The 144,179-nt window shown below is 34.7% G+C and overlaps 1 long non-coding RNA gene across 2 annotated transcripts; it reads left to right on the forward strand.

The window, feature by feature from the left end:
• Positions 1 to 55,837: 55,837 nt before the first annotated feature.
• Positions 55,838 to 118,115, forward strand: LOC141570666 (uncharacterized). Of its 2 annotated transcripts, XR_012494956.2 has the most exons (4): positions 55,854 to 55,954; positions 75,218 to 75,301; positions 113,721 to 114,301; positions 117,081 to 118,115. It is a non-coding gene; the product is annotated as an uncharacterized LOC141570666 (long non-coding RNA). The 2 variants fall into 2 exon arrangements; XR_012494957.2 differs by lacking the exon at positions 75,218 to 75,301 and having other exon boundaries at positions 55,838 to 55,954; positions 117,081 to 118,114.
• Positions 118,116 to 144,179: the final 26,064 nt, after the last annotated feature.

Here is a 144,179-nt window from a genome sequence, read left to right on the forward strand (position 1 = left end):
ATAAGGAAAGGTACAGTACAAAAGGGTTTATAGCAAAAGATAATTCTCTTTCCCACATTTATCCCCCAGGTACTCTGTCCCTCTCACTACTAGTCTCATCAGTTGTTTTTTATGTTTACCGATATATATTTTGTGCATATATAAAAATAGGCAGAGGGTACCCAAAAAAGTATATACATTTTAAGAAAGGAAAACTATTAAAATTGTAATACTCAATATATACTGATAACAAAAGATGAATACAAGTCACGTTTGACTTCTGCAATTACAAGAGATGCTCAAAGTTGTTACGCTGGTTATCAACAGCGTCCAGACACTTCTAATTATGGCGAATTACTGCTTGAGAAACATTGACCAAAGTGTTTGGCACCTCTGGATATATGTGTATTTTTCCTAAGTTAAAGAATTATATATAGCTGTTTACACTTTGTTTTTATTTTTTCACTGAACAATATACTAGGAGATTGTTCTAGAGTAGCACACATGCACATATGCATGCACACACATACACATTTTAACAGCCTCATAATATCCCCTTTGGGAGTACACCACTATTTGGCCAGTCTTCAACTGACAGGCATTTAAGTTGTTTTCAAAGTATTGTTCCTATAAACAATAGTATAACAAATCCAAGTAACTATGTCAAATTTACATGTAGAGATAAGTTCAATCCTAGATGTGGAATTTGCCAACCAAATTTTATGGTCATTATGTTTATCAAAATTGAAAATTTCCCCTCTGATGAGGATTTCGGGTAAATATTAACAATTTGCTATCTAATTAGTTTGGACAGATATACTCCTTCCAGCAGTGAAAGAGATGGCTAGTTTGCACCACCCTCTCCAGTTCTGTGTAGCTATTATGCATTTATTCAGGGATATAGAGCCCCTGCTCTGGGCTAGGTCCTTCTTAGGTGGTAGAGATAGTGAGAGGAATGATGGAGACAATGTCCATAATTCTCTGGCATTTACACATTCTTCATATTCTATGAAAAAGAAAGTCAAATATTAAATTGATAAAATATTTCCAGGTAGTAAAAAGTGCCTTAAAAATAAAGCAGAACAAGAGGATATAGTAATGGGGTATGGGAATCAAAGTGTATGGTCAAGGAAGGCCTTTCTGAGGTGACACTGAAGAACAGACTAAATGAAATGAGGAGACACAAAGGTTGAGAAAGGGCCATCCTGGTAGAGGGAAAACATTAGAAAAGATCTGGAGGTTCCTTGCTGAATGTGTTCAAGGTACAACAAGAAGACCAGCCTGGCTAGAGCCAAGGAATGGCCTGCAAGACCGGAAGAAAGTGTTTTTGAAGGGCAGATGGCAGCCAATCAGAGAAGACTTTGTAGGACACGACAGGAACAGTTTAAATCTTCAAAGTGAGGGAAGACTATCGTCAAACATTTTGATTTTTGCAAATTTGACAGGTGAAAAACCATTACCTCATTTTAAATTTTTACTTAATTACAAGTAAAAGAAAATAGTTTTTCATATGTCTAAAAGGAACATGTGTTCTTTCTGTCACTTACCTTTTTGTGACCTCTGCCAATTTTAAAATGATTTATTGGTTCTATTCTTATATTTAAGAAATTAGCACGATGTCATCTATAATACAAAATTATTACTCCAATTTGTCATTTGTCTGATTTTTTAAAAATTCTTTGTGCAAAAGTTTTTAATTTGTTATGTAGTCAAATTTATCTTTTCCTCTATGACTTCTAAGTTTTGTGACTTATGCGCTCTGACTCAAAAAATTGTGCCCTGTGCTTTCTTTAATAGTTACTTTTTGTTTAAATGTTTACTATATGTGAATTTACTTATCTACTGAGGAGGAAGATAAGAAATCAGTTATTTTTGTAAGAGCTCATGTTTTCAACCAAAATGTTTTAAGAACCTATATTTGTTTTTTTAAAAACACCTTTTTTTTACTGACTTGAATGGAAAAATGTGTCTCTTGAAAAGCAGACATGATACTGGTTGTGAGTTGATAGACAGCTTTTACCTTATTTTTGAAATATCTAGATATTCTTATTTTATTATCAAGGAATTTTAATTTTTGATCAAATTATTTTTCTGCATTTATGGAGAGACTCATGTTTCTCTTCTTTCCATTAATATGATCTGGAATATTCAGCCATCATTCCCCCCCAGCATAGTCCCCATTTTGCCAAGGCATATTAATGGGTTGATGAATTCTATTTGTTTATATATTACTTATTTTATATTTGTATCCCTAACTGAGATGAGTTTAGTATGGAAATTTCTTCTTTATTATTATTTTTTTCAATTTAATAATGATGCTATGGTATTCCATTTTCTTAAAACAGCTTTACTTTATAAATAAATAAAGCTTGATTTCTCTCTCAATGATTCAGAACTGTTTAATAGTTTGGGGCTATCTGCATATCAAAGATTTTATGGAAATCACTTCAAAACCATATGAATTAGCTTCCACTAGATTAGCAATTCTCAAATTTTGGCATGTCTCAGCATCAACTGCAGGGCTTGCTAAGCATCAGAGTTTCTTTTCCAGGAAACCTCGGGTAGCACTCAAGAATTTTCATTTCTAAGAAGCTTCCAAATGAGGATGATGCTACCGGTCTTGGGAACACACTTTGAGAACCATTGCACTAGACTGTGTCGCAGTAACAAACAACCTGAAAATATTAGTGGCTTAGAAAAACAAAGTTTTACTTATTGCTCAGAATTCATGTTGGCTATGCATCAGCTGATATTCTCTGGCACTGTCCTATGTGTCTTCTACATCCCCGGATCCAGACTGCAAATTTTTCATAGCACCAGAAAAGCAGAAAAGCAAAATTATGCTATTCCTCTTTAGCGTTTACTCAAAAATGGTATATTTCATTTCAACTTTCATTTAATGGACAAAAACAAGTCACACTGCCAAGCCATATGTCAATGGAAGTAGAAAAAGAGAAAGAGAGTAACTGGGTATGATAATTCAAACTAGCACAAACACCATATGAAAGATGAACTCTTTGACAATTTTTGTTTAAAGTGGTGATTAGTAGGTTTGAATTTTTTAAAATGTCTTCTGCTCATAGAAAAAGAATCCATTTAATCCTCTACATCAATTTTGTTTGCACAAAATGATGCAAAATATTCTTTTACTTTTTGAAACAGTTAAAATTACGTTCCATTGCATATGCAAAGGAATACAAATACCATGAGCTTAAATAAGATAGAACATCGTAGATTAAAAGGTTATAAACATAAACAAGGTAGTTTTTAACATTTTCTTACTTAAATCAAGTTTGAAAGGGGGCACTCTAGAGTTTATGTAGTGACACCAAGCTTTTTTGATGGACCAGGCTTACTCCAGCACATGATTCAACCATTCCTTGGTTGTGGCTCTTGTCCTCGTGGACCAACATAGTAGCTAGAGCTCCAGTTATCTGATTGGTAGCAGGATGAAAGGGAGAAGAACAAGCACCCATCACCTGCTTTTAAGAATAGATCCTAACAGCTGCAAAATGACACTTATGCTTGTGTCTTATGAGCCAGAATTTAGTCACATAGACAAAGCCAGTTGTAAGGAAGGATGGACAATAAAGCCTTGTGTGTATCCATGTGCCTAGCTAAATATTCAGGATTCTATTGCTAAAGAAGAAGGAAATACAGATATTGGACAAAGAAAGTATTGGTCTCTGAAGCATACTTCTAATTTTCCCAGTATCATAGGTTGTTTTTGATTCTCATTTAAAACATAAATGACTTTGGAGTTATTCACTAATTACACTCTTTTTCTGTTTTCTAATCTATTCATTTCTGGCTTTATTAACATTATTTTCTTCCTATACATTTCCCTTACATTTAGTTAGTTTTTACTATTTATGTGGTAAGAATTTAATTCATTAATTGTCTTTCTTTTAATTTAAAAATATAAGAATTTGAGTCTATGAATTTTCCTCTCATCATGGAATTACTGTATACCTTATAAAGATATATAAAGATTTTATAATCATTATTTCCCAGATAAGAATTCCTAGATGGCATTTCCCCTCTTTAACTGGAAGTTATTAATTAAAAAAAATTTCAGTTATATATATGTGTGTATATGTGTTTGTGTGTGTGTGTATATATATAGTCTATATTTAATTTGGCTAGGATTTTATTTGTGACATAATATCTTGTCATTTTTCAATATGATGCACAGATACTTGCATAACTTTATATTATCCCGTTGGGGGCAAAATTTTAAGTATATCAATTAGAAACGACTTAATTATGTTATAGTAGCCCATATATACCTACTTATCTGATCACATGTGCTTCCAATTATTTAAAGTTTTCATTATTTTTTTCTGAAGAAAAGTTCAATTTTGTTCTCTAAGTCTCATCATATCTTCTTTGAACCTCTGTATTATTTATTTGTTCATTTTTGGGTTCCAGAAGGCATGTTTTCTAATTTCTTTTATTTCATAAAGCATCTTTTGTTTATAGAATTTACCTATATAATGGAATAATCGTGTTCTTATTCTGCCTTTTGAGGGACATGTTTTTTCCTCTGTCTTGCAGTATCTTTGCTGGTTGTCCAATCATTTTTTAATTAGGAGAGTTTTTTCTGGTCCGACTATTTCAACAGTATAGTGTTAAGTAGAAGTTGGGAGATGGAGTTAAACAAAAAGCCAACATGAACAGCAGGTACTTGGAGTTTCTTTCCTTCAGAAATTTTCTCATCAGCATTTTGTTCATGGGTATAAATTTCTTCCAGCCTAAAGAGATAAGTAGGAATTGTGTGGCAGCTGCTCTTAATGCAAAAGTGTGTGTTGGGTTTGTGTATATGTATGTGCTTTGATTTAGCCATTACTTATCCTTTAAGCAGACCAAGATCAGTAACCTTGGGGCTCCTTATCACCACTTTTTTTCCTCCTTCTAATACCAAGTGGCATTGCTCCTTGCTCCGCCTCAACTTCCTTGTCACTCCGTCTGGTTTACCGGGGTTTAGAGAGCCCCCTGTTTCTATTTCTCAAATCTAAACATTGTCTTTCTAAGATGGGGGTTATAGTCTTGTGCTGACAAGGTGTGCTCCCAAATTTGGGGAACTCTTTATTTTGTAGAAAATCTATGGACAGCTATCCACTCAGTGGCATCTATCATCTTAGTCCAATTACTAAAGCATTTTCATTTATTGTTTGGGATTATAGGTGGCTCCTACTTTCCTTGGAGATTGAGTCAGCTTTTCTGTTTTCCAATCTGTTATCATTGGGTTGGCTTCAGAAAGAAGGATAACTGAATGAAACGTCTTAGAATGGAAGCCCTAAATATGTTTTTCTTTCCTGGGACATACTATACTGAGAATAAAAGTAGGGATTCATGTTTTTCTCTGGCAGTGGACATACTATTCATTAAGACATGTATAGGTACATCACATTGTAAATGAAAAACGGGGCATGGTATATTTGAGTTCGGTCTAATTTGACAAAATAATGACAAACAGCTCAACACTGAGAATAGACTAATTTTTCTCATGTGAGGAATTTTAATACAACTGAAAATAAGGATATGTGCTATTTCTATTCTAACACTCCCAAGATAATTTAGTGACTCAACTATTCAGAGATGCAGTCCTGTGGCCAAAATTTCACAGCTACTTAAGGCTTAAATAAATTCAATTCAGGATAAACAGCTGCCTTAAACTACATTTCCATTTCATTTAAATAAACCTAATTCAGGAGACAAGACACCTGATTTTATTTTTACTGTGATATCATTGTTATCATTTGTGAGAGTAGGTCTTGCCAGGGGTGAAAAGAAATACATAACCATTTATATCTGAGTATAGAGAGATAATTTACAAGCTTCGCCCCTATTATCATTAATGAGAATTAAAGATTCAAATAGCCATGACTAAAGTACTGACTGAATCCCTATGTTTCTGAACTCAATATGACCTATATATGTATATACTGACACCACATAATTATGATGAACAACATCATTAAAATACAAGGAAAGCTAACGGGGATGCTGCCCTTTTTTTTTTTTTTTTCATTAGCAATTCTCCAATCTCAAATGAAAAAAGGTCTTGCTTCGACTAAATTATTAATGTTGTAATAATCTGTCATTAGAATCAATAACTGCTTTATTATTCATAGTGCATATAGTGCTAAAATGGACCCTCTCTGAAATAAATTTAGTGCCTTGTCACAATACAATATGATTTTACAATATTGCTAATGTGCACAAAGCATTCAAATATAGAATATCGACATGTCAGAGATTTATGACAAATGTGAAGAGAAGATGAATCTCGGTTAAGCTTTCATGTCACTTGACGGAGGTCAAAAAAATCAATAGTATTCATAATGCATTGTTCACCCACAGTCTTAAATGAAAAACCTGGGCATAGAGAGATTTTTTTTTTTTTATCCTTCATCTTGGTGGTAGAAACATTCTAGAATTGGGGTTAATAGAGAAAATAAATGAAAATTAATTGGCAGGGAAAGTGAGTTAATTGCATTTTTGGAATGTACCATGACTCAGGAACAGGGAGCTAAATACAGAGGGTGCCAAAAAAATGTATACACATTTTAAGAAAGGAAAAAACTGTATTAAAATGTAATACTCGATATATACTGATAACAAAAGATGAATACAAGTCATGTGTATACATTTTTTGGCAACCCCGGTATATAGTCAATGTGCGTCTCCCATATGGAATCTTAATTTTACCTGCAGGTATGTTAAATGTCTGGGAAATCTAAGATGCACAATGATGTAGGTAACAGTTACAACTCTCTCCTCAATTTTGGCTTTTATGGGTTTTATAATATGTAAATAGCCAGCAACTGAATTTTGATTTATTTTATTAATTTACTGTTTCCTAGTTCTTTCAATGAAACATGGTTTTTAGGCACATACTGGCCAGTGTTTCCTCTAATGGCTGTCATCTCTAACAGAGAAGACCAAGTGTTGGTATTCATTCCCCTTTTCAGTAAATAACTTAGGAATGAGCAAGTCACCCATGCTGGCTAATGATACATAAGGAGAAGTCTGCTAGGAGATTTTGGAAAAAGATTCTTCCTTCTTAAAGAGAAGATACAGAAGAAAGAATGACATTCTCCCTCCTCTGAATTTCATCTCGTGATTCAGGGAACTGCTTAAGCCATCTTGCAGCCCTGGGGGAAGTAGTAAGCCTAGATGACTTTCAGAAGACGGAGAGCTGAGAGGTGAAAGAACCTGATCACTTCATGAAAATGTCTTCAGAAAAGTTTGTAGATCACCTTATTCTTGGGTTATTCTTATTTAAGATAAATATTCTATTTTGAGCCAGTTTGAAATGCAGTTCTCTCTGTTGCAGCCAAAATGTATCCTGATCTTATCAACCATCATTAAAAATTAAGTGAAGATTAATTTTCATATTTTCATCTTCTTTTTTGATGTGGAGAGACTATAATCTGCTATTTTCTTATCAATGGAATTAAAATGGCTAGTACACCTGATTACAAATAACTGAACCCATTTTATCTCAGAGAAATGACAGCAGTCCTGATTATGAGTTCGACCTATAGTTAAATATTTCTCTGAAGGCTGTTTCCTGTTTCTATTTCTGAAAGGTTTTCAAGTATTAGGATACTTTCAGATAATTCTTGCTATTAATCAGTTGGTCCTGAGTAATAGTTTTTCTTATGTACTTTCAACAAACATTTACTCAGTAAATAGTGAGGGAGGTAGACACATAAAATTGTGACAAGTGCAGTGATAGACGTTATGCTCAGGGTATTCTGAGAACATGAAAGACAGGTACTACCTAACGTAGCCTGGAAGAAGGAAAAATCAGGGAAGGTTTTCCAGAAAAAGTTATGCCTGAGCTGAATCTTGTATAATAATTAGAGCATGCCAGATGAAGGAAGGAGATAATATGAGGCTATAAAGAAAAGCAAACAGAGCAATTAAAATAGCGAGGTATGTATGTTAGACTTATGAGTCCAGGACGTGAGACAAGAACTAACAACAGATGAAAGTGGAGATAACAGCACAATACAATGGTTAAAAGCAAGGATTATGAATATCAATCACTCATTGAATCAACAATTACAAAGTTTCAACTATATCTCCAGGTCTGTGATAGGTATTAGTAATACAACAATAATCTTTGTCTTCATGGAGTGTATATTCTAGAGAAGCACAGTGACAAAAACAAAACAGACATGTAAAAAGAACTATGAGTTATAACTGGTTACGGGGTAAAGAAAGAGCTGGGATAGAAATTAACAACAAATTCTTATTTTAAATAGGCTGGTCAGGGTGAATCTCCCTAGGATGGTGACAAGCTGAACTTAAAAACTGACACAAGGACCCAACATTGTAAGGAGTGAGAGAAAGAGCTTTTCCAGCCATCTCAAAGACCTTCCATGTACACTATCCAGTCACAACCCCCTCTCTCTCCATAAAAGCCACTTTCCGAAAGGAATACTAATTGTTTCCTTGCTTTTTAAAATAATTGTGTCACCCAAGTGTGCAACCCAAATACTAGTTTAATTTTTCCCATTTCTTCTTTTTAGTTTATATAAATCAAGTTTCTTTTAATGTATAGTTTTACTCAGTCCATTGCTTTTTTCCTACTTTTATCTATCAAAGAATCTTGTCATTTAATCTATAAAGTTACCAGCCAGGAGCGAAAAAGAAATGACTTATCCATCTCCTTCTGGACAGCTTTTTTACTACTTAGATGCTCTTAGATCCTTTCAGAAAATTTAAAAATAATATTCTTATAGGGTCCACTCCTAACTTCTATAAGAAAATATTTCCTCTCAGCACACTCCACTTTTAGCGATGAAATGTCTTATCTGATTGGTGAAATGGGGAAGAAAAATTTGGCACGGTGTGCTCAACATCTTTTCTTCCTCCTGAGAGTAAGATGTCTGAGTGAATTCCAGTTTTTGCCTCTTTCTGGGCCCCTGTCAATAGGCCGTGGTGGGCAGTGGGAATGGTGGAGATGTCTGCCCCAGTACAGCCTAACTGATGACCAGTTAGAGCTGCCTTTGAGCCTTGTCCTCCACTGGGCCTCTCCCAGTGATATAGGTGATATTTTGGCCCCAGGGCACTCCTTTGCTTCACGTCTCACACTGTTTGAAGCCCTACAGAGGAAGAGTGGTGCTCTGAGATTCAAACAAATGTGTGTTCATTTTATTTCAAGATTCACTTTATATGCATGTGATAATCATTATGAATTGTATCTTGTTTAAGCACATTTTAAACAAATATCAAATATAGCCTTAGTAAGTTGAGTCATTTAATATATAAACTGTATTAAGGTTGTGTACCATTTCAAAGGATTCCTTTGATGAAATTAGTTATGTTACATTTAAGCATGTCTCATACCTTTGGTTTCGTTTGCTGAAATACTTATAGAGATTTTATGAACACAAAGTCAGATATTCAGAGTGAACTTTTTTTTTTTAAGATTTTATTGGGGAAGGGGAACAGGACTTTTATCGGGGAAGAGTGTGTACTTCCAGGACTTTTTTTTCCAAGTCGTTATTGTCCTTTCAGTCTTAGTTGTGGAGGGCGCACCTCAGCTCCAGGTCCAGTTGCCATTTTCTAGTTGCAGGGGACGCAACCCACCATACCTTGCAGGAGTCTAACTGGCAACCTTGTGGTAGAGAGGACGTGCTCCAACCTACTGAGCCATTTGGGAGCTCAGCGGCAGCAGCAGCTCAGCTCAAGGTGCTGTGTTCAATCTTAGTTGCACGGGGTGCTGTCCACCATCCCTTGTGGGACTGGAGGAGTTGAACTGGCAGCCTTGTGGTTGAGAGCCCACTGGCCCATGTGGGAATCAAACCGACAGCCTTTGGAGTTAGGAGCATGGAGCTCCAACAGCCTGAGCCACTGGGCTGGCCCTCAAAGTAAACTTTTAAATGACAACATTGAGTTCAGGAAATCAGCATTTCATATGTGGTTTTCACAGGAATTGCTTAAGATATTGGAAATTTGAAATGTAGGAGCACACATGTAGGATAAGATATGCCATTTAGGTAATATATCTCCAACACCTTACTTTTCCATTTTTTTACATTTAAGGATAGTTGGTATACTATCTTATATTGGTTATATTTGCTTCAGGTGTACAACATAGTAATTTGACATTTTTATACCTTGCAATGTGATCACCCCACTAATTTTAGTAATCATCTGTCACCATGCAAACTAATCACAATATCATTGACTACATTCACCGTTTTCACCTATTCCCCCACCTCCTCGCTTTTGGTAACCATCACATTGATCTCTGTATCTATGAATCTGTTTTTGGTTTGTTTGTTCATTTGTCTTTTTTTTTTTTTTTAAGACTCTATATATAAGCGAAACCATATGGTATTTGTCTTTCTCTGCCTCACTTATTTCACTTAGCATAATACCCTCCATTTCTATCCATGTTATTGCAAATGGCAAGATTTCATTCTTTTTTATGACCAAGTAATATTTCCTTGGATACATATACATGTACCATATCTTCCCTATACATTCATCTCTCGATGGACACCTAGGTTGCTTCCAAAACTTGGCTGTTGTAAATAATGTTCAGTGAACATAGGGGTGCATATATCTTTCTGAATTAGTGTTCTTGTTTTCTTTGGATAAATACCCAGAAGTAGAATTGCTCAGTCATATAGTATATTTTTATTTTTTTGAGGACTCCCCATACTCTTTTCCATAGTGACTAGACCAATTTGCAGTCCCACCAACAGTGCACGAGGGTTTCCTTTTCTCCAAATCCTTGCCAACATACTATTTACTTACTTTTTTATAATAGCCATTCTGACTGGTCCAGCACCCTGCATTTCTAGATCAATGAAGAACTCCACTGTGATGTTGATACCCCAATCCAATATTGATATGTAGCAAATGGAAATGTTTGTTCATTTTTTTTCTACTGCCTTTCCATAGTATGGTCATAATATGAGGCTCTATCCAAAATGTTTCAGGTGTACTAAAACATGCTACACCTTAGCGACAAAAGTCTTACAGTCTCATAAAATGAATTAAGAATACATTTATATTCACAGAAGTATTTTTATTTCCTGTTTTCTTTTCTTTCCTTTAAGCGTTTTTAGATATTTACTTTAAAGTTTCATTCCTACAAATAGCGACTTATTTTATTTAATCACATCAGACTAAAATGAGTTTTTTGAACTAAAGACTATTATATAATCTGTCATTTCATTACTTATCGTATGTATCTGTGATGAAGACTGTCACTCATAAATTTATAGTAAGAAGAAATTACTTTACTTTTACATTCATTTATTGAAAATCTATGTTTCATAGTTGCAATGTAATCCCCTTGCTGGTAGTTATAATTTAGGAAGTGCAAGTCTAACTCTGTATATCATTACTTCTGCCAAAAGTGCTTTGGTAAATCTTTGCTCTTTTGACCTAAAAATCAACAGTTAATTCTTAGAAGTCTTTAGCAGCCTCACAGGTTAAAAGCATAATATTTCATCTTTATTTATAGATCTACTTCTTTGTTTTTAGGTACAAATATTTTAACAAATGAAATCATGTTCCTTTAATGAAAAAAATGGGATCTTCTTTTTTGTCATCATCATAGCTCACGTCAATAGTTAAAAAGATGATAGTATAAACAATACATCTTTATCTAGAAGAGACACAAAAAGCCCTATGGATTTCTTCTATATGACTATTACTAAATAGAATGTGAAAAAGGCATATAAAAATGAATTCGTGATTTTTTCAGGGAAAATAGTACTACAAAGATGATTTAAAGAGCTCTGTTTTTGCAATTCTATTTTTAGACAACATGTCAATTGCATAACAGAAATATTATCACCATGTCAACTAGCCTTCAAATTGCCCCTTGACCAGATAAAAGAAATGGTTTGCATGACAACCAGGTTGCCAAGTGTAATTGATATGGATTCATAGACTGTTGGACATTTTTTAGTCAGTTTGAATTAAATGCATTTGTACATCATTTTGAAAATAGGAACTGACACATTTCTTTGAAATGTCATCTGGGAAGCTACAAGCATAAAAAGTAAGAATATATATGTTTAGAAAAGCCACAGTGTATTTAAAATGAAATAATCATGGATGTTATTTGGACACATTACTGATGCCATCAATATGATCTTGCCTTTTAATCTTTCCTCCCACTTGTAAGAATGAATTTTGCAGTAGATAAATACACAGTTGGAGATTTAAATACTCATATTTCAATAACGGATGGAACAAGTAGACGGAAAATCAGTACATATAAAGAAGACATAATCAACCAATTTGACCTAATTGACATTTACAGAACACTCTACCCAACAATAGCCAAATAAACATTCCATTCAAGTACATAATAACATTAACAAAGAGAAATTATATTCTGGACCAGAAAGCAAGTCTCAATAAACTTAAAAGGACTTAAGACATACAATTTATGTTCTCTGGCTATAATGGAATTAAATTAAAAACCAGTAACATAAAGATATCTGAAAAGTTCCCAAATATTTGGAAATAGCAATAATAATGAAATAATAAATAATCAGTGGGTCAAAGAAGAAATCAAAGGTAAATTAAGAAATATTTTGAATTGAATAAATATAAGTGGATAAATTTAAAAACATAAAATATCTAAATTTTGGGGGTGGTGTGAAAGTAGCACTTAAGGGTAAATGTACAGACTTAACTGCCTACATTAGAATAAAAAGAAAGTTTTCATATCAATGACCTCAACTTCAACCTTAAGAAACTTTTCTTTTAAAAGCAAATGAATCTCAAAATAAGCAGATGAAAGAAAATAATAAGATCAATGAAATACAAAACCAAAAACAATAGAGAAAAATCAATGAAACCAAAAATTGGTTCACTGAGAAAATACAACTGATAAATGTCTTACCATATTGGTCAGGAAAACAATAAAAAATAAAGACAAAAGACATTAGTTACCAATATTAGGAATGAGAGAGGTGACATGATTATTATAAAATATATGTTTGTTTTTCCTGCGTCAATTGATGTGATATGATTTTATTCTTCATTTTGTGTATGTAATATGTCACATTAATTGATTTGCAGATATTGAACCAGTCTTGCATCCTGGGAATAAATTCCTTGATTGTGGTGTATGATCTTGTCAATGTACTGCTGGATTCAGTTTGCTAATATTTTGTTGAGGGTTTTTTGTGTCTATATTCATTAGGTATATTGACTTATAATTTTCTTTTTCTATATTGTCTTTGTCTAGTTTTGGTATCAGGGTAATGCTGGTCTCATAAAATTAATTTGGGAGGCTTCCTTCTTCAATATTTTGGATGGTTTTAGAAGGATAGATATTCTTTTTTTGATGTTTGGTAAAATTCACCTGTTAAGCCATTAGGTTCAGGGCTTTGGTTTGTCGAGAGTTCTTGACTACTAATTTGTTTTAGATAGGTTATCAGTCTGTTCAGATTTTCTGTTTCTTCCCAATTCAGCCTGGAAGATAGTATGTTTCTAGGAGTTGATCCATTTATTACAGGTTATCCAATTTATTGACATATAATATTTTGTAGTATATCCTTATAATCCTTTGCATCTCTGTAGTATTTGTTGTCACTTCCCTTTCAGTCCTCATTTTATTTGGGCCCTCTCCTTTTTTCTTAATGAGTCTGGCTAAAGGTTTATCAATTTTGTTTACCTTTGCAAAGAATCATCTATTGGTTTCATTGATCTTTTCTATTTTTTTTTTTTTTTTTTAGATTCTATTTCATTTATTTTCACTCTGTTCTTCATTATTTCCTTCTTCTTACTCACTTTGAACTTTATCATTGTTCTTTTTTTAGTTCCTTTAGGTGTAAGCTTAGATTGTTTGAGATTTTTCTTCGTCTTTGAGGTAGGACTGTATTGCTATAAATTTCACTCTTAGAATGGCTTTGGCGGTGTCCCATACATTTTGGGTTGTTGTGTATGCATTTTAATTTGTCTCAAGGTCTCTTTTGATTTCTTCCTTGATCTCGCTGTTAACCTATTCATTATTTAGTGGCATGTTATTTAGCTTCCATGTGTTTTTCAGTTTTCTTCTTATACTTGATTTCTAGTTTCATACTATTATTATTAGAGAAGATGCTTGATATGATTTCAGTCTTCTTAAATTTATCAAGACTTCTTTTGTTGTCTATCACATGGTATCCTGGAAAATGTTCCACTTGCACTTGGTAAAAATGTATTCTGCTGCTTTTGGGTGAAATATCCTAAGAATATCCATTAAGTTCATCTGGTCTAATGCGTCTTTAAAGGCCACTGTTTCCTTTTTGATTTTCTATCTGGATGATCTATTCACTGATGTAAATAGGAATGTTAAAGTCCCCACTGTGACTGTATTACTGTTTATCTCTCCCTTTATATCCATCAATATTTACTTTATATATTTAGATGCTGCTACATTGGGTGCATCACTGTTTATGAGAGTTATGTTCTCTTGTTGGATTGATCCCTCTAACAATATGAACGGCACTTCTTTGTCTCTTGTTACAGCTTTGTTTTAAAGTCTGTTTTGTTAGATACAAGTATTGCTACCCCAGCATTTTTTTTGTTTCTGCTTGTATAAAATATATTTTTCCATCACTTTACTTTCTGTCTGTGTGCGTCTTTCGATCTGAAGTGGGTCTCTTATAGGCAGCTTATGTATGATTCTTATTATTTTATTCATTTAACTACCCTACATCTTATAATTGGAGCAATTAGTCCATTTACATTTAAAGTAATAATTCATATGTAGTTATTGCCATTTTACTGTTTTCTGATTGTTTTTATAGTTCTTTTCTGTTCCTTGCTTATTCACTTGCTCTCTTCTGTGTTGATGATTTTCTATAGTGTCATGTTTGGATGCCTTTCTCTTTATATCTTGTATCTTTCTTGTAGATTTCTGGTTTGCGGTTACCATGCCCTTCTTATATACTAAGCTATGTTTATAGCAGTCTATTTTAAGTTGATGTTCACTTAAGTTCCAACACATCCTAAAACCACTACAATTTATACCCATCCCCTCCACATAGGACTACATCAAACTAAAGAGTTTTTGCACAGTGAAAGAAACTATCAACAAAATGAAAAGACAACCTACTGAATGGGAGAAGATATTCATCAAGGATATATCCAATAAGTGGTTAATATCCAAAATATACAAAGAACTCAAATACTTTAACACCACAAAAATAAACAATCAGATTTACAAAAATGGGCAGAAGACCTGAATAGACATTTCTCCAAAGAGGACATACAGGTGGTCAATAGACATATGAAAAGATGTTCAACATCACTAATCATCAGAAAAATGCAAATTAAAGCTACAATGAGATATCACCTCACAACTGTCAGAATAGCTACCATCAATAAATCAACAAACAAGTGTTGGGGAGGATGTGGAGAAAAGGAAACCCCCGTGCATTGTTGGTGTGATTGTAAATTGGTTCAAGCACTACTGAAAACTGCATAGAGGTTCTTCAAAAAATTAAAAGCAAAACTATCCTATGACTTGGCAATTCCACTTCTGGATATTATTTATCTGAAGAAATGCATATTCTAATTTGAAAAGACATATTCCCTCTTATGTTAAATGTAGCATTATTTACAACAGCCAAGATATTGAAGTAACCTAAGTGTCCATCAATAGATGAATGAGTAAGGAAGATGTGGTATATGTACAATAAAATATTGCTCAGTCATAAAAAATGAAATCTTGCCATTTGCAAAAACATGGATGGATCTGGAGGGTTATTATGCTAAGTAAAACAACTCATACGATTTCACTTCTATGTAGAACCTAAAAAATAAATGAATAAACAAAACAAAAACAAACTCATAGATACAGAGTACACATTTACGGTTGCCAGATGGGAGGTGTATTGGGCGAATGGGTGACAAAGAGGAAGGGATGTGAAGTACAAATTGGTAGTTACAAAATAGTCAAAGGGATGCAAAGTATAGCATAGGGAATACAGTCAATAATATTGCAATAACTACATGGTGTCGGGTACTAGATTTATTGGGAGGATCACTTTGTAAGTTATATAAATGTCTAATCAGTGTGTTGTATAACTGAAACTAATATAACACTTTATGTCAACTGTAATTAAGTTTTTTAATTAAATAAAAATATTTGACTTTTTCCATTTAATTTCCCTTGCATTTCTCTGTCTTGTCCCCCACATATCTGCCTGTTCTCTGTAGTCACTCTCCTTTCAGCTGGTTTCAATTAGCCTTCATCTCTTCTCATTTTTTCTTCCATTTTAAAAATTCTGGTTTTTATTAACTCAGATTTCATTACATTACTTTTCATTTTCTTCTAATTTTCCTTCTTGAATATTATTTTTGTGCTTTGAATTCTGGTTTTGTATAGAAACTTGCTTTGTCCTCTGTTTCTGCACTCCTTCACTGGCAGTTTACACCTGCAAAGAGGCTGCAAGTGTGTTTCTTCCTGTAGTACGTATTTTCTGTTTCTCAAGATTTTGTGACAAACCTAGTTGAAAAAAGCTTCCACCATCAGCCCACAAAAAACAATCCCATTGGTTTAAATAAGTGAATATTGATTTTGCACCATAGTGACACTTACTAGAGGCTTTGTCTAAATTCTACAGCCTGGAGCATCCTGCTTCAGTATGCTCACTAACCTGTACTGAATATTCATTGTATTTGATAACTCTTCCTTATCTGGGTTGGAGTTACTTAGATCTAATCTCATTGCAAATGGAGTTCAGGTTTCTGTTTTGTGCTCTCTTTTTTGCTTTTGGGTAACATTCAAGAGAAGAAATCATTTCAAAATTGGATATTTCTTGTATTTTAAATTGTTTTTAATCAGAAATATATGAAGCACATTAGTGGTATAAGAATAACAGTTTGTTTATTTTGGAAGTATTAAGTTGTTTTAATCACTAAGAATTTAGAGATAGAATACATTAAAATTTAATTGGCATTTCAAAGGATCTTGGGTGATATATTGTATCAATATCATATTCATAAATATAACTAATATAAATAGTCCTGAGAGCTAATTTTATTGTCATATCATTCATTCTAATATATAGTATCAAATCGACATATTTATCATCCTACCACAAAATGAACTTTTGAAAGATATGGCTGTCTTGTTTCTAAATACAACTTAAAAGAAAAATAAAACAGTTATAGAATACTAAATAGGAAATGTATGAAATTTTAGAAATCAAACTGCACTCCAGAAAGCAGTCAAGAATTTTATAACAAAAATCTTTACATTCTTGAAAACCACTGAGACCTTTTTTTTACTACAATCTTTACAAGGTATGTTTGTTTGGCCATTCCCTGCCTAGGGATCTTGGGGTTAAACCCATGAGTTTTCTGCCTCAGTGATAGAAAGTTGAGAACGGACACCAACTTTTAGAATTATATTTTTTCCTCCTACTTCTCAGCTAAAATCATCAAACCAAGTACATTCTCTTGTGAGCTCCAGGAAATCCATTATCACACTTCTTTTAATCATTTCAACATACTGGTAGTCTTTTCTGTTTCACTTCTAATTCAAATAATGCTTTTAACTTCAAATGGTTTCAAATATTATTTTTGAAATAAAGGAACATTTTTGTTTTCATAAAATGTTCAAAGTTTTGTAATGAAGAATGGGTTTTATAAATATAAATTACTTGGAAATATTGAAAGATCATGTCAATTTACTATTATAATAGAGCTTCTCTGATACTTAGCTGGGGTGTTGATTACATTATGTTTTTCTTTCTATATAAATCAATTAGAATAATTTTTAAAGTGTTTTAGTTTTAAATACATAATGCAGACACGAGATATAAAATTCAAAGGGGAATCAGTTCAACTCAACCTCTCAGCCATTCCATTATCCTACGTAGAGACAACCCACTGTCTCCAATGTCTCATAGTTTCCAGAGATAATACATGCACATACACTTTTGAACACAAACTGTAGAAATCTACATACATTTGTCTGTACCTTACATTTTCTATTCAATAACATATTTTGACAATTACTCCAGATCAAACGGAAGTGTCTTATTCTGCTGAACAGTGGCAAAATATTGGATTGTATGAGTGTGTCATGACTCATAATTAGTCCTCCATTGTTGTTCATTTATTATTTCTAATCATTTGCTAGTACTATCACCATTGACATTCATATGCTTTTGCATTTCACACATTTGTGTATATTTGTATGTGAAAATGCTGGGTAAAAAAGAATATTTGTTATAAATTTTAATAGGTATTGTTAAAAGACTTTCGTAGAAATACAGAGGATATGTCAAATTTGACTCACAAGATCGGTGTATGAGAATGCTTCTTTCCCCCAGACTCACTGATGTGTTTTCAAATATCCTGACACTTGTTAATCTAAAAGGTGAAAAAATTATCTCTTTTTAGTCTTAACATGAATTTCTTTTTTCTTTTCAATATATAAAAAAAGTAAAGCTTCCAATGCCCACTCCTTTTACCTTTCACTTATATGAGCCACCTCCACCTCAACCTCACTGAGGCCCTTCCAACAATTTCTGTCCTTTCTTATTTTTCATCATCCTCATATAATCTTATACAGAAATATACCTGAACATGTGCCAGTACTATTATGGTTTTGTCAGTTTTGTTTTACAAAAATGTGATGATCATACAATTTATTCCTGTTTATGTTTTGCTTTTTAATATTTGGCCTAGCTTTAATTTATATTTTTCACTTGCTACATCAGATATAAATATATATTTTTCAATCATTCCTGTATTTTTGAATGTTTGCTTTGCTTTTAGATTTTCACCTTTATCAATAATGATGGCACAAACATGCTGCTTCATGTATCTTTACATACTAAAACAATTATCCTTATTACAACTTTGTAATATATCAATTCATTCATGTTGGTATCTCAGCCTTAATTCTCTATTTTGTCTTGAATTATTGATCTGTTCATTTTCCTATACCACACTTATATTAATATCAGAGACCTTAAATATATATTCTAATTCCTGGTAAGATAATTGTCCCCTCCTGGTTCCTTTTTGCATATTACTTGGCTCTTCTTGGTATACACTACATTACACACACACACACACACACACACACACACACACACACACACGGTACAAAAAATGTATACACATTTTAAGAAAGGAAAAATCTGTATTAAAATTGTAATACTCAATATATAACAAAAAATGAATACAAGTCATGTTTGATTTCTGCAATTAAAAGAGGTGCTCAAAGTGGTTACCATCAGCATCCAGACACTTCTGATTACTGAGAATTACCACTTGAGCATAGATAATAACATCTCTTAAAATATGTGTACATTTTTTAGGCACTCCCGATATCTATCGATTGATCGATCAATCGATAGATAAATAGATATCTTGTAATTGTATGTAGTCACCAAAATTGAGATTCTAGTAAGAATTACCTTAAATTTATGTGCTACTTTTGGGAGAGTTAAATCTTATCCTGTGTCTTCCATCAAAAGCTGGGTTATGAATTTTCATTGGTTCAGATATAGTTTTATGTTCCTCAACATGTTATAATTTTAATCGTAAAGTCTCTATGATCCTCTTACCAAATTCATCATACTCAATTATATATTATGGTATTATGACAAATAAAATATTTCCTTGTATTTCTCTGTGCTAATTGCAAGAATAGAAAAAAAATTGCATTTTGTATATTTATCTTGTAGTCAGCCACTTTACTATATTGTTTATTAATGCTAAAAATAAAAAGCTCTACAGAATTGCTTCAGTTTTTTATGGGGAGGAACATGTCATAAGGAACTAAATCCTGCCAATAACCATATGAGCTTAGAGGTTGTTGTTTCTCTGGTCGAACCTCAGATGACACTACAACATTGCAGACGACTCAGCTGAAACTGAAATAATAAATGTGTTTGCTTTAAGCAAGTAGTTGTGGGAATACTGTTAAACAGCAATATACAACTAATACAATTTTCAACTTACAGTTTTATTTCATTGTAATTAACAGATTCTGTCTGTATTGTCTACTTACTGGAATTTATTAGTGTTTTCTTTGTGTCTCGATAAACACATAGAACAAGACAGTCATTTTAATGTTATAGGAACATTTGAAAAGAAAGCTTTTAAGATACTGAGTTCAGCGTATATCAACTAGATGTATTATGTATATCATATTAAAGTTTTCTGTTTTACATGTCTTTTTATTTACTACGTTTATTAAATAGAAGGGAATCAATTAAAATCTACTACTCATTATGGGTTTCTATTTTTGCTAATTTTGATTTATGAATTTTCATGAACTTTCATTTGGTGAAAATGTATTTATCACTGAAAAGCCTTACTTTAACTTTTCTTTCGTTATTACAAAGTTATCTTTTTCTATTTTAATGTTATTTGCTCTGACTTTTCAAATTTGTTGTCTATTTCAAATGTGATTCCTGTCTTTTCAATTTAAATAGTCCTAGCATATCATTGCACAAATTTTTATGTTAATACTTCTGAGTTACTTTGAGATGAGTCCCTTATATGTACATGTTTATAAATATGTATCTGTATATATGTATATGTATACGTGTGTATCTTAATTTTTCCACCAATTTTTCTTTTACTAGAGGCATTTAGCTTATTTACACTTAATTGATATAATAGGTTTGATTGCAGAACTGCCAACATATTTTCTTATATGCTTCTCTTTTTATTGCATTCAAAACCAGTCTATTACTACATGATATTCATATATTGTCCCTTTGTGTATATTTGTTCTTTAACGGATAAACTTAGAATCAATATTTTCTCATGATTCTGACATCCACTCCTAAATGAAGCAAATGTAGTTATTTTTTATCTAAAAAGGATTATGTAGTTCAAGTATGTTCCAAAAGCATTTTTAAAAGTAGAAATTACTAGTTAATTTCAACTCAAGAGTATACAAATATAAGTACTTTTCTTTTCATGATATGCAGATAATTTCTTTTAGTGAACACTAGATCACTGCCATTCTTGAAAACCAAATCATCTCCTCTAAATAATTTCTTCTTCCATGTGCAGAGAACGTTTTTCCCTTTTTGACTTCTCAGTATTTATACACCTTATTTCCATGCATTTTTCAACTTCCTGTGTATATTAACATTGTTCCAAATTCAAGGTCATAGCTATTTATCTCCAGAAAGCTTTCCATTACTTCTCGAGATGGACCTCAAAATGGTCTATAGAATTTTTTAACCTATATTGATATCTTTCACATAGAGTTATCATTATTCTTTAATTTCTTCATTGATTTAAGAAATACTATTTAGAGTTTACTCTGTGCTCAGAATTTTGCTAGGACTTGAGGATGACAGATAAAAAATTACATGGTCACTGACCTTGAAGAGCTCATATCAAGTACAATTTCTTAAATAATTTTAATTCCACTGAAATATCCCATTTTGAAGCATGTGTCAAGTTAAAGGCAGTTACAACATTTAACAATGACGTTTCTTAGCACTGCTGATAACACTGCTTTGGTTACATTTCACATTAGAGAGTGGGGAGAAAATACTGGAAAATAAATGTATATTTCCCATGCTTTCTTGAAAACAAAAGCAATGAATATTCATCTTCATTCTTTTTTTCATACTGAAGATAATTTAAGTTTTTAATGTGTTCACTGAAGTTCTGCTGTAATAGGAGTTTTAACTACTAGATTCAGAATGCAGCGGTAACTGACCCTTACCTCACTTATTTTAAGAGCTGGTTGAGTGAGTAGGAAGTGAGAGAGGCAGGAAGCACCTGTGTCATGATTGATGATTAATAGAAAAGACACAGTGTCACTGGTGAAGTTCTCCTTCCTTTTATTCTTTTCAGGAAGTAGGGAGAGAGAGCAGTGATGAATATGATAGTTCAGTTCTTTCATGTACTGGATAATCATTGATCCAGATTTGCTTGAATAGTTTCAGTTTATATCTGTTGTCTCAGCATAATTACTAGCAGTGTTCCATTTTGTCCTCAAAAGTGCCCCTATTTGGAGAACCAATTTTATGGTCACCCTATTATTATAGGGGTATATTAAGTTAATTAACAAGACCATATAGATTTTTGACATTCATTCAGTATGCTATCTAAAGACTTAGACTAGCTTTTCAAAGAAACAATTTCTAAATCAAAAAGAGAAATTCCTGAAGATTAAATGTGTCTCCCAGTGGTTCACAGTCATTTAATAGGGAAGCAGACAAAAAACATGAAAATACCAGTCCAAAAACATGCCAGTCCAACTCATTCTTATTTTAATAGAATTCTGGACCCTATGCTAAACACACATTGACAGCTCAGATAAGATATGATTGATGAGGGAGGGTAGACGTTGCATAGAAAAGTAAATGTGGTCATAGGATCTACTCACTAAGCTATTAATTCTAGCCATAACAACAACAACAACAAAAAATTGAGAAGCATGTACATTTGATCAATGGCAGAGAAAAACAACTCTTGTTGACAGTGCTATCACATGGAATCAACACTTTTTTTCTTTTTAAACCGTAGAAGTACATATCAAGATTGACAACCAATTCTAGGTACTATAAAATAAAACCCAAATCTTTTAACTTAAATCTTCATTATCTTACTTTAGAATCTAGAATAAACCCTCTTCTCCAGTCAGGATTCCTTGTAGGCCACCCTCAAACGCCATTATAGTACCAGCTTTCACTACACCATGCTGCATAGGGAACCACCTCAAAATCTCAGTGGCTTATAACAACAAATGTTTATTTCTTCCTCAAGTTGCATATAAACTGCAGCTTGTTTGCACTATGTCAGGGGTCAGATAGGCAATCCATCCTTTCAGAGAAGAGCCAGAGGCAAAACTGAACTAGTCACATTCAACAATTTTGCTCAGGTGGGATGTATGACACATGTGTCATATTCCAGTAGCCCAAATAAATCATATAGCCATGCCTAACATCAGCAGGACAGAGAAATGGAACCCAACACAAGATGAAAGAGAGGAATATTTCCCAACAATCATAAAACATGTCAAAGCCATGCTCAATTATTATTTCAGTACCTTTTTATGCCATCCCATTTGCTTGGAATGGTCTTCCTAGACCTTTTATTGCCAAATTCTCTCAACTTTCAAGGTTCAATTCAAATCAAACAACTCCCTAAGTCCTTTCTTAATGTTTTCTGTCGACTTTTTTTTAAATTTGTTTACTCATCTGTGCGTTTATATTTATCACCTATTTTGACATAAAACTATGGCTTCTATATTTGTTTCATGTCCTTATGCCTTGTGTTAAGGAAAAGGACCATACTTTTTTTGATTAATTTATGCACTCTGAACATATAAAATACAACATAAACACTGTTGAATGAATCATTCACCACTACTTTGTCTCTTGTTATTGTAGCATAGGTTCTGAAAGTTAAAAGAGCAGGCATCAAAGCCACATTTATACTATTTCAATATTGATGTCATTTATCTATTCAACAAGCATTTATTTAAACATATGTCTGTAGCATGTACAATATCACATATGAAGACACTGCTGCTGATTTGACAATATGGTTCTGTGAGCACTGATACATGCAGCTTGGTTTAATAAAAAATTCATAGGATTTGAAAGCTTGCCTACTGAATATATGTATGCCTTTGAAGAAGTAACATAACCTCTTCAATTCTTATGTGTAAGATATGAGTAATCCTACCTAGAAAGGATTATATGGCATACGTAATATGCCTAGGATAGTATCTGGCTCATAACATGTACTCAGACAACAGTGCCTATCCTTATAATATTTCTAATATTAGTAGTGATTTTTATCAATTTTTGCTCATTCTCCATTTAATCATTTACAAGATGCTAATTAGGGCTAGTTTTGGCCTGTAGCTATGAAACAGAATCAGTTAATTCTAAACCAAATAAAACTTGACAACCTCAAATGACAGAGCTCAAACCAACTGAGAAAGGTTTTATTTACATAAAAGTCTAGTAAGTCATTTGTAAAAAATAATTTCAGGAGGTAAGAATAAGGGCAAGTAATACTAGCTTGGGGAGGGGAAGGAATTCACAGAATTGTATGTACAGAAAACATGAAAATTATTGTCAAACTTCTTTTATTTTTCCCCATTTCTTCTGCCTCCCCCCTCCCACTCTGGTTCAAGCCATTGTTTCTCAGTCTAGTTGTGTAGGACACAGCTCCCTGGCCTACGCTGGTACTATGAGCCTTGCGCTCCCCCTGGGGGAGGCAGTCGGTTGCCTGCGGCTGCTCACATGTGGGAATTGAACCAGTGACCTCAGCATTACGAGCATGGCACTCCAACCACCTGAGCCACTGGGCTGGCCCTATTGTCAAACTTTTAAAATAATATTTCATTAATTTACTAAGATAGAATATTTATCACACATAGTCTTAAAGAGTTTCATGTGACCACCAAAAGAAGAAATATTTTATACCTAAACTGAGGAATCAAAAAAGTCTAATCTAGAACTAATTATGGACAATACCGTGTTCCCCCGAAAATAAGACCTAGCCGGACTATGAGCTCTAATGCGTCTTTTGGAGCAAAAATTAATATAAGACCCAGTCTTATATTTAGATTAGATTAGATTGGATTAGATTAGATTAGATTAGATTAGATTAGATTAGATTAGATTAGATCAGATCTGGTCTTATATTATAGTAGAATAAGACCGGGTCTTATATTAATTTTTGCTCCAAAAGGCGCATTAGAGCTGACTGTCTTGCTAGGTCTTATTTTCGGGGAAACACAATATATAGATGTTCATATCTCACTCCTTGAGCTGTGTGCTCTCATTATGGTTGTCCACTATAGTTAATCTCTCCCTCTGGAATGTTTAGAATCCGTCAAACTAACATTAGAACATTTTGAAATCAATGACTGTACATTTTCATTTACAAATGGCAATTTACCATGTCCAACTTTTGTTTATAAGTCCATAAGAAATTTGCATCACTTTGTGAGTGTGAATAACCATGAGATAAAGGGAGAGGAAAAAGGGAATAAACTTATCAACACTGCTACCACTATAAAAATACACTTCTTTCTCATCCTTGCCTAGTCCCTGAATTTCCTATCTTCTCTAAAGGAGAAAAAGCCTGAAAGTAGTTTAGTAATATGTTGCATATGTATGTGTGCTTGAGTGTGTGGGTATGCGTGTGTGTTTCCTATTTGCAGACTGTTATCAGAGACTCTTGGATCAAAAAATTATTTTGGGGAAGCCTGAGACTTGGGCACCATGTTATAACAACGTGTTCTCACAGAAACAGAAGTTTTTAATAAGCTATGATCAGTATTCTAAAGCAAGTTGTGCCTGGAATTTTGTACTACCTCAGTAAAACTTAATGCAATATTATATCTACAAACCATTTACTTTAAATCTCTTTCCCTTTAAAAATCATGACCATTTGATTTTTATGTTTTGTAGAAGACCACTCCCTTCTGTCTCTAAATTAGTAAAAGAATTATGATCTAATATCACCATGATCTCACAATTTTTGCCTTGAGCAGAGAAGTCCGAAGGAAGATAACTTTCTTAAAAGGTTTTCAAGAATTAATTATTGCTTGTACCTTCAATCTAAACAGGTTACATGGCAAGAATTTTACAAAAATACGATGGCCAAGTAACAAGATAAAGGTTTATAGCAGGCTTATAGAATAACAGATATTACAGAAGGCTTTACCATCCTTTAGTGAGTGAAACTTCTTCCCAGCTGCTTAAAGTTATCTATATAGTCATATTGATGAGAATTTCTAGGTTATATGCACAAATAAATAAGGCTGCAAGTTTTGGAGAAACTAGAATTAGCCCAATTTCACTAGCATATGGTAGGAAGCAAGACAGTGTGCTGCTCTCGCACTGGTATAGCTAAGAAAAACTCTGTTGCTTTGATGCTTTTTTTTTTCCTTCTGACAGCTTCTTCATTATTCAGTCCATATTACAGGACTTGAAGAAGCTTGTTGATAGATAAGTTCCCATAAAAAATGACCATTGTTCCTGCTTTTCAAAACACTGTGAAAATATACTCTAGTACCATGTTCAGATGTGTGCCTCTTTAACAATACTGGACGTGACACTTCTAAGAGTTCCATACTACTAAGTCCCAAGCGGCTAATATCAAGGCATTGGTATGTTTTATTGCTCACCACCCCTTCTTCAGCAGTGAGGATATGAGACCCCTATTTTCTGAGGTTAAATTATACCCATTTATTCCATCTGTTGGGGAGCCTATATTCATATAAAAACTCAAAATTAAATCCTGTAACACCAAAGCTAATTGATCAGATTAAAAACTAAGCATCAGAATTTACTAAGGGAAAATGTGGTAACAAGTAACTGATAGTCATATTAATGGAAATTAGTCCTAAAGATGCCAGAAAATTCTACTTAAGTTTCCAACATCAGTATTAAGCATATCTTTACATAACCATTAATTTTGGTTTTAATTCAAAGAATTTTCTTTACCAAAATAGAGTTTTATTAATATATAGCTTTTTCTAATAAAGCTGGCTTCCCATTCAAATCCTATAACCGTAGAATCTACGTAGGCTAATTTTTTTTTAAATTTATCATTCATTCACTCACTACATACTTATTGAATTCTTACATATACCAAATGTATTAGTTTCCTGTTGCCACTGTAAAACACATTGCCACACACTTGGCTTAAAATAATACACATTTATTCTCTTACAGTCTTGCAGATCAGAAGTCCAAAATTAGTTTTAATGGATGAGGATCAAAAAGTCAGAGGGTTGGCTCCTCCTGGAGGATCCAGAGAATATGTGCTTTGCCTCTTCTCCTTTCAGAGGCTGCTCACATTCCGTGGCTCCTGATCGCATCACTCCCATTTCTGCTTCCAAGACACATCATCTTCTCCTCAACTGCAGTAAAATCTCCTTCTTACAAGGACATTTATATCATCTCATTATAGTATCAACTCAAGGCCAAAATCATCTAAAATATATAAATATCATTTGCTCAAAAGTCCCAGATTTCATTATCTAAATCAAATATGGTTGAGACTCTAGTTAGAAATTCCCGGGCAAATCATCCTTTATCTGTAGACCTGTGGAACTAGGTAATAAATTATCTGATCCCCAAATACAATGGTGGGGCAGTCATAAATAACAGTTATAGACATTCCATTTCAAGAAGGAAAAAATGGAAGGAGGGAAAATGTCACTGGTCCCAAACAATTTCAAAATCCATCTGAGCAAACTCGAATAGGTTTCAAGGACTGGAAATAATCTGTGGCTCAAGGCTCACTCTTGGAGTCATCCTTCCTTTTTCTTAAAGGGTAGAACATATTTTCAGCTGAATGGTTTAATCAGCCTGTTTCATGCTGTGGAATTTTGGTTGTCTGACAATCTTCTTTCATTTTGTCCTGTCTCTATCCCTTTTAGTCCAAGCTGGCAGTATTTCTGCTGATAAAACATTCTCAAAACTTTGTGGGTCTCCTGTGTATATATCAAGGATTCACTCCATTAGACAAGACACTCCTCTGCAGCTCTTTCCTGGATAATCTCATCTCTATTCCTGGCTTCTGCTGAGACATCTGAGGGGTTCAACAAGTTATGCATCTAATCCCTTTAGCACTAGAAAAAGGTTGCCCAGCCATACCCTTGGTCTTCTCTCCAGAACACACATTCCTGACAGTGTATCTTCTAATTTTAGCATCTTTTGCAATCTACATAGGCTAGGAATTTCCCAGATCAAGTCTTAGTTCCCTTTGCTTAATAGTTCTTCCTTCAATTTATCTCTTTTTCTCACATTTTATTATGAGCAGCATGAAGAAATCATGCTGTACCTTCAACACTTTGTTTGGAATTATCCTCAGCTAAATATCCAAATCCATTACTTACAAATTCTGCTTTTGATATAACTATAGGACACAATTCAGCTAAGCCTCCTGACCCTATATAACAAGGTTCCCGTTCTGCCAGTTTCTAATAACATGTTCCTCATTTCTTCTGAGCCCTCATAAGTAGTATTTTTGATGCCACGTTTTTACTAACAATTCTGCTTTTAAAAATCTACACCTTTCTATCACAGTCTTCATAATTCTTACAGACTCTATCCATTATCCAATTTCAAAGTCACTTCCATATTTTTAGGTATTTGTTACAGCAGCACTTTTCTTTTAGGTACCAAAATCTGTATTCATTTCCTGTTGCTACTGTAACAAATTACCACAAACTTAGTGGCTTAAAATAATAGAGATTTATTAGCTTACATATAACAAGGCCAGAAGCCCAAATTAGCCTTATGGGGCAAAAATCAAGGTGTTAGTAGGGCTGGTTCCTTTTGGAGCCTTCAGGGGAGAATCTGTTCCCTGCCTTTTCCACTTAAAGAGCCTAATGGCATTCTTTGGCTCCGGCCTTATTTCTCCAATCTCTGCTGTGTAGTCAAATCTCCCTCTGTATCATTCTTACAAGAATACTCGTGATTCTATTAAGGGCTCACTTGGATAATCCAGGATAATCTTGCCATCTCAAGATACTTAACCACATCCAAAAACTCCTTTTGCCATATAACATAGTCACAGGTTCCAGAGGTTCCAGGGGTTAAGTCATGGGTATACTTATGGACCATTATTCTGCCTACCACATTAAGTATCATTCTAACTGCTTATAAACAGCTAAGAACAAGAAACCCCTGTTCCCAGTTAATTTTCATTTCTAATATTTTTTACTTTTTTTTAGAGTTTGTAATATATTCTTTAATTTGTTCTTTATAAAAATACATTTACTTTTGAAAATATATCCTTAAGTTCACTCAGACAAAAAGAATGCCAAGAGCAGGAGAGGCTGAAGCTGGGAGAAAGAGTCAGGAAGTAAAACAAACCCAGGCAGCATGCAGAAAGTGAACAAATGTAACCTGGTGTAAGAACTCAAATCAGTAACGAGGGCTCTGAAACAGCAGAAAGCCTATGGCCTGACAAGGACCAGAGTCAGAAGTTCAGGCAACAAGGAGCCAGAAACAAGATTTAAAGTGAAGACATTGTTTTATTGGGCAGACAACCTTCTCATTTCCTTTTCTTACTGTGGAAGATGTAAATCTTAGGAACAATAAAGTCAACCATTGGATCAACATATCTGAAGAGTACAAGGTAAGAAATTTAAAAAGAAAGAAAAAGGAAAAGAAAGAAAAGAATAAGGAAAAACAGAACTGCTTCATGCAAAAACTTCTAGAATATCAAAGATCTACTGACTTACCTTTTGAAAATCTCTAAATTTACTAGTTCTTGCTTCTTGACTCAATGATAATGAAATTCTAGTTCTTATAGACCACTACAAAGTACTTCTTATCTGAGTGCATAATCTCTAAACAAGATTCTATTTATAACTTGATAAAAATGTATAATCCCTTTCCCCATCTGTACAACCTCTATCCCTCTGCCTTTGAAGAGCTTTTGAACCTTGCATTTATATCTGATAGATTCCTATTTGGACATAAATTCTTAGTATTTTATGGGTGTTCCATCTTGACTTTTCATATATGAATTCAGATAGGCCATATTGTTTCTCAGAACAGATACTCACTGTCTTTATGTGAACATTTAGCATCTGTCTAATGATGAGAGTACAATCTTTATGTGTTGGCCATAAAAACTTCAAATTTATGGAAAGTATCTATTCAAAATAGATATTTTGCTACTGCTGTCCAAATCCCGAAGCACATATCTAAATAGCTTCACAGATAGCAACATTCTACTGCCATGTAATTTATTAAATTAATAGAATTTGGAGCATCATCCTATCAATTCTATATTCTAACTGTGACTCCATGAGAAGAGTCAATATAGGGCCAGTTGTTTTTTGAGTTAATAGATTATTCTCATTATTCAGCACAGCTATCAATTACCACCAAGTGCCATGATAACTGAATTGCTTCTAATCCTGTTCTTGGGGAAGTATGAGTATTTGGGGTCAGCAGAGAACAAGAACAGAAGGAAAGCTTCTAGGGGTGGGGGGTGAGAATGTGTGTGTATACGCATACATGTGTGTATGTATATTTATGAAAGACAAGTCTGCAGGAATTTGTTTCTAGCATAAAATAAATTGATTCCAAGTAATAAAAGTATTTAAGAGAAAAATGATGGCTAAATAACCCCAGGAAATATATACTAAGGTACCACTTTCTTGCTTTCCAGTTTCACTTTATTTCATGCTATATCTGCACCCTGAAAACACAGGCAAAATTAAAATTATAGTAGTTCTCCTAATGCATAGCGGATATGTTCCAAGACCCCTAATGGATAGTACTGAATCAGACATAATATAGTTTTTCCTATACATACATATCTTTTCACTCAAAGGAAACACTTTACTGCTTCTCTCTGGCATATCCAAATTGCCAGCATTGCTACTCTTGTGCTTTGGTGCCATTACTAAGTAAAATAAGGGTTACTTGAACACAAGCACTACAATAATGGGATAATCAATCCGATAACCAGATGGCTACTAAGTGACTAACAGGCAGGTAGTTTATAAAGCATGGGTACGCTGGCAAAGGAGTGATTCACGTCCCATGCAGGATGGAGCAGGACAGCGTGAGATTTAATCACACTACTCAGAAAGTCATGCAATTTAAAACTTAGAAGTTGTTTGTTTTGGGAATATTTCATTGAATATTTTTGGACCATAGTTGACCATGGATAACTGAAACCGTGGAAAGTAAAACTTTTGGTAAGGAGGGACTCCTGTACCAGGGCACTGGAAAGCTGCAATTTCCATTTTCTTCTGCCCCCAAAACCACAGTCAGCAGAGTAATACATACAACCTTTCATTTTTTATGAAAAGCAACAACTGGCAAATTATTAAATTGTTTGGAAAATTCTAGCAAAGTAGTGTTAGTTTAAAACAATGCTAGTTGACATAAACTTGTCCCCTTAGACAGAATAAAAAGACTAATGGAAATGTAAGAAAAGAAATAAATAAGGTCATTGTGCCACAGTAGGATCTTGCCCTGGGCTTGGATTGTAGACAACAAATATGAAATTGCCACTGACTGATGCTATTAAAAAGGGAAAGAAGAATCTATCTAAATGGATCCATACTAATGTATCACCCAAACTGTCTTTCTACGGAACACCAGCACATATAGTTTGAAAATACTGAATGCAATTATTTCCTATTTTCTCCAGTCACAATTTGAAATGTCAATCTACATAGACTGCAAAGCAAACATAGCTTAGAGCATGTTTTTCAATGTATTTTCATCATTTTTCTTTGAGTTTATCCCATCATTTATGTAACACATGGCTTTTTCTCATTATAGGAGAAAACATTGAAGGATACCATTGGTGTTTTGATACATACAAAGAAAAGGCATTTGTGAGAGTGTCTTCTTATATATTATTAGCAGACTGCTTTTACACTAAAATATAAACATATCAAAATTTAATGAACTTAAAATCAGGAAGTTTTCAGTTAACCAGGACATCTCATATAACATTAATTCATTTGACAACACAGTGAATTCTTTATTTATTTGCCCAACTAAAACTGACATAATCTTTTGGAATACGAAGGGTGATCAAAAGATATGGTGAATGTTTAAATAAAATAAATATTACAGTAAAAGACAGCTTGCCATTAATTTCCCTCAAAATACCCCCCCTCACTTTGAACACTTATCCCATCCTTCTTGCCATTTTCTGGAAGTGCGCTTTCATGAGTGTCTTTACTTCATCCTCCATCATGAAAATGCTCCATGTCACACATCACTTCAGGTATGGCAATTTCTGTCAAATAAAAACATTATGGCTTGTCCTCATCCACCTTACTCACTGGATCTAGCACCGTGAACTTCTGGCTCTTCCCCAAAGTCAAAATGATTCAGGACATTGAGGCAGCCACAACAGTGCAACTAAAGACACTCACAAAAGAGGACTTCCAGAACTGCTTCAGAAAGTGGCAAGAACAATGGGATAAGTGTGTTCAAAGTGAGGGGGAGTATTTTGAGGGAGATTAATGGCAATATGTTTTTTACTGGAATAATTTTTTCTTCTTTAAACATTCACCATATCTTTTTACAACACCTCATAAAATCATGCAGCATCTACAAAAAAGTAAAATAAAATTAACAAACTATAAATATCAAACGCTTTTTTTTTCTTAATTTTTTTATTGGGAAACGTGTGTTTCTCCAGAGCCCATCAACTCCAAGTCATTGTCCATCAAGCTAGCTGTGGAGGGCACAGCTCAGCTTCAAGTCCAGTCACCATTTTCAGTCTTTAGTTGCAGGGGGTGCAGCCCACAATCCCATGCAGGAATTGAACCGGCAACCTTGTTGTTGAGAGCTCACACTCTAACCAACTGAGCCATCCGTCCACACTTAAATATCAAACTCTTAAATATGTACTTGTAATAAATGAATCTAAATTGCTATTATTCAGTGATCACTTAACTAAATGCCTATGCAAAAATTATTTTTTGCCATCATACGGAATGATTCTCTCTCTCTCTCTCTCTCTCTCTCTCTCTGTCTTTTTTTCTTGCTCCCTCTGCTATGCTAATGTGTGTACACCCATCTTCCCAAATGCTTCCTGATTTATGTGTTCAATTCTGGATTTAAAGTGAGTTAATTCTAGATTACCTCTTTCCCCACCCATTTTTCCTTCATCCTGAAATTAATCTAAGATTTGGAGTGCTAGCCATTATTGTTATTGTGGGGAAGGAGATCCAGATTATCCTAGTTCCTCTCATCTGATGTATTTCATTCTATCTGGGTCTCTTTGTGATAAGCCAACAATAATGACAGATGTCTACAGTCCTGCCGCTTCTCCAGTGGCTACTGTCACTAGCCACTCTCTTTGTCCTACTCTAGGCAACCGATGATTCCTCTAAGATCTTCCACATGCCTTCTGTGGGGTTTGGGAATGCAGAACTCTCTCCTGCACTGTGCTCACATCATCACTTAGACTTTGTGAGGCTAGCGTGGCCCCTAGTCAATCAGTTTTGCACACTCAACTTTCTGCAATGGAAAGTCATAATATTAAAACCTGTATTATAGCTGTGAATTTATAAACTATACACTAATTATGGGGAAAATTTGGTATGTTCAAAATTAAATGTGTATACACAAACACACAGCTGCATAATTTTGGTTACTTGAATTATAGAAATAATTCTTTCATATTAACCAAAAAGTGTAAAAGGTTCTAAAATAAACTTAGTCTCTCCCACCTCACTGCAAATCTCCCTTTCTCATGTAACCAATTATGTAGTTTATATTATTTTCCTCATTTTCTCTCTAATATAAAAACATGTAAAACGAATATACACAAATTTTGTAAGACGAAAATGAGGACATACTCTCATATTATTCAAATATATCATTATACTTTAATAAAAATTGGTTGTTTAAATTAATAATATAGCATGCCCTCATTCATTTAGCAGTGTCTTTCACAGGTTTTTTTTTATTGATATCTAACTTATAAGTATTTTCTTTTATAGATCATGCTTTTGCTGTTATATCTAAAGATCATTACTAAACCCAATTCACATAGATTTTCTCCTATGGCATATTCTAGAAGTTGTGTAGTTTTCCATTTTACATTTAGGTCTATGGTCTATTTTGAGTACATTTCTATGAAAGTTGTGAAGTCAGGGTCTACACTAGTTTTTCGCCCACATAGATATGCATTTCTTCCATTTCATTTGCTGAAGACTATCCTTTCCCTATGCATTGCCTTTGCTCTTTTATTAAAGATCAGTTGACTATACTTATATGTGTCTATTTCCAGGCATTCTATTCTATTCCATTCATCTATCTTTCTATTCTCTTGCCAATACTCTACCATTCTGATTATTATAGTTTATAGCAAATCTTTAAGTCAGATGATGTCAGTTTTATAACTTTGTTCTTCCCCTTCAGTACTGTATTATTCAGGATTGTCTAACTGGGTCTTTGCCTTTTTATATAAACTTTAGAATCAGTTTGTTGATATGCAAAAAATAACTTGCTGGGGTTTTGATTGAGTTTTCATTGATTTTATAGATCAAGTTGGGAAGAACTGACATCTCAATAAATATTGAGTCTTCTTATCTATGAACATGGAATAGTTATACATTTATTCAAATCTACTTTGATTTTTTTTTATCAGCTTGGTAGTTTTTCTCATATAGAGCTTGTGCAACTTTTAAAAATTTATCCCTAAGTGTGCCATTTTTTTTTTGGTGTTAATATAAATGGTATTGTGCTAATGTGGTGTTAATATAAATTGGTATTCTATTAGTTCATTTCTGGTATATACGAAAGTGATTGACTTTTATATATTAACCTTGTATCCTGTAAACTTGCTATAATCTATTAGTTTCAGGATTCTTTCTGTTTTATTTTAAAGTTTACTGGGGTGACAATTGTTAGTAAAGCTACATAGGTTTCAGGTGTACAATTCTGTAATACATCACCTATATATCACATTGTGTGTTCACCATAATTCTTTCTATACAGACAATCATGTCATTTGTGAGTAACAAAGACAGTTTTCTTTCTTCCCAATCTGTATACAGTGGTACCTCGGTTTTTCAATGTAATCCATTCTGGAAGACCATTCGAGTTCTGAAACATTTGAAAACCAAGGCACGGTTTCCCCAAGGAAAGTAATGCAAAATGGATTAACCCATTCTAGACCTTTAAAATCAACCCCTAAAACTGCAAATGTAGCATGAATTTTATTATCTAGTGATACCATAGATCCATAAAATTTGCGGCGTTTGTAAACCAAAATGTTCGTCAACGGACACGTTCAAAAACCGAGATACTACTGTATCTGTTACCATGTTTCCCCAAAAATAAGACTTAGCCAGACAATCGGCTCTTTGCATCTTTTGAAGCAAAAATTAATATAAGACTGGGTATTATATTATATTATATTATATTATATTATATTAAAGACCATTTTTTATATTATAGTAAAATAAGACTGGGTCTTAGATTAATTTTTTGCTCCAAAAGACGCATTAGAGCTGATTGTCCAGCTAGGTCTTATTTTCAAAGAAACACGGTATTTCTTTTTCTTGCCTTATTACATTAGCTACGATTTCCAGTATGATGTTGAACAGGAGTGGTGATAGGGGTAATCCTTGTCTTGCTGCTGGTCTCATAAGGGGAACATCTAGTTTTTACCATTAACTATTATGTTAATTGTAGTGTTTTTTGTTTTGTTTTTAAGGTACAGAATAAATATAGCTTCAGAGTTTTGGGATTAATTCCGCAGTACAACTTAACCTGCCTTGACAGACACAGTCTTCCTTCTAAAAAATAACTTTCCTAAGACTCTTTACATTCTTATACTATCTTTAATCTTCCCTTAACTAATTTTCTTGGAAGAAATAAATTTTATTAAGTTTTTCACTTCTCTTTGATTTTTTAGCCCTATTAAATATTTTCTGACCCCATGACTTCATCAGAATCATTTCTGCTAAATTGGCAATGATCTCTTAATTTTCAGATCCAGTGGACTGATTTTTATTTCCTTACTTGACCTTGTGTATCATGTAGCACTGTTGACCTTCAGAAACTCCGTAATACCATTCATTTCTCATTCTCTTCTTTCTTTTCCCTGAACCATATGTAGATGTTCTTTATCAGGTTGAGGACATCTCCCCTCTATTTCTAGTTTGCTGATAATTTTTATCATTAAGGGTGATGGATTTTGCCAAGTGCTTTTTCTGAATCTATTGATATGGTCATATGATTTTTCTTCTTTAGCCTCTTGATCAAGAGATAGATTGTGTTAACTGATTTTCAAATGTTGAACCACCGCAGTCTTGCATACATGGGATAAATCCCACTTGGTTATAGTATATAATTATTTCTATATATTGTTAGATTTAAATTGTTGATATTTTGTTGAGGATTTTTAAATATATGTCCATGAGAGGTATTGATCTATAGTATTCCTTTCATGTGATGTCTTTATCTGGTTTGGGGAGTAGAGAAATACTGGCCAAATAGAATGAGTTAGAAGTGTTCTCTCTGCTCCTATTCTCTGCAATATAGAGAACTGGTATCATTTTTCCCTTAAATTATAGAATTTGGTAGAATTCACCAGTGAAATAATCTGGGTCTGCTTCTTTTTCGTTCTGGAAGGTTATGAAGTATTTATTGAATTTATGAAATAGAAATGGGCCTATTTGGATCATTTATTTATACATGTGTGAGTTTTGGTAGATTGTGTCTGTCAAAGGAATTGGTCCATTTAAGTTATCAAATTTATGGGCATAGAGTTGTTGCAAATATTCATTTATGATCTCTTTAATGTCCATGGAATCATGAATGTTTCCACTTTAATATTCAATATTAGTTATTTGTGTCTCCTTTCTTTTTGTCTTGGTTAGCTTCATTTGAGGTTTATCAGTTTTACTGATCTTTTCACAGAACCATCTTTTGGTCTCTTTGATTTTCTTTATTTTTTCTTGTTTTCAGCTTTATTGATTTTTGCTCTAATTCTCATTTCCTTCTGCTTACTTTGGATTTAATTTTCTCTTCTTTTTCTACTTTCCTAATGTGGAAATTTAGATGACAGATTTTAGATCTTTCTTTTTGTCTAATATATGCATTCAATGCTATAAATTTCCCTCTCAACAATGCTTTCACTGCATCCCACAAATTTTAAGTTGTATTCTTGTGTTCATTTAATTAAAAATATTTTTGTTTTTTCTCAAGACTTCTTCTTAGACCCATATGTTTTTAGATGTGTGGTGTTTTAGCTCCAAATATTTTGATATTTTCCAGCTATTTTTCTGCTACTTATTTCTAGTTTAATTCCATTATAGTCTAAGAACATACATGATTTATAGTCTTTAAATATGCTGAGGTATATTTTGTGGACTAGAATGTGGTCTATTTTGGTGAATGTCACATATGAGCTTGAGTAGAAGGTGTATTCTGGTGCTGATGCTGATTGAAGTATTCTATAAATGACAGCTGGATCCAGTTGATTGTTGATTCTGGGAATTAGTCTATCTTGGGCATGGTACCTAATAGGAACTCAATAAATGCTTGTCAAATGTATGAATAAATGAATAAATTAACAAATGAAGAGTACTGAGTGCCATATAACATAATGAATTTAATCTTTCTCTTATTAAGGGACATAGAGTGAGGCACATCAAATTTTGTGCTGTTACAATCTACATGGCAATTATTCATATATTTGAATACATAATCTTATGTATGATTCCACAATTTTATAGTGTAAGGAAGTAAAATACAAAAATATTAGCAAGTGAATGATCATTTATCAAAGTAGTCCTCTCTCAGATTTTCCTCAGTGTGCACCACTGGCATCTTTCCCTTTCCACCACATCTTTATTGTCTGTCTCCTGTTCATTATTGGATGCTGTATTTGAGTCTGTTATTTTAGAATAGTATGCAATATTAATGCAAATTGATTTTTAACACGATACCAAAGATTTCATACAAGGAAATGTGTTTCATGCTGAGAGACCAGAGAAATGCTAAAATCACAAAAATGATTACAATGGAGATGGGGCATAGTTAAACCAGTTAACACGGGCAGAAAGGAAACTGACAACTACGATTACACGATAGATGTCTTAAAATAACTATTGTATTATTAAAGGAAAAAAGAGAAGCTTTTAGAATGACTGAGGTTCTCTTAATGATTTTGTTGCAGAAGTTACAAATGAGGGATTCAATATCACGCTATCATAAAATGTTATTGGAAATGCTACACCAAAATTGTCAAGTCTTGATCCATATCTTGTGCTAACAAATAGCCCACAGAAGCAACCATAATCTAAATTTTATCACAGATAAAATTTCTTTTTATAATATTAATTTTATTCTTCAAGAAAATTTCCTAATTATATTAAGGCTATTATATTGGTCTCCATTTAAAATGGGTTAACTTAAAATGGATATTTCTTCTCAGATAACTAGGATTCTCTAGTTTTAACCAGGGCTGAGTTGCTACAGGAAAAATACACCAAATCTCCCTCCTGGTACTTCATAAGCAAACTAAATACTGATACTTGACTGCACTGGCCACTAAAATACCAGCAGTAATGTTTACAGTATAAACTAATAAAAGTGGAGGCATTAACTCTAATAGCAGGAACACTTTAAGTTTTGACAGATATTAACAACTATTCCAACAAAGTTTACCAAATTACATTCTCATCAACAATTTATGAGAGTATATTTTCCTCATTTGCGAAAATCTTAGATTATGAATTTTTATATCTTTTGTTATGTGTAACCAAAAATAAGGTATTTCATTTTGATTTGTATTTCTTTAACAACTAGCAAAGGTGGATATATTTTCATATCTTTTTTTATTCCCATTCCCATAAATCATTTCTTCATTGCCTTTGCTTTTTTTTCTAAATAGCTTTTCATTTTAAAAGTTGGTATGTGTATACCTATAACTATATATTTAATTTGACCTTTGCCTCATGTGGAAGAGGCAAATATATGAAATATATCCTATTTGTCATCTCTTAGTGTTTTAATTTTGTGATGTTGATTTTATTATTTTATCCTGGGGAAAGTTTAAATTTTTCCAAAGTCAAATCTGAGTCTTTCATTATAACTGTTGGTCTTAGATATAAATTTCATCCCATGTACACACAAACACATATTCACATACACATTTCAAGTCAAGATTATAGAACATCAAGATTATTAAATTACACCCACCCACCCCCATGTTTACTTCTAAATATTTTACAAATTTATTGGCTGTTTAGCTTTAAAACAATCTGAAGTTTGTGTGTGTCTATGTGTGTGTCTGTACAGAGGATATAATTTATACCTAACCTATTCTTTGTTCATTGTCAAAGTTCCAATACTTTTTGTTTAAGCAATATATCTTTTTTCATTGATTGGAGCTGCCATCTTTATTGCAAATGAAATTGTTATACATATATGGCACTATTTTCTTGGGTCTTTTTTCTGTTTCAATGATATATTTCTCTACTAATAATATCACATACTGTTAGGTGGCATAGTTTTGTAGTGTACTTTATGATATGGCAAGGCCTCTCAAATACTTTTCTTCTTTTTTTTTTCCAAAAATTAATTGGTTATTCTTTATATTTTCCTTTTTAGGTGGCAATACCACAAGCATATGGTTCTCTGTTTTGGTGGAAAATATTTGAGCTTTGAAGGCAGATCCACTGAATTTGAATCCTGACTCTATCTCTTACTATCAGTAATTTGGGGCAATTTATTAACCCCTCTGATTTTCCTCAACTCAAATTGTATGGGATGACAAACAGAACCATTGTGAGAACTAAATAAAATGATATTATAGGGTTCCTAAAAGAGTGTCAGATAAATAATAGGCAAGATTAAATACTATTATCATTTTCCGCCTTTCTTCATGAACTAAGAATACCACTTAAATAACTGTTGGACAGTTATATATACTACTGTTTATACATGTTAATGAAACATACATGCAAATGAATGTTTCATGTTTCATGACTGCTTTAGAGAGTGAACATAGCTTCTGAATTTTTTAATAAGACTGAGTTCATATACCTTCAGTACCACATAAATCCCATCTTCAATAAGTATTTTCACAAGCAGCCATGACTTGAAACCTCTTTTTATCCTTCTAGGGTTACAGAATATTCAATCCAATTCCCGAAATATTTATTTACCATCTGTTATAAACGTATTTTCATAAGCAACCATGATATGAAATGCCTCACAATCCCGCTACTAATACAAAATATTCAATCCAATCCTATAATATTTATTCACATCTACTATACTAAGTATTGTAGAAAATAAAATGAATAAGACAGGACCATTGTCTTCAAAGAAATTCCATATTATGAGCAAGGTGGGTGACAAATGGATTTAAAGTTACATATAGATATATAGGTATTTGATACTGAGTATATGTCCATCAAGCTTTTACAAAAATGGGGTCAGTTTTGCTTAGTGCATAATCTTCCAGAAATAAACTGAAAACAAACAAACAAACAAACAAGAACAACAATATATATATATATATATATATATATTTACAAATTTTGAAGGACCCATATATCAGTTGAGAAATCTGAGGAACAGAGAGGTTAAAGGAAATCCAATGTTACATAGCCAGCTGGGAGTTAAAGCCAGATTTCTCATGCCAACTAATTAGCTTTCAAATAGAACATGATATATAGTGAGAAGTTGTATTTAGTCACTTAAATTGCTACATTGTTATTTAATATTCTGACATGGCAATTTATTTGGAAATTCTCATTATTAAGCTAAATTATTTGCTGATTATATAAAGTTATTTTCTCAATTTTGCATAATCAATTAATTCATCCATTCACTTATATGAAAAACTATCTGATAAAATAACTTAAATTGCCTATCCCATTCAGAAGGTACTGATTCTCTAAGAACATATTCATTTTGAGTAATTCGATTTTGTTAATTTGCCATATGAAATGTCCCTATGTTTTTCCTAATTTTAAGAGTTTATTGACTTACTTTTGAATTAAACTTTTAAAAAGTTTTTCTACATAATACAAAGTGTTCAATTTATTATTTGAAAAAAATCATTGGTTCTTCAGAATTGTTACTAGGAAATCAATTTTTTGTTGTTTTTTTTTAAAGGGAATTCTCAAAAAGATTAAAGTAAATTAAAACTATGCAGGTCAGTTATTTTTTCCAAATGAGCATAATTTATGAGATGATATCAATGGTCCAATTAAGTTAAATACAGCAGAGTCAAGGCCGATATATGATCCCATTCAATCTAGTCTAGGTTTCTTTTGCACAGATCCTACTTCAAATAGAATATAATTAAATCCTAAAATCTTGGGAGGTAACAAATTAGTTTCAGATAAACTTTTCAGGAGGTTTGGCTCTAGCTTCTGAGGGATCAGAGTTATCAGGGCTGCCCGGGTCATCTATTAAACTTAGGTTGATATATGTGTCATTGTGGGTCTTGAGAAGCAGATACCAAGAGAAGTATTGGGAGAAACACCTATGAAGGATAAAGGAGTAATCAGCAAGAGCAGGCCCGATGTGTGCAAAAGGAGTAAGGCTGAAGGGAGAGGGTGGAAGAGCCTCAGGCAGCAGTACCATTCTGAGCAAATCTCTGCCAGGACAGTAGACTGTCTCCAAGCAAGTTTCCTACTAGAAAACGTTGAGTAGGAATGGTCAGAAAGAGTGCCCACACTGTACTATGTAACCAACTAGGAACATTCCAGGAAAGGCTGTTCTCAAAGAGAGGTAGACCCACAGACAGCAGCTAGAGCCCTCAATCAGTCTACTTCTCGAAGCAGTTTCTCTTGAAAGAGGTCTCAGTGGTACATTTCCATGGATGCCACAATATATGGATATGGTAGCATATGATAAAACTCAGAAAAAATCATCTACATCGAATAAATTTTCTTCTTCACCATTACTACATTATACTGAGTCACAATTGAAGAGAAACAACATCCATAAGAATATGTCTTATGGATAAGGAAAACCAGGGGGAAAAGGTATCTACTTTTACAAGTTCACTTTTACTTTGTTGTCCTCTTTCAGGAAACAAAGAGAAAATATGTGGATCTCCTCCCACCACTCACAGAACTCTATGGCTCTTTGGCCACCTTCTTTAATTCCTCTCCTTGCCCTGCAAATGTGTACTTCCCAAGAGTCCGATTCCAGGCTCCAGACTCCTGCTTTTGTCTCTCTCTCTCTCTCTCTCTCTCCTCAGTGAACTCTCATGACATTCACAGGGGTGCCCATATAGCCACTTCTGAAATACTTTTTCTACAGCTCCAACCTTAAGCTACCATCCCAACTACCTGCTAGAAATGCTGACATAGATATTTCAACACCACTTTGACCATGTTAAAGACAAATAAACAAAAAAATCTCATTATCTCCCTCTTCCAGCTGGCTCCCCCTTTCACTTCCTTAATGTCACCAGTTATTTCTTGCTCAGGAAACCATGCTTGAAAGGTTTGACTCATCCTATCCCTGTCTTGAGGATTATCAGGGTTTGTCAATTCCTTTTTATGGAAAAGCCTTTTAAATCCCCCATTTCTATGCACAGTACCATAGTCACTGTACTTATCATCCTAACACTGACATTATTATAATAGTGTCCTGCCATTAATCTCACTCCCTGAAATAAGAATAGAAGTGTCAAGAACATCAGCTGGGGTCAGTGTCCCAGAAAGGGTGAAAAAACAAATGTGAAGAACCCGAGTCTAGGCAGCACTGGAGGGGCCAGGAGTTACTCATCTGTCAGGCAGAAGGGAATTCAGTCTCTGTAAACATAATAATAACCTCCTGATGGTGTTAGGAATGGTGAGCAATAGAGAGAAGCACCCTTCTGTGAGAAAGGTGTTGTGCTTATTTTTTAATTCACGACAACTTTTATATAAAGGAATACATTTTATTAAAAAAAAAAAAATATATATATATATACATATATATATATATATATATATATATATATATATATAAACTTTTATTTTAAGTGTGTTTTTCCAGGACCCATCAGTCCAAGTCAAGTAATTGTTTCAATTTAGTTGTGGAGGGCGCAGCTCACAGTGGCCCATGGGGGGATCAAACTGGCAACCTCGTTAAGAGCACCTTGCTCTAACCAACTGAGCTAACTGGCCACCCCTAAAGGAGTACTTTTGTTCTTGTTATTTTGCTACTATGGCTTTGAAATATAGCATGGGATTTTTAAATTATCTTGTATGTAATCACTTCCATACATAAGAGGGTTCTGGTGGAAATTAAGTCTAAATTTCCATGTGTGAAAGCAGGTCTAATCCTTTCTGTCTACTAAGGGAAACAAAATTCAAAATACGAATCCCAACATTCCACAGGGCACTGTTAAAAATATTACAACACAACTTCAATGTTAAATACAGGTGAAAACTCTAGAACCATAGATATTGTTTTTGGATGTGTTTCTCATTGCTAGCAACCCAATGTGGTCCAGCCAGGGCTAGAATCATAGCCTGAGGCTGCAGCCAAAAGTTATAGGTTCCAAAGTCAAATCAAAGAAAAACCAAAAGGTTCCCTCCCAGTCACTTTCTTTTCCTCTCATGTGAGACTTCCCATAGAAGTAAATACAAGCAGGGCACAGGGCACACACCCATGCAGATAGCACAATGAATGAGCTCAGAAGGCCTCTTAGAGACACATCCATAACCTGGCAGAGCAGAGTGTAAACCCTCCTTTTGGAATCTACCTGTTACCCATATCATACATTTACCTCCATTCCTGAGAAGGACGTCAGCCTTCAACCCAAACAATAGGGACTTACCCTCACCTGGCCATTACGCCAGAAAAAGGAGCACTGCAAATGCATGCCTCCAAAGAGATGGCCTGCCTCCCCCTTCAGCCTGAGACTAATAATTTTCCCTTCATTCTTCCTTCCAAAGTTGTGAATGGAAATCAATGTGCATCAATTTTTAAGGAACACTTAGGTATCAGGTACTATAAACATGCAAACAGTGAAGTGTAGACAAAAAGAATATGCTCCCATACACTTTCATGTCAAATTGTACCAAACTGCTGAATTCTAGTTCCCCAAATGAAATGCAACATATGCACTTAAGATTTCTTTTTTTTTTTTTAAATTTAGAAACATGTTGACAATTAAGCACAGGAATGATTTGCTCTAAGCTTTGCCTACGTCTGTGACCAGGATCAGAACATGGCTTCATCGCTGCCATACGTTCTTCTTCCTTCCTCAGAACTAACCATCTTTACCCACACTTATCAATCCTTTAAGTGATAACATTATGCACTGTTTTCTGTTTATCAATCTAGCCATATGTTTTCTACTTTATATTGCTATCTTAAATATATTAAAATAGCTATCTCAGAGCTTTTTGGTTTTGTTTTCAATTTTGATATTCTGTGGTCAATCTTCTTTAAAAAAATTTTACAAACATGTTTTCTTCCTTTCAAGTGACTCCTAATGTTTAGTAACAAAATTTATTTGAAGAAAATAAAATTTTGTCTGGGTAAGCAGAGAGGAAAAAGTTAAATCTATTTTTCTAATATAAAGCAAGTAGGACTGCTTAATGATAAATTCAGTGATATATTCTTAGTTACAATGGAAATGGGGTGCGTATTTCCAAGTATTATTCCTAGAAAATAAATGGTATTTTCCTGAGGACATTTTTCTTTTATTACCACGTTTCCCCGAAAATAAGACCTAGCTGGATAATCAGCTCTAATGCATCTTTTGGAGCAAAAATGAATATAAGACCTGGTATATAATATTATATTACATTACATTACATTACATTACATTACATTACATTATATCATGTCATATCATATTATATTATAAAGACCTGGTCTTATATTATAGTAAAATAAGACCAGGTCTTATATTTATTTTTGCTCCAAAAGACACATTAGAGCTGATTGTCTGGCTAGGTCTTATTTTCGAGGAAACACTGTATGAAAGACAAAAGTTCTGACTAGGAACTGATTTCTTTAAATATTTAAGATCTTTTGTCTTGCATATGAGATAGTGGCAGAAATTGATAAGAAATTAAACGGTATATACAAAATATTTATTCTAAAATTAAAAATAATAGTTGTGTCATTTTATTATCATTGAAACTAAATGCATTACTTGAAAGCAGTTGAAAAATATTCAACCCAATTAAATGGGCTGCTATATTATGAGCTGGTGTTAATTTTACCTCATTTATATTAATGTAAAGCAAATCATCAAAGCAGAAGCGAAAATGTAACAGCATTTGTTAGTAAATTCCACTTAATGCTCTAGCAGTGTTATAGACAGATCATTAATTACACTGTGCTAGATGCAGTGCTAAATCATTTATTGAAAATCTTCCTCTTAATGTAGCCTTTAATTTTGGTCACTATCAAAAGAATGCTTCATTTTGAAGAGCTATCAAAATATTGATCTGAAACTCTGAGTCTAATTGGCTATTTCACAATTATATTGTCTAGGAAAAAATAAATGGTTAGCAACGCTTGTCATTTCTGGATAATTATTCTTATAAGAATAAAGAAGATAAAACTGCAGATCAATTTAGATATTCTGAGTATTGAGCGATTACCTGTTTTATCAACAATTTATTTTCTCCTCAGTAATAGTGTAAAGTTAATTTTTATGCCATACACATGTGATCACAATTGATAAGGGATTTATAGTGGTAATCATAAATCAATTTTCGTACTCACTGTTCTCCTAAGATACATAATGGAGAAAACATCATTTGTCATATATTCTCATTACCAAAAATGTAGCTATATTGCCATGTTTTATTATTGAATTTGATATGTTAAAATGTACCAGGATTTGGGTAAAAAACTATGTTTTTGTTTTTTCTCTCATTCTATATAGGAAAGAAGTTTTGTTTAGATAAATTTATAGCATTTTTGGAAGTTCAAATCAACCAGATTAAAATGAGCACTTATTAACCTTTTGAAATAAATATTAAGACTTTTCCTTATATACAGCTTTCTTCTTATGAAGAAATAAAGGTGGGATCTGAACACACTAGTAATCAAGATGACAAAACAAAGCCAAAAACAGTTATTTGGCAAATTTGCCAATTCATCCTGTATACATTAGCTGATAAAGGGACAGGTAGGACAAAGTACAGAGTAACAAGTGGGTTATTGGACATAGTGATCAATTTCTTGTCTTGGACTAAAAGAGATTCATCTTCAGCTGATGGGAAGAGACCTGTGAGGAAGATTCTGTTTTTCTTTCATTATGTGTATACTGGGATTTAATGTCCTTGGAGTGCACCACTGCTGCTGTTTTCCTTAGAACATAAACATACAAGTATATCATCATTTCACAAGTAACTTGCTTTTCTTAGTATATTGGGAGACAAAATCAATGCAGCCTTTCCCCACAGCCTGTGACTTTTAGGAAGTAAATGGGAAGTAAGTTCTGATCGGAGTAATTTCCTGCTCCTGGTTCTCCACTTGCATAACAAAGATACAAGAGTTCTTATAATGTTTATCCTGGGCTTGTCCTTTTAATAAGTGTAGGGACAGTCCCTTAGCTGAGGTTAAATTGACTCAAAAAGAGTTCCTAAACCAACATGTGCAGATTCTTTTGCTTGTTATTTAAGGAAGTATGAGTTGGGAATCGTTTTTGGCTGCTTATAAAAAAAATTGTATGTAATTAAACAAAATACCAATTTACTTCTTTTCACATAAAAGGCTGATGTTTCTGATCCCAGACCCTGATATCGTCATGCAACATGGCGTCTTCCAGCTCACTGCCGTGCTACCACTGGACTGTCACCCTCATCTAGAGAGTCCAAAATGGCTGCTCGAGCTCTAGCTGCTACATCTGCATTCCAGGTGGCAGGATAGGAAAAAAGGTGGAGAAATGTTTGTATCCTCTCTTTAAGGAGGCATCTTAGAAGTCCCACAGGATAACTCTCCTTGTTCCTCATTATTCAGAACTTATCCCATGTTCAAATCTAGCTGCACGATGGCCTAGGAAGTGTAAAAAAAAATGTGCATCAATTTGTGGAGCTAAACATTGGGATTCTGATGGGAGAAAAGGGACATTATAAAGCACCCAGCTCACTCTTCCACAATACCCATTTCCCCCCTTTTAAAAAATTCCCAATATAATAGAAAAAGGAAAACAGGTGAAGACTATGAAATTTAATATTGCTCCTCAAACAATGCTGTAGCACTTAATGTTGCCAATAAATAAGTATGTAGTTGTAAGGTTAGTCTCAAACAGGGTATTTCTCCCTAGTCACTAGCTACAAATTCAGAATCTAGACTGCAATCTCCTTCAAGACAGGGACTGTACTTTGTTTACTTTAATTCTCAGTGCTTATCCACTAGGGAAATGGAATTACTACAGATTGACAATTGATAAATTAAATGGTTAGGATAACGTGAGATATAAATAATGGAAAGTAAAAGTATCTTACTTACCAAATACCCGGACATTAGATTGAGTGAGATTTAACATGCCACTTAATAACTAGGGATGTCCTGCAAGTCAGTTGTCCAAACTCTCTAAGGTTCAATGTCCTTTCTGGAATGGAGTCAGCAAGCCCATCTATAGTAACACTAAATTGTCAAATTGATCTGATAATACTTAATGGGTCCAAACTTAATGAATTATACCACTATTCTCCTAGTTAGCCTAGTCAGGAATCTAAGTACCATGACTGACTAATTTTTCTTTGTTCAGCTATCCCATGTATAATTAATTACCAAATTCTCTGGACTTTTACTAATTGTCCAAATAGTTCCATCCACATTGCTACAATGCCAGTGTGAGACATCACCATATTATCATATCTTACATGGATTACAAGAAAAAGTTGTTAACTGGTCTCTTCTCTCATTTCTCAGTCTTGCTTCTCCCAAGCACATTTTCCACATCACCATCAGAGTGACCTTTCTTAATCACAAACTTAGTAAAGAAAGTTCCCTAATTAAAACCATTCAGTGGCTTTCCATTTCCCTTAGGATCAAATTTAAATACTGTAGGATGGCCTTGAGCAGCTTAGGTTTTTGCTACTGCTCTTCCCTGCCTCACACCCTTTTGTCCAGCCATAGCTAATTTCTTTCAGGCTTTTGAATGTGTAACACTCTCTCTCACAGGCTTTGTATATGCTGTTTTCTTTATTTGAAACAATGTTCCTCCTCTTTCTACCGCTCTCAACTTTTCTATCTAGCTGACACTTTTTCCTCATTGACTTATTCACTAATCATTTCCGCTAAGATACCTTTCCTAAACCTCAACTCACTCCCAGATTCAAAGAGTTACCCCTGGTTTATGCCCCTACAGTACCCTGTGTTTTCCTTATTGGGGCATTTATTAGTCTATTTTTTAACTGGTTGTTTAATAATATAATCCCTATTGACTGTTAATTCCATGAATGTAGTAACCATGTCTGTTGTCCACATTTATCATAGTACCTGTTTGGTACATAGCAAAAACTTATTAAATAAAAACTGTATAAATTTCAATTAATCTCAGTCAACAGATATAATGTAGGCCCTAAAATACAGAGGAAAAGCAAAATAAATATAAAGATCAATGTAATTATAATAAGTTTTACATTAAACTTTCCTTATTTTAGTCTATTTATATTTTGCTATGAATTGAGCTCTTTAAATTTCTATCCTTTAAGTTTTAGCATCCAAATGCCACAATACTGGATCTATTCTTGTTTTTCTTACACCACAGATAACGTAGTATGTTCTGGGCTCTTCGATCTTGTACATCAGAACAAAATCTGAACTTTCAGTCATAGATATATTTACATGTATATTTATATGTATATTTATATTTATCTTTATATTATCTATGTTTAGATTTAGATTTAGGTTTAGAAGGGCTTATCTCTGGAAAACTCTGTTGAGGTAACTCACAACTGTTGCTGAACCTTCTAAACATTTGTCTCCAGGGAGTACACTGGCTTACTTAATATGTGGATTTCTAAGAATTACGTGACTTACTTCTGAAATGCTCTTTAGTTTTTCTTATTTGGTCTTCCTTTCATGGGAAATAAAGCAGAAAATGTGCCAGAGAGTGATCAATGAAGTTTTTATCAAGTGATGATAATATCTATCCAATTTTAAAAAATGATTCTTGTGGCAACTGTACTTACTATCATTTCACTCTACCTTATATTTTCCTCTTCAATCACTGTATTATTTAGATAGAAATAACTTTATTTGAATGAGCCTTCCTGCAGTTTTTGTTTATAACTTGGCCTTTTGTAAAAGATATCTTAAAAATATTTTCTCATACAATCCTTAAAGATGTTTTCAACAAACTTCAGTGTTAGTTTAAAATATAAGTATATTTTATTTGTCATACAAGAACTAAACAACTTTATTGGACAGGTTCACCTTTCTATGGAAAGAACTCCAGAAAATTGAAGAGAACAAGAGCACCGTTTTTTAAAATTTACAATTTGGATTAAAAACATATAACAGAAAGTACTACTTATAGACATATAGACATAGAGAGACACAGGAATGTTTTTTCCATGTTTTTTTAATTAGCTTTATCTCTTCTGTTCTGAAGTGGATATGTGTTTTGGAAATACTCCTTTTTGCTCTTGTTTATCCTTGAATTTTGCTATTTTCTTACTTTTAAATGGTTTAAATATAAGGTAATATGTTTGAATATATGTTGTTTAGATATAAATATCTTAAATACAATAGCTACAGCCAGCAATGATTGTTTAATTGTGACAATCAGGTATGTACTCTCATTCTCTCATTCTCTCTCTCTCTCTCTCTCTCTCTCTCTCTCTCTCTCTCTCTCTCTCTCTCTCTCTGACACACACACATACACACACACACAAACACACACACACACACATACACAGGCACAAACATATAAATACACATTTAAGCTCACAGATAATATTCTTTCCTATTGTAGGATACAGGAATTCACATATCAGAAAAATCAATCTCCATACAAATCCATAGATACATGTGTAATAATTTCCTGTTAGAAAACTACTAAGCTCTAACATATTTAAAACTCTTTGTATGGGGTGGATGGTTAGCTCAGTTGGTTAGAGAATGGTACTGGTAGCACCAAGGTTGCTGGTTCAATCCCCGCATGGGCCACTATGAGCTGTGCCCTGCTTAAAGAAAAAACAAAACAAAAACAAAAAAACCTCTTTGTGAGGCAAATTTGTATCAAAATGGTGCACTTAGAAGACTTACCTCCTATTTATATAGCTCCTCAATTAAAATGTAACAAAAATTATTTTAAGAGAGCTAAACATTAAGGAGTTGACAAAAGAAAAAATAGCCATAAATGAACTAGAAATGATGAGAAATTACTGAACACTAGGAAGCAAACACAGTCGAATTGATATATGAGTACAAAAGACTGCTACAGCAGTGCAGCAAGCCAAGATCATAGGTAATGGATAAAATGAACAGAAATGTTCACTGAGGAAAACAGGGGAGTAGAATCAGAGGCACTGCATTGTTCTCCCCTTTTCCTGTCCTACTTGAGCTATGGAGTAGACCACAATGTTAATTACCAAAAAACTAGATATGAGAGTGAGGACATTTTGATACATTGAGCATTTCCCCAAGAAGTTACCGAACTTGTAGGATATACTGGAAGGAGAAAACAATGTCACATACAAGGCAATATACTTTTTCACCAAAGTAATAGAAGGTACATCCTATCCTCAGAAGTTGCAGAGAATAGTGAGGAGTTCTGAAAAGATGAGCTTCCCCCCTTCCCCCCCCAAATCACCAACCTTTTAGAGAAAAGTTTTAAAAAACAGAAAGGCACTAAGTGAAAGTAACAAAGAAATGTCCAGTTGAGGAGACAATTAATAAAGGATGTGAAATCTGTATGTGAAAAGTGAGAGAACCCATCCTAAATCTTGGAAATTTAAATTTTCACAGTATTTTAAAAAACAGTATGGTATTTAATAGTTTAACAAAAATAAATGAGGGGTGAATGAAAAACCTGGAACACTAAGGGGAGAATGAATACACACACAAAAGCAAAGGGACAGAGAGTAGGGGTGCAGGGGAAGTCAGCAGACATAGAGGATAGATCCATGTCACCCTAATGCATTAGAAACTCAAAATCTACTTAATAGGGATTCACAGAAAGAGAAACAAAGTAAATAAAGTGAGAGAAATAATAAAACAGTAGAAAATTGCATGGTTAAATAAAATGAAGAAATTAACAGATTGATCCTAAATATCATTTGGAAATGCAAGGGACTCTGAATAATCTTGAAAAAAAGAAAGTTTGTGTTGTCATACTTCCTGATTTCAAAACTTACTACAAAGCTACACCTGTCAAAACACTGTGGTACTGGCATATGAATAGATATAAAAATCAGTAGAATAGAATGTCAGAAATAAACCCTACCATCTATGATCACTAATTTTTAATTAGGATGACAAGAAAATTCAATGGAGGAAAAACAGTCCTTTCAGCAAATGGTGCTAGATATCTACATGTAAAAGAACGGCTATCTATTCCTACTCCACATAATATAGAAAAATTAATTTAATGTGGATCACAAACTTAAAAATAAGAGTTAAAAGCTACACAACTAACAACAATAATGACAACAACAAAAACTCCCAATCAAGCAAATTTAAAAATGGGCAAAACTTGTATAGACATTTCTCCAAGTAAGATCTACAAATGGCCGATAAGCACATGAAAATCAAAACACAATGAAATATGACTTCTCACTAAGACAGACATTAAAAAAAAAAAAGGAAAATAAGTGTTGTCAAGGATGTGGAGATTGGAACACCCATACACTGCTGGTGGGAATGTAAAGTGGTAAAGCCACTGTGGAAAGTATTTTGACATAGCTTCAAAAAATTAAACATAGAATTACCATATGACCCAGTAATCCAACTTCTAGATACATACCCAAAAGAATTGAAAATGGATGTTCAAACAAAAACTTTTACACAAATGTTCATGGCAACACTATTGAAAACAGCCAAAGGTAGAAACAACCCAAATGCATATCAGTAGATGAACTGATAAACCAAAAAGTGGAAACAACCAAAATGCCCAGCAATGATAAATGAGTAAACAAATGTAAACACAATGAAATATTATTCAGCAATAAAAATAAATGAAGTACCAACACATGCTACAACATGGATGAATCTCAAAAACATTATGATAAATGAAAAGCCAGACATAAAAGGTCACATATTATATGACTTCTTTTATATTAAATGTGCAGGATATGCAACTGTGTAGCTATGGAAAGTAGATTACTGGTTGCCCAGGGCTACGGTCAGTGCAGGGGTGTGGATGGAGAGTGACCACCGACAGGGACTAGGGATGATGAAAATATTCTCAAGTTAGAATATGATGATTGTTGTACAATTCAGTACAATACTAAAAGTAACTGAATTCTATACTTTAAACAGATGAACTTTATGTACATAGATTATATCCCAATAAAACTGTTAAAAATGAGATTATTCATATTAAAAAGAGAAATTAGTGACAAGCTATATCAATGAAAAAAGATCCCAAACTGGACACAATATGGTGAAACTTAAACTACTAGCAGGATTATAAAATTATTCATTTCAGATGAGAAAAATAAACAGCTACAACTACCACAGGTTTGTCACAAAAAAATGAGAATCAGATCAGACTCAGACTTCTCACAATAAGTTGTTTGAACACAATTAAGAGATATAATCTAAGTGCTGAGGGGAAGCAATTTGGAATTCAGAAATCTATATCCAGAAAAAGGTGATTTCAAGAGGAAGGCAAACTTCAGATATCTTCAGGCATGGGAAAACTTGGAAAATTTATTATCCATTTACACTATGAGAAAAATAAGTTACTAGAGGAAGATACGGAAGTCACTATGCTAAAAGTTGTGTAAACTTGATTTTCTAGCTTCCTTTGCAGCTAGAATTCACCATGTGACACAATTAGCCAGTGAGACTCAATTGGAATTCTCTCCCTTTCTCCTCCCTCTTCTTGGAATACAGGTACAAAGCCTACTAACAAAAGCATAAAGGCTACATAATAAGGAAGACAAAAGAAGGCTAGATCCTTGGGGCATTGGCCAGCCATTCTAGCTCTACAATTTTTAATGTGTGAGGTAGATACTTCCTTAAGTGGTTAAGTTACAATTAGTTTTTCTTTGTGTGTGTGTGGGTTTTTTTTGCAGAGTCAGTTGCATTCCTTAGTGAGATATTCCTGCAAATGAAAATAAATTAATATAAAAGATGACGTGGAATATAAATTATGATTGCAAATGAAAAATCAGAAAATGCGAAGAAAGCTGGAATTAACTGAAGGAATAATCAATGAACTGAATGCTTACTAGAATACCTTTGGCAAAATTGAAACAGTGTAGAATTATTTTACCTTCTACATGGCTCAAAGCATAGTGAATAAGACATACCTATGATATTATAATGGTACTGCATTGTTTTTCAGCTTGTAAAAGTAAGTTTCTAAACAAAGTTTGGAAATTTAGTATTATTTTAAAACACAATTAGTGTTATAAGGCGTGATGATTTAAAAAGAATCAACTAAATTTTCAAAAAATGAATGTAAAAAATAGAGGAGAGTTTCAATAATGAATAAATACTCTAATTCTATCATCTTTCATAGCAGGGAAGTCCAAGCTACTGTTGATAAATCAAGCATTGGCATATTACTTAATATAATGTAAACCATTAGAAGAAAGTAAAAGTTATATATAGAAACCAGTCAGAAATTAAAGAATGGGGGAAAATACAGGAAGTTTTTCTTGAGTAGATAAATCAAGAAATAGAGTAAATATATAAACAATATATAGAGCAAATATACAAATTACATATAATTTTATATGTAATACATAATACTCTATATGATATATAAAAATACATAAATTATGTAAAACACACAAAAATGGTAAGATAGAGAACTAAAAAGAGAAGTGTGCTATTTGTGCTGTTCGCCTAAAGGAAATGGATACCACCCATAGGGAGATTACTATTTTTCATTTTGTTTTTCTTAAAAAAGCATTTTTATTGTATACATCATTTATAGATTTCAAAACAAATTAACAAAGTACAGATTTTGGAGAAAGAAAAACTCCCAGCTCTCTTTTGCATGAACAACAACAGGACGAGCCAAAATGTCACCATTAATTTTTCCATAAATAGGCAGTAAATACAAGTGCATGGAAAATATCCTTAGGTAGCCAACTATTTCAGTAATTGCTCAAAGCTCATTCCTCAGTAACATTATTTCTGAAGCTGATACATATTATGCAATAGTTTTTATTTTAGTTTTTATATTTTTCCTGTGTTCATCATATTTCAATATTTTTTAAAACCACATAGCAATTCAGAGAGATGTGGTTGAAAATATTTAATGATAAATGTCCTTGAATTAATTCATTTTAAGCCATGACTTTTGTTTGAAGTGGACCTTTGTAGTCTTTATAGCCTTCCTTTCTGCATGCCACTGAGGTTTATTCCTGATTTTTTACGCATTTGTTCTACAAGAAAACTGAAATGCAAAACATAAATGAAGCCTCAGAAGCCCAGGACCCAAGTACAATACTTGAAGAAAAAAATGACAAAAAGAAAAAGTACTCATATTTACAAAGAACAAAAGGCAGAACAAAACAAATACACACAGAAGGCTTAACAACAGCAAGCATACAAAAGAAAAAAATGTTGGTGGGGTTAGGATGGTGTTATCTTCACAAATAACAAAAGCCAAGAGGGGCTCAAACAGAAAGCTTAAGACAAATACTGATTGATAGAGATGAAATAATGGTCTAAAAATAATAAGCATGACTTATAAAGTCAACATAGAGAATCATAAAAGAAAATAAACCAAAATAAGCAATAAATATTAAAATATAAATGAGAACTAAAATTCAGAAATAGAAGTTAATGATATTATGAAAAGAAAAATAATTGTGGCTTAGGGAATGAGGAGCTAGAGTTATGGAAAGATTTATGTCCCAATGCCAAGGATAGGTTTGAATAGATTTCTAGTAAAAGACACCAATGCAAGTTAAGAATTATAGGTAACACTCACTAAACACAAATTCAATAGTGTTTATCAAATCAACTCAATATCAAATCTATTCAATAGTGTTTATCATTAATATCTTTAATTCCACATGCACAATTTTAATCCTGTGAAAAGATAAAACTTTTCATTGTAATATTCTGTGCAATCCCCTTGATATTTAGTACATGTTTATCATAGTCTTTAATATACAAGACTATAGAACACTGAGGAGTTGTGGCCAGGATGTAAACATCTGAGCATTACTGAAAAACCCAGAAAATATCCTATTTTTAAGTATTCCTGTCTTCACTGTTAGTACCACTATTTTTTTTGAATTTGTGATCCAAGAATGAAATTGAGCTCCATGACAATTAAGTCTCTGACAGTTTTATACTAAAATAAAAAGATCATAATGATGAAGACTAATATAAATGTTGACATTTAACAAAATGTTGTAAAAGAAAATTTTACTGTACTACAGTGGCTACTTACCAATTGATTTCTTAATAACCCCAAAGAATAAATGGACCTAACAAAAGTTCCTAAATTATTCTTAGAGAATAGCTTCTGTGGGTATATCTTGCTTTTAAAGATGATGAAATTGCTCAATTGCTATCCTTGGCTTCCCACGGATCATGAAAAATCATGATTTCAAGTTTCTCAAGCTCTTTATCTTTGGGTCAAAGTAGATTAAACAGGCTCTTGAGGTCATTACCACTTGTTCATTGTTAAGGTTAAAATACATTCAGTGTATGAACAGAGCTTAGCTCAGATAAAAGAAAACAAACGTATCTACAGAGCTTGTAATTTTTAAAATGCTTTAAAAATCATTTAAAGAGGCAGCATTTGATTTAAATATATTATTTTTCACACTTAGAATGAAAATCTTATTGTACAGCATTTTATTTTTATATTTATAAATGTAATAATGTCAAAATGATTCCTTTGATGTGGTGACCTATGAAATTCTTTTGGCATGTGGTAGCATTCATTCACTGTAATCATGAAGTCTATATTAAATAATCTATTTCTGCAGTTATTTTTAAAAGATGTCCTTTTAAAAAACAGAAAGCTTAAGACAAATATTGATTGATAGTGATGAGATAATGGGTTAAAAATAATGAGCCTGAATGAGAATTATTCTGCCTGCATCTTGCACTGGAGTAAGATATGCAATTAAAATTCCCACTAAACAGTAATAACATCTTTATGAAGACAGTCTGATAAGAAATTCGGGCCAAGAATGCTAGCTAGAAGAGCTTTCCATTTGCTTTAGCTAGCATCCTTTTCACACATTCCTTGCTACAAAAAGACAATAGAAAGTAAAAAGGGGGGGAACAAAGATTCTTTGTAAATACTGGTGCTTAACTCGGTGAGGACTGCTGACCCTCAGTACTCTGTAATTTCCTGGTTCCACACTCTGCCTCTCAGAGCCTTGTCAGATTGTAAAAGCAAAAGGTTCTCCAGGGTTGCTCTGAACGTAAGTTTCCTTATCTTTTTGTACATACTGTATACTGTGCCAGTATTTCTTTGTAATCTATCCATTTTTAGTTTGTCTTTTTCCCTGTTTACTTAAAGTGCTGCAATACAGACTGGGGGGAAAATATCTGTGCGATCATTTTCATACTTTCCAAAATAGTAACAGCCACATTTTATTATTATCCCCATGTTTTCTTAGTATACCATATCCGAGACAGATTTGATATTTTAAAATATGTCTTCAAGGAAATCAACACAATTAACAGAGTTATGTTTTATGAGGTTGAGTGCTGTGGCATTAGTATCTCAGCTCATTTTTTAAATAATTTATCTACTTTTCACATAGTTTTGTTTCTGCAGGGTAACCTAAGGATTGGACAAATTTATTTCTCCCATGTTGTGCTTGGTATTGATGTTTGGTTTCAGATGTTATAAAATCAGTGTTGAGTATGAGTAAGTTATTCATAATACAGCTTCTAATGAAGTGTGGACGTGACTTGAATAATAAATATCCTAGCCCTTAATAAGATTCATCTCAGGCTCATAATAAAACCCTACATTGTTTCTATAATCCAGCGGAATTTTACCAACGTCAAATTAAGACACATAAGAGCACATTCTTAGAGTGTGATTCATAATCCTTAGGAAATGACTGTAATTGATTTACAACAAACCAGCTGTACTGAGAACTCGGCAGCCCCAGGTGATTATAGCAGTTGTGCTTGAGTAAACCTGTGTGCACAACATGCTATTCTGGAATTTTTTATTTGTCAGATTGTAAAATCCAAAAGTAAAACACGTGGTTAATGGAGAACTTTTAGCAAAACGTACTGGAAAATGATCTTGCTTAGGTAAACATTTATTTAAACACATTAATAAAAACGTCAGGCACATTTAAAAATCACATAAAGAGTCGATAAAGCTACCATGTGTTTCTAAAATGGAAGAATCTGTTCCCTTTACTTATGTAGATTCTGCCTAGTTCAAGCTTTCTTTTTATAAAATACTGGCATATGCAGTGTACTGTATCTGAAAATGATAGAGTGAGCCTCTCTGGTACAGTCTTGTCAATTACATGTGCCTTGTTTCATTAGCTGCAGCTAATTATTAACCATAGTGTTCTAGGCTATGAATTTAAATTGAGTAAAATGAGTGGTCATTTTTTATGATTTCCTTCTAGTCGTTTCAAATTCATCAGACTATTTTTATTACATGTGAAAATACTGAAAGTATAATAATCCAGATCTTTCACCACCTTATTCAGTAACTGAGTAAGTGTGCGTATTAAAGGTGACAAAGATAGATGGGATTAACTCTGTTTTTTTGCTTGACAGCTTTTGCCCACAACATATGTTCCGTGCTATCAGGGTTATTACAGAGAACACAAACTAATCAGGGGGACAGATTCACAAACAGTGCCTGCAACACATGGTGGCCTCCCAGTCCTAACGAGGAATGTCCAAATCACTTACGAACATGGTCAAATAATGCAAGCATTTGTCATTTTGACTGTGGTTTTTAAAGCCATGGTTAAAATAATCGTGTTGTGTATGAAGCCTCTGGATTGAAAGGTGAGATGCGGAGATTTGACCTTATTTGCTGTTGTGTCATGAAAAGGGAGAAAAATTATGGGCTCTGTAATAGTTCTGATCAAGATTCAACTATCTCCGTGTTTTACTTTTAAAAATAGTTTATGGTTGGGGTTTCTTCTTGAGGCTAAATTTCTTAAGGGGAATTAATATCAGAAACCCTTTTCATTCAAAGGTTAAAAAGTATTAAGACTATTAACAGCCATACACTTACTAATTCTTTCTTCCATTAAGAGAAAATGTTAACTAAATCTGCTTGCAAAGATCATTCAGGAATTCACATTCTAAGGTAATTTGGTGATTTTGCTCATCGAATCTTACAAGTATTTCAATTACTTGAACACTGAGACTAGTCTCTCATGCAGTAGCACATATATGAGTATGTGGGTATGTGTATTATTATTTCTTTATTTTTAATCTATCACATATTCTACGTATACACAAATTTTATGTCACTGCAAGATGTCTCTTGGGTGACACACTGGAGAACATCACTCTCTATTTGCAAAGTAAATCAGAAAGGAAAAACTACAGGTAACGTTGAGCCAAATGAAGTAATTTGAAAATTATAAGGAGAATGTGACTGGGAAAAGAACTCAGAATTGTGAGATTTCCAAGTAAAGGGACCCATTAAGAAACTGGAGAAGTCTGCAAGGGCAACAGCCAAACAGAAAGTCCTCTGGGCTCAGGATTTATTCCACTGACTTCTCTCAGGTTTTTAAAAAGGAGAGATTTCTCTATTAAAGTTTAAATTCTTGATTCCCACATTTTTTTCTCTACTGAGTCTTCTTCCCTCAACCTGTTTATCATACTCAAGGTGACAGGTAATTGTTACTGAAGTATGAAAACATTTTAGAAATTATATGAATTTGAAGTTAAAATAGATACTATCATATTACCCAATTAGCTTGGCCAAAGTTTATAGTACTCTGCAGTCCTATAATAAAATAGAATATAGTTCAAATAGAATATAGAATAAAACAGAATATATTTCAAAGGTGTAGGCTTTGGAGACACAGAGGCTGTTTTGAAATGTTGATTTTGATACTACTTCGTACATGTGTCTATTTGGGAAGTCTGTTAACTTTAATGAGACTCAATTTTCCTCATCAGAGAAAAAGATAATACCTATTAAATAGGGCTGTTAAGAAGATTAAAACAAAACCAGTTTTGACAAAGCATTTAGTAGAGTATCTGACATATAGGAAGAGCTATGTAAGTGGCATCTATTATACTTATGAGACAATAATCTTGGTTATTCATTTTGAAGTTTCAGGCCAGGCTCTAATCTTGGGGGAGAATATTCTTGTCAGTTCTATTTCCATTCAACAGAGAGGTTAAGTTCCTCTCTCTTTCATCTCATTAAGAAATAGTGACTTTTTCTGCCCAGGACAGTGCTTCTTTTTGACTGCAACGTGATTTTGCATTTTATCAATTTCCTGAACAGAGAACTACTTCAACCTCCTACTATGCCCCCCTCACCCCCACCCCTGTAATGTTAATGTAACTGCATTCAAATTCATTCTTGTATACCTCAGAGAAGAGTTATCTCTGGTTCATAGTACTTTCTCAAACTCCTATGGATCCCATTTTATTCCACTTCTATAGTTATCTCACTCTTTCAATTATCCTTTCCCCTTCATTTTTTTCTTTCTCGAGATTGCCTTTTATCCCCATTAGTCTATAAACATGTTTCAGCATATACCATCTTAAGAAAGAAAAAAATTCGCTTTTAACCTCTAGGCTTCCTCTAGTTTCTTCCATTGATATCTAAGAGTACTGAATGTAACCACCCTGCTGATCCAATTTTCTCACTTGTATTCATTCATTAAGGACTAAAATCTTGCTATTGACCCCACCTTTCCATTGACAACATTCTCCGGCTGGTCACCCTGATCTCTTATCTGTAAAGCCCAATACACCCTTAGTCTTTATTTGTAATATTTGTAAATGTTGATCTTCCTCTGCTGGAAGTTTACCTCTCTTATTTTCCAACAGTGTCACTCTATCTCGTTCTCCTCAAACTTCTCTGGCTACTTATTGAGACCCATGTCATCCTTTTCTTTTATCTGTTTCTGCGTTGTAATTATTCCATCTTTAGTGTTCTTTCATTCAATGCACTGGGTGACATACAGCCATGATAATTATCTACATCTCCAGCTTAGCATCTTACTCAAGGTGTTGGCCCATATAACCGTGGCCTAGAAAACACTACTTGGGTAGTTCAAGCATAACTTGGCAAAAACAATGTAACATGAACCCTCTACAACTCACAAATCTCATTCTCTATCTTGGAGACTTATATCAAAATACTGCCAGTTTCCCAAGATGCCCAAAGGTCATTATAGATTTTTCACTTTCCCTACATTCACTCCTTTTCAACATTTTGTCAGTTATACCTTTGATACACTTAATAATTTATTTTCCCTCTCTACTATCTCTGCCTTTGCCTTATGTTAGACCCTCATCTTTTCTTACCAGGATTTCCTATTTATCTTTTCTTCTAGTCTTCCTTTCTTCCCTCCACAATGTATTACCTACACTGCCACAAAAGTGATTTTTCTAAAGTATAAATCAGATCACATTATTCCCTTAAATCATTCCAAGTCTTTCTATTAGCTTCAGGATAAAGTCTATCGTGAAATATATCTTTCATCATCTTCTCTTCCCACCGCATTCATATATATATATTTGTTTCTGTGTGTGTGTGTGTGTGTGTGTGTGTGTGTGTGCTATCAGAATGCTGACATATTTGTAGACCCCTGAAGTTTCTTTCTGTACATGTTCCTTTCTTGGCTCTGCCCATACTTTCCCAATTTCCCTGAAATAGCTTTCACATTATTGTTCAATTAATCACATTCTCCTGGTTCTCTAATATTCCCCTCAGCTTTCATCAATATGAAGGAAGAGGCTTTCTAACTTTATAACTCTCTTGACTGAGCTAGGTGTGCCTTCTCTGTGCTTCTGTTGCCATTGGTAGGTATTTCTATGACAGCTCTTATCACTGTGAATTTTATTTATTTGTGTCTTACTCACTAGACTAGAAGAAGAAAACATGACCTTCACTTTGTCAGCTAAACAGGTCCCCTAAACTAATGCATATTTGACAATCCATAAAAATTCATTAAAATACTAGCCAAAAAGCTCAGCTCATGTTCCTCAATCTCTACCATCATCCCCTTTCAGTTGTTGATATGTGTATACTGTGGTCTTTTCTCTTCATTTTGCTTTTCCTATTTCCCATTTTTTTCCTGTTTTCAGATTCTTGTTTTTCAGGTTTTTACAACAGGTAATTTACCTAAATATATCTGTTATGGAAATCTCTCTCTCTTCTTTCTGTGAGTTCTGACTTTCTGACATTTTTCACTGAACCCTACTTCCACTAATTACAGGATCTTAGCTCTTCAAAACATCAGTACATCAGTAGCACGATCTGTTTGTCTTGGAGATTGCATTCATCTCAAATAAAATCCATTACATTTCTCCCAAAAAAAAGTTACTAATTTAAATGTCCCATAACATGTTAACTTGAATTGATATGTAGTCTTGGGAAATTATAGCTTTGATTTCTCTGAAAGCATGCAATGTAACCAAGGCTTAATGTTTGTATTTTAATTTTAAGTTTTCTTTGAGAAGTTATAGCTAAATCTACAGTAACTCTTTAGAGAGTGTTTTGCTTATGGCCAGAACCATTCTAAAAATACTCCTTATACTCACAAACAAGGGCAATTCTAAGTGAAAATATACCAAAAAATATGGAATTGACAGTTACAAGTTTAATGTAGACATTTCATAGAATGGGATATCATACAAGTTTTATCCTAACTAGAACCTATTTTTGTGATATTACAGTGGAACCTCGGTTTTTGAATGTCTCGGTTGACAAACATTTTGGTTTACGAACGCCGTAAATTTTATGGATCTATGGTATCATTAGACAGTAAAATTAATGCTAAATTTGCAGTTTTAGGGGTTGATTTTAAAGGTCTGGAATGGATTAATCCATTTTGCATTACTTTCTATGGGGAAACTGTGCCTTGGTTTTCAAATGTTTCAGAATTCGGTCTTCCGGAACGGACTACGTTCGAAAACCGAGGTACCACTGCATTTAAAAATGACATTACTTTAGGGCAACAATAATAAAGGAATAACATTTATAAAAATGCTATATACTAGATGGCTAGTATGATTTCAAGGCCTTGTCTAAATTATAATCTCAAAAGTTCACCTTTCTTCTTTCTTTGAAATCAAACTTAATTAGAGGGCGTTTAAATTGATAAGACTTAATACACCAGGAAAATAGCCAAATGTGTTTTGGCCACAGTATGTGTACACCAATGATGTGTTCAGCCAAACTTAATTTTAAGCTAACTGGCCACTGAAATATGTTTTCCTTATAAAACTGACTTTCAGGATCACTCTGAAATTGTAGTCAAGAATAACTTTTCGGAGTGACCTCTGCAACATGGCTGAATAATATGTCCCTCATTTGTGTCCCCACCTCAGCAAATATTTGGCATCCATCCACAAAGAAAAGGGCATCTGTGGGGCTATGGGATACAAGCACCACACACCAAAGGAACTGGGAGTGGTTTTACCCACCCATGTGTTGGGAAATAGACATACAGACCTTGGAACTAGCTGTGGATCACGCAGTGGCTTATGGTCCAGGTCCAACCCTTCTCAGCAATAGTCTGGGAGCCATTGTAGAACACTATTTTAGATAATCACCCACAGACAAAGGAACCTTTGCAAAAGACAGACCAGGTTTTCAGTGGGGAAGTTCTTGCACAGCACAGGAGCAGAAGAGTATGAGTTTGGGTACACTGGTGAGGGTAAGAGGAACAGCTTGACTTTACCCACATCATCCTCAAGGTGGCACAGTTCAGTGCCAAGAGCGATCTTCTCAGCCTGTGATTTCTCCCGCAGAAGAAAGCGAGAGCATGTGAGTGAGTGCCCAGCTCCCTTGCTGTGCAGAACACTGGCAAAGAGGCCTATTTCTCTCTTGCCCCATCCAGAGTACAGAGTCATGAGCTGCCTGACCAAGGATCAGAAAGAGCCTAACAGAACAGCAGATAAGACCCTCAGAGCACATTCAAGGAATGCAGATCTTACTAACTGCATCGAGGGCTCCTTCAAGAAGTCTGCCCCTAAGCTGCTGGCGACACCTCACACACACACATCCCGACTGGCCCACAGGCATCCTAGCCATCTGCGTACCTCAGGCACAAACACCCCGACCCTGTGGCTGGCTCTCTGCCCTCTCAAGAGCAGCAAGAGCAATATTTGGCAGATGGCTAGTGAGCACACAAATATCAGCCCAAATCTGCAAGCCAGAGAGAAACCACAAACTTCAGTTTTAGCTCCACCCTTGGAAAAGCAAAAAGGAAGCTGTCAGCACCCAGCCTAGTGAGTTATAGGATTGAGGGAAGGCATAAAAACTTAAGAATTTTATCAGGAACGGGAGTAAGTAATGTGGAACAGGCACAGAGAAAGGTCTGAGAAAGCCTCAGAATCCTGAGCGTATTCTCTCCCAAAGGCAGTCAGTCAGGACTGGAGAAGGTGACTGCTGCTTTAAATATGAAGACTGCGATGCAAGACTTCAAGGAACATGAAAAACCAAGGAAACATGACACAATAATCTTCCAAAGGTTCACAATACTCTTATGTATACTGTATAATGCTATGTATGTTGAGATATAGATTTTATTACTGTTATTCTTACCCATTCATCTGCAGATGGACAAAAAGGCTACTTCTATATCTTGGCCACACACACACACACATACACACAATGGAATACTATTCATCCATGAGAAAGAAGGAAATCATGCCATTTGCAACATGGATGGACCTCAAGAATATTACGCTAAGTAAAAGAAGTCAGTTATAGAAAGAAATACTGTATGATATCACTTATGTGTGGAATCTACAAGGCTGAACTCATAGAAACAGAGAGCAGAACGGCGGTTACCAGGGATGCAGGATGAGATAAATGGAGAGATGCTGGTCATAAGGGTACAAACTTCCAGTTATGAGTAAGTTCTACATCTACAGATATAATATGCAGCATGGTGACTATGGTTAATACTGTATTAAATATTTGCTAGATGCTAATAGAGTGTATCTTAAATGTTCTCACCTCAAAAATAAAATGATAATTATGTGAAGTGATAGAGGCGTTAACCAATCTTACTGTAATTATGTCACAGTATAAAAGTGTATCAAATCATCACATTGCACACCTTAAACTTATACGTCATGTCTCAATTAGATCTCAATAAAGCTGAAAAATAAGAAAGAAAAACTCTTCCTCTGACATACTAAAATATGCCTTTGTTTAGATAGAAGTGTTCTAAAAGCCAAGTATACATTTAGTACAATATGTGAGGCCATGTAATACCTGACATTTACAGTTAATCGGCGCAAATTGTCGTCGTTGCCAAAATTATAAGTCTAGCTGCCTACATCCTTTCACATAATTTTATAGTTACTTAAAATGGCATGTTTGATTTTAAAGCTCTAGCTTTTTAGCATAATCATAGCAAAAAAATGTCTTTTGTTTTTGCCAAAAAGAGAGGACATTTTTGGTACTACTGAATTACAGTTATTCTTTCTGAGTACGCGCGTGTGTGTGAGAGAGAGAGTGTGTGTGCAAATATACAGACTTAACATGGAAGAGTGCAATAAAAATGACAATACAATTGAGGAAAAAGTAAATCTTACATAAATTTAAATATTATACGTGTTACTTTTCTACCCAGTGTTCTCCCAGACGTTTGGTGTTTGTTTATATCCTTCATCCACCCCAAATTGTCCACTTTCACTAAATTATTTAGACTTTTTTATAACTAAGAAAAATATATTACATGGAAAGCATAGCTTAAAATTTATAGTCATACTGTCCAAACTGTAAAACTGGTTGTAGAGGTGTTATCTCTACTGTTGCTCTAAATAGCCCTTCAAGGTACTTCATGAAGGTATCACCTGTGTTTTATAATCATAGCAAACCCTGAATTAGAGGAGACACAATTTTTTTGGTCAAGGTCATAAAACTAGAGAGTGCTTCAAGCATAAAGCTCTGTAAAACAGACAGTCTTTTTTTGCAATTTCCACAAATATAAATTAAAACATTAAAATTCCACAAATTCAAGAGCTAAGTGGTTTATATAACCGTAAGAAACTTGATACATATTGTAGCTTCAAAGGCTATTTTGTCCTGGTAGGGCTTGCCATAATAGCATGACATGAATAATTCTTTTCAGAATATATCTTAACCTCTAAACTAAAAAGTGGGTGAAGAACGTATATATATATATATATATGAAATTAAGAAAGGAATATAAAAGCTTATTAGTATTAGAAAAATATTCAACTTCAGAAAATAATTTAAAAATGCAAAATTAAAAAAGCTAATGTGTTGGTGAGGTTTTGGGGAAACATGCACTCCTATATGGGACAGATGGAATTTGAATTGATAAGAAATTTTGTGCAACGTATTTGGCAATAATTTAAAGAAAATCATAAAAACATGTTTCTCAAATCTAACATATCAGAATTTATCCTAAGAAAACAATCATATATGTATGCAAAGATTTAGTTTCAAATATGTAGCTTTATTGTTGATGATGATACACACAAAAAAAGAATCCAAGAATCCAATAATAGAAGAGTGACCAATTAATTATTTAATAATATAGCAGTAACAGACAATTTAAAAAGAGAATAAATTACCATTAGAAACATTTATGATATGTAGTTTAAATAAACCAATCAGACTGAAATTATATGTATAATATGATCCTAGTTTGAAAGCAATATAGTTTTGTAGCTAAAACCCCAGTTTAGAGTTAGATTCATAAATTCCAGTTTGGTTGTATCATTTACTGGTTATGTAACCTTTAGGATGTTACTTTAACCTTTCTGAAATTCAGTTTCCTCATCTATAAAATGGGGTTGAGAAAATTCCAAATTTATAGGGCATTTGTAAGATTTCAATTGAGATAATTCATGTAAGGCTTTTAGTTAACATTTATGATAAATCAATGTTAATATCATAATTCTTGTTATATAACATGCATATTTTGTGTGATATTTCATATTATCTGTTTAATATTATATGTATATAATATACCAATATTATATTCAATATGCTATATTGAATATGTGTTTATGGCCAAAAATTCACCAAAATTTTTCAAGTGATGGTTTCTTAATGGTGGGGTTGTGGTTGTTGTTTTTTTTTTTTCTTTACTGAATTAATATAACTTTCTATAATAATAAAAATGAAATAAAATTGCATAGGTCAGATTAGAGTAGGGATTGCAGTAATACCCAAATCCTAAAATTTCAGTGGATTATTTCTCACTTCTGCAAAATCTGCACGAGTCACATGGCCCTCTGGGGAAGCACATACCAAGCAGTATGAAAGTCTGTTTACATCATGAAGCTTCATGTGCCTTCTAGATCTCCACAGAGAGGAAGTAAGCTGGAAGGCTCTCTGTGGGGCTTTTTAATGCCTCTGCCTAGAGGTGATACATGTCACTGCCCGAATCTATTGGCCAAACCAATCATTTGGTACTTCCCATGTGCAATGGCTGGAAAGTGTGGGAGAGCAGGTAAATATGTGATAACAAATGTCTCAGAAGGAGATCCAAGCTGGTGGAGTAGATAAACACTGCCTGCTTCCTTTTGTGAACACATTAAAATTACAACTAAATTATAGAACAATTAACCTGGAGAACCATCTGAAATCCAGCTGAACAAAGATTTTATAACTAAGGATATAAAGAAGAGGCCACGTTGAGACTGGTAAGAGGGGCAGAGATGAGAAATGGGCTGGAATAGAACTTCCATGTCACAGTTGAGCATCAGGAGGGATATCTCGGCTACGGTGGTTTCCCCCCAGAGAAGTGAGGGATCCCAGCCCCATATCAGGCTCACCAGTTCAGAGTACTGGTGCTGGGAAGAGGATCCCCCACAACAGCTGGGTGTGAAAAACAGTGGGGATTCTGACCATCAGGTTGGGATAGGAGGCTGCAGGAACCCCCTTAAATGGCCCACACACAGACTCACTCACTCACAGGCACTCATCCTAGGCTTTGGTGGAAGGACAGTACCAGAGGGCATCAGAGGCATACAGGGGGCAGACTGAGGAGTGTGGCTTTGGGGCAGAGAGCTAGAAGAAAGTTGCCATTTTCTCTGTGTAGTGTCCTGCTCCCATGCAGGTCACAGGTGGGTGCCATCTTTCCTGTGTGGAGCCCTCCACCCATACCCAAATCTGAATCTGAATTATCATGGTGAGCTCCCCTGCTCCACCGTGCTGACTCCCCAGGATGCTGCCCCACCCAATTCCCACAATGCTGGAGACATTTTCTCCACCCTCATTGCACTCTTTCTTGGAAAACTATCAGAGTCCATGGGCCCCACGCAGGTGACTGCTGGCCTCGGTGGGCTCTGAGACATTTGCTGAGTTGCTCTAGGCTCAGAACTGGCACTAAAACATAATCTGTATTAACATGGTGAACAAAACTCTTCCCATTCTAGTGACTCCCTGAGGCCCTGTCTCACCCAACTCTAGTACCACATGAAGATTTAGCAGTGGATGAACCTTACAGGAGCTGACAGGTACAGCAGGCCTTGGGGTGTCCTGGGTATTTGCTGACCTAACCCAGGCCATAGTACTGGTGGTAGCCATCCTCAGTTTGCAGCATGGCCTCTCCCAGATGCCTACAGGTTTAGCACAGGAAGCAAACAACCATGGATTGCTTTGTAGCTCCTACTAGATAGTCCTCAGCTTGTCACAGGCAGTGGATGATCTGGGCCTATACCAGAGTCCCTTGGATAAGGCCCCAAAACCAATATACTTGGAGGTTGGCTTCAGACCATAACAGAGCACCACCCAACTAGCCCCACAAGCAGCACACTCAAAGGGCGGTCTCAATAGGAAGCAGAGCCACCTGGGGCAAATTCAAATCCATGGGGTAAAACCCCCTCCCCCCACAGAAGCCTGTAAGCTGTGGATGTGGTCAAAGCCCACAGCCAGTAAGCCTGAGGGTCAATTCCACTAATGTGTCAATAGCAATCAAGGCTCAACTATAACAGGAGGACACATGAACAGGAAGACACACACAAACCACAACTAAGGACACTCCTGGACCACCTGGAGCAGGTGACCAGGGAGACTGTGCCACTGGACCCGACAGGGCACCTACTACATAAGGCTACCCAGCCAAGACTGGGAGATGTAGCAGATCTACCTAATACATAGAAACAAACACAGAGAAGCAGCCAAAATGACAAAACAAAGAAATACATCCCAAATGAAAGAACAGGAGAAAACTCCAGAAAAATAACTAAATTAAATGGACATAACCAACCTACAAGATACAGAGTTCAAAACAATGGTTATAAGGATGCTCAAGGAACTTAGTGAGAAGTTCAGCTAAGAGATAGCAAGCATAAAAAAAGGACATGGAAACCATAAAGGAGAACCAGTCAGAAGTGAAAAATACAATAACTGAAATGAAGAATGCACCAGAAGAAATCATTAGTGGACTAGATGAAGGAGAAACAAATCAGTCATTTGGAAGACAAGGTAGCAGAAAACACCCAATTGGAACAGCAAAAAGAAAAAATAATTTTTTTAAGAAATGAGGACAGTTTAAGAGACCTCAAGACCAACATCAAGTGTACTAACATTTGCATCACAGGGTGTCAGAAGGAGAGTGAGTAAGGAATTGAAAACCTATTTGAAGAAATAATGACTGAAAAGTTTTCTAACTTGGTGAAGGAAATAGACATACAAGTCTAGGAAGCACAGAGATTCTCAAACAAGATGAACCCAAACAGGCCCACACCAAGACACCTATTAAAATGGCAAAGGTTAGAAACAAAGAGAGAATCCTAAAAGCAGCAAGAGAAAGGCAACTTGTAACTTACAAGGGAGTTCTCAGAAGATTGTCAGCTGATTTCTCAACAGAAACTTCGCAGGCCAGAAGAGATAGACACAAAATATTTAAAGTGAGGAAAAGCAAGGACCTACAACCAAGGGTACTCTTAAATGAGAGCAAAGCTATCATTTAAAATCAAAGGACAGATAAAGGGCTTCCCAGACAAGAAAAAGCTAAAGGAGTTCATCACCACCAAACCAGTATTACAAGGAATGTTAGAGAGACTTCTTCAACATGGAAAAAAAATATCAAACTATGAATAATAAAAGGGCAATAGCTACATATCTACTGACAATTACCTGAAATGTAAATGGATTAAATTCTCCAATCAAAAGACTTAGGACAGATGAATGTATAAGAAACACAACCCTCACATATGCTGCCTACAAGAGACTCACTTCAGATTGAAAGACACAAACAGATGCAAAGTAAAGGGATGGAAAAATATATTTCATGAAAATGGAAATGAAAAACTAAAAAAATAAAAACTGGGGTAGCAATCCTTATACCAGACAAAATAGACTTTAAAATAAGAAAGAAAGACCCAGTAATCCCACTTCTGAGTATTTATCTGAAGAAACTCAATATGATACTTAGAGGGGACACGTGCATCCATATGTTCACTGCAGCATTGTTTACAATGGCCAACACATGGAGGCATCCTGGGTATCCATTGATGGATGAATGGATAAAGAGGAAGTGGTACATATACACAATGGAATATTACACGGCCATGGAAGGAAATGTGTTCCTGCCATCTATGGTGCCATGGGTGGACCTGGAGGGTGTTGTGCTGAATGGAGTGTCAGACAAAGAAAGACAGATGCAATGTGAGTTTGCTTACATGTGGAATCTAAAGAACAAAATAAACAAATAAAACAGAAACAAACTCATAGATACAGAAAACATTTTGATGATTGCCAGATACGAGGGGGTTAGGGGGAGTGAGTGAAAAAAGGGGACAGGATTAAGTACAAATTGGTTATTACAAAGTAATTATGGGGATGTAGGGTATAGCATAGGAATATAGTCAATAATATTGTAATAACTATATATGGCATCAGATGGGTACTAGGTTTGGTAAGGTGATAAATGAGAGAGGTTGTGGGACAGGGTGAAAAGGTGAAGGAATTAAGAAGTACAGATTGGTAGCTACAAAATAGTCATGAGGATGTAAAGTAAAGCACAGGGAATAAAGTCAATAATGTGGTAATAACTATGTATAGTGCCAGCTGGGTACCAGAATAGTCAGAGAGATCATTTCTTAAATTACATAAATGTTTAGCCATTATGCTGTACACCTGAAATTAATATAAAATAATATTGAATGTCAAAAAAAGAATGCAAACTGATTTTCATAATATTCTAATCAAAATTAGCTGGCAAGTTTACAAACCTCTGCAACGATAAATGAAAATCACATGCCTTCCAAATAAATAAATAAATAAATAAATAAATAAATAAATAAATAAAACCTATTGCAACCGCTAAAAAAAATTAAATAAATAAATAAGAAAAAAGAATTAAATGTCTCTTCCACAAAAAAGTGATAACTAAATGAAAATGAAATAGATTTTTACTAAATTCAAAAGCATATTTCATTATTCAAGTGGCAATTTTGATTTATCTTTCAAAGAGACTACAAGTTACAGCATCTCTTTAACTTTTTTCCAGTTAAGCATCTCTAACTTTTTCCCTAGACAGGCCTTCCATAACAGTCACAACTGAAGGACACTGAGTTAAACTGGCACCCAAGAGAGACTATGTTAGGACTGGCCTCCCACTGACTTGTGGAATGACACTAAAATACAAGTCAATAAACATTCCTGGCCTCAGTTTCTTTATTTGTAACATAAGTGAGTTAAATACTACATTCTCTAATGTCCTCTCCAGCTAAAAACATGCTGCCTTCTTAAATCAACATGTCCCTGTCAGCTGAAAACTTTGTTATTGCTCTAACTTCAATTTATTTAAGCAATCTCATCCTTACATTGGTAACATTAGTGTCATAAACCTAAATTAAATGTCATGTGGTATTTATTTTTGCAGCTTTCTCACGGAATTCTTGGTAAAATAAAGACAAATAAATATATTCACAGGATGAATTACAAGTCCATGTCAGCTTAGCTCTTTTCAGCAAACCAAGCTTCTTAGAGCATGTGTGGGGCAAGAGTGGGGTGAAATTTATTTCATAATTGATGCTTATAACTACCCACTGAGATAAGTATGATCACAGTCATTGTAAATATAAAGAGATGAGACATTCAAATTAACAGTAAATAATCAAACTGGATTTTGAACTAACTCAAGTACTCAATCCAGGGTTTATGACATTTTTGTACATTTGTACACAATCTTCCCACAATAAAATTGGGGCTGTGGGAGAGAAAAACCTTTACGTCATTTTGGCTGAGGCTAAGAATTAAATTGACCTCAGCCAGACAACAGGAGAAAAGCATATAAATGTATTTAATACAAGTTTTACTTGACACAGGAGCCCTCATAAGAAATAAAGACCTAAAGAAATAGCAAAACCTATTTGCTTTTATATTAGATTGAACAAAGAGAGGGAGTTGTGGAAAAGTGACTAAACTATGTGGAGAGGCTTAAGGAAGATAAGAATGATTTTAACAAGGTCTGACTGTATAGAATTCTCTCAGTGTCAGCATCTCGTCCCTGATGATAAGAATGTTACTTGCATTTTGGTGTAAGGAAGAGATCTTTCATATAGGAATTTCATCTCTTGCTTTTAAGAAGCGGGGAGTGTGGAGTATTTTTCTTTTATTTGCTGTTTTTTAAGTGCCTTTAACTCAAAACAGTCAATATGCCAGAGCAGCATATTTGGGGGCAGCATGTTCTAAACTCCTACAGGGCCACGTTGGAACAGCAATACTGCTGCTTCATTTTAATTAAAACAGAGGTTTGGGAGCTCCCCTCAACCATTCTGGGAAAAGCTGGGCCATGTTACCATAGAGAGTCTTACTCAGAAGAACCTAAAAAAACCACAGTGTGGGAGTAACTGCAAAGGGAAATGGCACCAATGGTTCCAGCTCTAGTTTATTTTACTTTTTAGCTAATGGGTTCATGATAAAAAATGTAGTTTTATATATATATAAAACTTCTCCAAGGATTGTATTGCTCACTACTCTCATAAGCAACTAGTACTTAGCACCTTAAGCCCTATTTGAAGGAATGAAATCATGTAGGCTTTCCCCCAAATTTTCCTAGCACAACATAGTAAACTTTCTAGTCAACAACTGAATTTTTACATAACAAATCCTAAAAATAGTTTTATAATGTGAAATGTATGGCTTCTGTCACTAAAGGAAGAGAAAAGCAATCAAAACTATAGGGATACCATCCGAAGTTGTGCTGCCTATAAGAATATGAAAAAGCAAAGCCACCTACAAATGAAATGAAAAAGATCCTCCTCTGAAAGAAAGCAGATTGGAATACTGGCAAGATTCCTACCTTAAATGACTGTGGTATGTCACATACTATCACTTGCTTAAAATGTTGAAAACCATACTGCTAGATATCTCACAGTTGGATGGAACCATTAATGTTCATTCTCTCAGTGTCAGCATCTCATCCCTGATAAGAATGTTACTTGCATTTTGGTGTAAGGAAGAGATCTTTCATACAGGAATTGCAGCTCTTGCTTTTAAGAAGAGTGTGGAGTATTTTTCTTTTATTTGCTGTTTTTCAAGTGCCTTTAACTCAAAACAAGAGCTCTTGGTATAAGTGTGGTAAATATAGGGAAGAAGTACGTGGCAAACAATTTTTTAAATATTACCAAAAGTCCATACTATGGAAGAAGACTTTTTTTTAACTAACAATGTTATTATAAGTCGTGATGTAAATTATGAAATGTGCACTGAAATCAGTGCTCACGAAGCAGTTATATGATAACAAAGCCAGGTGTTGTTCAATGAATAATATAAGACTGTGTTGAATGTCAATCCCTACACTATGTTACTGTTTTAGTAAACAATATACGCCTTCATATGTTAGTTTAGTATTGAACAATGGTGAAATTAGAAGATGATAAAACCAAACTCATTTAATATACACTTTTAGAGACTGTCCAAAATAACAAACAACAACAAAAGTTATGCGTCAACACTGAATTATGGATGCAGCCAAGGAGAATGGTACACTCAAGAGTGTTTGAAATGAGTACAGACATACCCTGTTTTATTGCACATCCCCTTATTGAACTTCAAAAATATAGTATTTTTTACAAATTGAAGGTTTGTGGTAACACTGCATCGAGCATGTCTATCGACACCATTTTTCCAACAGCATTTCCTCACTTCATGTAACAATTTGGTAATTCTCACAATATTTCAAAATTTTTATTATTATTGTATTTTTATGGTCATCTGTGATCATTGCTCTTTGATGATTGTTATGATTGTTTTAGGGTGACACAAACCTCACCCATATGAGAAAGCAAACTTAACTGATAAGTGTTGTGTGTGTTCTGACTGCTCCACCGACTGGCTGTTTCCCCATCTCTGTTCCTCTCTGTCCCTATTCCCTGACACACAACAATATTGAAATCAGGCCAATTAATAACCCTACAATGGCCTCTAAGTGTTCAAGTGAGATGAAGAGTTGCACGTCCCTCACTTTAAATAAAAAGCTAAAAATGATTAAGCTTAGTGAGGAAGGCATGGCAAAAGAAGAGATAGGTGGAAAAGCAGGCTTTTGGGTCAAACAGTTAGCCGAGTTGTGAATTCAAAGGAAAAGTTCTTGAGGGTAATTCAAAGTGCTGTTCCAGTGAATAAACACACGATAAGAAAGCAAAACAGCCTTGTTGCTGAGTTTTAGAAGATCAAACAGCCACAAAATTATCTTAAGCCAAAGACTAATCCAGAGCAAAGCCCTAACTCTCTTTAACTCTACAAAGCCTGAGAGAAATGAGATGGTTGCAGAAGACAAGTTTGAAGCTAGCAGAGATTGGTTCATGATGTTTAAGGAAAGAAGCTATCTCTATAACATAAAAGTGGAAAGTGAAGCAACAAGTACAGATACAGAAGCTGCAGCAACTTATCCAGAAAACCTAGCTAACATAATTAATAAAGGTCACTACACTAAACTACAGATTTTCAGTGGAGATGAAACAGCTTTATGTTATAAAAAATGCCATTTGGAAATTTCATAGCTAGAGAAGGGAAATCAGTGCCTGCTTCAAAGGACAGGCTGACTCTCCCATTAGGGGCTAATATAGCTGGTGACTTTAATTTGAAGCCAATATTCATTTACCATTTCAAAAATTCTAGGGCCCTTAAGAATTATGCTAAATCTACTTGCCTGTGCTCTATACATGCAACAACAACACTTGGATGAGGGTACATCTGTTTACAACATGGCTTGCTGAATATTTTAAGCCCACTGTTGAGACCTACTGCTCAGAAAAAAAGATTCCTTTCAAAATATTATTGCTTAATGACAATGCAATGACCACCAATGAGTTCCGATGGAGATGTACAACAAGATTACCGTGTTTCCTTGAAACTAAGACCTAGCGGGACCATCAGCTCTAATGTGTATTTTGGAGCAAAAATTAATATAAGGCCTGGTCTTATATAAGACTGGGTATAATATAATATAATATAATATAATATAATATAATATAATATAATATAATACCAGATCTTGTATTAATTTTTGCTCCAAAAGATGCCTTAGAGCTGATGGTCTGGCTAGGTCTTAATTTTGGGGAAACACAGTAATGTCATTTTCATGCTTGTTAACACAACAGCTGTTCTGCACCCTATAAATCAAGGAGTGATTTTTTTACTTTCACGTCTTATTATTTAAGAAATACATTAAGGAAATAGCTTCCACAGATAGTGATTCCTCTGATGGATCATCTCAGCAAAGTAAATTGAAGCATTTCTGGAAAGGATTCAGTGTTCTAGATGCCATTAAGAACATGCATGATTCATGGGAAGAGGTCAAAATATCAGCATTACAGGAGTTTGGAAGAAGTTGATTCCAACCCTCATGGATGACTTTGAGGAGTTCAAGACTTCGGTGGAGGAAATAACTGCAGAAGTGATGAAAAAGCAAGAGAACTAAAATTAGAAGTGGAGTCTGAAGATGTGACTGAATTGCTGCAACTGCATGATAAAACTTTACTGAATGAGAAGTTGTATCTTAGGGATGAGCAAAGAAAGTGGTTTCTTGAGATGGAATTGACTTCTGATGAAGATGCTGGCAAGATTATTGAAATGACAACAAAGGATCTAGAAAATTATATAAACTTAGTTGATTAAGAGCCAGAAGGGTTTCAGAGGACTGATTCCAATTTTGAAAGAAGTTCTACTGTGGGTAAAATGCTATCAAACAACATCTCATGCTACAGAGAAACTGCTCATGAAAGAGTTAATCAATGTGGCAAACTCCATTGTTGTCTTAAGAAATTGCCATAGCCACCCTAACTGTCAGTGACCATGACCCTGAGCAGTCACGATAAACATCATGGCAAGACCCTCCACCAGCAAAAAACATTACAATTTGATGAAGGCTCAGATGACGGTTAGCATTTTTTGCAACAAAGTATGTTTTAATTAAGGTATGCACATGTTTGTTAGACATATAACTATTGCACACTTAATAGACTACAGTATACTGTAAACATAACTTTTATATGCACTGGGAAACCAAAAAATGTGTGTGACTTGCTTTATTTCAATATTGACTCTATTGCAGGGATCTAGAATTGAACCCGCAATATCTCCAAGGTATTCCTATAGCAAGTGACAAAAACATTTCTTCATGTACATGATCATGCTGGTAAGTACCATGCCCATACTTTCAGTTGGCTTGATCAAGTGGTATGCCTCAGCAATACAGCAATATCTTAAATAGTTTCAACTTATAAGATAAGGGATGAAATAGCAAAGCTTTTAATTTGATATGTAATATAATAAGGTTTCTTAAAAAGACTGAGCTGTGATGCAAATGCTTCAATCATCTAAGATTTCACTCTCTGATATTAGTGATTTCCTCTCCATATTAGTGAAGGAAATCAATAATAATGGTTTGGGGCAACATACAAACTATATCCAGCATATGAATGAATATGTTTCTAAATTATCTATAACCGAGGAGGAAATTGAGGGTTCATTTGCTACTATTTCTCAAGTTAATAACATTCAAGCTTCAATTTTTTTAATGTGGTATGAATGTTAACTTATATCATCAGTGAGAAATTTCTCCATAATTTCAGGTTAATGTTTGATCTAAAAATATGCAGAACTGTCTTACAGTCATGATGCACTTGCTGACATTCTCAATGACCTATAAAAATGAATAATTTTCTATCTTAAAAGAAATAACTTACAAAAAAAAAACACATCTGAATGGGACTGACTCAACCTATACCTCATCAAGTGGAAAGAGATACATTAGTGTAAGTTTGCAGTTTTATTCGTCTTAATAATATATTACTTTTAAAGACTGTATTTTGTTGAATTGTGATAAACATTAATTTTTCTCTGAACTTTATGTAAAACTGATAGTCTCTATATACTCGTATATTAAAAGCCCAAATTTTGAGGCAAAAAGAAATGCAGGTAGTTTGGCTAAAGCCCTACCATGTCTCTTTGAGCTCCTAAAAAATATATTATTTTTAGCAGAATGTAGTTAAATGCTCTTCCTAGCCTATTACCCTGGTGACTGACTTTCCACATTTAATGTGTTTATTCAATTCCCCATGCTAGAGATTACAAATTCTCTTAGACTCTTCATGAAAGTTCCATTCACCTCCTGACAAGCTGAAGACAGTAATTAGAATCTGATTAATGTTTCCCCGTGGGGAAAAAAATAAGGAGAATATACTGACCCAAGCTAACAGAACCATTCCTTTTGAAAAGACGTCCAGGTTTGAAAAGAAAAAAAAAACACAAAAAAACAGAAGAATCTCTATTTCCAGGCTATGAAGTAATTTTTCTTGTTAATTAGCCCAAAGTACGTTCAATTTAATCTTTAAAAGCTGTGTTGGCAATGTGAATTATTTTAATGATTAAGAAGAATACTTCCACAAAATGCCAAACTTAATTTAGTAAACAACTATCCACAAGAATTTTTTTTTTTTTTCAAATCAAATAATCCTCATATTACCTAAAAACCCAAAAAGAAATGGAGGACATCTTATTATTAACGATCTTAATATATCAAAGGACCCTTCAGATTGCTGCTGGAATAATGTTTTATGGCTACAGCTTCCATTTTTCTTCTGACAGGATAGCTAATTTGACCCTTTAGATACGCCAACACCAGGGAAGTACTTATCTCATCACATCTTTTATTCTCAGGTCTCACCAAATGGTCCCAGGGATATTTCACAGCAAAAAATAATTTTCAACTAAATCATGCTATGATTACTCTGTTGGGAAAACAAAGACACACACGCATAGAAACATCAAATAGCCAACTAAATTGGATCACCAAAACTTCCATGTTTTAAAAAAGTAAGTTCCCATTAGAACTGGACAATGACTTAAATTTCTGAAGGTCAAATATATTCAACTTTATTCTCTATTACTTATAAAAGTAGGAAGGAAGGAAGGGAAGAAGGAAAGAAAGAGAGGGAGGGAGGGAAGGAAAAAAGAAGGGAAGGAGGGAGAGAAGGAGGGAGGGAAAAAGAGAGAGGAAGGAAGGAAGGAAGGAAGGAAGGAAGGAAGGAAGGAAGAAAGAAAGAAAGAAAGAAAGAAAGAAAGAAAGAAAGAAAGAAAGAAAGAAAGAAAGAAAGAAAGAAAGAAAGAAAGAAAGAAAGAAAGAAATGAGGAAAGGGAAAAAATGAACTAAAATTTATTTTCCTTATTTGGCTTTCTTCTAATAGTCAAAACAAGTTGAAAGCTTTTCTATTCAAAATGAGATTGCTTTTGCTGTTAACATTGTTAAGTACTTCTTGCTTCTCCCTCCCCCAATCTCCTTATTGACTGTGGGCCACATCCTGGCTTCTGCTTCCTATGATCAAGCAATATTCCTACACATATCCAACATTAGGTCCGCAGGCTAGACAGAGTCTAAACTCCTACCCCGCCACACAGTAGGATTCCCCATTGCCTCATGAAACCAACCCCAGCCCTCCTATCTGGCCCCTCTCAGAGCTACATTCTCTCAGATCAACAGTCTGTTTCCCTCTCTCCTCATGTCTTCCACACATGGTGACCTACATGCATTGCTTATTCTTTTTCTAAAATCACCCCCAGAAGAAAGTGACAGTAGAGTCCCCCAAAGTTCCACAGATGAAAGATTGGACAGAAGGGAGCAGCCTGGCCACTGGTGGACCCAGCTTAGCTCTTAAAGCTTTCCCTGTGTTCACAAGACAAAGGGAATGTGAGTCTCTTGCTACTAGCAGGTATTGCTACCCTGAGGCAATTTGGAAGGAGAAAAAGGAGGAGGAGAAGGAGGAGGAGGAGAAATAAATGGACTATGAAGAACCTTTGTGAGAGGCGACAAAGTAAGGGAAGTCCTTTGCATTTGTGTTACCCACATACTTCATGGCAATTGTTTTAGCTGGGTCCCTGAAAAAGCTTTCAGGATAGCAGACAACATGATGCTTTTGTTGTTTTCTTTGTTCAAGGTTAACTTTTAACAAGTCTGATTTCCTCCCACTCACCCAGAGCCTCAGAGCTTTGACATACAAAGCATTCCAGAGCAAAATAAAATGAAATAAAGCTTCTGCTGTCTGCTCCCAACCTTGTCTGATTGGCATTTTAAGGCAATATTCAAGTCTCCTACAGATGTAATTTTCCATCAGTTATTCTGCCCCAGAGTAGAACACCAAGTGCAGAGGAGAAGAAGGGGAGACAAACCTGACTGGAATCACTTCTCTACTACTATTTGTCAAGGTTTACTTATGAGTGTCCCTTTCTCCTTATGCTGTGAGGGCTTCTTTTTTTCTCCTTTTACAAACCTGACATGAAGCCAAAAACTCCCAGTGAGGAAATATTTTTATTTAACTGTGCAAAGGTCAGACAAAAATGTGGTAAGGGCATTTTATTTTTCAGCACATATTAATCTTGGTTGTGCTCAGCCACAGAACTTCTTGAAAGGCAGTGGGAGTCAGTGCAGGACTTTAATACAGATTTCTGGCAGGTACAGTTCAAGGTTCTGCGGGACTGCAATGACATGTGTGGTCAAGGGTGGAATTACACAGCTCAGTGACCTTAGCCTGCTTCTTTGGGGCTGTTTTCTACCTAAGTTGTCCTCTCAGTCTCCGAGTAAGTAGAAGGAATCTGTTAAGTGGCTAATTGCTAAGTGAGGTGCTACCTCTAACCTTAGCCCAATACTGGTGCTCCAGTAACAATTCTACAATTTTCATCTGTGAAGCTTGACGAAATTTATAAACACAAAAATGATGACTGAAAAGTCCAGGGGGAAAAAAAATGATGACTGAAAAGTCCAGGGGAAAAAAAAAGAAAAGAAAAGAAAACTTTTTAAAAGGCATTCTTTTTCCTGAGATAAGAAGAAAACAAGGATATGCCAAATATGCCAAATCTTTTTGACAGGTTGACTGTGGCATTTTCCTTTGTGCTTCTCATGCTTGCCTTAGATGTATCTTACTAAATAGCTTTTAAACATATTTTTACTTACCCAATCACAGCAAAATCTATTTGGTGTTTACCAAACCAGACATATTACCTAGTATTCCTTAAATTTTACCTTTATTATATGACGGGTTCTTTCATTTAAAACCAGTTACTTCCTTTATTATGGGCAGTAGGGAATTTGGCTATGTACTCCAGTGATTAAATTGCCAAACCTGATCCAATCCTAAGAATAGTCTCCAATCACTACTGGTTGAGAATGAGCCCAGGGCAGAAACCCAATAATAAAGGACATTAGCATATAAAAAGGTTATGGCCGGTACATGACAACAAAGACCCATTTCAGTACTGCTATAAAATAGTTAGCTTCCAACGCATTTTTAACCAGACACCCTCCCACCACCCTCTAGGTATTTCAAGCAAGTCCTACCACTTGGTGCTAGGGAGAGGAATAGGAACAGATGCTGGTATTAAGATGTACACTCTTATACTCATGTGGCCACTGAAGACTCAAGATACAGTTGTACAAGAATTCTGCTTCTGGGAGTTACGTTCTCATTGAGAAAATGGAAATCCCTGTTACCGTGTTTATCCGAAAATAAGACCTAGCCAGACCATCAGCTCTAATGCGTTTTTTGGAGCAAAAATTAATATAAGACCCGGTCTTATTTTAATATAAGACCCAGTATTATATTATATTATATTATATTATATTATATTATATTATATTATATTATATTATATTAATTATATTATATTAATTATATTATATTATATTATATTATATTATATTATATTATATTATATTATATTAATTATATTATATTATATATTATATTATATTATTATTATAGCCAATCTTATGTAAGACCTGGTATTATATTATATTATATTATATTATACCCAGGCTCCTATTATATAAGACCGGGTATTATATTATATTATATTATATTATATTATATTATATTATAAATTTTTGCTCCAAAAGACGCATTAGAGCTGATGGACCGGCTAGGTCTTATTTTCAGGGAAACACGGTAGTGTTCTGAGGTTATGCTACTTTCACATCACATGTGAGGCTACTTTTTGAAATCTTAGATAAAACTTTTAGATTGACAGCCACTGTGTAGAATCTACCCTGAAGGCAAAGAATGATAGAGTAGGATTTTTTTAAAAATTTAAATCTTGCTGTGAAGTCATGGTAATCAGCTGAGCTCTTGGGGGGAAAAGTCAGGAAATAGTAGAACAAGAAATGTAAGCACTTTAAACTGATATCGCTTCATAAATTTCTGTAAACCTGCATTTATCAGACATTAAAGCGGAGTACATTTAGTAAGTTGTTTTCATTCTACTGCATGGAATATGTTGAAATCTTTCAAATGCAGTTGAATCAAACATACTTCATGTAAGTTGCCAGGGTGTATATTTTAAAAAGAATAAAGTCTTCTGAAATAAGATAATGTTTAACTATTACACATCACTTCTTTTTATCTTAAGAAATACTTCAAATTCGCAGCTCAGTTTTGTCCGTAGGATGAAAACATGAAACACTGCTTATTATCTATAAATTTTAAGTTTTGATTCTGTCTCTTCTAGAGGACAATTTGTACACTGTTTTTACTATGATTATTATTGGCTATAGCAATAAATATGTATTGAGAAATTACAGGTTTCTAAATTCTATTCCTGTAAGTGCTAATATAAAAAGGAAAAACATAAGTGAGACTAATCTTCCCTAATTAAAATGAAATGCTCAGATGTGACATATTACATAAAATATCACATATTTCCAACCTTCAGGGTTGGAGAAGACTTTTATACAAACATAAATATTTGTTTGTTTATTTATTGATGTATGCCTTTGGAAACTGAATTGTGAGACTTGATTCATGATTATCAGAATTCAGGGATTTGTTTATGCCTGTGTTAGAAAAATAAAAAGCACTAAGCAGAATTCATGCATTGAAACAATTAGCTTAATTAATAACTTTAAAATATTGCTGTTGATTAAATCTAATACCAGGTTATCTTTCATTTTTAACGTTAAATGAATTTGTCAAATGATGACAAAAATGGTGGTATTTTGAACTGTGGATGTGGAAATTTTTCATATCTGTTCCCTGTTAACAGAAGAGACCAGAAGACATTATAGTGTATGTAATTTTTGATGTAGCACAAAGATTTTCCCCAATATTTTGCAGCAGACCTCTAAGTTGCTTGACCTGCCTGATTCTGTCTCACTTGGATAGAGATGGCCTGTCAAATCCATCAAATACTGATTGGAATAGATTACTACGGAGTTGATGGAGCACTGGGATTAGGACCGTCTTTCTGCAAGAGACTCTGTAATCATGATGAGAGGTTATTGTTGCCTGGGAGCTCAAAAGAGACAAACCACACTGCACGCAAGGATCAACTGGAGCTTTTTGTAATGCAACAGACGTGGAAAAACAGTACTAGTCATAACATGTGCCACTAAGCCCAGTGGTCATCCAAAAGTTATGTTCAGCATTCATAAAAAGTACAGCTGCAATATTTTAAGAAAAATAATACATTAATTTGGGAAATTTCCAAATAAATTGTATCTTTTCTTGAAAAAATGCTTCTCTTAAAATTCAATGTTTTATTTTTGGCTTTTGTACAGAGAACACAATATCTTCTAAGACAGTCTTCTAATTTGATTTAAAATAGTAGAATATTCATAAAAATGAATATATAAATATGGATAAGTATATTATATAATTATTGCTCAAACACTGTGAACTTGGACTTGGAAAAGCTAATATATTGGGGATTTTAGAGGGTTAAAAGCCAATAACAGGAGCTTTTCATAAAACCAGCCTGGTGAAATGTTTTAACATAAGATGTATGATTCAGCTCCCTTTAAGGACATGTTGCTTAAATAAATTGTACTAGCACTAAAATGCATGACAGGAGGGTTAAAAATACGTTTTCACTGAACTATCATTAATGTGATATTTCACCTTTTCTCTGACCTCTAGAAAATTGCCTTTTTATTATGTACTACATATCTGGGTTTTTGTTTCTGAATGAAACAGGACGACTTAAAAAAAAAAAAAAGTCAGTTATACAGCAAGGTCTGTGTACCCTAACTAAGAGAACATGTAAAATATAAAATATAACATCGCCATATAGAGATCTGACCTTTGAAAGGTATAGAGCATTACTAGTATGTAACATCTTTTTGTGCAATGTATTCCGATGACAGAAAAGCCAAAACGTTATTTTCCATATTGTCAGAACCAAGGCATACACTAATAGAAAGGGTTTCTGCTAGGCATAGGATTACAATAACTGCATTTCCTTTTAACATGAGAACCCTAATATTCCTAGTCACTCAAACAATGATCACTTTTCTTGTACAGTAGAAATATGTGGTTTGGACATCATTAAAATGAAATACATTTTTCATAATCATCTGTGGGCTGCAATTTCTAAATCTTGATATTGATATCAAAGATAATGTGAAGTATAATAAATGTCACATACTTGAAGTCTATTAGACATACTCTAAGAGACTATATATATATATATTCAAAATTATTCTTCCTGAAGTTTTTTGAGGTAGACATATTTATTTCATAAATCGGGAAACCAAGGCTTAGAACACTTGTCCACAATCACAGAACTGGTACAGAGGAGCTAAAATTTAATTTAGTTGAATTTAATTGCATGAAAAGAGCCAGAGTAGAAAAGTTAGAATGGTTCCCCTGTATGTACTCAGTGCCATTGTTTCTATATGTGACTGTTCAATAGGCATTATTGAAATAAAATTAGTGAAATTACACCTACTTTCTGCTCTAGTTCTGCCTCACTTTGTACATATCAGACTATATTGTGATTGACTTCATGTCAATTGCTCCCTTAAAATCTAAGACTAAATTGTTCTCTTCAAAACGACCAGGGTTGTGTCTTCTTCATTTTTTGTATCCCCAGCACCTAACAGAATGTCTGGTTTATAGGAAAGAATAGGTATATAAATAAATAAATAAATTACTGCATCAAAAAATGATTGATTAATCTTAGAAGACAGCAAAAAAGGACTCAGACAAAACCCCATCCAAAATTATTTCTAGAGCTGTAAATAATCAACCACAGAGTAGGGACCACCGTGCCGCACTGTTAGCTTTCCAGGTCTACCAATCTCTGTTCTTGCCAGGTTTATGTCATCTCTACTCTGATTCCATATTTTCTTACACCTAACAGTGTTCATATCACTGAATTCTGTTTTCTGAGATTATATCTGAAGTATATAGCAAGTAACAATCACTTCGAGGTCCTTCATGGATTCAAGAAATCACTTATTTACTCACTTCACACACACATTTACTGAACACTTCCTGGGTAACAGGTGTTAAGGATACAAATATAAATAATATTTGGTTCCTACTAATTATAAGATTACAGTTTAACTATTGTTAAAACCTGCAAGACCATAATACAATACTGTAGGTTCTATGGAAGTGACTTCAAGGGGCTCAGGAAGAATGGGACTGGAATTAATTGAAGAAGATGTATGAACTGGGTCTTGTTAGAAGAATATGAATTGGCCAAAAGAAAGGGGAGGGGACATTCTAGGAAAAGGGTTAGTGACATTATGGTTATCCACACAGACAACCATGGAGGATGACTGATGTGTAGACACAGCCCAACACACACACAACATTGTGTGAAATGTGTATGAACTAGTTTGTACAGGCCATTCTCCTGTGTTGTGATGCCTGTCTGCTCCTTCTGCTTCTTACCTTGCTTTCTTTTAGATTTCAGAACTTTAATTTATTTTCAACCAGCTCCTGACTCTCTTTATCAACTTCTGTTACTAACGTGTCTATGGTTATACTGCCAAAGTCTCCTTGACTATGAGTAAAAACTGACCAGTTACCATGCCAGCCAGAAACTTGTACAATATTCTGTGGAACAATGTTTTTGCTCAACTCCATGTAAGAGGCAGCAGATCTCAGTTGGCCTCAGATAAGTCATGTCCCTTCCTGGACCTTGGTTTCATTATCTTAAAAATCATCTCCTTCAACTCTTTGCTCTAATGTCACCTTTTCAAAGAGGCCTGTCCTGAACACGGTGTTCAATAAGGCAAACTGCCCTTGACTCCCACCCTGAACACACACACACTCCCAGTTCCCCTTAACTTGCTCTATTTTTAAAAAATCTTTCCCTAATACTTATCATCTTCTAACACGCAATACTCAATATACTATACTTACATATTATTGTGTGGTAAAGAATTTATCCTTGACCAAAGAGAGGTCTTGCATTTGCCCTTAGTTACTGCGAGGTAATCTCTAAACCCTTGGATCCCTCTGCTTAATAAAAGTGTCTGTTACCTGGGGGCTCTGAGCCATGCCACAGTTTAACAATGTGATTTATGGTAGAGACTTTGAGTCACACAGTACTAACCCAACCTCAACGGGGCTGGATGATGGGTGAGCTACATGGTCAGTTAACCATGTCTACATGATAGGACCTCCATAAAGACACCAGATATCAAGTTTTGAATGAGCCTCCCTGACTGGCAATACTCAGTGATTAGTATTACATATCACTGCTGGGAGGAGATAACTGTTCATGACTCCACTGAGAGAGGAGAGCAGGAAGCTCCACAGTTGGAGATCCTCCTGGACTCGGCCGCATTCTCTGCCTTCGCTCATTTCAGTCTATGTCCTTTCACTGTAATGAACCATAACCATGAGCATAATAGCCTTCAGTGAATTCTGTAATTCTAATAAAGTATCAAATCTGAGGGTGTCTTCTGTCCCCCAAACATGCAAATGGTGTCAGAGGTGAGGGTGGTCTTGTGAACTGTTCTCTAACTGCAGTTATGTTCAAGTTTTATTATCAGTGCCCTTCACTAGAATGTAAACTCCACAGGTCAAGGATCTCTGTATGTTTTGTTCACTAATCTATCCCAAACAATAGTGCTTGCAGAGAGTAGTTGCATATCTATAAGTATTTGTTGAATGATTGAATTGAATGCAATCCGCTAGCTGATTTCTTCCCTCTCTTTTATTTGTGTTATGATATGACACAGAATTTTATGATCTTGCCATATTACATCATCTCATTTCCTATTTGAATTTATTTAAAATCGAGAAATGCAAAACGAATAAGAGCCTTCCTTAATAATTTTGGCGAATGGAGGGGAAGTTTTAAAGAGAGCTTCTGACTCTTGCAATATTTGTGGAAGTTGCACAAAAGCAGTAGGGTTACTGGTAGACCTAAGAAAAAAGACCTGAGACAACCTTACCCTATCATGGCTGACTGTGACCTTGGCACACTTCCTCTTCCACATCTCATTCACCCTCAGTGTATGGCCACCACTCTGCCTTAGCATCATCAAGCTTCAGTGGGCTGCTGCTGCTACTCATTCAGGACTGCCGAAAGATGCTTCCTCTCTTCTATGTGTAAGGAAAATGGCCTTCATGTCCTTAAATAAATTTTTAAAAAACTCCCAATCATTGACATTATGTTTTATTTCTAAAAGTCACTTTCATTTTATGAAAAACTCTCATTAAGTCAGGTAGTCTTCATTTTTCACTCTTGTCCAATATCTACTTCTTTACAAGAGAAAAAGAGTACAGCCTTTAAACATGGCTGCAATGTTTACTTTAATATACTCACCAGTCCTGAGCTTTTGTGTAAAGCTTCATCTTTTGACATACCAGAGGCAGTGTGAACCAGTGAGCTTTCCATGTATATTTTGTGTTCTATATTCTGGAAATTTCTTTACTTTCAACCAGAACTCTTTTGGAGTGAAAATCATTTTCTTACCTGCATTGTTAAAACCTGTGCCCATCAGAGAATTATCTAGCAATCCATGCCCATATCCCATCTCCAAAGCCTCATTGGGTTTATTACCAGGTAAAATGGGTTGCAGATCTTAGGATGTGGAAGAAATGGCTGATTTTTCTGTCAACTGTGTCAATGTGTCCTTTCTTCATTTTCTGGTTCATTGCCCACTTCCTGCCTTGCTGCCTTCCAATTGGGCTCAGGAGTATCGAGGCATCCAGTTGTTTCAGTGGTTTGTTGTGATTGGATATGCCACATTTCTGCCAGAATGCTGCATTCTATCTATGTTCCTAGCCATTGCACCTTAGATGGGAGTTGATTTCCACTTGTTGGCTAATTGTGCTTGCTGAGAAGATCCAAAATGTTTCATGTACTTCCATATCTGATTGGTAACGCGAAAACTTCCCAGCTGCCAAAATAACTGTATCAAAGGAACGAGGCTCAGAACATCTGTATCATGATGATGTAATTCCTTGGCAATAAACCAGGCAGATGTGAATCAAAGACTTCCAAAAAACAATGGCAGTGCAAATTGAGTAGGGGATGCATAAACAGAAGGAATATCAGAAGATTAAAAAAATCAGAAGGATTTTTATTGGATAGAAATAGTGAGATATAAGGTTGACTAGTAGAAAGTTCCTGTATTTATTATTTTAGCCTAAGTGATAAGGTAAGTTGTACTATTATCAAAGAAATGGAATGCAAGGGTTGAATGTGCATGTGTCAGTCCACAGAAAGATGCAATGTTTTTAGTTCTGGACCATAATCATGTACATAGCAGTGATAGCCAAATCAGAGTGCTTCTACTTCCATAGGTTATCTAAATAACTGATTAGAATTATTGGTGAGAGCATAGATATTTGGAAATTGCTTTAAATGTACCTGAAAAGGTTAATTGACTCAGCTGTGATGAGGTCAGGGGTCACATTCAAGCACACATGTTGTGACATTTTATTGGGCAGAGTAATTTAGATGTAGTGGAATTGGCCTCTAAACATCCCTGGTGGTCTCTCAGCCTTTACACTATCGATGTAATATGAACAAGATTAACAGCTTTAAAAAAAATCTCCTTTCTATGAATATATGAAATCAATACACCAAGACAAGTGAATAGTTTTATCTTTGATTTGGACTTTTAAGTTCACATTTTCTCTTTTGAAATTCTACAGAGATGCTTGGTTAAATCCCTGCACAAAGAAAGACAATTTAAAATGATCAAAAGGTCCAGAGCACTCACCTTCCTTAGGCAAAATTCTCAGTGGCCCTTCTGAGTATAACATTTGTTTCGGTACCGGAATGACACGGTCATGTCTATGTCTACTTACTTTTCCCTAAAGTCTCTTTACAGATCCTTCTACCTATTGGCAACTGTATATGTATTTATGTCCATTCATTATGATTCAGATGTGAAGAAAGATTCACATAACACCAAGTGAGACAAAGATGAGAGGAGTACTGAGCCTTCTCTTAACCCCACTGCTTTTGGGTGAATTCCATAAATATTGCGCGAGTCAGAAGCTCTCTTTAAAACTTCCCCCTCCATTCTCCAAAATTATTAAAGACTCTTACTCATTTTGCATTTCTCGATTTTAAATAAATTCAAATGGGAAATAAGATGATGTAATATGGCAAAATCATAAAATTCTGTGTCATATAATAATAGAAATAAAAGAGAGGGCAGAAGTCAGCTAATAGAATGCATTCAATTCAATCGTTCAACAAATACTTATAGATACGCAACTACTCTCTGCAAGCACTACTTTACTTGTTTGGGATAGATTAGTGAACAAAACATACAGAGATCCTTGCCCTTGTGGAGTTTACATTCTAGTGAAGGGCACTGATAATAAAACATGAACATAACTGCAAAGTTAGGGAACAGCTCACAAGACCACCCTCACCTCTACCCTAGAGACTTTCTTCTTCATTGATCACTACCTAGAAAACAAAACACAGGTCCTCTCCCTACTTGAATCATCAAATCCATTTGTTTTTCCCAATGCCAAGATAGCGTCTGAGTCAACTTCCGAGTGCAGGGCTTCCTTTTTTAAAAACCATTTCCTCCTACTCATTGTAGATTCCACCTCAAACTGTCCACCTCCCCGTAGCCCAAGGAATCTATTTTAGTTACAGGGGAAGGAAACCTTGCTCTGAGTTGCCACATGTTTTCATAGCTTCGAGTTCCCTTGAGTCCTATAATTTTGAAACCTAAACATTTACTCTTTTTGTTGTGACACTATTTTCTTAAGGCATGGATGTGGCAAGTTCTGGCTCCTGACCAAATGGGAAATAGGTCAGGTTTAGAGGAAATACAAAAGAAAAAGCCAACAGTTACGATTTCAAAAGTATTATCCCTTTACAATATAACGGACTTTTTGTCAAGTGGAAATTACAGTGCCTCTCTATTTTCATAATACAAGAAACCCAGAGAGAACTCAGCTGCCAATGAGAACACAGAATACGAGTATGCTTATGCTCAGATTAGAGAGAAGGAGGTCACACCGCATCACACCAAATTTTGTTATCACTCATCCATTCATGCATTCAACAAATACTTACTGAGCACCTGAGTGCCTACTCTGTATGAGGTTATAGGCTCTGGGGATACAGCAATGTTTAAAATAGGTAAAAATAATCCCTGCCCTAATAGAGCTTACATTACTATGGTAGGTTACAAAAAATTAAGCAATGTAGGTAAAATGTAGTATAATCATGTTAAAATTAGGAAGAAAACAAAGCAGGGAAGGGAAATAAAAGACTAAGAGGTATTAGAGTTTTAAATAGGCAGCCAGAAAAAGGCCTAATTTGAAATAAAGAATGCTTAAATTAAATACAGACATGAAGGAAGTGAGGGAAAAAGTCATGTGGGTTATATTTATAACAGTGAGAAAATTATAGGTCATAATTATTGATCATTTGCTACTCAATTATGCATTGTGCTAAAATTTTTACATGTTTTATATCATTTACTCTTGATAACATTTTTATGACACAAATATCATTATTAACTCCATTTACAGATGAGAAAAAATTGAGATTTTCTAATTTCACATAGCTAGCTCATGAAAGAGCTTAAATTTGAACACAACTATGTGATATAAAGTCTCTAACTTGACTGTAATGTTATGCATGTAAATAGCAGTTATGCCCCCACAGAATCTGGAAACTTGCTCAGTCAGTTCCTATAGAGACCCCTATATCATTCACTAATTTGCTTGAATTCAGATTATTGGGTTTCATATATTTCATTACTCTATTTGTTCATCTTTCAGTTTGTACAAAGTTTACCTAAGATCAGCATCCTCAAAGTCTTTTAATTTTAGCCTTCTTTCATTCTTATCATTCACTTACCCTGGCCAAGGCCTTGGTTTAACTGCTACCACCTGTTGTTTCAAGGGCCAGAGAGCTCTAAGCCCCCCTTGTAATGAAGGCAAGAAAATTGTTTACCCAGTGTTCTCACATTTTTTAGAGTGGGGCATTGTTCTTTTGCTTATACTGATCCCTGCTTCAGCATAACTTCAATGTATAATTAGATTTCAAAACTCCCTTCCTGTAAGGGGTGATTACAGAAAAGACCAAATGGAAGAAAGGGGTCAAAGAACTAGATTCTTCCATACAGAGTAGGCAGCTAGTAATCTGAGAGGAAATTGGAAGGGAGCAACGTTGTCTATAAAAATCAATGGTTAAAGAGTAAGTATTTTGACAGCACTACAGATACCTAGCATCTATGGTTCAGTTGAACGGTCTTGCAGTAGGAACCAGATTGTTGTATCCATTCCAGAATCTGTTTTAACAAAGCTCTCTCCTGTCTGAAACCATTGAATATTTCATTTTCACATGTATTAACTTAGATCCTCATGATTCAACGAATATGATGTACACAGTATATTAAACAGTCTGAACTTAGCAGGACACAAATTTAAACTTGTTATATTTTAACTCAATTGCTGCCTTATTAGTCCTATTCCTTTTTATGTACAAACAGGCCACAGATAGGTCAGCAATTGTATCGCCTAAGGAGCTATCCAACCAAAAAATGATTTACCAGTTTTTCCTTCTTATAGTCACTCCCAATCTCTTAGTAGTTCTCTTGTGATTTTCTTTCTTAATTTAGATGTTCTGCTACCCACATTAGGTCTGGTGAGCATATAGAGATTATTTGGTACGTACTATACCGACCTTTGGGACTTCAGCCACAATTCTGAGATAATAGTAAAAATTCCATTCCAAACTCTGTAACAAAAATACTAAAATAGTTTTAGTTTCAGGTAATGGCAGAGTGGCTTGTGTCCGAAAACTCTTCTACCCATAACAATTTAAACTGCTAGACAAAATATTAAAAAGCTGTTTGAAAATGTTTGGGGAAAAGCTTGAAAATGCTGGAGACTAGGAAGTAAGTAGAGGAGTTAGGACATGTGGAAAAAAGAAACTATATAGGATGAGATCCACATTTATCTGTTTTGTGATGGTTGTTTGTTTTTACCCTTAAGGAGAGTTTCCAGATGTGCTTATCTAGGTGATACAGCTGTATCAAAACACAGTAGTTTTGCTGGGATTAGTCAATGATTGCAGTCCTAGGCTTCCAAGAAATTGAAGGAGGAATCATGTAATGGAGGAATGCAAAGGAGAGGAAGTCCAAAATCTGAGTACATACACTGCTAAAATACTTAGCTGACTCTTGAACTACACGTAACTGACGACAAATTCTAAGAAGTACAGAGAAACCAAAGCTAAAAGATTAAAGGAGCTAATCGATGATTTCAGAAGCTGCCTGCCACTTGGGACACAGAGTTAGGAATTCAAACAGAGTGATAGAGGACTGGAAAACACCTTGAGTTATACACTGAAATCTTATTAAGACCACAACTTAGGAGTAAAGATCATGTCCCAGAACTAAAGGATATATCCTAGTACTAAAAGCAAATGTACGTAAACCCATCCATCAAAGCCTTAAACCAAGCTTCCCTTTGACCAAATGACCTGTCAGTAATTTAAATGCCTGCCATTGCAAAAGAAGCAACCTTCAGAGAAAGATAAAACTAAGAGGTTTCTACAATGTACTACCCACAATGTCTATTAATCAACTATTAGTAGACACATAAAGAAACAGAAAAATAATATCATTATTAAAAGAAGAAATATACAATACAAACAGATATAGAGATGACCCATATTTTGAAATTAATAAGCAAGAATGTTAAAATACCTAATACATATGCTAAAGAAAGAATAAGAAAATTTAGATATAATGAGTGAAGAGATGAGAACATTTAGGACAGATATTAAAAATGTAAGGAAAAGGAAACTCGAAAATCTTTGAACTGAAAAAACATAACATTTGAAATAAAAATCCATTAGATGTAAACAACAATAGATTGGACACAAGAGGGTATATAATCAATGGACATAAAAATAGGATAATAGAAGTTATACAAACTGAAGCACAGAGAGAAAAAAATTGAAAGAAATAAGACTCAATGAATTAGGTATAGTATGAGGTGATCTATCACATGTGTAATTGAAGTCTCCAAGAGAGCGAAGACAAAATTAAACAAAAAAAATTTAAAGAAACATTGGCCAAGTTTTTTTTTCCATATATGATTGCAATAGTGGCCCAGATATTGGAAAAGCTCAAAATATAAACACAAAGAAATCCACAACTAAGATCTTCAAAGTCAAACTGCTGAAACCAAAGAACAAGAGAAAGACATAAAGCGCTTTAAAAGAGAAACATTGTATTTATGAGAACTACAATAAGACTGATAACTGATATCAGAAACACTTGAAGCCAGTATACAGTGGAGTGACATCTCTTAAGAACTGAAAGAAAAATAAAATTGTAAACAATTATATATCTAGTGACAATGATTATTACAAAATGAAAGCAAAGTGCTTTTACCAGATAACAGAAGGCAAAGATAATTCACCAGCAGACTCATAAGAGATACTTACGACACATATGAGATACTTATATTCATAAGGGTCACAGTGAAGGGAAATAATATCAGATGAGAACTTATTTCAAAAAGAGAATATAAAAAGGAATGGAGAATTGGCAAAATGGGTGAAGGGAAACAAAATGTATAAACTTCCAGAGTGGATCAATCAACTCTAAAGCTAGTACAAAGGATAAAAGGCAAAAGTAGGAAGATCATCTGTAATTACAAAAATAAATTAAGGGACACACACAAACATACACACACACAAAAGAAGTAAAAAATAATGACAAAAACATTACCAATGAGAAGGTGAATAAAAATTGTAGTCATTTTAACACTTGTTCGAACTTAGGCAACCACCAACTGAAAATAGACTACTACAAACATAGCTTGATATATAGGAAGGGCATGGTAACCACAAACCAAAACTCTACAAGAGATATACAAGAAATATGGAGAAAGGAATCCAAACATGACACTATAGAAAGTCATCAATATACAAGAGAATAAGCAAGGAACACAGAAGAACTACAGAAACAATCAGAAAACAATAAAATGGCAATAACTACATACCTCTCAATAATTACTTTAAATGTAAATGGACTAAATGCTCCAATTAAAAGAAATAAGGCAGCTGAATGGATTAAAAAAAAAAAACAAGACTCTTGTAGGCATACATTTGCTGCCTACAAGAGACTCACTTCAGATTAAAAAACATACGAACTGAAAGTAAAGGGATGGAAAAAGATATTTCGTGCAAACGGAAATGGGGAAAAAAGTAGTGAAGTAGCAATAATTATAGCAGACAAAACAGCCTTTAAAACTAGGACTGTGGCAAGAGACAAAAAAAGGCATAATGATAAAGAGATCAATCGAACAAGAGGATACATGAGGATATTTACTCTCGTAAATATCTATGTACCCTCTGTACAAACACCTAACTATATAAAGCAAATACTGACACACAACGGGAGAGATCGACAGTAATACAGTCACAGTAGGGGACTTTAACACCCCACTGACATCAGTGAAGAAATCTTCCAGACAGAAAATCAACATGGAAACAGCGGCCTTAACTGACACATTAGACCAGATGGATTTAATTGATGTTTTTAGAGCATTTCACCCCAAAGCAACTAAAGACACTCACGAAAGAGGACTTTGAGAACTGTTTCAGAAAGTGGCAAGAATGATGGGATAAGTGTGTTCAAAGTGAGGGCAGTATTTTAAGAGGAATTAATGGCAATGTGTCTTTTACTGCAATTTTTTTTTTTTAAGTTTAAACATTCACCATATATTTTTGATCCCACCTCATATCCTTTTTCCCAGGGAAAATTAGAAAACCAGATGGAGTAACTAAAAGGTATGGTGGTACTGGTGTATTAGTTCAACTGCAATTTAAATAGATTTATTTTAATTAGAATTTTACCTCAATGACTCTGTAGCTTCTTAGTTGCATAAAAGTCACACAATGATTATTATTGTATCATTTTGCTGGTAAGCAATTTTTTTTTATCATTTAAGTTTTCTGACTTTTAAATACATTCTGTGACTTGTCTCCATCAACTTACTCAACCTGAGCATCCAGCTGTCTTATCCAGGTTTTCCAAAACTACTGCCTTCACCATGGAGTTCCTTAAGTTTTACCATTTCATGGTTTATTTCTAACCAACATGTCCTGAAGGAGGTAAATAGACTGCCTACCACGCTATTCTATGTCATCCCCAGTGTTGTTTGGAATCAGCTCACTGACACTTTTTTTCAAGTCATTTATCTACCTTCTTAGGTCATGATTTCCATCATTTTTTTCTGGACTTGGCAGACCTCTTGGAGCTGGGCACAACTAGTTTTCTGCATCAGGTTGTTGAAGTTTTTTATTAAAAAGCCACACAGAGATGACAAAGCAAGTAACCATCAGTACTTGTAAAAACAGAAGTTTCAAGTACAGTCTTCCATTTTTTTCTTTTTTTTCAATATGGAACACATTTGCTCAACAACAAAATACATTTCTTGGGAGTTGCACAGGCAATTTTTACCCAGAACATTTTTAATAATAATTTGCAATTCCATTGTTTACAAATAAGCAAGTCTCACTTTCTCTTTTTTTTTTAATTTATTGGGGTGACAATTGTTAGTAAAATTACACAGATTTCAGGTGTACAATTCTGTATTACATCATCTATAAATCCCATTGTGTGTTCAGCACCCAGAGTCAGTTCTCATTCCATCACCATATATTTGATCCCCCTTACCCTCATCTCCCACCCTCCACCCCCTTACCCTCTGGTAATCACTAAAATATTGTCTGTGTCTATGGGTTTTTGTTTCTCATTTGTTTGTCTTGTTCTTTTGTTGTTTTTGGTTTATATACCACATATCAGTGAAATCATATGGTTCTCTGCTTTTTCTGTCTGACTTATTTCGCTAAGCATTATACACAGGGCTACAATAATCAAAACAGCATGATATTGGCAGAAAAACAGACACATAGCCCAATGGAATAGAGTTGAGAACCCAGAAATAAAACCACATAAATATGGACAGATAATTTTTGACAAAAAAGCTAAAAACATACAATGGAGGAAAGACAGCCTCTTCAATAAATGGTGCTGGCAGAATTGGATAGCCACGTGCAAAAGAATGAAACTGGACTGCTATCTGTCACCATGTACCAAAATTAATTCAAAATGGATCAAAGACTTAAGCATAAGACCTGACACAATAAACCGCATAGAAGAAAATATAGGTACTAAAATTATGGACCTTGGGTTCAAAGAGCATTTTATGAATTTGACTCCAAAGGCAATGGAAGTAAAAGCTAAAACAAATGAATGGGACTACATGAAACTTAAAAGCTTCTGCACAGCAAAAGAAACCATCAACAAAATAAAGAGACAACCAACTGAATGAGAGAAGATTTTTGCAAAAAGTCTCACTTTCAAAACACTCCCTGAGGTCATCAGATACAATTTTGCTTCTTGAGTCCTCGTGACTAGTGTTTTCCCAATATTTTTAGTGTTGAACAGAGCTGGCACTTCCCACCAGATCAATCTTTCTAAGAAAATAAATTCACCACTTCTGTTTTGGCTTCCTTTCTGGTGTCTTTTTGTAAGTTGCTTTTCCTTCCCAATGGACACAGTGCTGCTTAGAGATCCAAAGGGCAGCAACTATATCTAAAAATAATTCCAGATACCCCAGCCACCGTAAAAACTGTATCCAAAGAAACAAAATGTGTTTGAAGAAAATAACATTTAAAATCCTCTCCTAAATTTTTGTGGCACTTAAAACAGGATTTTTTTTTTCCCCTTTTTCAGACTCAGTTTAAAATTTTATCCTTTCCAAATTTGACTAATGCAGCCGCTGGATGAAGGAACTCTTTTAAATAATTGCCAAGAGAACAAAATAGAAATCAAAGTGTCAAATTCCCTAACATTATTTTGTAGGTAGCCTTAAATACTTCTTTAATGCCTGTGAGAAATCAAATATTGGTAATCTGTCTCCGTCCATTCTCTCTTCCCAGATAGCTAATGACATGCATTATACTTCCCTGACTGTGTGTACCTTTCATTTCACGCAAAGCCTTTAATCCTTCTCTTTTTAGATAAAATGCCATAACCATAGTGTAGTAGGTTAAGATTGATTGACAAGTGCATATAATTATGGCTTCAATTGCACAGTATGTTTTACAGTTGAAAAAAATGCACAACCTTGAAAATAAAGAAGTTGTGCCCTTTCTCTGGGATAAAAGGATCATATCAAATTGGTTCATTTCTTTGCTGGAATGAAATAAAAGATTTCCTATAACAAAGAACGCCACCCAAAAGGCTGCTGGAGGATGTCTTTCTTGACTAGATAATGCTTTGCCAATAAGGAAATCAAAAGAGATAAAAACGGAATTTTAAGAGTTTGTCCCTTTTACTTCATTTCCATTCATAGTTAATACATAGTTGGCAACAAAAAGAGATCATAGCAGAATCATGTAACATCCAAAAATATAAATTTATAAAATGTATAAAAGGATGAAGTTTAAAAATTAAAACCAAGGTTTATATTAGGTTAAACAAACTTCCCTTACCTTACTTCTGGCCCTGGGTTCTAGCAAAACCCACAATAAATTCATGTCATACTCCTTTAGTTTCAGTATTCTGTTCTAATCTATTAAATACAAAAATATTCATGGATTTAGGATTTCATTTTAAAATGTGATTGAATACACCGATTGGGAAGCTTAGATCTGGGCCGTCAATAGGAAGACAGAAACTTCACCCATCCAATGGTGAGTATAGTCGTGACTGTGTGCACATTTGCAGGCATGTGTCATAGTTGCTTACCCACTTATTGAAGCATTCTTTGAGCACCCACTGTAGGCCAGGTATCACGAATCTGCCCTTTAACTCTCTGTATTCAGCTAACAGAACTTCATCTGTCTTCTTTTTGCTGGGCTAAGCACCTCTGTTTGCCTGATAATACAATAGTTCCCCCTTATCTGCACGGGATACGTTTCAAGACCCCCAGTGGATGCCTGAAGCCACAGATAGTTTGGACCCTATATATACGATGGTTTTCCCTACACATACATACCTATGATAAAGGTTAATTTATAAATTAGGTACAGGAAGAGATTACCAATGAAAGTTAATAAAAGTTACGTGAATGTGTTTGGTCTCTTCCTCTCAAAATATCTTATTTTACTTTACTCACCCCTTCTTGTGATTATGTGAGATGATAAAATGCTATGTGATGAGATGAAGTAAAGTGAACGATGTAGGAATCATGACATAGCGTTAAGCTACTCTTGTGCTTTGGAAATATTGTTAGGTAAAATAAAGGATTCTTGAACACAAGTGCTGTGATACTGCCGCATTTGATTTAATAATGGAGTCAGCTACTAAGTTACTAACAGGTGGACAGCGTGTACAGTGTGGATACTCAAGGCAAAGGGATGATTCATGTCCTAAGCTAGAGTGGGATGGCATGATTTCATCATGCTGTTCAAAGGATGCTCAATTTAAAACTTCTGAATTACTTATTTCTGGAATTTTCCATTTAATATTTTTGAACAATGGTTGACTGCGAGTAACTGAAACTGTGGAAAACGAAACCATGGAGAAGGGGAAACTACTGCATAATTTTAGATTATTTGCCATTTTGAACCCCTGCATGTTGTTTGTCAAGAGATAAGGCCCATGAGTACTTTTATCCTGGACACCATTCTTTTATCCATAATGTCTCAAAACTCATGAAAATGTAATTCAGCCACATAATGCCGTAAGAATTCTTTAATAAATTGAGGTGTCTTCCATCTAATAAGGGCAGGGCCATGTAGTAGGGGTGATGGAATCAATAAAAATATTTGTAACCTCTAATACTTTAAGAATAATCTTATCAAAACACTTTGCTGTCATTTCAAAACTCAGAAAACGGCATCCCGAAGCAATTGGACACTGCTCAGGGTAATTTGAGAGGAGCAGGAGAGTAGCTCAGAATCCCAGACATTTGTCCAATGAGATCAAGACTTAGTAAAAATCTCTCAAAAAGAGGTAGAGGGCAACTGGAGGTAAGAAGGGGTCAGATGATTGGAGGAATGCGTTTTTTGCATGGAAAGTCAGCTAGAGTAGTGAGGAAGAGAAAAAGGAGGCCTTGAAAGAGAAGAGAAAATGCTAAATCTGGCTGTAAGAAATGCATTAGCCACATTAGCAATGGAAGTAAAGTTGACTTGGCACTAGTGTTTTTTAACATATCACTAGCTGACAGTGAGCAACAGTGAAGAACACAATGACTACTAGTACAGTTTGGCATTACTGCCTTGATGCAGACTGAGTTAGCAGTTTTACCCATCATCGCTTTTGAAACATTAGTACAAATGTCAACATAGTGAAAAAGAGAAATAATGTTTTAGTATTATTATGAAAAAAGCTTTGATCTTTCAGAACACCTGGAATGGTTTCTTAAGGCCCCCCAGGACTCTGCAGACCTCACTTTGAGAAGTGTTACATATATTTTATTTTATGACCTACATGATAATCTCCTTTTCAATCTTCATTCAAAGGTGAGATTTCTCACGCTCCCCCAACTATGGCCTGCCACTGGCATGAAAATGACAAGGCAAAGGGCCCTGGTGTTTTCCTCTTTTTAGCTCAGTATCTATCCCACAGAATAACAACTGTTTCTGATGATGCCTCTAGGGCTAGCATGCTGGTTTAGCACTTTCTGGGCCTGTCACAGATTTAAGGCTTACACAGACGACCTCAAGGATTTTTTTTTTTTCTTTCTTTTTTTTTTTAGCAGCAAACAAGGATTCTTAAGAGACCCCCACTCCTCAGAGCCAGGGACGGTTCACCTGAAGTTTGCTTGATGAGTTGTATGTATCTTTCTTCTTGCAGATCAAGTCTTCCTTCTGCAATCTCTAAGATTCCAGTTAGCTTCAGCTTGTCTCTGGTCAGACTGTTTATCCCAGAATTTGGTCACATTCCAGTCTGTTCCCCATCCTAACGGATTTTCCCTCATTTCTGGAACTTTCCTCAAATATTTGTAAGCAAAGTGAAAGAGCTCTGAGTTACAATAGTATAAAAGTTTAGCAAACCAAATGTCCATAACACCAATCGATTATAAATTATGTGAGGATAACATCATTATGCTGAGCAAGAGATACTTGATTTGATCGTTGTGACTAGTCTTGGAGGACCCTCAGAGTAACCATGTGATATGCAACCTCTGACCTGGTCTATGACATTGTCAATTATTTTGACTACCTTTATAATCAATACAATTTACTATGACCAAATTAACCACAGGGTAATCAACACCTTTTGCTAGAGTGCTCAAAACAAAGTATTTAACCTCTGTGTTTCATTATAACAAAGCCTCACTATTTATATTTACATATATGTATATACACAAATATTTTTTCATAAAATTATGTGTATCTACACATATACAAATATTATTTCATATACTTAAAGATTTTAAGATTGAAACCCGAAAGGTTTTAGCCTATTTTAATGACGTTTTCTCAGAAGAATTATCTATGTGTTGAACTTGCACCAGAATCTCTAATACATATTTCAGCAAGATTTATGAAGACAGTGATTATATACTTAAAGTATATAAGATCAACCAATAATGTATATTTATTGAAGTTTAACAATAAGGTAGATTTAATAAAAGGTAGATCCTTACCTTTTATAATATTCCTAAACCTCAATAAACTGTTTTCAATAATTTTACTTTAATTAATATAAATATATCTCAATAAATTTAATTTAAATGCCTACTTATGACTTAAAGTGCTGTGCAGCCAGATCACACAAATGTCCTTAATGCCAGAAATGATTTGTACTTTAAAATTCTCGTGGAATAAAACAAATAAAAAGAAAAACAGATTAGCACATCTTTAGTAGCTAACCCGTTATTTACTTACTAGGTTTAGTACAGGAGAGGTATATTGTTAGAGTGCTCACTGCTGCGATAAAATTAAATCACGGCAGCATTTTTCACACCCAACAAAAGAAATATGTAATATATAGAGAACTGTACTTCCTTTTAAAGAACAACAAAATCACCTTCTCAGCTCGATAGCCTACTTTAATCTGGTGATTAAATTCCAAGGATGAGTGATCCTGAGCTGCCATAAAAATACCAAGTGTATCCATATATTGGATTTTATTAATCTCCTGATTTTGACTGCCTTAGTTTCATTCTTGGAAAATAAACTAGAAAAGTCCATTTATGCTTACATTCTAAAGCATAATTACTATGATTAAAAAGTTGCGGTAACTTATGAGCTGTAAAACTAGTAAATTATATCCAGCCTGTAAGGAGAACTAATTATAAAGCTGTTGCTTGATTAAGGTGTTTATACTGAAGAGTATTAAAGGGATTAGTCCAAAGCTTTACATCCTGCAGCACAGAATGAATATGCAGGATTTAAACGCTCAAATTAATTCAGGTGCAGCAAACAATTATATGAAATAGGAACACTCGACCCAGCTAATGACCACACTAGTCCACCAAGCTAATTTATAATCATGTACTTATTGACCTCTCTGCATGTTCACAAAAGGACTGTTCTCATGCTAATTCCTGCCTGCAAGCCACTGTCATAGCCCTGTGTCTAGGCATCAGCGTGATTAGTGCCAGACAGGAAGTACAGACTCCCTAATATCACTGCAATTTCTATCGTCATGAAACACTTCATCTTGCAAGAAGTTACATGTAAATGATACACTTCGTATTATCATCACCATCAAGAGGAAGCATTTAGTAAGAATATACTATGAACATTTCTAGCGTCTTCACTGAATCGTTTAGGAGTGCTCTAAACCTGACCTCTTTGAGTTTATCAGTTAATTGGAATAAATAGGTCAAAATAATAGCTCGTCCAATTTAAGGTGTAAGATTCCTGTATCAGACAGTTAAGCTGGTCAAACAACATCCCAATCCATTGCTTACCTATCTCTAGGATTTGTTCTGAGATAAGGAAAGTCAGTCCAGGTCCCCTGGGATTTATTCATTCAAGTTTTTCACCAAACAATTATTAACCTTTACTTTGTGCAATATGGAAGATTTTTTTAAAAAGAGAAATTTATAATGCAGCCCTTGCTCCCAGAAACTGGGTAAGGAACATGCACTTTAGTAGGAAAGAAAGATAACCATATTATTAACTGCATATGGATTTGAAAGAGTATTGGCATAAGAGGCACAAAAAAAGTACCTGAGTTATACACAGAAAAGCTGACCCCGCAGGTAATGCAGGCATCCTATACAAAGCACAACACTGAGAGCCCAAAGACATGGGTTAGACGGAGAGTCTTGCTACTCTTACAAGCTATGTAATTGCTTTAATGGACCTGTGCCTCACTGATGAAAATTTTTACTTCTCAGGTCTAACTGTGGACCCTAAAAGGAAAGATGTATTTTATGTGAAGGAATTTATCTGCTGAGATGAACTCCCCATGTTCAACCAAGGACCCACGTTTTATGACTGAGAGTCTAACAGCCATTTGCTGACCGGGGCTCCTCAGGTACTCTGTTTACTGGGCAGAACCTCAGACCGTACTCTCGGCTTCTCACACAGTGCCCAGTTTGTTTCCACTGTCATAATCAACCATTGCAAGGAAACCCTGGTTTCCTCTTTCTACCAACGGACTGAGACCTGCCCTGTCCAATAAGAATGGCACAATTTGGATACATCAGTTACATAAAACAGACTGATTGAGTACCTGGGTGGGAACTTACACTATAAAAGGCAGCTTCCCCTTTGTCTCAGTGGGACATAATTTAAACTGCTACCTGAATCTTTGCCTTCTAGACTGCAACTTCTTTTGCTCATATAAATGCTTTTTATCCTTTATTACAGTCTAAAATTAATTTTGGTTCTGTAACAGAATAGTTGAATTAGTACTGTGATTCCCCGAAAATAAGACCTAGCTGGACCATCAGCTCTGATGTGTCTTTTGGAGAAAAAATTAATATAAGACCCGGTATTAAATTAATTATATATTATATTTATTATATTATATTATACCGGTCTTATACTAAAATAAACCGGGTCTCATATTAATTTTTGCTCCAAAAGACACACTAGAGCTGGTGGTCCGGCTAGGTCTTATTTTTGGGGAAACAGTATGAAAGCTATTATCTCGTATGCACATAAAGGATCATTCTTGTTATCAGGGGGTATCCCTCCAAAGATCCACCAAGAGAGACTACAACTTGTCTCATTTCTTAACATTTCTTTCTTTCTTGTTTACCTATCTATTTTACCTATTCATTAATTCACTCATTCATTCATTCATTCATGGCTGCTTTGGCTAGCAACTCTTCTGTTCTGAGGAAAGGTAAGACAGCAAGCAAGAATGAAACTTTTATCTTCTCTCAGTGGAGAGTTTTTAGTCACTAGGGCTTCTTTATCTCAAGGAAGGGTAAAAAAAATGTAAAACTTCGGAAGACTGTTTCTGATGAGTCACAAAAGTTTTGTATAATGGGTCATATGAAACTAACAAAATGAGGTTTTGAGGATGTGGCCCTAAGGGGAGAACTGCAGTACATCTGGGAATATACATACTAAGGCAAAGCAACAGAAACAAAGTATTCTCAATCCAGGATTCAAATACCTGGCCCTGAAAATTGTCCAGTTTGTGGCTGCTGAAATGCTGAGGACCCTAGCAATCCAGGCGCACTGTGGGACCTGAAACGCGACTCCAGCTCCCTGAGAATCAACTCATCACGGGATTAACGCCAGTGGTGAACTGACACAAATGAGACGTTAGCTTCAAGACCTCTTACTTGACCAGGCTTCTCCAAGGGGTTAAGACCTGACTCTTTACACTCTCCTGCCCCCAACACTTTCCCTTCTGTTGGGGGGCTTTGCAGTAGCTCTGAAGATATTGGAATCTGGCTAAGGGGAAGTTGAATAGGGATACATCTAATTTATCCCCAATTAAAATGAAGAGCTCTGTTGTAAATATATAAAATCATACTGAATACATAACAGGTGTCCAATAAAAATATTTCTGAATGAATGAATTTGTAGTATGTCATTTTCACCTCATCCTGTAACTGCCTGGCAATGCTCAACAGATTGGAGGCAAAGTACATTTAGAGAAGAAGAAACTCAGTAGATCCTCTTTAATGTTTGATTATCCTACACTGAGAATTAATTCAGAAGACTTTAAGAAATACTACAATAATGATATGGAAAATTTGCTTTTATTGGTAGAAAATACAGGGCTTTTTAACTTTTTCAGAAGCCACTAGAACTAAGAGGAATTCGGTATCTATTCTAATAAATAAAGTTTCTCTGAACGAACCCTACAACAAGTATTCCATGCCTGAGTTACTCAGGAATCGAGCGACCTGATGGGTGACCTGGCCCTGTGTATGTTACCTAATTTTAGAGTATTATGGAAACAGGAATTTATACTTTTCACATACTGAGAATTTTAATGAGCAGTACAGAAAAAGCATGGATTCGTACTGACAGTAAAAATGGAAAAGGACGTTCCCAAGAGCTTAAAACTGTATGTTTTTCAGAGCAGAAATAGAGTTTTTTGATTTTTCAAGAATTGTAAAACCTGGCATGAAGTCATAGGCATAGTAAGCTACTGAATAATTGGTTGTTTCTAATAAAACTGACGATGATAATCAGTTGGAGATACGATTTTGGGGTCTGTTTGAATCAAGGAATCGTCTGAGATGAGAGATGTGCTCTCAGGAGCATCCTACAGGTGAATGAGGGAAGCAGAACAGGGCAAGGAAAAAGGTACAAAGCTGTGGTCTCAAGAGAAGTCTACCTTTAGCTTATTTCAATGGGGAGCTTTGGAGTGTAAATTTTTAGCACTGAGGTTCTCCCACCAGAATCAAGGGGATGGGCTTGTATCTCTCACACCATTCAAGGGTTATCCACAGCCTGCTCTTGCGGGAGGGGACATGAATAATTTTCAGGCATCTGTCAGCCAGGTGGCTCTGTCAGCCAAGGGCAATTGTGGAAGGAGGGTGTGGATTTGAACCATCAGCAGGCAATGCCCAAGCATCTGGGGCCTGGGTTCCCACCTAGGAAAGGGCCCCGACAGCAACAGCTACAAAGTTATTTACGTTCTAGATCTGGGTTCCAGCTTGGAAAGCATCTCAGAAAACATAAAATAAAATTGCTGGACCAAGGGAGAAAAACTTCACATCATAAAAAGAAAAGTTATATAAAATAAAATTTTCAATATTTGCTAACTCTGTGGCAGGTGTTAGGCTGCACAATTTATATACATTGTTTCCTTTAACCCTTACAAAAATTCAATGAAGGAGATACCATTATTTATCCCCATTTACTGACAAAGAAACTGAGACTTATAAAAATTATACATCTATTAAGTGTTACATGTGAGAGTCAAACTCAGGTCTAACTCCAAAATCCATTCCCTAAACATTAAACCATTCTACTAGATTGTTTTATAAACATTAATAATATTATGATTATTAATACGGTATGTTCCCTGAATTGATATGAAATATTTTCTCTCTAAATATATATCTTTTATATTTTTTAAAGAACATAAAGAAGGAACCTACAAAGGACTCCAAGACTGAATTTAAATTAACCTAATGTCCACTGAAATCCTAAAGGGTTTTCAGGATGTAATACTGTAAAATATAGTTGTACCCTGAACAAGAAAGAATTGTCAAACTAAGACGTGGATCAGACACTGTCATCAGTTTTCCCCAAAATGTTCACTGTAGAACTCTAGGCTCCTTAAATATTCCTCAAAAAATGAGTTTTAATTCAAATAATCTGGGGGAAAACTATATAAGTGATCTGACTCTTGAAGAACGATATATGACATTAACCTATTAAATGTTCCAAGTAGTCCTGAATCAAGAATTCTATTTAGCTTTGTTCTTTTTGTTTTGTTTTTTTAATATTTTTTTCAATTACATTTGACATAAACATTATATAAGTTTTAAGTTTACAACATAACGATTAAACATTTATGTAACTTAGGAAGTGATCACCCCTATAAATCTAGTAGCTATTAGGCACCATACATAGTTATTACAATATTATTGACTATATTCCTTATGCTATACTTTACATCAACATGACAACTTTGTAACTACTGATTTGTACTTCTTAACCCCGTCCCCTTTTTCACCAATCCCACCCCACCCCATCTGGCAACCATCAAAATGTTCTATGTATCTATGAGTTTGTTTTTGTTTTACTTGTTTAGTTTGTTCTTTAGATTCCACATATAAATGAAATCGTGGCATTCGCCTTTCTCTGTCTGACTTACTCCACTCAACACGATGCACTCTAGGTTCATCCATGTTGTTGCAGGTGGCAAGATTTCATTCTTTTTAGCTGAGTACTATTCCATTGTATGTCTGTACCACCTCTTTATCCATTCATCCATTGATGGACACCCAGGTTGCCTCCACATCTTGGCTATTGTAAATAATGCTGCAATTAACATGGATACACATGTCCCTTTGAAAGAGTGTTTTGGGTTTCTTCAGATAAATATGCAGAAGTGGGATTATTGGGTCCTTCTCTGTCATTTGTTATAGCCTTTGCTTTAAAGTCTGTTTTGTCTGGTATAAGAATTGCTACCCCAGATTTTTGTTTGTTTATTTCTATTTTCACGAAATAACTTTTTCCATCCCTTTACTTTCAGTCTGTGTCTTTTGATCTGAAGTGAGTCTCTTGTAGGCAGCATATGCAAGGGTCTTGTTTTCTTATCCATTCAGCCGCCCTATGTCTTTTGATTAGCACATTTAATCTGCTTGCATTTAAAGTAAATTGTTGCTATGTAGTTATTTCTATTTTTGAATTTTTTTTTTTTTTTTTTTTTTTTTGGTCTGAAAGTAGTCCCTGTGAGATTCCTTGTAATACTGGTTTGGTGTTGATGCACTCTTTTAGCTTTTCATGTCTGGAAAACTCTTTAACTGTCCCTCGATTCTAAACGATTGCTTTGCTGGATAATCTTGACTGTAGATCCTTGATTTTCATCCCTTTGACTATTCCCTGCCAATTCCTTCTGGCCTGCAAAGTTTCTGTTGAGAAATCAGCTGACAGTCTTATGGGAGCTCCTTTGTAGGTAACTAACTGCTTTTCTCTTGCTGCTTTTAAGATTCTTTGTGTTTCATCTTTGGCATTTTAATTATGATGTGTCTTAGTTTTGACCTCTTTGGGTTTATCTTGTTTGGGACTCTCTGTACTTCTCAGACTTGAATATCCATTTCCTTCACCAGACTGGGGAAGTTTTCTTTCATTATTTCTTCAAATAAGTTTTCAATTCCTTCTGCTACCCCTATGATGCAAATGGTGGTACATTTGATGTTGGCCCAGAGGCCCCTGAAACTGTTCTCATTTTTTATTCTTTCTTTCTGCTGTTCTGCTGTTGAGTGTTTTCTGCTACCTTATCTTCAAAATTGCTGATTCGATTTTCTGCTTTATCTAATCTACTGTTGATTCCCTCCAGTGTATTCTTCATTTCAGTTACTGTATTCTTCAATTCTCACTGGCTATTTTTTTTCTGTCTCCATTTTTGTTTTCTATTTATTTATTGAAGTTGTCACTGAGATACTAAGCATCCTTATAACCAGTGTTTTGAACTCTGCATCTAGTAGGTTGCTGGTCTCCATTTTGTTTAGTTATTTTTCTGGAGCTTTGTTTTGTTGTTTCATTTGGGAAATGTTTCTTTGTCTCCCCATTGTGCCTGCCTCCCTGTGTTTGTATCTATCTATTAGGTAGAGCTGCTATGTCTCCCAGTCTTAGTAGAGTGGCGTGACTCAACAGAAGTACTGTGGGGGCAAACAGCGCTGTCTACCTGGTTACTAGAGCCAGGTGCTCCAGGTATTTCCCTTGTGTGAGTTGTGTGTGTCCTCCACTTGTAGTTGAGCCTTGGTTGTTGTTTGCACGTCAATAAGAAGGACAGACCCTCAGGCTGATTTGTTGTGAGGTCTGGCCATGACAGCAATGGAAGAGCTGTGGTATAGGGGCTAACACCACAGAGCAGGATTCACTTTAACAGGGCTCTGGTAGCTGTCCACTCTGCCCTTTGGGTGTGTCGTCCTTGGAGGTGGCCAGGTGGTGCTCCAGTTCAGTCAGAAGTCAACCACTGGGTGTGACGGCTTTGGACCTCCTGGGAGGGGCCCAATAACAGGCCAAGTTTATCCGCAGCCTGTGCCCTGAGTGGGGCCACCAGCATGAGCCATAAAGTAATCTGCGGTTTGCCACCACCTGCGCTGGGCTTGAAGGTACCTTGAGAGGGCAAATTACCAACTGAGGCTGGCTGCCACTTGTGCTGGGTTTGGGGCTCCTCAGCAAGATTTATGGGGCACACTGAGGCGAGATGCTGCTTGTTTGGATTTTATGAACCTTTGAGAAATTTTAGGAAAGTCTTCAGCATTAGCCAAGATATGCTGCTTATATGGAAAAGTGGATATGCTGCTTACATGGAAAATGAACAGTTTGGGTGGGCCCCACAATATGGGTCAGGTAGAGTCTCAGGGGATCACCAGAGCAGGGCAACGGAGACTCGGATATAGCTGCTACCTGCATCTGCATGCTGGGAAGGGTGAGGGTTGAATAAAGAAACAATGGCTTCTGCCAGTGCTTCTGTCTCGGTGAAACCTGCCCCTCCAGCCCTTGCCCTAAAGCCAGACAATGCAGTTCCTCCCTGTTTGTCACTAGTGCCTTTTGGGTTGCTACCCCAACACTGGAGCTCAGAGTTAGTGAGTCCATCAGTGATTTAGTCCATGTGTGGGCCCTTTAAGAGGAGCACCAGGGACTCCAGCACCCCTCTGTCTCACTCAGCCACAATCTCTGCTATTTTCCAGTCAGAAGTTGTGGGGGATTCTCTTCCTGGCACTGGAACCCTGAGATGCAGAGCCTTGTGTGGGTCTAGGACCCCTCACTACTCCAAGGGGGACCTTCACAGCTGAGGTATCCCTCCTGAATTTTAACTACCACATGCAGGTGTGGGACCAGCCCGTTGCATGTAACCGCCCCTCCTTGAGGTGGCTTCTTCTGTATGTCCTTAGATGCAGGACTTCGGGCCAGCTATACTGCAGTCAATTCTAAGTGATGTTGCTCTAGTTTAGTTGTAATTTCGATGTGGTCATGAGAGGAGGCAAGCACAGCATTAACCTACTCTGGCATCTTGATCCAGCCCAAGAATTCTGTTTAACTTTGTTACTCCAAGCTTTCCAAACTGATTTGTACAAAAACATTTTGTTTTGAAAACTTTCAAAACATTTATTAACATTTCACAAGATACTAATTGTGCATAGACTATGTTTTATGGAACATTGGTGTACTGTATATGAACACATCTAAGAGTATTGCAAAGAGGAAATTATAATAAAATGTATAAGAAGACTAGCGTCTGGAAGTGTTAGTAGAAAGAACAAAGAGATCTGGCAGTTACTATTTTCAATTCTAATAGGGGCACTATCAAACAGAAAGGCACTGAAAATAGGTGGACGACCCCGCCATATACAAACCAGTATGTCCATAATTTAGGGATAATCTATGCTTACACATACTAGGTGGGCAGCAAATGTTCATTCAACAAATGTTGCAACAAAGAAAATCAGGAGGAGATAATACACTTATATTATACAGAGACAGACTTATGGTAAACAAATTTAAGCCTTTTGAGTAAAGTATAACACTACTCTCACAAAAACGTGACATTCCATTGTGTTTCTTTCCATGCGGGTAAAAAGGACTTGTCCTATTCTACTCTTAGTGGATGCTTGCCAAATTATCTATGTTAATGTATTTTGAAAACAAATAGACAATTTTATATATATTAGATATATTTATACAAAAAATGTTGTAAATAATTTTGGGGATTATTTGAAAATGGCACCTGTTCTGCTAAAGACGTTTCTTCTTTATGCTAATGAGCACAGATGGGCAGTTGTTGACGGACTATGAGATTCAGTTTAGGTAAGTATTATGCCACCTTAAGCTATAGGGTATTTTTAAAATGAAAATATCACCGATTTATGTCTTGATTTAACTTTTTTTTTCCCTTGTGGAATAGATTCTCTGAGTATTTGTATCTCAGACCATTGGTGCCTTAGGATAAATGCTGCTAACTGGCCTGTCAACATCACTTTGATTTGGGGACACTTTAGCAAAAGATCAAACCTGTAGCTGAGATAAGCAGAGTCAGTCATATATCAAGTGAATATACTTCTGTGTGGAAATTAATGAACTTGAAGGTGAAAGTACAGGACAGAACATTTGGATAAAGATAAAATAAGTGGTAAGCTTCCGCAACATTCTTGTGGAACGAGGCAAATATATACTTGGATTTCAGAAATACAGACAGTAATTCCAGGTTATCCAAACAAATGAAAGAAAAAGATATAGATTCCAAAATAGTCCCAGAAACACAATTTGGTAATTATAAGACACTTCATTCTTTTTACAAAGCTGAACTCAAGCAATAAATGTGTGTAGAAATATTGTTTTCTCAGGTTGGGCACCATACCTTTTTCTTTACTTATATCAGACATTTACCTAACCATGGATCGTAACTGTGGAATCATCCTGGCTGATATGTGAGAGTGTACATATGTTGGGGTGTTAGTCTATAGAGACTTGGATTTGAATTCTTTCCTGATCTTTGTCTAAGAGTTTTAGAAATCATTGTGAAGGATTCATAGATTTATAAAAATTTGGTCAATACAGAAGTTAAGAGCTTATAATTAGGGAATATTAGAAGACTAACATTCATTACATGTTATATTCTACACAAAGGAATTGATTCAGATCCTGTATGCTTTCTCCCTTTTGTGTGTTTTCTCACCAATTTTTAGTTATGTTGGCTATTGTTTTTGATAACTTTATTTTATTATTGTGAAAAACAGTGTATTATTGGAATGTCTATTATGCCCATTATAGACCTGGTTTCTTTTGCTCCCCTTCTGGTTATCTGGAACAATATGATAGGTATAAAATTTTTTGTTTTACATTAATTTTATTCTATCTTTTAAAAATTTATATGGATAGGTTATACATAATCTAAATGGATAGTGTATACATAACCTAAACCAGTGAGTCATAGCCAAAATGCTCGAGATGCATCGATAGCATGTATATTTAAATGTTAATAAAAATGAACAAAGAAACAAAAGTACAGAGACTACTTCCAGGCATAGAAAATGTCACTTGAAAAGATTCCAGAAGAAAAGAACACAGAAATACTTTTTGGCCTGTTGGGACTTTTACTTCTATAATGTTTCAATCAGCTTTCAGGTGATGGTTATAGCTCCTATATTGATAGCTGAGAGCACTGATCCTCAATACTTTTCATACACACAGAACTGACTGTTGGATAAAAGGTGCTTGTGGAGGGCCTGTCTTAAAGGGTTGTAAGGCACAATCATACTTGCACACGACAGGTCGTGCATGATAAAATGAACACTGTGTTTTGTTTCAGTCATCGTTAACATTTTCCAATAAACTACAGGGTTTTTTCAAAAAAATATTTAAATAAAAAAACGAAGCCTTCTTAAGGTAGCTTAGATTTCACAAAACTTTATTTAATCAGTTACTACATGGGGCAGATGCATTTATGAAGTTTTACTGGCAATGATGCTACTGCATGAGTTAATATCGCAATGAAATTATTATTCTCATCTGTAAGTAAATTAAATAATTAAATTGTATTTACATCATACAGATTCTGATTTTGTATGTGTCTTTGTTTTCATGTGTTAAAATATGACAGAAACTATAGCATTGGTGATTTAAAAATAAAACTAATACTAATTTCTGAAATTTATAACTGAATAGCAGACTTTTGAAAGCTTTAGTAATGATATAAAATCTCTCCAAGAAAGAGAAAAGAACAAAGAGAAAAATGGTAGAGAGAAAATATATAATAAACAAGAGAATAAAAAGGAGATAAAACAGAGTATGAATTTCTGTCTGTTCAGAGACAGTACCCAACACTCTCCAACTAGTACTTCTTAGAAGTTTACTCAAAGTTTCAGCCAAAAAGCATCCTATAGCTAGAGGAGAAGCTTTGTTTGATCTGAGAATGCTCTCTTCTTTGACTCATTGCCCAGCTGTGTTAAAGATGTCAGAAAAAGGGGGAGCCCACCTAGCCATTCAGACCAGTCAACCCTAATCATCCATAGAGCAATAAGGGCCAAAGCCATACTTCTCCACGTGCTTAGATGGCAGGTTCACTTAGACTACCTTCAGATGACTCCAGAGAATGCAAATTCTTCATAACCTCTTAAATAATGTGATCATCACAATAAAACCCCATCCTCTAGACAGGAGAAAAGCTTTTAGTCTCAATCTATAGTTTAAACATTTTAATGCTAAAGTAACCCTTATCCAATGCAAGAATTTAGTCCTTATAATTTTTACTCAGTTTAGGTTTAAAAAAAAAAAGTTAATCTTTTAAGATTGTCATCACCCTAATATGTTTCCTTCCTGGACATTGTCTGGCTGTGAGGGTCGGGTGAGGCTTATTCTAACTTCCTGGCAGGGGCAATGAGGAGATCCTGTGCAAAAACAGTGTCCTTGTACTGTCCTGGGGTTCCTATGTTTTGTGACAATGATCTTTGTCCACCTAGTCATCGTTTGCCCTACTAACATTGAAATCTGGTGTAACTTCCCTTTCTTTCCTTCCCCTTGTCCCTTTCTCTCCCTCTCCTTTGCCTCTTTCTCCTCTTCTTCTTCCAACTCTCCCTCCTCCGCCTCCTCCTTGTTTCTCTTTCTCTCTCTCTTCCTCCTCCTCGGTCCTCTCTCTCTCTCCTCCCTCTCCCACTCCCCAGCCCCTTCCCCCCACCAGTGGTACTCTATGATTCACTTGGTGTCACCTGGGCTCTGTGTCTTTCACTGAGCTCATCATCTAGGGATCCAGTCCCAGCTATGCTGTCAGATCAGCTCTCCTCTCTCCAAAGCAAGATTACTTCCAGATGAGCTACAAACCTCTAAAGCCTTAACCGGAAGTTCTGAGTCCTCCCCATAATGCACAGGATCCAAGGGCTACACTGAACACTAAACTCTGGTCCTTCTTCTACCATACCATTCTATGCTACTGTCTACATTTGACAGGGTCACTTTCCAGATAGACAAAGGTGAGAGGCAGCAGAAGATTATTCCTCCCATAATTCTAAATATGAATCAGACAAAAGCCTATTGTCTAGGCATTCTCTAACATTAAATCTCAGATTGGGAATATTTGTACCCATAAACTCCTTCATTCTCTGCTTCTCTCAGTATTCCCCAAGTATTCCAGTCTATAACATGATATTCAACCTTCATTCAGTCTGATCAGGACCTGCCTTTTAACTTATGGTTTGCCTGGCCTGGTTACTGACATGCTAGTGGAGGAGATACAGGGATGTAAGGGGGGACACAAAAACTTTCCGAAAAGTCTGGCTTATAAGACTGTTATCTTGCTATAAATCTTATTTTGAATGTCTGAAGCAAAATATTATCTTTCTTTCTCTCCACATTCTGCCTGTAACAATCCTAATCCCTCGTTCCCAGCTACCTCCCCACTACAAGACTGATCCATAACTCTGGTTGAAAGGAAGAAGGAGGTCATATGCACAAATACAAAATGCAAAACAAATTGTATTAATATCTCCCAAACTATTGTCCCTGTTGAGATTTGCATGCCTCTGATGGAACAAAGAGAAATAGGGGAAAGAACTTCCTGTGAAGCTATCCTCATGTATTGTTTTTTTCTGTTGCCTTATTACTGTTTTCTCCAAGCATCTCCTCAAGGCATCTTAGAGCTGGAAATGGCTACCCCGTTGTGAAGGGATCACTCATTACTAACCTTAAAACAAGGAGGACAGAGGTGATCCTGCTACAAATATTCCTGCTCAGCAGCTCTGACCTTAGTTTATTTTGTATAATCTCAGATTTTTGGTCTGTGCTGAACTTCAAGTACCAGTTTAGAAATAGAAGAATAAAAGCGAAAGAACTGTAGACTGAAACCATCAATGGCAACTGATTGTGAGGATGAACAAAAATGCCACCTAGAAGGGAGACAATGACCTTGAGCTCTACTGATCCTTGCATCTTTGCGGAGGATACATTCACGGACAAATAGCCTCCAAATAACCCCAGTCAAAAAGTTATTTACAATTGTCTTTGGCCACATATACTTCTCTATCTGTACTTCACAGGTTTTCTTACTTTACTACTATTAGTTAACCAGAAAGCAGGAGTGTGAATGGATGAGACAAAGCAAAAGATTCTATTGGTCACCATATAATCCAAGAATGATCATGCTTGGAACCTCTCTCTTTATTTATGAAAATGTCTCCTTTTGTCAATTTCTGTATGTAAATATTCAAGGCTCTGCTAGTGGCTATAAGTGGAACAAAGAAGAACAAATCAAGATCTTTTTTTATTTTATTAAAGTTTATTGGGGTGACAATGGTTAGTAGAGTTACGTAGGTTTCAAGTGTACAATTCTGTAATACGTCATCTATATATCACGTTGTGTGTTCACCACCCAGAGTCACTTCTCCTTCTATCACCATATATTTGATCCCCTTTTCCCTCTTCTACCACCTGCCTCCCCCCTTACCCTCTGGTAACCACTAAACTATTGTCTGTGTCTATGAACTTTTGCTTCTTCATTTGTTTGTCTTGTTCCTTTCTTGTTTTCAGTTTTATATACACATATCTGTGAAATCATATGGTTCTTGACATTTTCTGACTTACTTTGCTTAGGATAATAATCTCAAGATCCATCCATGCTGTTGCAAATGGCACGATGTGGTATATATACACAATGGAATTCTATACTGCCATAAGATAAAAGATCTCTCTTGTTTTAAGGATCACGCAACTTATGGAGTTGGATGATCAGGTACATAACTATCTAAATACAAAACAATGCCATGAAAGAAGTACACAAAAAGATGAGAGCGATGAGGAAAGTGAGCTTATATTTCAACTAGAGAAGCTAGGATAGGTTTTATGAAGAAGATCACATTCAGCTGAGCTTTGATGAGGTGGAAGGTTTTAGTAAGCAGCAAGAATGGAGAACATATTAGATAAAAATATGTGAGCAAATTTACACTTGGATATTTTGAGAGAGGAGTATTTTAAAGAAATTAGGAGTAACTCAGTGCATTGTGCCATGGCAGGCAGAGGAGAGATGGGAAACAGGAAGTTTAAGAGCAGGAATATAGCTTGGGCTAAATCAAGAGATACCTTGAACACCTGACAGATTGAACTTTATTGTGCAAGCCACTGGAAATGTAGCAGGTTTGCAAGCAGGAGAATAGCTTGGTCTCAAAGCAAGGCTATGAATAGAGATCCATGAAACATTTTAAAATTAGGAAAATAAAAATATTATGGTTAAGACTTAAGAAAATATGTTCTCTTTCTACTTACAGGTGGATTACAATTAAAATTTGTATTCTTTTCTACTGAGTTGGAAACAGTTTCTCCAAAGAATAAGTAAACCATTTTCATAGGGTATCACTGTGGGGACAGAGCCCCAGAGAGTAGTTTACAGGCTCTCGGCCTCACGTCGAAGGGTGCTGGCTCGGGTGGTGAATGGCCGTCGGCTGTGGCTGATTGGCCGTCAGCTGTGGCCGGTTGGCCGATTGGCCGCTGGTATAACTGCTGCAGCTACAAAGGATTGCCGAGGATTGCCGAGGAGCCGAGCAGAGCCTAGCAGAGCTGAAGAGAGCGGAAGAGGAGGGCCGAGGAGAGCGGAAGAGGAGAGCCGAGAGAGAGGAACAGAGGAGAGAGTGGAGAAGAGTCGTCGGTCGGTTGGTTGGCGGAAAAGCGGATGGCAGGTCGGCGTCCGGTGGGCCCAGCCTCCAGTGAGACTGTGGTGGTATGGCTCCCCTACCTATGGCTCCGTGGGTGTTCCTTGTTGGCCTCACCGTATCCTGCGTTCTTATGTGGGGAGCGGGACCAGAGACCCCGCAGGCCGCCCCGCACGACAATCACTGATGCATTTTGCAGAGTAAGTTTTGACATGAGTACCCTTGATTTCCAACCTATTCATGAAATATCTAACAAAAAACTACACACACAAGAGTTTTCTGTACTAAAAATGTGTTTGTAATTTTGGAAAGAGGCTCAGGAACCTACCTCATCAGTGTATTTTCCATGAACTTATTGTTCTTATAGAAATGCATCTATAGAGGATGGAGTTTGGAATGGGAGGTGAGGGGAAATGGATAGACTTGAAAATTGAGACACTTGGCCAAACACTAGTCTCAGCAGACCGTTTTATTTCAATAAAATGATTGCATCATCACCTCTTCTCTCTGGCAAACAGATAAAAGCTGATTCATGATTCTTTTCTATGTGAAGTCCAGAGCACGCACACCTGGGGTACACAGATTAGCACTGGTAGGCAGAGCTCGGGATGGGATTTGGAGATGGCACCACTAAGGACTTTCAGGTGTGCAGTCCCCAATTCAAAAGTCTTGGGAAAAAGATGATTTCATGGCAGGAACTTACCCACATCTTATATACTGAATTTCTTATGCTAGAGTGGTTCTCTCTCAAAGTTTGTGTGTACTAATTAGCTGGATTGGCTAATTTACTTATTTGAGAAACAACCTTTTTTAGAGCTGTACTGATTGCTACCATGTTTTCCTGAAAATAAGACCTAGCCGGACCATCAGCTCTAATGCATCTTTTGGAGCAAAAACTAACATAAGACCCGGTTATATTATATTATATTATATTATATTATATTATATTATATTATATTATATTATATTATATTATTATATTATATTATATTACATTATTACATTATATTATATTAATTATATTATATTATTATATTATATTATATATTATACCAGGTCTTATTTTAATATATTAAAATTATATTAAAATAAGACCAGGTCTTATATAAATTTTTGCTCCAAAAGACGCATTAGAGCTGATGGTCCAGCTAGGTCTTATTTTCAGGGAAACACGGTCTAATGTAACAGGAAAGATACCTTCAAACATAATGCACCTACAGATGGCAAATATTAACTTGGGAAAGTTTTACTGATTCCTGTAAAACCTTTATTGAGCTCACCTGTTTGGGTAGTTAGGATACATTTCCAGAGAAGTTAACTTCATCATGGGTTTTATCCCCATTGCTTTATCTTCCTAACAATACAGTGAGTTCAGAGAGAAAGTGGATGTTAAGTAATTTCTTTGAAATCACACAACCATAGAGTCATACAAACCACTTCAGTCTTTTAGCTCTAACCTTGTGTTTTCTCATTGGATGATGTGTGAGTAGCTGCATTAGATTCCTGCAGATAATATTGGTGTGAATAGTCCTCAGAGTATAGAACTACCCTCCCTGTCTACTCCTTCTGCTCCCTCCCTGTCTGCTGGTCTGAGCTTGAAATGCAGCCTTTCCATATTCGACTAAAACTAGCATCATTCCTTTAGTCTGAACATCAAGTTATGCTTTCCTACTCCTATATTTATCAGGCTTGTAAGATGCAGAAGCCATTGAAATTATGTCCTTTCTTGGAAATTATTTCCTTGCAATAATTTTCCACAACATCAGAGTTTCCCTAAGGGAATGATAAAGATCTTTGAATAAATATGACTGTGCTCTGAGTTAAGCATTAGTTAATGTGTTTAGGTGTTTTGCCTGGCTCCTCCGAGGCCACCAAATGTCTCTTGAAGGAAAAAAAATATGATCCTGATTTGTCACTTGGGGCTGATATGAAAGGTTCACCCTTTTAGCATGCATGGCAGTTTTTCCTCAAACGATTCCATTCTTCTAAAATATTTTTTCTTACTATTAGAATGTTTATTGAGGTCATTAACATGTTCTATAGTAAACATGGTACAATTCACTACTTCCAGGATTAAGTTGGATAATAATATTTACTTTGGGTTGGACTTAGACCTGAATCTTGGGAAGTTTTAAATTTAATCCAGATAAATTAATTTTGGCTACTAAATAGGGATACAAGTTATTTTTAGTGATTTTTTTAAAATCATCATTTTGTGCAGTTTAGTTGAAAATGCAACTAATAAATAAGAAATAAAATGTGGGGTTTTTTTTTGTTTTTTTTCTAAAATAAGCTTTATGGCTTACAAGGGCAATAATAGTCACTATGCTCGTTGGAATGTGTGGCTTATAAACTAGTTACCATCCAAAGTAAGAAAAAAGTTATTCATACATACAATAAACTTGGATATATAACTACCATTCTTGAAACCTATGACCTTGCGTTACCAGTGTAATTAACACAAGGGAAATAAAAGGAAAAGGAAAGCACCCTAATCAAATATTCTCTACTGTTTCCATGCCTCTTCTTTGGGTTTTCTTCTCTCCTCCATTAATTCTCCATTTGCATTGCGTATGAAGGAAATCTTGCATTGATACACTGTTAAACAGCTGTTAGAACCTATATTTTTAGATTTCTTGTACTGGTTTTGATATCTGTAATTCTAGTTAATGCTTTCCAAAGAAGAAGCACTTATGGGTGCAATGACATTTTAACTACCATAATGATCCACCCACTAGCCAGCACAAGCCTTGGGCTATATTCACTAATGGGAGCTATTTGGAACTCCCCTGCTGAATAACCATAGACAATCCTGACTTGCTTACTTAGACAAGCGTCCAAAACTGCTTTTCTGATTATGACTAGAGTCAGAAGTCATATTAATCTCAAATGCAGAAGTCTATTTCTTTAACATCACTTACCACACAATGAAATTATCTTATTGAAAAAAAAAAACTAATGTGTGTGTCTTCCCACTAGGATGTCAGTTCCAGGAAAGCATCTAAAAAATTGCCTGCCACAGTAGATGCTTATTAATACCTGCTGAGTGAGAGAATAGATGAACAAGAAGCAAAGCAAACCTTGCAATATTTCTGGACATTACCAATCAACAGAGAAGCATGAATGGAAAAGGGAAGCAACTGTTTTAGGTGAATCACTCATTACTATTTGTAAATTACCTTTGACCATATCCTACTTTATATTTTAATGGCTAGCATTTTTTCTCAACAATTCATACCATTTTTTAATTTCCACCTGTTCTATAATTTAGCTTTATGTTTTTGCTGCTTTTAATGGTGTTATTGCTTCATTTTTACCTTTGATTATTCTAACTAAAAATATTTTAAACCTTAGTCTGTTCTTTATCAATAACTTTATCAATGGTTACTGTTTTGTTTCTTTCTTAGCATTACATGATTTAACGGATATTGGAATTTTGATTTACATACTCATTTTGAGAGGGAAGTTTTGTCTTTTCTGTTTGGGTTTTTAGTATTGTGTCTTGGGTGATTTTTTTTTCAATCTTTTAAAATTGACTGAAGCTTGTTTTATGGCATAGCATATGATCCGGAGAATGTGTCCTATGCACTTGAAAAGACACGTGTTCTGTTGTCCAAGTGGATCATTCTATAGTCATAGATGTCAAACAGGTCAGGTTGGTTGATGGTATTATTCAAGTCTTCTGTATCCTTGCTGATTTTGTCTAGTTGTTCTTTCTACTACTGAGGATGGGTATTAAAATTTCTATTATTCTTGAATGGTCTGTTTTTCTTTTCAATTCCTTCGCTTTTTGCTTCATGAATTGTGAGGCTCTGGTTCTAGCTGTGTATACACTTATAATGGTTATAGCTTCCTGATATGTTGACCCTCTTATCATTATGAAATGACTTTCTTTGTCTCAAGTAATATTTCTTGCCTCAAAACCTATTTTGTCGGATATTAATATAGCCAACATAGCCATTATAATACCATATAGAATAAAGTTTTAAGAAAAATATTGTAAGAGTTTACTCCAAATATTTTGTCCTGCTTTTCTTCTGGTGTTCTTTATGTGAAGCTGCCATCAGACATTTGATTGCCACATTGATTTAAGGGTCTAAAGATATGAACTGTACAGTCCATACTTATCATACTTTGATACATGGTTGCCATAGTAAAATATGTGAATAATTCATCTTTTCATGTGAAATATCTCTGAAGATCATTTTAAATATTTCCCTGTGATGAAGCATTACTCTTGGAAATCAATTATAGTATTCATGAAAATAAAGTCTCATATAAACTCCTAAAATGGTCAGAAATAAAAAAGTAATAGCACTTTCACAAATTCAAAATAATTCATCCAATTATGTAAGAACATTACACAGTAAAGCATATAACTTTAGGTATCATTCTTTGGCAGAGTCTATTAGCTTGGCACAATGACTATTTTGGTGAAAACTTTAAATCATAGAAGACCATTTATCAGATTTTGTTTATATATAATCAAGAACTTGGTAAAGTCCTTGAAAATATAATAAACCCTATAGCAAATATAGAATAAAATATTTCATGCATATTTCATTACTACTTTCAAGATACATGTGTGTTGAACTAAAATTAACATTAAATAGAATCTATTTTGGTTTTAACAATGTTTGGAATGGGAAATATTTTTTGCCAAACATTTCATTGGCTTTGGTTACAATGACATAGATACTGAGATTCTTCTTCTTTAAATATATAACACATATTTACTCAGTTTCTATGTGCAAGACTCTGTACATAGCCCTGGATATAGATGGGTGCATTCAAAGAGCTTTCTCTCTAGTTCAGTTGTTTGCAGGTAGAACATAATGTGATAAAGTCATCCTTGGGAGTTGTGAGAAGGCTTCTTGGATGACTAGTAACATAGGTACTGAATAGTAAATAGGAGTTCTCCAGGTGAAGAGGAGGGGGCATAAAAGAGATCACAGGCTAAGGCAGTAGTATGCGTAAGAGATTTTAAACAGAAGATATCCTCTAAAAAGAAGTTGACTTTATTGTGGAGTGGCAAAGTTGGAGGACTGGAGACAGGTAATAAAAATCTTGCCATAAACCAAGGTGAGAAGAAAGATGGCCTTTTCTTAAGTAGTGTGAATGGTCATGGAGAGAAAAGGATGAATTTCGGAGCTTCAAAGGAGAAAACTGACATGACACATATTTTCCTTGAAGATGCAAGCAGAAAGAGAGGGACGCGAGGGTGATTCCCAGGGAAGTAGCTTGAGTAAGTAGATGAATGGAGTGGCATTTACTAGACTTAAAACATCAAGGATGATCACGTGTAGGGAGGGAGTGGGAAGCAGGTGTTTCCAGGGTGGTCTCATGTATGTAAGGTGATCAGTTTCATTTTTAACATGTGAATTTAAGCAGTTTCTAAACAGTTAGTTTATCTGCTAGGAGATACCTAAGTAGATAACTAGCAGTCAGATAAATTCATTCTGAATCTTAGGAGAGAGATCTCTGGTAACATAAAATTTTAAATCAGCCTATTATAGTCTGCAGCTATGGAATTATCCATAAGCAGCAGATTAAAAAATCAAGGATAGACCTTGAAAAATTAATTGAAAGTCTTGGGGAGTGGGGCCAGTGATAAGATTGAACAGTAAAATGCCTCTAAGTGTAGAAAGTCAGGACAGGCTAATATCCCAGAAGCCAAAAAGGAGTTAGCTACCAAGTCTGGGAATGAATGTATGTGTTCTTTGTCTTTATATATTTGGTGACTTGAATAAAAACAGAATCTTTGGAGGGGTTCAGACTCAGACTGTATTGCAGGGAACTAAGAATTAAGTATGTCATAGAGAACTGCTGCAGAAATTTCCTATTTATTTCAGTATTGAAATAAATAACAATATTGAACAAAATAATTGAGTAATTGAGAGTAGAAGAATATCCCATGCTGTCCCAAAATGTGGCTGTAGGGGTTGTAGGCATTAGGGACATGCCACCCCAAAATATGCCACTTTAGTATATTATTTAAAGCTGTAGGCACTTGAAAAACAGCAAATGCGGGGAGAGGCTTTCTCTGAACTCCTCTTATCTGCTTAAAAACAGAAAATCCAAAAAGAATTCAATTGTCATAAATCCCCTCCCAGGGAGTTTCTTCAACCAGGGAGGATTGATTCATTACAGGGGAGGAGATTCCCAGACATACTTTGTCACAAACTATCATACCACCCATCTATTCTTCTAAGGACCCATTCATCTTTCATTCACTCTCTGCTGAGAGGCCTACATCCTCCATCCCCTTCCCCTATTAATATGGTATTTAAGCCTGAATTCTAAGCCATCTCCTTGAGTTACTCATTTTAACTTGGGTATCTCCCATGTATACATGAGGCATGCATGCTAATAAACTTCTGTTTTTCTCTTGTTAGTCTGTTTTTTATCACAGGGGCTCTCAGCTAAGAACTCAGAAGGCTAGAGGAAATAATTATTCTTTCTTCCCTATAATAACAAATATACATTTATAGCCAAACTTTCAAGAAAAAAAAATTTTTATATGCCACAATTGAGGAGGAACCTCAAAGCCGGAGAAAAGAATGGTAACTAAACTCAAGTGATCCACAAGGATATTGGAAATCAAGAAGCAAAGTGGAGGCTGGTGCTTTAATGCCTGCTGGAGAATGTGAGACAAGGCCTTAGGTCTGAGCACAATGAAGTTATTTATTATCAGCTCAACTTCCTGGATAACTTCATTACCACCCATCGCAAAAGCCAGAAAAAGTAAAACTTTACTGGACAGTAAATTTCTTAAAAGTCACTCATAAGTAGTTGTAATCCCAAATTTGCAATATATGCAAGTGAAAACTCCAGGTACAAAAACTATTGTATAATTCCTGAAACCCAAAGTGAGGAATTAGAATGAAAATAGTCTTGCTTCTCAGAAGTTCATAGGTTCTCAGGAGAGGCAAAGGTAAATCTACCCTTCAAACTTGCTTCCATAACTCAGAGCACTTACAATGAAAACATCCTTCATTGAAGAAGAGTAGCCTCTAAATATTATACACCATACAAGGACATGAACCACCATAGTGGAGAGTCAAGTAAAACTATTTTTACAAGTGTGAAGTTACTTTTTCATCTGTTTCAAGAACCTGGGCTGTGAAGAAAAAAAAAAGTAGGACATAAACTATATATATGGCAACAAGGATTTAAGAATGAGAAAAGAGTTGATTATGTGTATGTGCTGATAAAAAGAAAAAGCTATTAGAATGGTAAAATTAAAATCATTTAAAAATTGGGGGAAAATCAATGCTAAAATGTTTCTGAAGAAATATCTTAAGTGGAGAAAATTAGCCATAATAGTAGGGAAAATATTATTTTGCAAAGAAAAGAAATAAGATACAGGTGAGTAAGAATATATAGGAAAGAGGAACAAGAAGCACAGTTTTCAATTTCATAACATGATTTCACTTAATTCTTATAACAATGATGAGATTTTGATGTTGTTACTACCTGCAAAGAGAATCCTACATTGATTGATTTGCCCAGTTCTTCTGCTATTAAAGGCAGAGTTGGGATTCAAATCCAAATATTTTCTCCTCATAATCTTATGCAAGCCTCATGGAAAAAATTTTAGTGAAACTCCAACACTATTGAGGTGACCACATCAATCATTACAACATCCTAGTAAGAGCTATCAGCTATTTTTTAATCCTTATTTCAAAATGAAGATATTATCATGCCGTTTCTACATGATAAGCCAATATGACATATAAGCTAAATACACTAAAAATGAAAACATAGACTGTGCTTACATGACACTTCAACTAGATAAAGCAAAATTACCAATTTACAAATTAATGCTGCATAAGAGCAGCATGAATAAGTTGTCACTGAATTGACCAGTTGTACTGCATCGTCTGTGGATACACACGCCTGCAGCACACACACGTAGTCTGGTTTACAACAATCACAGGTGTTCCTACATCTTCCTTTAGTGTTCAGTTTAAATCCAATCTTCTTAAAGAAATCCATCTTATCCACCCAATTAAAAATGGGTTCACCCTGTTAAATTCTATCACTGTATCTCTTTCCATAATACCTCCCAATGGAAAACCTGTTATCTTCTAGAACAACTTCTAATAAACTTCTATTTGAGAAGCACAAATTTAAAATATCAAAGATTAGTTCAGGACATTCATTAAACTACCCGACAAATACTTTTTTGCTACTACGCACTAGATACTGTTATAGGCATAAGGATACAGCAATGAATAAGGATGCAAAGTACCTGTTTACATAGAGCTTTATATAAGAAAATAAAGTAAATAAATAAAATTAATACTATAATATAAAATTGGTATAACATTATGGAAATTAGTAAAGTATAACACATAACACTAGGATATAAAATGTGCATAATATAGTATATATTATGTTATACACATACTATAATATATTATGACCAAGAAAAGATCCAGTAATGAAGAAACATAACAATTTCTATGAATCGTGTAGGGTTGGAAATAGTTCATATTCCCACCAGCCAGAGTGGAAAAACCTTGTAATATATAGGGTTGAGAAGTTGGAGGGTATTGCCTCAGTAGTGAAGCCAAATTATGCCTAAAATAAAGGTTTAGCTGGTTCCATCTAATAAAGCTTAAAGGAATATATTAAGTCAAAATGTTTCCAATTAATTAAACTGCATCCTTAGACAAATAAAGCACAAAAATATGTAAAGAAATGCAACACAAAACAAAAAAACCTCTAGCACAAAATTCATAAAATTAACATTTACATTAAATTAAAAATTACCAGGCATGCAAAGAAGCATGAAAATGCCACCCATAATAAAAAGAAAATCAATCAATAGAAACAGATCTAGAAATTACAGAGATAATAGAACTAGGAACAAAAGATTATAAATAACCATTACAAATATATTTCCTATGTTTAAGAAGGTAGTGAAAAGCATGAACATCTTAAGAAAAGACATAGAAGACATATTAAAATTACCTGAGATGTAGACCATATGGAATTAAAAGTAGACTGGTCATTGCAAAAGAAAAGATTAGTGACCTTGAAGATATAATAATAGAATTCATCCAAAATAAACACAGAAAGAATGAAAAAAGAAAAAAAGTTGAACAGAGTATAATGAACTTTGAGATAACATCAAGGGTTCTATGGGCAACTGGAAAAATAATGGCTAATTCTTTTCCCTAATTTGAGCGTAATAAACACACAGATTCGAGAAGCTGAAAAAACACTAAACACAATATTTAAAAACAAACAAACAAAAACCTATACCAAAGTACATTATAATCAAATTGCCTAAAACCAGTGAAAAAAACAAAACTTGGAAAGAAGCTATGTGGGTGGAAAAAAAGATATTACATATAGAACAGCAAAAATAAAAATGGCAGCATACTTTTCTGTAGAAAAACTGCAAGTGAAAAGACAGTGTATTTTCCTAAATTACTTACAGGAAAATATGATCAACCTAAAATTCTATACCAAATGAAATTTCTTTCAAAATCAGGGCAAAATAAAAAATATCTCAGCTATTCAAAAGATGAAAGAATTGAATCAGGGAGTATAATGGTAGCCTTTCAGGCAGAAGGAAAATGATGACAAATGGCAATCGGGATCTAAGCATAAGGATGAAGAGCACCAGAAATGTAACTATACCTGCAATTATAGAATACATTTTTCTTATTGTGCAAAACTGTTTAAAAGATGATTTACTATTTCAAGCAAAAATAATAGCTATGCATTTTACTGTTGAGTTTATAGCATGTGTAGAGAAGTAAAACCTATGACAATAGTAGGAAACTAGGCAAGAGAAGTGAAATGGAAGCATAATATTGTTAGATTTCTATGCTATTTGTAAAATGATACAATAGTACAATATTCCTTGAGGTTACACTGTGATTAAAGAGGTATTATATAAATGCTAAAGCAATCATATACACAAGAAGTATAGCTAATAAGCCAATGAAATATATAAAATAAATCATAAAAATTCTCAATTAGTTCAAAATAGAATAAGAGGAAAAAATGAGCAAAGAACAAATGGGTCAAATAGAAAACAAATAGCAAGATACTAGATTTAAACTCAATTATATCAATAGTTATATTAAGTGTAAGTGGTCTAAACTCCTCAGTTAAAAAGCAGAGATTATCAGGTTACATAAAAAGCAAGTAACAGCTATATTCTGTCTATCTACTTTAAATATAAAGATACAAATATGTTAAAAGTCAAAGAATGGAAATATATAACATGATAAATGGTGGGTCTCACCCAGAATTCAGTGAATCTCAAAATTATAATACCACTATAGAGAACCAAATAGCTAGCAATATGTAAGGCAAGACTTCAAAAGCAGGCCTATAAAGTAATCAATTCAAATTAGAAGAGGAAATCAAGGAACTCTGAGAAGACTTCTCCTTTGAATGAAATAGACTCTAAACAATATAGAGATGCTACAGTTTTAGTTATCTGATGATGAAAACAAACGAATTTCTCCTCTCAGGGAAATATAAAAGGCATAGTAAAATCTAAAACCTGGTCAAGAAAGTGATCATTTAAATAGAAAAAAACAAAGCTAAACTGTAATGTGAATTTGAGTAACTGTGTATAGGAAAGTAGAACCCAACTAACTGGATATTAGGAGTTGCTCTTTCCAGTGCCCTTTGGGCCAGGACACTGCAATTGTAGACAGGAATATAGTACTAGCACATTTCCAACTTCATCAGTTGTGAATATTTGCATGATAATAATTTAAATTCTACATATTGGTCTTCAAGCTTTAAATTGTGATTTTCAGTAGGTGAGAGGTCTAAATTTGGTTAAAGAGCAGAATACAGTGTCTTCAACCTTGATAATGCTGGATGAAATAAAGTAGATTGAAGTTAAGAAAAAAATAAGGGTGTTAATAATAGGTAGTCAAGAAACAGAATTTTAGAGATACTTATAATAATAGAAGTAAACAATAGAAAAATTCAATTAACAATACACATATAAATAATTGGGAGAGTGATTGTGTAAGTAAGTAAAATACACATTTGTAACAGCATGCAGCCAATAGACATTATCACTGATAAATTAATCAGTAATTTTAAAAACATATATAAAATGATGGAGGTAATTTAAAAAGAACTAAAAACTGAAACAGTAACAGAAGCTTCCTCTAAGAAGTGAGAGTGTAGGAAGAGGGTGGAAGAGAGTGACACTGATAGTTTATCAACATAAACTCTTCTGTATTATTTGATTTTTTTAAAAAAGTCTAAATATTACTTTTATTTACAGTGGCTAATAAACAAAGTTAGCGAAATATCTCCCAATATGGCCACTCCGTATCCTTGCCACAATGCCTTTGTTTTCCACATTTTCAGGTAGAGGCTATACTTTTTAAGACCATCAAATATAACATTGATTTCCTGTTCTTCAAAACTCCCACACATAATTGATTATAAAATAATGTAGATTCTTTCCTTACGATAAATTTTTTAATGGATGCTGCATTTAAAATAAGGTCCTATAGGATAGAAGGGGAAAAGCTCTTTTCAGATTTCAAGGCCCTCTCCACTATGACCCAACTGATTTCTCAACTTTCTCTTTCCCTGCCCTCCTACATGACCATTTCTTACTCCTGTACCAAGGCCATATGCAAATGTCCATCATCCACACTTACATTCAAAATAATATTCAGTGCTTGCAATGTGCCAGTCCCTGCAGGAAATAGGTTATAAGAATACATAAAACACAGTCAATCATCCAGCACATAATGGAGGTTTATTTTCAAGAAGAATAACTCATCCAAGGTCTTCTTGAATCTCAGATTGACAAATACCATCATAGACAATTAGAAAGCTGAACTAAAATGTAGATAGATGCTAGGAGCATTTCAGTTAGTCTCACTCTTGACATCAGCTTCGTAAGCTACACAACATGGAGTCTTCTCCTGGCCAAAGTACAAATCTACATGCAATGGGTCTTTGGCGAGTTGTTTGAAAAGAGTAGAAACTGAAAATGTGAAAACAATGAATTTCAAGTGTACATTTTATAGCAGAGCTCTCATCCGAAATTTCTTACTCCTAACAACTCCTGCCCAATAATAATCTCCTTTTAATTCATAATATTTACTCATATCGCTCATTTACTTATACTACCAATTTAGTGATGTCGTCTCTTATTATTTAGCCTTTCACCTGTGTGTGTGTGTGTGTGTATGCGCGCACATGCAGACTCTGTATTTTCAATATGCATACAGCATTGTGTTATACTTATTTGTACTGCACAAAATATCCAGAGAAGCTTTTTATACAAAATCAAAGATGAGTAGCTATTGATGGAGGGATTAAATCCATATTAAAGACATCAAATTTTCAAACGATTAAACAGATTATCATTTAACTATTTATTTGAAACCATAATGCAAGTCGCTAATTGAGGTGTTTACAATTACTGACCAATTCCTTGATGTCATATAGACACAGTCACCAAAGAACTTATAGAAAGCTTACCCTTTCACTGAATTAATTTTAACCAAAAAAAAATTAAATTTAAAAACAGAACCTAGTAGATGTTTCTGCCAATCATGCAGGATCTGGTTAACATCTGACAAGTTACTGTATCTCTGATAATTATTTAGAAATTATAAGCCTAAAACAGTTATAATTCTCAAGAGTGAGGTATAATTTGTATTATCAGAGATATGATCCTCCTTACTTTAGGAGCCTGATATTTGAAAAATAGATGGTAAAATTTTAGTCTGTAAGGCAGATGTTACTTACAGCCTTCATTCTTAGCCAGTATTTTTATTAAAGTAAGTGCCAGGAACTCAGGGCATCATGTTGCATCTAATTACAATATAGTAATCCCTGCATTTAAACATTAAATACCCACATTTATTGTATGTGCTGTTTGCATTGCTCAAATAGAAAAAGTTATGACGAAATAATCTCCACCCTTTAGGAGCTGCAAATTTAAAACAGGCAGTATTTGGGTGCCAAATATAAGAGAACATCAAATACTATCAATAGTACAAAAGACTGAGAGAACACGTATTTCCTTCAGCATAGAGCTGGAATTGCCTCTCAGAGGATGATTATTGCTTATTAAAAAGGCAAGGATGTATTAATACAAAGATAGCACCATTCTGATTCCCAAATCATTCTAAAAGAACAATATAATGTTTCAAGCAGTTGTAAAAGTAATTCAGTCTGTTAAATAACAAGTGGAAGATTTATTATACTAAAACACAACCTGGTTATGGCAGACAAGGGGAAAAGATATTCTAGTTGAAATACCGGGGGTGTCAAAACATGTATACAAGTGGACACTTTGGTCAACGTTGCTCAAGCAGTAGCTTGCCGTAATCACCACTAAGATTGGAAGGACAACAACTTGACTTAGAAAAAAGTCCTGGAAGTACACACTGTTCCCCAATAGTCCTGTTAAAAAAAAAAAAAAAAAGAAGTGTCTGGACGCTTATAATAACCACTTTGAGCACCTCTTGTAATTGCAGAAGTCAAACATGACTTGTATTCATCTTTTGTTAGCAGTATATATTGAGTATTACAATTTTAATAGAGTTTTCCTTTCTTAAAATGTGTATAAATTTTTTTGGCACCCGTTGTACATCCAGAACCACTAAGGCTTTAAGAAGAGGGCTTGCAACCTCCTAAAAAATCTGACTTCAATTCAACTGTCAGTGACTACACACCTAGAACTACACTAAATCTGCAAGAGAATGTATTAAAGGGTAAAAAGGGATTATTCTTGACCTGAAGTAACATGGGGATCTGGTTGAGGAAATATGAATCATCCTCAAGGAATAACCAGAATACCACTTAAAGGAAATCAAATGTGATATATAGTACTGCTGTAAGTCCACAGGAAATTCAAAATAAGAGAAAAATCAATGTAGAGTAGAATGAACCACAGCAAGTCTCAGGGACCAGGTGAATTTTCAACTGGGTTTTGAGCCATGTGTTAATCAGGTGTACTCCCCATGGAACAGTGTGTGGTTTCATTTGGATGTGGTGGGTATCCAAACTAAGGAGTAGAGCTAGAGTTAAGACAGGAAATAAGTATAAATACAGAACAGCAAGAGGACAAAAATTCAGATAGATAAATTGGACCCATCATGAGAAAGCCTGGAAGGACAGTCAGAAAAGCATGCAGTGGTCACAGAAGGACCAGGAGTCCGGGTGGGACTTAGGAGCAGAATAAAACGATGAGACGAAATTCCAAGGAAAATGATCCAACAAGGATGTAGAGGATAAAAATGTAACCCACAGAAACTTTTAGCAGGAAAGAGGCTCCTTCAAGAATCTTAGTATCTGGTAGTAAGAAAGTAAATCAAAGTCCTGACAAATGGAAAGGAGAAATGTAACAGGGTGGGGAATTAACCTATACACCCCTCTCCCCACCTTGCAGATCATTCAGCTTTTGCCTAGATCAGGAAACAGTATCGTAAAGATCTTGTAACCGATGCCCAGTGACAACACGGCATTTGGAAAAATTCTCCCTGCACAGGCTAGATTAGGCAGCTGAGTTTTCTGGGCCTCTGGGCATCACTCGGCAGACACTCTTTTTCCCATTGAAGGAAGAGATTACAGTAACCCATTGTGCCAGTTCTCAGAGAAGAGTTTGACAGCAGCAAGAAACAGGGCACAGAAGAATGGAAATATTCTGTTACCAGGGTAAAGAGCTGTGAGTTGAAAATGAAAGCAGTAGACCTGCTGTGTTTTGTTTAGTCACCTAGGGAAGGCTTGAATACAACTCTTATTTATATTTCTTTCCACTGTTAACCTAGGTTAACCAAAATGACAGGCTTTTAAAAAATGTAGACCACTATTACTTTGACCATTATTTTCCCTTTGTTGTTATTAATGCATTTATTTTTATTATTGGAGTTGGATGGGAACAACAAAAATAACCTGACTGTTAACGTCCCCAAGCCATATTTGACTACAGTTATAAAGTTGGTTCCTACTCAGTAACTTAGGAAATTAAAAACACTAAATCTAGGATTTTCTCCACCGGGACCTAATCCAGTCCAATTTAGAAGTTGAGGATTTATAAAGGCTTTTCTGAAAGAAATGAGAAAACGTCAGCTACAATTTCTTGCTAGACTTGAACTGAATCTATTAACCTTGCCCAGAGAATATAATGTTACAGTTATCTCATTTACAATGTTATTGTATATGATTTATGGCCACAGTATCAAGCTTCAAACTAGGTTTTGTAGTTTTAAGTTAAATTTACATGTCTGCAATACAAATGATTTTTTTTCTTGTTCAGATAAAAAGATATTAAAAAGTGATTTATAATATTTCAGTTGGACGGAAAATATACAGTATGACTTAGTCTACTGAAGGGAAAAAAACATTAGTTAGACAGCTATTATGAATATGTACGTTCACACTGCTTAAAGCTCCCCATCTTTTAATATATGCCTGGTTATCAACTACTAGACAGCTTTTGAATTACATTATATTTAGAATACAATGGTGCACAAATCTATATGAAAATCAGGTTTAAAAGAACAACCCAGCCGGCCTGGTGGCTCAGGTGGTTGGAGCTCTGTGCTCCTAACACCGAGGTCACTGGTTTGATTCCCACATGGGCCAGTGAGCTGTGCCCTCTACAGCTAAGATCGTGAACAATGGCTCTCCCTGGATGGGCCAGGAAGCTGTGCCCTACACAATTAGACTGAGAAACAACATCTTGAAGTGGAGTGCAGGGGTGGGGAGATGGAAGAAGGGGGGAAAATTAAATTAAAAAATAAAAGAACAACCAAAAGGACAAGGATAAAATGTATCTTCTACGAAGTTCACCTAAGATCATGAAAGCTAAAACTAACTACGTACTGCTATTTTTGCACATGTCATCTACTAACACCGTATAATGGTCTTTAAATACGTCACACAAAAGCCCCTTCAACATTATCACCATATTGAAACCAAAGAAAATTTGCTTTATCATACATTATAAGAGTTTGAGATTTGATTTGGCAGTATTGTGTTTCATCGGAAACGGTAGATATAACGCCACTTGAAAGATATAATGACCTACAACTGAAAAGTCAGTATCAGTTACAGACTAAAGATTTAGTAACACTTTTACTAGCAAACAAACAACACCCAGTGTCATGTAAATTTAAATTAAGATTAAAAAGTCTCTTATGTGTCCTCAATATAGGTCATATGGCATATACAAATATTTCAACATTATATAAAGTCAATTAAATTTCATAATTTAAGAGTACAATTAAATAAAAGCCATGCTACAAAGCTCTATTCATTGATAATACCTACATACACATTTATTGCTGCAGAGAAACATATATATGTATACATATATGTATGTATACATATATATATGTATACATATATATACACACATATATACATATATATAATTTAATTTTATTCAGAATCTCTGTATAATTACTTAATTTTGTGTGTTTGAACCATATCTGTTCATATTTGGGAGAGCTTGTAAAATCTCCCACTATAGTTAAATTTTTATTCTCCTTGTATATTAGTTTAAATTATATTAAGCTTTCCGTAACATGGAGCTAAACAAAATGTGGATTTATTTTTTCTCACAAACCTGAGATCTAAGATAGGCACAACATTTCCATGTATCAGTGGAAATCTGGTATCTTCTATCTTTTTATTCTGCAATCTTTAGCCAATGGCTCTCGTCCCCTGAGTCACTACATACTCACAGCCATCATGACATTCTCAGGGTAACCTCAGAGTCACCTTATTTTCACAAGACAGCTGCTGGAGTTCTATCCACTGCACCTACATTCCGGTTAGGAAGAAGGATTGAGGAAATAGGTTTAGAACATACATGCCATCTGAGTAGGTTCACCTTAAAGAATTTTCCCTGAAATCCACCAGAATATTTCTGCTTACATCTTACCAATGCCTGCAAGGGAAGCTGGAAAACAGTTTGTTTACTACAACCAATGCTATTGGCAATATTCCAGTGGGGTTAAAATTGTATGCCTTTAATTGCTTTGTTAGTTACATACAGATTTATGAATAATATATCCTTTTCACAGACTATATCTTATTTAATGCTTTTAATTCTAAAGTATATCTTATCTGATATTAATATGAATCATTCTGCCTTTTTGTGTTTGTGTTTTCTGGGTTTCTCTTTTCCCAGTCCTGTATGTTTAACATTTACAATGAGTAGGTTGAAGTCATATGTTTTCATTTTTGGACTGCAAAATATCAACACAAAGAGATGCTTTCTTCCTCGCTTTTTATTGTCTTTAGAGGAAAAATTCCCAGTATTTTGCTCAATGGACAGAAATGTTGCTGGTGTTAGACATGCGTGGGGCAGAGATGCGGAGGCCAGAGTCTGATTGCTGTGCATATAAACTTGCAATTAATCCCCCTTTTTACTCCTGTGTCTGATCCACACTTCCTGACATTCCTACCATCTCTGAGCCACAAGCCTGTTTCCTCCAGAGAGGAGAGCTCCATATCCCCTACCAATCTTCATTTTCCTTATTTAAATTAAGGCAATAAATAATCAGTAGTAAACTTCTCTAGAAATAGGGAACTAGTAAATTAAAATTATTAAAATTTATTTAAAATTACTTTGCTGTTGTTCAGCAAAAAACTCTCCTTTATTACTTTACAACACAAAATATTACTTTATTTAAAGTGTGTATGTTTAAGACTATCATTAGCTTTATAGAAATGGTTTGATTGAGCTACAAAGATGCACTGTATCAAAAAAATATGTCAAGATTTGATAATTTTCATCATAACTAAAAACTCAGATTAATCTAATGAAAAATGAGCCCAGATTGTCTTCAACTCTATTCAAATGTTATTTTACAGACACTAGTGATGCCACAAAGGAAACAGTTCCTTAATTTGAAATTGAAGAAATTGAAACATAAGATTTAAATGGCTCCTCAGTTCTTACCAAAAAAAAAAAAAAAAAAAAAAAAAAGCATGTTGTATGTCAATACTCATAGCTACAAGAGTTGACCACTTCCAATTTCATGGTCAAATAGACAAAAGGGTGAGCAGAGATCAATGTCATTTTAAACTTTGAATTTGCTAGCTGCCTCTGATTTACTACAATCAATTTTAGTGCTTGGATTTGGCCTACCTTGATTAGACAAATATCCATTTAATCAAAAGTTTGCCAGACTCCAACAGAGGAAAAAAACAACTAAGAATTAGGTTGGGATTGTGTTTTTATTTTATGAAGCACGGTTACCTATTGTAACCTATGTAAGTGAGATATGTATATTTCTTTTTCTCTTAAATGATTCAAGATGGAGCTTCATTCTCTTTGGTAATATTTTTAATTAATGATATAGTTGGCTACCATGATTTATTATATTTAAATGATAAGCAAATACATGGTTAACTCTAGAAGAAACAGTTCTGTATTGGATCTAAAACTCCCCTATTCTTTATGTGCTTCCTAATTGAGCAAGCAGTTTAGAGCTTCTTAGGAGCACTTAGTGGAAAATATTCTTTGGCATGCCTAAATCAAATATGAGATCAAAACACTTGACATGGCTGTCATGTTTAGTCTAAGGTGATTTACAAGAGAAATGAAAACAAGAAAAAAAGAAACTGGATCAAGAGAACCAAATACTTTTAAAAACCCTTACTTTTATCAAAATAGTTGTGTTATCTCAACTACTGAGATTACTGAAGTAATTACAAATAAGATCGGGGTGCCAAAAAAAAAGTATACAAGTGGACACTTTGGTCAATGTTGTTCAAGCAGTAGTACCCTCTCTGGACACTGATGACCACTTTGAGTACTTCTTGTAATTACAGAAGTAAAAAGTGACTTGTATTCATCTTTTGTTATTGATTTATATTGAGTATGACTATAATAGTTTTTTCCTTTCTTAAAAAAAATTATGTACACACACACACACACACACATACACAGGCAACCTCTGTATTTAGAAGAATCTCTTTAAAAACTCACTAGAGCAGCAAAGACACAGACCACCAAGTACACTGGTGGAGAAGCCAACTGTTTTTTGTAATTTTTCTACTTATATGTAAACATAAAATTATTTTCATGATTGCATTTGCTACCAAATACAAAGTTATTTTTATTATAAGGTTGAAAAGATTAAAGTGGATAACTGAAACACAAAGACCAAATAATCTCATTAAAGCACAAACTAATAATTGATACAGAAAGAACTTAGAGTATAACTTGGTGTAATGATTACTTTGGATAATGCATTTCTTTGAATCATATACCTTTAGGTCAGAAATGTGAATTGATTTCAATTAGGCCTAGAAATTCCAGTATTATAAAAATATTTTCTATGTCCAGTATATTGTGTTAAATGAAAGTAATCTGTGCTTCTTAGGAGAAGAAATGTTTAGAAGAATTAGAGAAGTATAGAGAAAGGACAAAATACTTATGGATCTACATTCTGCCAAATACTGTTTGTTATTTAGGTTAATACTGACAAAATTCCTATGGAGTTCAAAATAGAGGCTCCTTTTTGATAAATGGAGAAATACTGAGAATCAGAAAAATTGTTTAAAAAACACAATAATTAGTTAAGTCAAGATTAATAGGTTTTTCAGATTCGAAAATCCCACTAATTTTTATTAGGAATGGAAACATAATTAATGGACACTAAATACAACAGAAAGAGAAAAAATAATTGCAGGTTATGTGATTTAAATCCTAATTGGCTGCTTTCTGAGCTCTGATTCTCCCAAAAGTAACATTTATACCAAACTTATGATTGGAGTTTTATGAAAAAAATTAATAAAGCAGAGGTAATAATTGTGTGGGGAACTCTGTGGTGGATCCTCAAGTACTGTAAACTAAGAGGAGTATTTACAGTCATATTTATATTACTATTTCCTTATATAATTTAAAACCACATTGTTCATTATTTTTTAACATAAACTGATTTTAAATAAAATAAAACTTAAGTGCTCATAATGTAAAGGAACAATGCCATGCACTACCCTTTATACTCCAAGTTCTGCTCTCTAAAAGTCACTACTTTTAACTTTTTCAGATTTTTAGTTTATCTAGAGGATACATTTCTGACTCTAAAAAGTATTGTTATGACAATATTATCTGACATAATCTGAGAAATTATATACTGAATCTCTGCTTTGAAAGATGAGTATTAGATTACCAACATCCTGTGTTTCTTTTGCCCAACTTGAGTTATTATTTTATTCTTCTAATGATTTGGGATATATAAATATGTTAATCTTGTTTTATCACTGCATCAATTTTTGAGTGTTCTCTTAAGCATCTCTTAATCCTCATGTTATCATATGAAGCTACAAACATTCCTACCTTACACTCTACCTCCCCTTTTCTCTTTATCCTCACATTTTCTTTCAACTATACTTCTAAATGTACTGCAAAAATTAAGAACATCTTATTCATAACCATAAATAATTTCATTGTTAAAAGTTACAGTTTAATTCTAAAAGTTGAGAATACCCACTGTTTATATAAATATCATACACAAAAATATTATATAATAAGCTAGGAATTAATTTGTCTATGGGTTGACTATACAATTGTTCTATTCAAGTGAAAATGTTCCTAATACACAGATAAATAGTATTTGATATTTCTTACATCCTATTTCTCAAAATTAAACCATATTTTGAGAAACTTCATATAAAAATAAGATATATGAGTTTCTTTCCATGGATTTTATCATTGACTTTCTTTTTTCTTATTGAGAAAAGAAAAAAAAATCCTTTTTTTAAACTTCATCATTAACATCATCAGCATCTAAATTTTATCGAACTATTCCATTCAAATAGAAGGCAATCTATTTGAAGTTAACTGATTTCTTGTTTATACTGCGTTAACCTAAAAATAAAGGCCAAAGTGAGAAGCAGCAGCATTTATTTGAGATCAAAGAAAAGCTATCTTAGAAGCAATGATTCAGGCAGAAACTCAAACATTGTTCCAATTAGGGAGTGAAGGCAAGGGTTTTTTGTTGTTGTCATTTTTTTTTTCTTTTGTTTTTTTGTTTTTGTTTGTTTTATGAGAAAGGGAAGGGAAAAAGAAAAAAGGTATTTCCACTGGTGTTAATAAGGAAGAAATTTCTATAGGTATAAAAAGCTAAGTTATGCTTTAACTATACAAGGTGGTGCTAGTTCTAAAAAATGTCTTTAATTTTCAGTCCAGGAGTCAGAATGTCTGCTTTTCTGTCAGCTCTGCAAACAGCTGTTGGAAATGCAATGTTGATTTGGTCCAACCCAAAGGTTATTTTGCCTAGTTTAAGCATCCCAAAGTTTGAGGAGTAAGATATGCAAGGCAGTTCCTCTGGAATGGAAGCTCCAAATTCATTTTGAAGTTGCTCTATTTATATTATTTTTCAAAATTGATTGAATGTTCTTTTGTAGGTATTTATTTTTGTAATATAGAAAATATTATGTTTCTACAGAACCTCCATATTTACTTCTCCCATTCTATTTCCTAATTTCTGTTGATTGTATCATTAGTTCTATATATCCAAGGTTGAACTCACTTGCCTTCATTCAATAATAATGAAAGAATAATATATTTATAACATTTATAGCTTTATACTTTAGAATCTATGATTAACAACAATATTTGAGTTTTCAGTAGGTATTTTCCTTAGGATTGGAAGAATTATCCACAAGGGCAAGTCTAAAAACTTCAAGTATTACTTATAGTATGACTAAGTAAGCTTCTTCTAAGCTTTTTCTTATGGAGCTAAGAACTGTAAATTGAAGAAACATTAATAAACAACTACCTGATGGCATTACAGGGGAAGAGAAAAAGCACATAAATTCTAGAGGGAAGTCAAAACTTAGAAAAAGATAAATAATGGTGTTAGTTTCCTGTTTTAAAGACTTTTACACTGAAGGCACAACACAGTTGATGCCTTATATGGTAGATAAAGTGCCAATGAAAAACATGCAGTCTTTCAGAGACCAGAGTGTGAGACAATTATATATTCTCAGGAATGCAAGGGGACAGGTCCCATCGAAAAAGACAGCTAAAGGAAGGAAGCCCTAATGTTTTTTGGTTTTTTGTTTCTTGTATAAGCTTGACCCAAATCTCTGACTGATCTTCACAAGTACATGGCAGACACAAAAATGGTATAGCTAAAGATAAAAGAACTGAACTGAAATTTCAGTTGCAGCCCAAGAAAACAATTTGCATTTTTTGTCTGACCAAGATAATTACCTGCTAAAACAAACAAAAAATCAACACACTTAGAGTGACATAAAAGAATGCAAAATCTCCATGACATATAATTTAAAACGTCTAGGATAGAATTAAAAAAAACTGAATATACAAAGAAACAGGAACATGGGACCAGCTCTTAATAAAAGGACAATCAATTAAAACCCATCCAAAGATGATCGAAATATTGGGAGGAGCAGACAGGATTTAAACAAGCTATTTATAACTATGTTCAATGAAGTAAAAGAAAATATGTTTGCTTAATGAAAAAATAGGAAATCACAGCAGAGAAACAGAACTACAATAAAGATCTAAAAGGAAATTCTGTAACTGAAAAGTAAAATAACAAATGAATGAGTCACTCAACTTGAATATAAATCTGTAGAAATGATCTAATCTGAAGAATACAGAAGAAAAAGGTGTTTCAAAAAAAAAGCCTCAAGGACCTGTAGGACAATACCAAAAGTTGATCATACATGCAATTGGAGTCACAGGAGGAGAGAGAGAAAAAAATATTTTAAAACTTATTGGCTAAAATTTTCCCCAATTTGGAGAAAGACACATATACAAATGCAAGATACTCAGCATACTGCAAGCAGAATAAATACAAAGAAAACCATGTCTAGGCACATTATAGCAAAACCTCTGAAACCAAAGATAAAGGTAAAATCTCATAAGCACTCAAAGGAAAACAACATATAACATACAGGGAACAAGGATTCAAAAACCACTGATCTCATCAGAAGCAGCTGAGGGCAAATAGTAGTGGAAAAATATCAACAAAATGCTAAAAGACAGAACTACCAATCCGGAATTCTATTTCAAGTGAAACAACTCTTCAAGAAAGAAGGACAAATAAAGACATTTCAGAATAAAGAAAATTAAGTGAATTAGTTTGTAAGAAGACTTGTACTGTATGAAATACTAAAGGAAGTTATTCAGGTGAAAATAAAATCATACTGGGGGAAACTCAGTTTACAAGGAAGGAAGGGATGAACAGCATCAGAAGTTATAATATAAAACATTATTATTTCCTCTCAATTTAAAAAAAATGAAACAAATGCTTAAAGCAAAAATTGTAATATTGTCTTAAGAGTTTTGTATATACGAGATATGATCAAAAACAATGGTGTATGCAGACAATAGTTTAGTGGTTACCAGAGGGTAAGGGGGGTGGGGGGTGAGAGATGGTAAGGGGAGATCAAATATATGGTGATGGAAGGAGAACTGACTCTGGGTGGTGAACACACAATGGGATTTATAGATGATGTCATACAGAATTGTACACCTGAAATCTATGTAATTTTACTAACATTGTCACCCCAATAAATTAAAAAAAAAACAACAATGGTGTATGTTTAAATAAAAAAAAAAAATTGTTACAGTAAAAAATGTATTGCCATTAATCCCCCTCAAAATATTCCGCCTCATTTTGAACACACTTATCCCATCATTCTTGCCCCTTTCTGAAGCAGTTCTGGAAGTCCTCTTTCGTGAGTATCTTTAGTTGTGCTGTCATGGCTGTCTTGATGTCCTGAATCATTTTGACTTTGGGGAAGAGCCAGAGTCACACGTTGCCAGATCCAGTGAATAAGGTAGATGAGGACACACCGTAAGGATTTTATTTAACAGAAACTGCCATACCACAAGTGATGTGTGACATGGAGCACTGTCATGATGGAGGATGAAGTAAAAACATTCACGAAAGAGGACTTCCAGAACTGCTTCAGAAAGTGGCAAGAACAATGGGATAAGTATATTCTAAGCAAGGGGGAGTACTTTGAGGGGAATTAATGGCAATGTGTCTTTTACTGTAATAATGTTTCTTTTATTGAAACATTCACCATATATTTCGATCACATCTCCTATGTAAATGTACATAACATCTGCAGAATAAGGATACGGAATAAAGCGAACTACTATATGGGTACAAAGTTTCCACATTTTATGTTAAGTGGTAGAACAGTAACTTTAGAATGAAAAGTTAAGGGTTTATATTGTAACTGGTACAGCAACCACTAAAACACTAATGCAACTAGGTAAAGCTAAAAATTCAACAGCTAAAGATACATATTATATAAATATTCAATTAATTGAAATAAAGGCAGGAAAGGAAGAACAGAGAAATGACTAAAAGAAATAAGCACACAAACACAAAATCCTAGAGATGAAAAACAAACAATAAAATAGAGATATGTAGTCAATCATATCAGTAATTTTATTAAATGTTAATGTAATAAATGTATTAATGTATTAAACGCTCCAATTAAGGGGGGAAAGTTTGTCAGAATTAATGAAAGAGCAAAACCAAACTATATGCCTTCAAAAAAGTTTGACCTTTAAATATAGAGACACAGGCTGAAAGTAAACAGATGGAAAAAAGTATTTTATATAGAGAATAAGCATAAAAAGCCTAGAGTAGCTACGTTAGTATCAGCTAAAATAGACTTCGAGGGAAAAAAAAGGTATTACTAGAGACAATAAGAGACATTTAAAAATAATACAATCATTAGTACAAAAATGTAAATGCACCTTAAAACAGGGCTTCAAAATTGAAGAGACATATCAAAGGGGAAGTAGATAAAATCACAACTATGTTGTAACAGTCATTTTATCACATGAAAAGATCAGTAAAGACACAGATTATCTAAAACAATACTATAAACCACCCTGACGTAAATGACATTTAGAGAACACTATACCCAATAACTTCAGAATACACATTCACTTTTAGTATACAGGGTACGTTCGCTAGAAGAGACCATATTCAGAGTTTTAAAGCAAGTATTAATTGTCCTATAATTTAACACATCATAAATAAATCACTATTGAATGTATCATTATAGCAAATATAATTTTTTTCAGTCTTAGGTTGGTGCAAAAGTAATTGCAGTTTTTGCAATTATGTTTAACCTTTTAACCACAATTACTTTTGCACCAACCTATAGCAAAAGGAGGAAGGAAATAAGGAAGAAAGGGAGGAAAGGAGGTAGAAAGGGAAGAAGGGAGGAAATTATATACAGATCATTTCTAGATAGTTTTCCTTTTTCCATGTTAGCCTTCGCCAACCTCTCCACCCATGTTTTTATTCTAAAATAATTATTGAATAAAGCAGCCTGCAATGTCTTTCCCTTTCTGGTTGTTTGTTTTGTTTTTTTTCTAAAAATAAAAACATTGTTTCTAAATCCTGCAAATATAACACCAGACCCTAGCCAGGCTATAGTGTTTGTTTGCTGTATTGTTTAAAGATATTCAACTCTTCAATGGAGAACAAAATAAACAAATGGCATGGATGAAAAGTATAAGGTCTGCTAAGTATAGTTACTAGGTTATTAATCTGTAGGACATGTCAGATCTAAAATAAATATGGCCCATGTGTGCTGAACACAGATAAATATGATGGAACAAATGAGTTAACTTGTAGATATACAGGGGTGGAAGGACTGATTAAACGTTATATATTCATAAATCATGGATCATATTACTCCTGGCTGTGAGTAATATGATCCCTATTGTGACACTGTTACCCATTGATGACACCCGTTTTGGTCCTCTATGACCTCTACCAGAGACAAGCAGACAAAATCCATAGCTGCTCAGCAAGTCATCAGTGATCTACAGCAGTTGGCCAGGCATACTTGCCCCTGTGTCTCTCTAATCGAACAAGAAAGTGATGGGTCAAAGGACCCTATATCTGCTGAGTGTCATTTCCAAACCTCACTCTGGTCCTTGTAGCTGCACTGTCAGCAGAGCAGGCTGATGAGGCAGAGGGAGAGAGATGGGCGAGTGAACACAGTAACGCAGGACTGGGGTAGTGTGTTCCTTCCATCCAGATGCATCCTGCCATTGTAAGGATGTAAACCTACACCACTCATTTGCCTTTGCTTCTTGCTATATTTTGGAAACTGATTAAATAAACCATTTGATGCCAGGATGTTAATTTGGTCTGTGAGCCTCTGTTACGCAACCTCTGGGACAGCTTCTATGAAGACTAGTGTTCAAAGATGATTTTCCATTGTGGCAGCACGCTCAGGTGACCAGTTTCCCAAGGAAGTTAACAGGCTCAAAGATGGTAGTTAAATGTGTGACTGGCAGCTGCTAACTGGATTTAGACTGAAAGGCTGAATTTGCTTTACTCCCTGAGTACTTAAGAATAAAATATATTAAGCCTCAAAAAAAAAAAAAAATCAAAGTTGAATGACTTAAACACATCATGTCAATTTGAAAAGAGATCCCAGAATTTTCTAGCAGTTGAATGCTTTTAAATCATTCTTAATAAACCAACAACAAAAGAAACACACACCACACACATGTAACCGGCAACATCAACAAATACTATTTTCTTTATACAAGAAAACATGAGTACTGGACAAAGAGCTAAATTTGGAGGCAGAAAACCCTCAAGCCCAAGGCTCACAGAGATTTCAAGCAATTATCTTTCTGTTTATCTCTCTTCTGCATAGAATTGTGATGATTATTAAACACTTTAAGCTTCTCAGATTAGAATGATTTAAAGGAACAAAATATCGGGACATTTTACATTTTCTAAGTAGATGTGCTTTCCTCTAATATAAAGTGTTAGCCTGAAATATTGAGTAGTTTAATTGTCGGAAGGTTAGTTGTCTTTTGGTTAGAATATCTTTCTTTCATCCCATATAATTTAGAAAATCAGCCATTCTCAATTCTTATTGTGCATCAGAGCCATGTAGAAAGATTTTTATAGTAGATGCATGAATCTCATATTTGATTTTTGGGTTTTTTCTTTTTTTTTAAAATTAAATTGGTCTGAGGTGGGATTCCATATACTTATAGAATGGAGTTTTGATATCTTGAGTCACCAAAATCATATAGAATTTGACAGAATTTGTCTTTTGTCATTATTAGTGGAATGCAAAAAATTTAAATGGAGATAGCCAGTTTGAAAGATTTTAAGGAATATTTTTAAATATTATGTAGGTACATAAGGAAATCTAGTAAGTCTGATTGAAGAACAGGCCAGGCTAAATATTACACGATATTTATTTCCACTGAGTACACAGAATGACTAAAATTCAGCCTAATCAAATGTTTCCAGGTAAAATTCCTTCACAGAAACTTATGAAATTATTAGATAAAAATGATTAATGCTTATGGACTGGCAATGATAGGGTAGCCAAAAACAAACAAACAAACAAAAAAAACAACAACAACAACAAAAAAAACATACCAAAGTTTCTAGGAATCAAAAACTTGAATATTCCACTAAATAGTGAAAATTTGAAGTATGTCTCTTCATTTCTTTGGATCTCATTTACTTAACCTGTTACTGGAGTGCTATTTTCTGAAGACCTTTCTGGCTACAGGGCCTAATCTGGCCTTCCGCAACTATTATTCATTCAATAGTCATAAACCACCCGGCTGCTTTCCCTCTTCCCTCTTTCTCCTGCCACTCCCTGATCTCCATCTTCTAACCCTGAATCCAAAGCTGGCAGCACTACAAAAGTCTTTACCAAAACAATTTGGAGCTTTCAGAAGAGTCTCTGGGATCTGAACAGAAGACGAGAACAGCTGTAAAGCAAGAATTGTCTATGGCAAAATGATGTATCAGCTGATGCTTCTGTCCTAAAATCACTTCTTGGCATCTGTCTGAAAATAGTCTCTTCATTCTGCTTCGTGAAATCTCATCTTTTGAAGATTCTCAATTTCACTATGGCTCAATGGTAAGTTCATTGCTAGTCTCTAACTCGAGGTCCTAAAGTAGCCTAATAGGGCATTGCTATTGCAATTCCAGACCTAACATTAAAAGGTTTGGGAACTGTGTGGCAGGACAGGCCTGCCTGCCCTGCAATGATTTTTGATTCTTTCCAACACCACAATACATGTGTAAATGGATATAAATGAGACTTTGCTGAAGAGATGCAATTAAGTAAAATATAAATGTAGCCAATTAAAAAGTCATCTCTAGGAGCGGCCTGATGGCTCAGTCGGTTAGAGCATGAGCTCTCAACAACAAGGTTGCCGGTTCAATTCCCTCCATGGGATGGTGGGCTGGGCTCCCTGCAACTAAAGATTGAAAACGGCGACTGGACCTAAGAGTTGAGCTGCGCCCTCCACAACTAGATTGAAGGACAACGACTTGGAGCTGATGGGCCATGGAGAAACACACTGTTTCCTAATAAAATTTATTTAAAAACAAAATCATCTCTGTAAATGAAGAAAAATATTAAAACGTTAAATCTTTCACAGGGGATCCCCTTGAGGGTGCCCATAGTCCTAGACTTGTTTCCTTGGCCTTGATCTTGTTCTTTCATCTCCTCCTTTGCACAAACCACAATTCCACATAGGGACCACCACCCATTCATAAAAAGCCACTATCCATGGAAATCCCTTCCTTCCCCTGCAAAATCTCCCCTGCCACCCCCGAGTAATCCACAACACATGGGATCCCCAATAGTTTGTATCCAAATCCAAGGAAACCAGTCTACAATAACATAATTAAGAAGAATGAGAGACCCAGTCACAGTAGGACTGTCCTCCTAATTAGAAAAAACCTGCCTCAATGAACCAATCACTACTTCTCTCCTGAGTTCTCTGTCTTTCCCTATAATTTCAAGGGAAGTATATTTTTTTTCCTGAGAAAAGTACAAGAAGAGCAATCACTCACTGCCTGAGTTTAGCAAAGTCCACGCACTAGACATCATTATGAAGAACAGCAGGAGTTTCTTTTTGTTCACCTTCAGCAACAACTCTGGGAACTTAACTATTTCCAGTTATGTATACTGTATTTGTGCGATATCAAGATAATCGTTTTTCTGAGGAAAACAAAAACACTACCACATTAAATATGCACATTAATAAGATTCCTTATAATTCCAAAGGTTAAAATGTCCAACTTAGAATATACTTTATCAAATATTAGACAGATACTATATGCAGTCAGACAATTGAATTTGAGAACTCATCCTAGAAAAGGCGCTACACACCTCATTGCTAAATATCGCTATGGTCACTTTTGAAGTACTCCCCTTGGGAAGCTATGCACCGATGCCAGTGCCTAGTCCACCCTTCAAAGCAATTTTGGAACTCTTTTTCTGGAATGGCCATCAGAGCTGTCGTTGTATTACCCTTGATGTCCTGAATGTCATCAAAATATCTTCCTTTCAATATTTCCTTTATCCTTGGGTAAAGAAAGAAGTCATTGGGGGCCAGATCAGGTGAGTAGGGAGGGTGTTCCAATATATTCATTTGTTGACTGGCTAAAAACTCTCTCACAGACATTGCTATGTGAGCTGGTGCATTGTTGTGATGCAAGAGCCATGAATTGTTGGTGAAAATTTCAGGTCATTTTTGTCTAACTTTTTCATGCAGCCTTTTCAGCACTTCCAAATAGTAAACTTGGTTAACTGTTTGTTCAGTTGGTACCAATTCATAATGAATAATCCCTCTGATATCAAAAAAAGGTTAGCAACATCATTGCAACAAGTTTGTGAACTTAATTGTCAGGCTGCGTGTGCTTCATATGCCAATGAAAAGAATAAAAAACAATAACAACACATTCAACTTTTTTCTCTATGATAAGACTGAGGCTGCTTAATTTTGCACAGTGGAAAAATGGTACTAATATATACTGTCAAAACTTTCAGAAATAGTCATCAACATTAAATTAATATCTTCATAAAATTATTAGATGACCATAAGTATCCTTTAATCTGATTAATGTGCAACATCTTAAATAAGACAAATTCCATAACAGAAAGTAACTGTCCATTTTAAGGGACTCAGTATTTCAAGATTATTTTAGCTGTCAAGATATTTGTAGGGACTTAATCAAGAAATTTAATTTCATGTTTTAATTTGTATTAACATAACCCTATATCTAAATTATTAGAAAAGTTGAT

Source organism: Rhinolophus sinicus, chromosome 3 (assembly GCF_057876585.1).
Source record: "Rhinolophus sinicus isolate RSI-liver-muscle chromosome 3, RSI-T2T, whole genome shotgun sequence".
NCBI lineage: Eukaryota > Metazoa > Chordata > Mammalia > Chiroptera > Rhinolophidae > Rhinolophus > Rhinolophus sinicus.